Raw genomic sequence first — 144,179 nt, 5'->3', positions numbered from 1 at the left:
TGCATCATCTGAGAGGTATTTCAGCTGGAGCATTGACACGCATTTTGGGAAAGCTCTGCCATCTGTGTTAACTGGTTATAGAAATGGTAAAATATGGGTCCTTGTAATATGTATAAGTTGGTTTATACTGTGAAGATGGAAAAGTCCAGTATGTACGGTGGCCCAGAAGGGCAAATCATCTTTCCCGTATATGTGTGTGTTTTTTCCCTTGTAAGTGTGTTTTTTTTTTCCTTGAAAATGTCCGCTTTTTCCCTTATAAATGTGTTTTTTTCCCTTGAAAATGTCCGCTTTTTCCCTTATAAATGTGTTTTTTTCCCTTGAAAATGTCCGCTTTTTCCCTTATAAATGTCGTTTTTCCCTTATAAATGTGTTTTTTTTTTCCATTGAAAATGTGCGCTTTTTCCCTTATAAATGTCGTTTTTTACCTTATAAATGTGTTTTTTTTTCTTGAAAATGTCCGCTTTTTCCCTTATAAATGTCATTTTTTTCCCTTATAAATGTTTTTTTTTTCCATTGAAAATGTCCGCTTTTTCCCTTATAAATGTCGTTTTTTCCCTTATAAATGTGTTTTTTTTTTATTGAAAATGTCCGCTTTTTCCCTTATAAAAGTAGTTTTTTCCCTTATAAATGTGTTTTTTTTCCATTAAAAATGTCCGCTTTTTCCCGTGTAACTGTGCGCTTTTTCCCGTGTAAATGTCTGCTCTTTACCGTTTGTGCGCAACTACTTCTTTCCCGTGTGAGAACTCTTTCTCCAGTATTTTGCAAGCTAAAAGCTAAAGCTAGTGCGCAAAGGACTATGGGAGTGGGGTCAAAACGCAACTGAACACGGAACCTTTCCCGGATATCAGCTCCAGGAGTTAACATCATGGAGTATACAGTGAATTATAGCGTGATAAAGTTATAATTTTCACTAAATTTTCAACTGCACACAATTACCAGGTAATGTTTAATATATAAAATTAATCAGATTTTTACTGTTTTAGGCACTAATGATAACTTTGTAGCAGTGTTAATACTATTGGAGTGTTTGGGGGAAATGCCGAGCCGAGTGTAAATGGCAGTGATTAAAAGGAATATTATCTCATTTAGACCATTAAACACTGATGTAAACCATCAGCTCCATGGCATCTCTGTAATATACATCCACATATGGATTTATAAGCAAGCTAATATCACTATGCTAACCGCTAGCGCTTAGCATGGGGAAACTAGCTTGTTTATTAATATATATTAGTTTAATAGTGTATTTGGACACATATACGTGATGTAAACAGTTAGCTCTATTGTTTGTGTAAAATGCCTGTCCAAATATGAATCTATAAGCATATATTTATGCTAAGCGCTAGCTTACTAAAAGAGCTAAGATAGCAGCAACTATTGCTAATTATCCCTGAGCTGCTCCTGTTACGTGCTAAATGTTACAGATGGTTAACGAATTGTTGTATGTAGTTTATTGGAGCTCCTGAGTGCCATATAATGTATACTGCTGTATAATGTAGTGGTTTTATCATAGCTAGAGATCTTCTGAATAGTTAGTTATGTGCTTACACAATGTATGTAACAGTCAAGAAAAGGGGCTTTTGTTCAGGTTCTATCTATTCTAGTCATTAAAGTCATTAAATATATGTTTATACTCCTTATAATATGTATGATTGTGTGTTTTTCTTCTCACAGTGAACTGTGTGTAAATCATCAACTGCCTGTGTATCAGCTGATTTCTACACCAGCTTTACATCCTGAGCAGAAGGTGAGTGCTCTGAAGTATTTACCTCTCTTTTCAAGAACACCACTGAGCACATCTTAATCAGGGGACAGGGACACATTTCTCTTCATGAACATGTGTGTGTTAATGAATGGTGAAGATGGGGCCAAATTTTGCAGCAATCCTTAATAGCAAAACCAAATAATTGGTTTTAATACACAGCATTACTAAAAGCTTGCATTCTATGAAATTTTGTGTGCGTGCCTGCCTGCGTGTGTCAAACTGATGTCATATGATGTCAAACATCATGAAGTGATATTAACTTGCTTATAAACCCATATGTGGATGTATATTACAGAGATGCCATGGAGCTGCATAGTAACACCATGAAGTCTTTTTACTAGACACTTATAATAACATGTCTTTATTTCTCCCCTGTTGTAGATTGTCGTGGAGAGGACGGACCCTTGATGCTCTGCCTTTTTGCACCAACAATACATACATGTATTTTATTAATTTGTAAATAAAGTCTTTAATATAATTTTATAGTTGAGTATTTATTTCTAGTTTGCTTATTATTTAGCAAAACAGTTAAAGTGCATGTAAAGCATTGCTGCAAATGACACTGAATAGAATCAGATGTTACTCCACTCTGTGTGAGGGTACAGGCTTATATACAGTATGTGATTTTAGCATCAATAATGTTTTTCTACTAACTAAAGCATGCTGCCTTGGAGATATTAGTGACATCTCTGTTTCAGTTCGAACAACATATTCCATAATATTTATGAATACATTAATCCCATATGTTCAGCAGTTAAAACAGAGGTTCTTAAACATTTTACAGCGAAGGACTCCTTCAACTGTAAAACAAACACCTCTGCATACATTTACTTATAGTGCATTTCCAAAATTACATTTTTATGTTATTCAAAAAGTAAAACCTTTTGTTTTCATTTAAATGATTAATGATTAAATGATCCATGAAAATCAAAAATCTAGTATGTCAAAATATTAGAATATTTCACTTCGATCATGGGGAAGACTGCTGACCTAACAAGTTGTCCAGAAGATGATCATCTACACCTTCCAGAAGGAGTGTAGGCCCTTAAGGTCAAACTTTACCACCAACTATTTCACTGACCATGTTGTTGCTTGATTTGCCAGCCATCTCACCTGACCTTAGGTTTCATGGGAAAGATGAGCTGAAATCTGAGATAAATTTCAAGCTGAATGCTTCAAGTGTGATCTGCAAACATAACCAGGGTGTCATGTTTAACAGCTTAATGCAATGGGTTACATAAAAACACCAACTATTTGAAAATATGTAGGCTTATGAATAGTGGCAACGTATATCTACTGTATGCACAGTGAATGTATGTTCAAGAATAAGAGTATCATAAATTGACCAATAATTAAAATACACATGTAAACAATGAGTGTCATTTGAAATGCCGTTTATCTAAAAAAATTAGAATATTGTGCAAAAGTGTTTAAGTTTTAAAATTATTGGGGGGGAAACACATTCACAAGGGAAACGTCATACACATAGAAAAAAAAATCATAGAGCACAATAAAAAAATTATATATTCACAAGGAAAGAAATTACACTAACAAGGGAAAAATAATGCACTTACAAGGGAAAAATAATGCACTAACAAGGGAAAAATAATACATTCACAAGGGAAAATGTATATACTTATAGGTGAAAAATAATACATTTACAAGGGAAAAATTTATATACTTATAGGTGAAAAATAATACACATTTACAAGGGAAAAATTATATACCTACAAGGGAAAAATTCCCCCTTGATAATATATGCTGTTTCCCTTGTAAATGTGTTTTTTTCCCTTGTAAGTGTGTGCTTTTTCCCTTGAAAATGTATGCTTTTTCCATTATAAATGTCATTTTTCCCCTAAAAATGTATGCTTTTTTTTCTTATAAATGTGTTTTTTACCCTTGTAAATGTGTGCCTTTTCCCTTGTAAATGTTTACTTTTTCCCGTGTACGTATATTATTTTTTTCTTGTATATGTGTGCTTTTTCACGTGTACTTATATTACCTTTTCACCTTGAAAATGTGTACTTTTTCCCATGTAAGTATATTATTTTTCCCTGGTGAATATAGTATTTTTCCCTTGTAAATGTGTATAATTTTTCCCTCGTAAATGTATTATTTTTCACCTATAAGTATATAAATTTTTCCCTTGTAAATGTATTATTTTTCACCTATAAGTATATAAATTTTTCCCTTGTAAATGTATTATTTTTCACCTATAAGTATATACATTTTCCCTTGTGAATGTATTATTTTTCCCTTGTTAGTGCATTATTTTTCCCTTGTAAGTGCATTATTTTTCCCTTGTTAGTGTATTATTTTTTCCTTGTAAATGTATAATTTTTTTCCTTGTGAATATATAATTTTTTTATTGTGCTCTATGTTTTTTTTTTTTATGTGTATGATGTTTCCCTTGTGAATGTGTTTCCCCCCCAATAATTTTAAAACTTAAACACTTTTGCACAATATTCTAATTTTTTTAGATAAACAGCATTTCAAATGACACTCATTGTTTACATGTGTATTTTAATTATTGGTCAATTTATGATACTCTTATTCTTGAACATACATTCACTGTGCATACAGTAGATATACGTTGCCACTATTCATAAGCCTACATATTTTCAAATAGTTGGTGTTTTTATGTAACCCATTGCATTAAGCTGTTAAACATGACACCCTGGTTATGTTTGCAGATCACACTTGAAGCATTCAGCTTGAAATTTATCTCAGATTTCAGCTCATCTTTCCCATGAAACCTAAGGTCAGGTGAGATGGCTGGCAAATCAAGCAACAACATGGTCAGTGAAATAGTTGGTGGTAAAGTTTGACCTTAAGGGCCTACACTCCTTCTGGAAGGTGTAGATGATCATCTTCTGGACAACTTGTTAGGTCAGCAGTCTTCCCCATGATCGAAGTGAAATATTCTAATATTTTGACATACTAGATTTTTGATTTTCATGGATCATTTAATCATTAATCATTTAAATGAAAACAAAAGGTTTTACTTTTTGAATAACATAAAAATGTAATTTTGGAAATGCACTATAAGTAAATGTATGCAGAGGTGTTTGTTTTACAGTTGAAGGAGTCCTTCGCTGTAAAATGTTTAAGAACCTCTGTTTTAACTGCTGAACATATGGGATTAATGTATTCATAAATATTATGGAATATGTTGTTCGAACTGAAACAGAGATGTCACTAATATCTCCAAGGCAGCATGCTTTAGTTAGTAGAAAAACATTATTGATGCTAAAATCACATACTGTATATAAGCCTGTACCCTCACACAGAGTGGAGTAACATCTGATTCTATTCAGTGTCATTTGCAGCAATGCTTTACATGCACTTTAACTGTTTTGCTAAATAATAAGCAAACTAGAAATAAATACTCAACTATAAAATTATATTAAAGACTTTATTTACAAATTAATAAAATACATGTATGTATTGTTGGTGCAAAAAGGCAGAGCATCAAGGGTCCGTCCTCTCCACGACAATCTACAACAGGGGAGAAATAAAGACATGTTATTATAAGTGTCTAGTAAAAAGACTTCATGGTGTTACTATGCAGCTCCATGGCATCTCTGTAATATACATCCACATATGGGTTTATAAGCAAGTTAATATCACTTCATGATGTTTGACATCATATGACATCAGTTTGACACACGCAGGCAGGCACGCACACAAAATTTCATAGAATGCAAGCTTTTAGTAATGCTGTGTATTAAAACCAATTATTTGGTTTTGCTATTAAGGATTGCTGCAAAATTTGGCCCCATCTTCACCATTCATTAACACACACATGTTCATGAAGAGAAATGTGTCCCTGTCCCCTGATTAAGATGTGCTCAGTGGTGTTCTTGAAAAGAGAGGTAAATACTTCAGAGCACTCACCTTCTGCTCAGGATGTAAAGCTGGTGTAGAAATCAGCTGATACACAGGCAGTTGATGATTTACACACAGTTCACTGTGAGAAGAAAAACACACAATCATACATATTATAAGGAGTATAAACATATATTTAATGACTTTAATGACTAGAATAGATAGAACCTGAACAAAAGCCCCTTTTCTTGACTGTTACATACATTGTGTAAGCACATAACTAACTATTCAGAAGATCTCTAGCTATGATAAAACCACTACATTATACAGCAGTATACATTATATGGCACTCAGGAGCTCCAATAAACTACATACAACAATTCGTTAACCATCTGTAACATTTAGCACGTAACAGGAGCAGCTCAGGGATAATTAGCAATAGTTGCTGCTATCTTAGCTCTTTTAGTAAGCTAGCGCTTAGCATAAATATATGCTTATAGATTCATATTTGGACAGGCATTTTACACAAACAATAGAGCTAACTGTTTACATCACGTATATGTGTCCAAATACACTATTAAACTAATATATATTAATAAACAAGCTAGTTTCCCCATGCTAAGCGCTAGCGGTTAGCATAGTGATATTAGCTTGCTTATAAATCCATATGTGGATGTATATTACAGAGATGCCATGGAGCTGATGGTTTACATCAGTGTTTAATGGTCTAAATGAGATAATATTCCTTTTAATCACTGCCATTTACACTCGGCTCGGCATTTCCCCCAAACACTCCAATAGTATTAACACTGCTACAAAGTTATCATTAGTGCCTAAAACAGTAAAAATCTGATTAATTTTATATATTAAACATTACCTGGTAATTGTGTGCAGTTGAAAATTTAGTGAAAATTATAACTTTATCACGCTATAATTCACTGTATACTCCATGATGTTAACTCCTGGAGCTGATATCCGGGAAAGGTTCCGTGTTCAGTTGCGTTTTGACCCCACTCCCATAGTCCTTTGCGCACTAGCTTTAGCTTTTAGCTTGCAAAATACTGGAGAAAGAGTTCTCACACGGGAAAGAAGTAGTTGCGCACAAACGGTAAAGAGCAGACATTTACACGGGAAAAAGCGCACAGTTACACGGGAAAAAGCGGACATTTTTAATGGAAAAAAAACACATTTATAAGGGAAAAAACTACTTTTATAAGGGAAAAAGCGGACATTTTCAATAAAAAAAAAACACATTTATAAGGGAAAAAACGACATTTATAAGGGAAAAAGCGGACATTTTCAATGGAAAAAAAAAACATTTATAAGGGAAAAAAATGACATTTATAAGGGAAAAAGCGGACATTTTCAAGAAAAAAAAACACATTTATAAGGTAAAAAACGACATTTATAAGGGAAAAAGCGCACATTTTCAATGGAAAAAAAAAACACATTTATAAGGGAAAAACGACATTTATAAGGGAAAAAGCGGACATTTTCAAGGGAAAAAAACACATTTATAAGGGAAAAAGCGGACATTTTCAAGGAAAAAAAAAAAAACACACTTACAAGGGAAAAAACACACACATATACGGGAAAGATGATTTGCCCTTCTGGGCCACCGTAAGTATGAGCTTAAACCAGGGTACATTGGTTTAAACTAGTTCAACCTTTTTCCATCAGTAATTTAGTCTGGTTTAAAACAAATATTGAGCATTAACATTTATGACATTTCACTTTGATTAAAAAAGCAGTGATCACCCATGCACATTATTTGCTTTATATAAAATCTGGACAATGGCATAAAAGGTGAAAGTAAAATCCTTTATGTGAACGGATGATGCTGATACATAAAAGTTGATCCACAGATAAAAGTATAGGACAGTCAAGCCAAGTGTGTTTAGATTTGGATAAAAAAATAAAATAAGAACACAGTGAGGGTTACAAAATCTTTTATTTGAACAATTGTCTGATGTCCACCAGATGGCAGTATAGATCCATAAGCAAGAAAAGTATACCTTCATATACTACTAATAAAAATTGTTTAAGTAAAGCTGTTTATATTTAACTATTTTAAATATAATTAATTTAAAGAAAAAGATTTAAATATAATCTTTAAAAAATTATATCCAACTTTCTGTCACAGTGCTTTGAATGCTCTAAACGTATAATAGTCATATCTTAGTGTCTCATTAATGATCATTGATTTGATGAATCATATACAGAGCTTAGGCGTGTAATTATTTGTTCACACTGTTAAAGGATCCCCCCCCCAGTGTGAGAATATATGAAAACTGGAAATAATTGTTTATGGAAATTCATGCTTAAACAGCAAGATATCTTAATGACACAACTCTCATTTTGTCACTCAGTTGTTTTTTGAAAGGAGAATATTTGGCTCTGTTTCAATTCCGGCTAATCGGCTTTAAAAGAGAAACACACACACACACACACACATTGCTGTAATCTTAACCTCGGCACTAATTCTCACTGAGTAATTTACCGAGCACACACACACTGAAGTGTGCAAAAAAAAAAAAAAAAAAAAAAAGGTAAAACTGTCTTTTTAATATCTCATGTCAGGGAGCTGAAAGCTGTGTGTAATCCTGCATGCTATGTCCCTCGTCCCCGGGTCCTATTCAAGACCAATTAATCCTCTTAGGAAACAAGTTCCCCAGCTGATCCTGTGTCCTGCAGCTAGACCACAACAGTACCAAGAATGTTGATGTTTATGTAAACTTTGCATTAATTCATTCAATCATATTTTTATACTAATATTTCATACATTTATGTTATTCAGTTAAACCGAGTTAAAACAATGTGAAAACTCCTATATACTAAGTTCTATATCATATTCATATATAATATAAATGGGAAAATTGCATGTATTCCAGGTACAGTAGTAGGAACTTAGTCAAGTCAAACCAGACCTTTTGATTATAGCAGAATAACAGAACAAAGTTGTAAGAGTTAAAAACTTCCTTTATTTCTCTCTATATATAACACCCTGCTACAATATTAATTAATGCACCCATCCAATTGTTTTACTAGAAACACACAAAGCCACCATGTGACTAGAAGTGGGACGCCAGAAAGAATAAGAATTGTCTTCTTAACATTGTCGTTTGTGTCACCTTTTTGACAGAAAATGCAATTTCTTCTTTTTCTTCTTTTTTATGCCCTGATGGGCATCTTTATTCTCTCCTGATGGGCGTGGTCTCTTCCAAGATGACGCCGCCCTCAGCATCACCCAGAGGGGGGCCGAGAGCTCATGGAGTATAAAAATCATATGCTATGGTTGATTGTGCTTTTGAACACATCATTAAAACAATAATTTTGTGTTTTGAGACACTTTTTCAAAAGAATGGTGTTCATCTGCACAGTACAGTTCCAAAGACTGTAGGTGTGTTACTGAAACATTGTTGTTTCAGTTTTTTTTTTCTTTTCATTTGGCATTCATTTAAATAATCTGAATTAACTTCAGAAAAAAAAGATTGCACCAGTCATCTCCGATTGAAGGAAATAAATGCACTTTATTTATATTTATATTATTAAATTTAAAATGCAGCATTTGAACTTGTTCAGCAGTTGAACTTGTTCAGCAGTTGATAAAATCAATCTTGTTTACTAAGGAGGAAGCCGCACAGTATACAGCAAACCGCTTAAGCAGGCAACCTCGATACATTCAGACGTCTCATGAGGCAGCAAGCCTGGCATCTCGGCCTTGGCATGACGGCAGGACTCCCTATTGTTTCCGGTCTCTTTTCAAGGCAGGCTGCAACGATCGAGCAGAAAATCATCACGCGCTCTTTGTTTCAATCAGCCTTTTCAATGTGAGCAAATAAATGCATGGTAATGAAGCGTTATCACGGACGGTGCAGATGCGAGCGTGATGCCAGTCAGCCTCAGTCAGCTTTGACTGTGGGTGCCAGTTTGACTGTGCTCCAGCAGATCCTAATGCTCATGGCTTCACTCCTTCCTTTCCTCCCTCCTGGTGCACTGGGGACAGTGGAAGAGATCAGCAGCGTTCCCTTTTATATTAGACAGGGAACAGGTAGGGAGAGGGCACCATTTATTTATTTATTTATTTTTATAGGTGACACGTTGTTTATCTATCTATTTATTTATTTATTTTTTGCGCACTGAATGCCTGAGATACGGCTTTCATTTCATAGCCTTTAACAGCATGCCAGGCAGTCAAGCCATTCAGCCGCTTTCAGATTCATGATGAAGTGTTTCGGTGGTGAGAGTTCAGACAGTCTGACTTTCAGGCCAGACAGGTGTTATATAAACAGTACTAATCATTCAATTATCACAAAGATTAATAAATAAATAAATAAAATCGTGTAGACCGCAGGAATAAAAAATATGTTACATTTACTGACTCACAAGGTTGGGCAACGCATGGGCATCAGTTGTTCTCCATTTTTCTCCGACCCCCCAAAAAACATGGCAGCAGGTGGGCAGGCTACACTAAATTGCCTTTAGGAGTTTGGGAATGTGCTGTATGTGCAAATTTGTGTGCTTAGGTGAATGAATGACTAAATAAATAAAAGAATAAGAGGTTTTAGAAAATATATACTGTATTTAATACCAGATTAAAGATTAATAAGTGATTTGGGATAAAAGCTGGGTATTTCAATCCATAAATTGGAATTGTCCCGAATGATTAATTGTAGTATTTTTGTCTTTAAATGCTAAAATATTCATTTCTTCTGAGCAGAGAATTTCATTACCGATACCTTTAACAAATAAAAAAAATATGACCTAATAATTATCAGAACTAATAATGCTTAGTTGTTAGCACCATCAAATTTCACCTCCAGGGTTGCAGGTTCAATTTCCTTTTTTAGTTCTGTGGGTATGGTGTTTGTATTTTCTCACCGTGCTTGGTGGGTTTCCTCCGGGCTCTCCGGTTTCCTCCCACAGTCCAAAGACATGCAGATTAGGCTAATTGGTGTCCCCAAATCGCCTGTAGTGTGTGAATGAGCTTGTGTCTTATATCTTGGATGTAACCCACCTTGTGTTCAAGGTATCCTGGGATAGACTACAGCCCCCCTGACCCTGTATACAGGATAAGCGGTTTAGAAGATGAACGAATGGATGATTATTGATCTTAACTTTAACTTCAGTTAAGAAACAAAAAATGGAAGTAACCAACTGTAACTATGGTAACCAAGTACAAATTACAAAAATTCAGGCCACAAACACACTTTCATGCAACCATTCATAAACGGTGGGTGATCTGTAAACATCAATTAGCCTACATTGTTTATTGAAATGTGGGAAAAAGACTGATGTACCTGATCTTTTTTTTTTTTTATCAATATTAAATTTGCTTATAATAAGATGAAAATTGAAAATAAATAAAGGAAAGACCATACAAGGATATTAATTAATGCAGCTGAGTAACAATATACTAAAGATGAAGCTCAACCTAACTGTAAACTCAGCAACTCATGTAATTGTATGCATGTATTTTTTAATACCCCTTGGGGACCAATCAAATGTCACCTCAACTGTAAAAAACCTGACCATTTGATCCCCAGCAAGCTATAAAAACCCATGCATCCACATTCACATGCACACCTCCAGCTCATTTGAGTAGGGTTTTTGCATCTGCTACTGCCTGGCTCTCACATGCTGCACCTGCAGTAGTGCGGAGCCGCTTTGTGCCCGCTGTCACATCCTTGCTAATTCCGTGATGAATCGGAGCAATTGTGGATTTTACGGCCATTGGAATGAGCTCGGTGCATGAGTCGGACGAGAGGGAGCCACCGTACACTCATAAACAACACTTGCCGTGACAGATCAGCCAATTCACCCAAACGCAGCCGCACCATTACCGCCTCTTGTAAAACCACAGATGACCTTTAAATACGTGGCATGCCAGAGATATGGCTGCCATCCATGGAAAATGATTACAAATTCAGCATCCCTGCTTCATCTTGTGGCCTGCTGTCCACTTACCACAAAGCTGTGTTGTTTGGAAGACAGACGATGGGTTTTACAATACAGGAATCATATACTACATACAGTAAACACATTATATATATATATATATATATATATATAATTATACATATACATATACATATACATATATATATATATATATATATACATACATATATATATATATAATTATTATTTTTTTATATTATACTACCGTTTAAAATTTTGTGGTAACTTTCTAACTCCATGATCGTTCTCGATTTTTATTTCTTTATACATTGTAAAGGAATGCTGAAGGCGTCCAAAAATGCATTAATCTCCTTTGAACAGTTGATATTGAGATGTTTCTGCTACTTATGCTCTGTAAGGACTTCAAAACGCCTCTAATCTCGAGGTGCTGTTAATTGGTCATTTTTCAGGCTGATAACTCTAAATGAACTTCTCGTCTGCGGCAGAGGTAGGTTTTGGTCTCGCCCTCCTGGGACGGCCTTCATGAGAGCCAGTTTCATTATGGTGCTTGACGGATTTTGCAGATGCATTTGACAATACTGTTCTTGCAAGAACTATTACAGAAAGGCTGACCTCTGTGTCCTAAAATAACAACTAACTGCCATTTTTGATGTTTTTACGTAATTACCCAATTCCATGTGTTATTTTATAGTTTTGAAATCCCCAGTATTGTTGTAGAATGTAGAAAATAAATCACTAAACAAAAACAAAAGAAATTTGCAAGTGACATCAAACTTTTGAACGGTAGTGTGTTTATATATGCACTATATTTAAAAAGTATTTGATTTTGGCCCCACCCCCTTTGCAGCTATAACAGCTTTAACTCTTCTGGGAAGGTTTTCCACACGGTTTAGGATTGTGTTTATGGGAATTTTTGACCATTCTTCCAAAAGCACATTTGTGAGGTCAGACACTAATGTTAGATGAGGAGGCCTGGCTCGCAGTCTCCGTACTTATTCATTCCAAAGCTGTTCTATCGGGTTGAGGTCAGGACTCTGTGCAGGCCTGTCAAGTTCTTCCACACCAAACTCGCTCATCTATGTCTTTATGGACTTTGCTTTGTACACTGGTGTGCAGCTATGTTGAAACTGTTGTGGGGTTGTTTTAAAGGAGTTGGGCTCGGCCCCTAATTTGCAAGGAAGACATTTTGGACAAATTTCATGCTCCCAACTTTGTGGGAAGAGTTTGGTAATGACCGCTTCCTGTTCCAACATTACTGCAGAGTTCTGACCTTAACGCGATAGAACACCTGTTGGATAAATTAGAACGGAGACTGACTGCATCAGTTTGTGAGGTCAGTGTTTGACCTCACAAATGCGCTTCTGAAAGATTGGTCAAAGATTCCCATGAACACACTCCTAAACCTCGTGGAAAGGCTTTACAGAAGAGTTGAAGCTGTTATAGCTGCAAAGGGGGCGGGGCCAACATCATATTAAACCCAATGGATTAAGAATTGGATGTGACTCAAGTTTATATGCATGTGAAGGCAGATGAATGATAACTTTTGGCAATATAGTGTACTATATTTAATATGCATGTTTTTGAGGACCCACAGCACCCAAAGTATCCGCCTGCTAACATCCTGGTGCAAGCCACCACTGCACACCCCCAGAGACACTGTGGAGCCACACACCAATGGACTCGAACTGCCTCGATCGCTCAAACCCTATGCCTTGACTTTTATCATCATCTTGTGCTAAACTAGCTTTTCTGCAGGTCTGGACCAGACAGACTGGCCTTTGTTTCCCACCGCCATAAATGAGTCTTACGTATCTGTGATTCTGTAACCAGTTTGCTGGTATATAATTGATAATCAATATTATTCAATTCACCTGGTGGTGTTAGTGTGAATTTTAGTGGCTGATCGGTGTATATATGACAAAGCAGTGAAGTCAGCTGTGCTCAGATCTTCCTCCTCATGTTCACCATAATGTGCATTATTAAACAGGAGTCTTTTTACACTCACACTTCACTCACTTTACAGCCGACCTTCTCACACCTTTATGATCGGCACTTTAAAGAAGTGGGAATTACTTTTTAACGTTTGATGCGCAGGATGTCCACATAGCAGTGCCGAGGATGAATCTGAATCCTGGATGTGATAAAAAACAATAAAAGTGAAAGGGGACGCGCTCGCAATCCTCCTTCCTCACCGCGGCTCCGTCCTCATATAGTGCTTTAGCCGATCCCGTGAAGTCAAACCCGAAGAGACACAGAAGCAGCACCTCTGTCTCTCTACATCAGCAAACTGGCAAATCACGCTGACAGAGCTGTGAATGAGCACGGTGAGCCAATTACGCACAGCTGGCCTGCATAGCCGCCTGAGACAGGAGAAAGCAGAGGAAGACTTATGGCAGCTTCGTCCGGAACTCTCTTGCTTTCTCTTTGGCTACAGTTTAGTCTCAATGCACATGCCCGGCTCGTTTAGGATAACAATATTAGTCCTGTGGGCTGTGTTTGACTAAAGGATGGGGACAGTTACTGTATAGCAACCCGGAATTCTAGATAACTGTCTAATCTGGACAAATAGTGGACACTTCCATGGAACATGGGGATCTACTAAATCATAAGAATGGTGTTATGCGGTTGTTAATTAATACCTTCTTTATTGGTGTGGCACACAACAGCAGTCCAAAAACAACTTTTTCTATTTGAAATCCAGCCACTAATTATGACCCGAGAGATCTGCTGCAGATTTAAAAGAACTTCCAGACAAACCATCTTTGTGTATTTGTATATTATTTAATTCGCTATAGACTGGCTAAGCAAGCTGCCTGTATGATAAAAAGATGTATCTCATAACCATTAGAATGGTTTTTCTAATTTTTTTTCAATTTGGTCACCAGATACTCTAATTCCCTCTCACCAGCTATCCCTTTCCAATTAAACATCAGAAATTAATAATGGAGGGTGAAGGCTCACATGCCTTCCTAAAGAGACATAAAGCCAACAGCATAGGGCGGGAAAAAGAACTTGCTGGCCTTTTCCACATATCATATCTCACAGAGACATTCTTCTGTCTACGGTTGCTTTGATTGCCAGGTGATAAGTAAGAATTTAGTTGTGAGAAACCTAACTGTTTCTCAAATCTCAACCTTCTCATACACTGTACAAGTTACATACACATAGTACATTCGTTGTTTGTTCAGGGTTATGTTTCAAGAACCTATCCCAGGGGTCTCCGGCAGTTTTTGGGATAGGATGGGTGGACGGGTGTCACAAGCTTGCACACACTCACTATGGGCAATCCTTTAATCTAGTCTGCATGGACTGTGGGAGGAAACCCACCAAGCACAGGGAGAACATGCAAACTCCATGCACACAGACCCGAGGTGAAACCCGAACCCTCATCCCTGGAGGTGCACGGCCTCAGTGTTACCCACTATGTCACCATGCTGCAGCTGCTCCTATAACGTTTTAATATTCCGATTCCATCTTGGTGCTATTTTCAAGCAAAATGGATAATGTTTAATAATCAGGAGGTAATCTGACTGATGTAAACCCACAGCTGTTGATTGCTACAATTCAACATTTTGGCAGAAGCGCATCTCCCCACAGTCTGAGACAAATCAACATCTAATCTCGCAGCCTGTCTACTGCACACTAAAATGCTTTGATCTGTACCCAATATAACCTCTTATCTTTTGCAGACAGACAAGTCATCAGAGGCGGACCAGATGTAAGGCTAACACTAACAGCCAGAGCTGTATTACAAATAAACTGTATCTTTCATAAAGCAAATGTGTTGCTGATCAGTACTGCAACGTTTGTGAGAGAATTTGCAAATCGAAACAGTAAAATAAAAGCAAACCTTATCTTCTAGAATGGTTTTGGTTCAGGTACAGAGTGCTTCAGATTAAAGTGAGTTGCCTCTTATAGGGGACCTATTATGTAAAGTGTACTTTTTAGTCATTTTTAGACATTCAGGTGGGTCTCCAGGCTGCACAAACTAAAGTCATGAGAAAAAACAATCTGTGTGTAAAGAAAAGTGCCTGAAATTGTAAAGTTTTAAGATTAATTGATAGAAGAAAGTTTATTGCTTGGTGTACCCGCCACACTTTGATGCACTTACTGGCTGATGGACGAACGCGCATGCATGCATGATACCTAAAGACCTCTGATTATTATCAATAAAGTAAGCATGTTTTGCTCTGTGTCTTGTACATTAAACAAAAAAAAAGCCATTAACATGTAAGTCATAGAGAGAGACAATGACAGGAAATCTATTTAACATTATTAAACAAAAGGGTTCCAGCAGACACAAGCTGTTTGGATGTACATTAATCTGGACACGGGGTATAGGTAACATTACCACATAAGTAGTAAGGAAGCAGAAAAAGGGGTTGTTTTATGGGCATAACCTTCTTAACATATTTCAAAACCTTATCCCCACCCACCTATCGCTTTGTCCTTTTTCTATTATTGTATTAGTCAGGGCTTACAAAACAAAAAGATGATAAAAATGAAACACTCTGATGTTCTCTGAGCAGCATTTTTAAGAGCTAGGTTAAGCAGTCAGAGAAAAGCCTGAAAACAGGTGGGGAAAAGCTTGATGAGGTCCCTGTCTGATTGGCTAGGAAAATGTATTTCCTCAAAAGAGCATTTAAATAATTAATTTAAAACCACAGACACTGGAACAGCAGGTTTGGAAAAGGAGTGAAACTCAAGCATGCCAAAATGCAGGATCTAATTAGCCTACTAAATATTTCAGCTAGACCATTAACAGATATATATTTTAGGGACCTTTAAGACATGTTTTAAATGGAGTATAATATGTGACCTTTAAGAGCTAAACCCTAACACATTTTTCTATTCAATTTGTATTCTAATGACTTGCTATTGTGGTCAGTGTTTCCCTCCAGCTCATGACCTTAAACTCAGCATAAATATACCATTTTAATCTATTTAAATAATGAGCAGAGAATCATCTTAATAAATTGTTTAATATGTTTTATTTTGGTTTCTAAGAAACAAAACAGCACAACAAACACATCTCTCGTATACATACTGTATTTAACCTTGTAAAAAAAAAACATTTCAAATGAGTTATTACTTCGCTGCTTATTAATTAGCTCACCATCTTATTGTGCTTAGCTACCGTCCTATCTCATCTTAGTCTTTCCTTGTGACCTTTGCTTTGCTGATATCTTATAGATTCCTATTTGCAAATTGATCTTAGTTAGGTCACTGATCTTGTTCCTTAAAAATGTGCATAACTTTGGTTACATCATACATTTGCATCCTATCCTGTGAATCTATTATCATTTTTAATGCATTGCTTTACTTTATCTTGGAGAATGTCATGAATCACCCATCTCGATGATCTTCAGACCTCTTGTCTGTCTTGTTTTGTTTATAGTTCTCCAGTTTTTCTCTTTGCTTCCTAGTACACTGAATTCTAGTTCTTTATTACATTCGCATTTTGTTATTATTGTGTATGCTTGTTCCTTAAAAGCTATTTACAAAAAAAGAAAAAAAATTCACCATATAAACAATCACACTATTTTTACACAATCACATTGTCATGTTAAACATCTGTTATGTAATTTATGTTAAGTCCCTGAGTGCCTTTATAAGTGGCTACTATAAAAGTGATTATGTATTAGAATGCATGGGTTAACATAAACCTTACATCTAGAATGATTATCTTCTATAGCTTACTGTCTGTAATTACTGTGTTCCTTTTATTCCACCCAGCCACTTTTGTCTTTAATGTCTTGTCATTTTTGTGTCATTGTTCATACTGTACATTGTTTTTCCATTCAACTGGTTGTGGTTCAAAATGATCACCATCAATATAAACTCTCTTAATGTAGTAGTAGGGTAAGAGCTTACCATACCATTGACATCACTTCAGGTAAAACTTTAGCAATTTTAAAAGTTTTCCAACCAAAATGATTCATTCTGAGGTTAATGTTTGGTAAGGAATTATCTTACCAGATTAATGCAATAGTACCGTATGAACAGTACCAGACCAGTCATACACAGTAGTATATGGGCACAGCATCATAAAAAAAGATTCTCTTTTATATAAGGTATACTATACAATATGTGTGAATCTACTTTTATTGCTCCAAATAAATTTCATTTTATCTTAATACATTTTTTGTAAAGATTAACAAGCCTGCAATGTCCCTGTGGGTGGCACAGGGGCTTAGTGGTTAGCACTGTCACTTTGCACTTTCAGGTTCTGGGTTCTATGCCCACGGAGTTTGCATGTTCTTATGTGCTTGGTTGGTTTCCCTCTCACAGTCTAAAAACATGCAGATTAGGCGCATTAGCATTCCCAAATTGCTTGTAGTGTATGCATGTAAATGTTGACTGGAGGTCCTACCTACCAAATGGGAATAATTACAATAGTGTCACCATTGGCTTCCCCAACCCCCAGTTGGACTACAAAGGTTTCTAGATGGATGGATGATGAAATGTCTCTCTAATAGAGGTCTGCTGAATCGATCTCTGTCTTGTTTTCTGTTTCTGAATAAGAGTTTTTGTAGTTTTATAAAGTGACATGCAGCTGTGTCCTACCAGACTAATCCTTGACATTGTTAAACATTTTAAGTCTATACAGAGTCAATTAAGAGTACTGTCTATCAAGAACACTATCTATTTAATTAGGCCCATGCAATGGAAGATTTTTTTTCCTCACTAATCGCCCAGTATACGTAGAAAGGTAAATTGATCAATCTGGCAACCCTGAACCATTTCTTTGTTACAGTGCCTGTAAAGCTGGTGACAGTTGTTTAAAGAATTTTGATTGGCAATTAATTCAAGTGCTATGTAGCTATGTAAAGTACAACGCTAGCTAGTTTTTACTCAGTCCTTGTGGGAAATGTTGCACAATAGAGAACATAGCCTTCATTTTGACACGACCACTTAAGAGATATTAATTTCAAGTGCTCATGTGAAGTGGTGTAAGTGATTGAGGGAAAATGTTTTCTTGTAATGCATGGATGGGAAAAGTTTCTATTAAGACATCTCTGTAGTGATCCATTACTTTGTAAGATATCCGTTCATTTACATTGTACAGTAGCTTGCAAGAATACCTGCCAGTAAAACCTCAATGCATTAAAACTGCATTTATTTTCTAAAACACTTTAGGTGCTAACTTCAAGCAACAGACTGTCATTTTTACTGATAATGGCTGTGGTTTGCTTGTGCAGTTTTTTTTTTTAGAGAATTGGTATATATTTAACTTTATTTGTACAGCACTTTAAACAATAAACATTGTTAAAAAGTAGCTTTACAGAAATAATAAATCTAAGTATGAATTACATTACACATTTTTAGCTTCATCAATTTTGTTTAAGTAGAAAGCCAAAGGGTAAGGTGGCAAGATAAAACTCCCTGAGACGACATGAGGAAGAAATAGACTCAAAAGTGAAACACGTTAATAATTTCCCTCTTTGTTCTATAGTAAAAGATTGAAAGTGCAATTGTGTAACAGGAAATAGATTCATGTTAATAATCCAAGTATGATCATGCCTACAGCATGGTAACGTTAAGAACATTCTAATGATTTACTTTCAGTGGTTCCGTATACAAGTTCAATCCATTCGGAGGCGAGTTTATAAGGTGACATTTTGTACTAGGAAACGCATTTTCTCATATAAAATAATGTAAAAGCAGGTCATCCGTTTTACTTACCAAAAAAGATAATGTTAATTTCCAACATTATGTCATGGTTGCCCCCTAGAGGGCACCCTGTGCCCAAAGACTTTTGGACTTTGTTTCCCAGAATGCACCTCGGTCAGGTGATGGTGGTACAGTACTCACCTGAACCGAGGTGGCTCATTAGTTTCTTTATAAATAGTTTTGTCCTTGGTTCAGTTTTGTTGAACTGTTGTACTGCTGTTTCCTGTTCTGTTTGGCCATGCTTCATGTTTTGTTCTAGTTCTTTGTTCTAGTTCTTTGTTCCAAAGCTTCAGGTTTAGTTTGTTCCTGTTTAAAGTTTGTGTTTGTTTATGTTTGTTTTCCTTTGTTAAAAACATCTAAGTCTTAATCACTGCGCTTATGTCTCGCCTGCAACAACACAAATGTGACACATTATAATAATATTTTCGCATATAAAACAATGAACGTTTAGAAAAGATATGTAAATGTAAAATATGAAATAAATAGACATTAAACTTCTTTTACCTTTAATTCATGATTCCTCTTGGCACAAAACGAAATCGAAATGCTGTTTTATTTTTTCTGCCGTCTATGTTAACATTCTTGGTGTGTGTGTGTGTGTGTGTGTGTGTGTGTGTGTGTGTGTGTGTGTGTGTGCGCCCTGCAATGGATTACCACCGAGTCCAGGGTGTACCCCGCCTTGTGCCCTAAGTCTCCTGATATAGGCTCCAGGTCCCCCGTGACCCTAAATACAGGTTAAAGTGGTATAGACAAGTGATATTCTATAAAGGATGACTCCTAGAAAATTATGTTTTAGATTTAAAATGGTAAACAAATTAAAAACTACTTGTTTCTGTATAATAATATCCGAGACACAATTTAAACATTACTGGATTGTCGAACACTTTGTCAGATCTTTAGTTGAGGTTGTTTCGGAAATCTTAGGAAACATGGGTCTTGCTCTCCTCAGGAGTCAATCTGCATCTCTATTTTTAGTGGGAGCTGCACAGCAGCCCAGTCCACAGCAGATGGTAGTTAGAGGGGAACAAGGTGCAGTTTACAGTAAACAGATTTTTTACTCATGGCAGGTCATGGGGAGCACAAGAACACAGCACATATTTAATAGCGGAACATTCCAGCGAACATTACTTTAAATACTCTTGAGAGATGTACAAATTATCCTGAACTGTCAGCATGAGAAAACAGGGTTTTACTATTGCATAAGGTCGTCTCAGCTAACCATATTTTAACCACAATGCACAGGATTTCGAATGAATAGTAGCATATATATAAATTCAAACTTTTAAACTTACTCCAACCAGTCTCCCTTAATCTTAATGATTATTAACTAACACCACTGCCAGATTAAATAACATAGATTATATAGCAGTAAACTGAGGGAAGGATTATGGACACCTAAAACTCATCTACAGTATGCATTGGGGAACAAAAGCCAGCTTGTCCAGTTTGACATTACAGAAAAGCCAATGTAGCAGAAAATGCTGATAAAAGTTAATGATGTATATGATAGAAAGGTATCAGAACACCCAGTGCATCACAGATTGCTGTCTATAAGACAACAGTTCAAGGTTATTGTTTCAGCCTATAAACAATCCAATCAAGCGTCCAAGTGATACACTGGACAACCAGTCTGTTACATGAAACAACTTACAGCATTTAGAATCACATACTGTTCCAGACATCTTGTGGAGTCTTATCTCAAGGGGACAGGGCTGTGTTGGTGGCACAAGGGGAACCTAAAACCCCTGGGTGGTTTTAATATGAATGTTTTTATTGTTAATGTCTGATTAGTCTAAATAAATAATGGAAGGATTATTTTAAACTTGTAAAATAGAAATGATCAATTTACTGTAGGTACAAGAGCAATGTGTCGATATATATATATATATATATATATATATATATATATATATATATATATATATATATATTCAAACTACATAAGAACATAATTATTTGATATTTATTAATATTTCTTACATTTTGCCTATTTGTCATATTAAAGCATTTTGAGGTTTACTGCATGTACTCATGCAAGTTTATTGGACATTAATTACAAAAGGGAAGCATGAGAGAGAGAGAGAGAGAGAGAGAGAGAGAGAGAGAGAGAGATGGAGGAATAGAAACAGACAGAAAGAGAGAGAAAGAGAGAGAGAGAGAGAGAGAGAGAGTGGAGGGATGTTGCACAGACATTGAATGCATTAAACTCTGGCATTTGCAACATATTGTAAGCACAGCATGATAGCATCTTAGCACAACGTTAACTAGCTCTTAGCTTTAATGTAAGCAGACAAAGGGCGTCTAAATGAACTCTGATGATCGCTGCATCACTCCGCTGAAATGGTATTTTTGAACCATTGGCATTTGGAGTTCAGACAGACGTCGGACTAAAGTGCAGCAAACATTCTAACGACTGTGGTTATTTACTCTTTCATGGGTGGTAAGACCGCTAGGAAATACTGTAGGTATTGAAATACACACAGTTTGGGGAGCCAGCACGATAATCAATTGCGACAGAAAAACTTGTTTGAATATGTGACAGGAAATCAACATGACATCTTGTTAAATCTTATAAAGTACACAACATTGAAATAGATGACTGTTTGAACACTGTGCTGTGACAACAAACCAACAATTTACAAAATGTCCAGTGATAATGCTATAATGATGTTGATTTAAAAAAAATTAATATCTGTGCATATTTAACCTCCCAGACCATATCAACTAAGTTTGACCACATTTTAAACTTTGCTGAAAAGTAGATACTCTGCAGGAGAAGAAAACAATGGTAGATCAAAGGTCACTTGTTTTCCTAGAGTATAGTCTTTTAACAACCTATACCTATTAACATGATTAGTATGGTGTATTGTATTATTAGTTTACCTCTTTTTCCAAAGGAGTATGGGAAAATGGAATTTCCAAAGTTTAATGATTCATATGCAAGTTGACACTCAAAACTATATATATATATATATATATATATATATATATATCCTACTCAATTTAAATGTTTTGGCTCTGCTGTTGGTTTTGTCTCTTTACCAATGTTATTTTTGCCCAGCAGGGGGCACACACCCCTCCTGATTCCCATCACACTGCTCTGGATAATGTGAAAACAAGGAGCAGAGTTAGCAGTTGTTCATTTTCCATGAATAATAAGAATGGGTTAGTGGGTAACGCTATCACCTTGCACTTACAGGTTTGGATGTTTCAGTCTCACCTCCTGTCTATGTTGATGTATATATAAACAAATGTGAAGTTAAATTCTAATATAATGTGAACATAGACAGTCACTTACAGTACAGTGCAGGGTGGAAAGACTTCACTTCACTTCTTAACAAAAATAATGGTTAGTCAATCATCAAAGGCATCTTTTTTTTTTTTTAACTAAAGCCATAAGAACTTTTCTTTTTAGAAATTGTATATTATATATATATACACTCAGCAAAAAAAGGAACGTCCTCTGACGTTCAACTGTTTTTACTTTCAGTAAACCTAATGTGTAAATATTTGTATAAACACTAAAAGAGTCAACACCATAAGACATAAACTAAAAATGTTTCACAATGTGTCCCTAAATGAAGGGAGGCTCAAAATCAAAAGTACCAGTCAGTATCTGGTGTGGCCACCAGCTGCTTAAAGTACTGCAGTGCATCTTCTCCTCATGGACTGCCTATTGCGGACAGTCTGAGCACTGATGGAGGGATTGTGTGTTCCTGGTGTGACTCGGGCAGTTGTTGTGGCCATCCTGTACCTGTCACGCAGGTGTGATATTCGGATGTACCGATCCTGTGCAGGTGTTGTTACACGTGGTCTTTCACTGCGAGAATGATCAGCTGTCCTTCCTGTCTCCCTGTAGCGCTGTCTTAGGCGTTTCACGGTGCGGACATGGCGATTTATTGCCCTAGCCACATCAGTCCTCATGCCTCCCTGCAGCATGCCTAATGCACGTTCACGCAGATGAGCAGGGACCCTGGGCATCTTTCTTTGGGTGTTTTTCACAGTCGGTAGACAAGTCTCTTTAGGTGTCCTGCGTTTTTAGAACTGTGACCTTAAATGCCTACTTTCTGTAAGCTGTTAAGGTCTTAACGACCATTCCACAGGTGCATGTTAATTAATCGATTTTGGGTAATTGAACATGCATGGAAAACATTTTTTAAACCCTTTACAATGAAGATCTGTAAAGTTATTTGGATTTTTACAACATTATTGTTGAAATACACAGTCCTGAAAAAGGGACGTTTCTTTTTTTGCTGAGTATATATTTTCTCTCAGAAATTTCTTAATGTATGCACTTGAAATTAGGAAAAATATCTAAAGCTTGGGCAAATCGCAGCAAGGCCATGTGCCATCCATCTGAATTACTCCATCCATAAAAGTGTAATAGGAAGACAATCAGTAGCTCGTATCAGTAAAGTCTTGCAGGGTATTTACCTTTTTATGAGGCTGTAAATTTAAGTGGTACTGAAGACAATGACAAGCAAAACAATGTTTTATAGTTAAGCCTGTGCTGGCAAAGAGTCTTTTACACACACAGCTTACCTTAATCAAAGCAATAGTACATTTAGTTATTATTATTAACAGTAAATAAAAGAACATTTGGTATTCTTTAAAATATATTTAAAAAAACTTTTACAAATATAATTTTCTCAAAGACAATGAGGAGAATTACATGACAGGCCCCATCAATATTAAACATGAATATAAAAAATCAAAAATATACTTAAAATTGTGGTGTAGTTTAACACAGGAAGTTTTGAAAATAGCACAACAATATGCATTTACTTTTTCTTATTAGCCTTTAAAAAATGAAAAAAAAAGAGATGCCTGGTTATAACTGGACTGTTAATCAAGTGGTAACTAAAAGGAACTTGTTTTGCAGATATTAAATATAACTTTAAAAATTAAATATAACTCGATTACAAATATGTTGTTCAAAAATTGGTGTAATGTACAGGGAAACAAATATAACAGGGTGCAGTGCTATAGGGGCAAAAAATTAAGATGATGCAATTAGTTGTGTTGAATGCAAATGAAAAAGTTCAACGAATCATTGGAGCACAAATGAACCCAGATACGACTGATTATAACCCGTAAAGAACCACACTCTCACAAGTTGCGAACAACATTTCCAATCTCTCACCATCAGCTTTAGCACCTATGCTATAAAACACCCTTGTCTATTATATTCACAGACTCACGTCATTAACATGTCCAACTCCAGGATGTCAGTGCACCTTTCAAAGCCTCTCTTCTTAATGAGTGTGTACTTGTGTGCTGAGCTGTTGAGAGGCAAAGATTAGCACCCTGCGAACACCGAACATTCTCTGAGTGCATTAAAGAAGCTGCAAATGGCTCTGTCACAACAGGGCACAGTCTGGAAAAGGTCATCTAAAAAACTCATACACGCTGAAGAGATGTTATTTTAAGCATTATTCCTACCAATTAAAAGACAGAGAGACCGTTAAAAAGCAAAAGACAGCGAGAAAGGGAGAGGGGGAGGAAAAAAAGAGATAGGTACAGTATTCAAAGCTCTAATCAGACTCTTGCTTCTGTCTCTTTAGCGAATGGTCGCTATATACAGTAAGTGTGTGGGAACATGAATCACTGATGCCTCGGGCTAACGGAAAAGACAATCTGTCTCAGTTTGCATTAAGTAATATAGAGATTTATGGAAAATGTAGCACATAAAAGGAGTCACTGTGCTTGTGATATACTGTATCGTAATAAATAAAGATGGTTGAAAATATCGTAATGATGGGAGATGTTTTGCAGATCATTTTGTAAAGCTGGGTTTATCATGTATAGTTTTTTTTGGTTTGTTTGTTTGTTTGTTTTTTGCTTAAATGAATTCTTTGGTGTGTAGTGTTTTTTTTTTCTACCATGTGTTTTTCAGGCTATTTTCTTTTATCATCTCATACTGTATAAATCTATTTGCTTTTTTAAAAATTGATTGAAATAATAAAAGTTAGCACACCAGGTAGTGTTGCTTGATCCTTGTTCTAGGACCCTAAGTCCATTTTGAGCTCACGTTTGATTCTGAATTCTGATGTTCTCCATGTGTCCATTTGGGTTTCCTCTAAGTAGTCTGGTTTCCTTCTACCTTCAAAAACATGCTAGTAGATGGACTGCCGGGAAAGGCCCCCAAAACATAAAGTAGTTAATAAAAATGAATGAATTGATTGATTTTTAGCTCGTCATTAAATTTGATATAAAAGCATCATCCGTTACCATAAAAGATTTTCCACTAACCCTACTATAATTTGTCCATTCTTTCACCATCCCATTCATTTTTACTCTTGGACTTTTCAACCTATATCCATCAAACTTGCTATACAAGATTCAAGTGTTGCCCCAAAAGCACATAACTACATTTCACACTGATAGCACTCATCCATCTATGCCTGCTGTCATTTCTTCCATTTTTTTTCATCCTCCATCCTTACATTAGTCTGAATTTTTGATGACTAAACTAAAAATCACCTACCTAAAAGATTCAACTACTTGACCCAAAAATGTATTGTGTCTAATTGCTTGTACAATCCAACTTTGTTTTAATCCCTGTTTTTTAAAATTTTGGCACCATGATCCTTGAACTTTTAAGAAACAGGAAACACACTGCACCTGACTAGATTTTGTAGACCGAACACATCTGTCCAACACTTCCATAATTCATTTCTACATCATCTTGCATGAACCCATTTCTCATGCTTGAAATCTTTATTTAAATCCAGAAAGTCTCACCAGTTAATTCTGATGGCACTCATCTATCTACACATGATGGTGATTTATTCTGTCATACTTCTATCATAAATATATTATTCTTGGATGTTTTATGATAGTTGATTCAGTATTCCTTATAGCAATTAAGAAACAAATATGGCATGGAATGTTGTTGTAGTCAGTGACAGGATCATAAGTCATTACACACATATCATTCACAGTGTGTATCAACACTGGGGTCCCCCAGGGATGTGTACTTAGCCCATTACTACATACATCACTGCTGCACCTCCCTTCCTTTTAATTACATCATAAAATTTGCTGATCACATCGCGGTGTTAGGCCTCATTACTAACAATGATGAATCCTTATACAGAACGGAGGTGGAACATCTGGCAGCATGGTGCGATACCCATAACCTGTCTCTCAATATCAATAAGACCTGGAAGATAATTGTGGATTTTCGCTGAAAAAAAGTACCATTCACTTACCACTTACTATCGGAAATGAGAGGGTAGAGAGGGTTACCAGCTTAAAATTTTTTGGTGACAGAGGACTGAACGTGGGGTAGTAATATCACCTCTCCCTTAGGAACGGCCCAGCAGCGCTTCTTCTACCTGAGAAAACTGAAAAGAGACAACGTTTCTCAGCAGCTTTTGGTGAACTTGTGTTATAGAGAGTGTGCCGACTTATGGACTCTTGGTTTGGTTTTCCAGCTGCACAAAGGTGGAACAGCAGGACTGCAGTGGGTGGTGAAAGCAGCAGGAAAAATCAGCAGGACTATTCTTCTGGTGATTAGCATCATCTACACCACATGCTGCCCTAGTCAAGTGCACACCATCCTGTGTGATCAGCATCACTGCACATCACCTGTTCCAGCTACTGTCCTCAGGTAGAAGGTACAGGTCCATAAGAGCGAGCACTATCAGTCTGTCCCACAGCTTCTTCCCACAGGCTGTGATGCTTGTGAATGATCAGTTACACCCCTCTCTGCCCCCACCTATCATGTCATATCACACTGAGGTGATATTACATTAACTGTAAGCTGGGCTTTGCATTGCTGCAGCACATACAATAGACATATATAACAAAGTATAAATAACAACGATATACTTTGTTTCAGTTGGTTTGGAAGTGAAGACAAATATCTCATGAGTTTTAAACCTACATTTAAAGTAGAGTGTTCAACATACAAACACAAGTGTCATTCTAACTCTAGCTTTCATTTATGGAATACTACTTAACTCATTGTCATATTTCAGAAATTAGTCTAAATCTATCTATCTATCTATCTATGTTTAATTTTTTTTTTTTTTTTTTTTTTGTGACAATGCTGGATGTGTCATGCCGAAAGTAGTTTTTGTAGGATGTTTAAGTTGTGGCCGTGAAATCATATACATGCTCAGCAACAATATTAAACTAGGCTGTAGAATTTAAATGATGATTGTTATTTACAGAACAAATTTTTTCTTGTGTCAAGGAAAAATTACCCACATCATCATTCCACATTCAGCAGCCTAGACTGTTGACACAAGACAGGTTCGGTCAGTAAATTCATGCTGTAGGTGCCAAGACCCAGTTTTGCACTACTTTGGACATGTTTTGCATTCTGAGATAAGATTCTACTCACCGCATTTGCACGGAGTAGTTATACGAGTTATCGTATCTACCATGTTACTGTGTGTCTTGTTGTGTGTGAAAATGCTTACAGTTATAGAAGTACTTAAACTAGCCCATATGGCACCAAGAATCATTGCATTCCTGTAATGATGTGATGTAATGTAGTTCCCAGGATGACATTTTTCTCCAATTTGACGGTTGTTGTGAACCTTGTCTAAAAACGCTGACTTATCTGCTGCCACTCAATTAGATTATTATAAAATGACCTTTTTAAAAAAAAAAAAAAAAAATTATTTATGTGAGGGATGAGCCATCAGTACATACACAACACAGACATGCAATGAATAAATAAATATGCATAGTTAAATGATAAAATGTATGCAATTAAATTTGTTTAAATGCCCCTTTCGTCAATGAACAGAATTATTGTTTAGTGTAAAGGGGGGGGGGGAAATATCAGTAAAGCCTATACCTGGTTGATCTGAGCATCTTTATACTGTTAGAAAATCTGTTGAGAATAACCCTCTTACTCTAGGTGATGTCTTACTCTTACTGTAAATCTTAAGGCACCATTAACTAATTATTAATAATGTGTTAATAGGTTAAAAATTATTATAATTCTAGATGTGTGTATTATAATTCTAGATGTTTTTAAAAAAGCCACAAGGTGTTTTCAACTTTAAATGTCAACCTTTTAACTTTGTGAGACACTTAAACAGTCAGTGACAGCATATTTGCACAACCATCCCTTTTTCGCACTTACAGTATGTTCATGTATTTTTCCATCCTCAAACTATATTCTTACAAAAATACAAATGATGCTAGATGGAAACTGTTACGATGCGGCACGCGCGAAGGGCAGACTGCTACCATGCGGAGTTCTAAACAGGCAAAGGCGCGGCCATTTATACACGCGGTTGCCAGGCAACGCTGCCGTCAGGCAATCAGCCTGAACGAGCCGCACCTGGCAGCGCGTCTATATAGGGGTCCTGATACCGCCACACTTCGTGCGAATATTAGGTAGCACCGGTAAGGTATCAGGGCCAAAGACAAAACAAAGTCAAGAAAGGACAAAGACAAGCGCTGAAAAGAAAGAAAGAAAGAAAGAAAGAGACAGAGGCAAAGCCCCAGCCTCCTTAAGACGCCGCGAGTGTGTGTGTCACGCAGCCGTGTAGCGTGCGCTCTCAGGTCAAGTATAAAGTGTAAAAACACAACCCCCCTCTCTCTCAATAAATCCTCGGTAAGGGCAAACGCCCCGAGAGGATAATAGTTTTTATTTTTGTGTTTTCCAGAGCCCCGTCTGTTCTCACGTAGACGGCGGAGCTCTGTTTATTTTTTTTTGTGTGTGTTATTAGGTTTCTATTTTCCTTTTTTAAGTTCCCTCAATTAAAAATCCCACGCCATCTCCAGACGGGAAGGTCTTCCGTGCGTGTCATTAGCCTCCTATTTCACTCACCCCCTCACAAGCCCCGCGTCAGGCTTCTTAAAATCATTATAACGTCTGTTGGTGCGGCTCTCCAAACCGCACCACGTAACAAACATGAATGTTTATGCTCATTCCGTTTGTTAGTGGAGCTAGCATTAGCATTTCAACGTATGCTGTTATTTGTTTCAACTAGCACGCGGGAGGGGAGCTACACATGGTTTTTACACCGTCATTCATGAGAGATTTCACCCGGTACCGGTGTTATGCGCTAAAATGCCCCCTGCCATGAATTGCACCCCCCCCCCCCACATAATCCCTATCAAATATTATATTAGAACATAAATTCATAGGTTTATCATTATCAAATATAATAATATAATAAATCCTAGTTACGTGACAGCTTTCAAGACCATTAATACAAATTCTTGTATAATGTTTATTTTGTGGCACATTTATTTTTCAGAGCTTTGTCATGAATATGCAAATGAACATTTATATATAAGAAAAATAAATATTGTTTATGATAAAAATTAGACTAAACTATTTTTATTATAAAATAAACAATCCAAAAGTATACATCTTGTACAGTATATGAAAAAATATTAATATCTTTTTTTCATATATGAAATATTTATTTTCATATTCCTTATTTTATTTTAATGTCTCATGTAATTTGTAAACCATTAACCTATAAATTTATATTCTAATAAAATATTTGATAGTGATTATGTAGGGGGCAATCCATGGCAGGGGGGGCATTTTAGGGCATAACACCTGTTTGACTCCTTGTATATTACTTTCTTATTGTATAGTATATCTACTATATCTACTATAAGCTGTTTAAACTTAAAATTTGTAAACGTTGTATATAGCATATAAGTATGCATTTGGTATTAATTTGATAGTTGTTGTTTTCTACACAATCAACTTTCATAGTAAAGAAATTTATCAGTGTGTATAAAATCTGTTCTGTGTTTTGACATTTTAATGTAATTTTTTTCTCTGGCACTGGTGACACCTGATCAGAAAAACTTGCCTTAATTTTGCTAATGTTATGGCAGGAAACACTGAAATCACTGTCCACCCAGTATTATGTAGGCTAACAATTATCTAAGCAGCAAAGCAGGTTAAAAATAAGTTACACTTGCTTATATTTTACAAATAATATTACATAAGAGGAAACAGCTGCATACCTTTATCTTTTTTCTAAAATGTGATCCTAATGGCATTGAACTATTATTATTATTATTATTTTTTTGTATTAGACGAGCATCAGGACATTACACACTCCCAATTACTAGTTAAAACTAAAGCATTTCCCCCCTTTGGGAGGGGTGGGGGTGTAGACCGTGTGTAGTTATATATTATTCTTAATGATTTCACACAGAACAGAAGAATGGAATATGCCTGTGATACTGTACAGTATATACTGTACTCACAGTATTAGGAATCATCTTTGGTTTATTCAGTGCTGTTTTATAGTGTGAGTGATTTTACTAACTACATTGCTGTAAAGAGTCAAACATGCAAATATTCTCTCCTGCAGATTTCACTTTCAGGAACAAATAGTGTGCTGTATCAGTTCAACATGGAACAGGTCCAGGTTCCAATTAAGGAACAATTCTGTATATAATGGGAAGGTTGGTAACTCTACTTAGAGTGGAGTGTACAGTATAATATAGTATAGTGTCATGTAGTTTAATAAAGTATAGTGTGGCATGTTATACGAGTAGTATACAGTAAAATAGTATTGTATAATATACAGGGGTATAGAATACTATCGTTTAGCATAGTGTAGCCTAGAGTATAGTATAGAGGCTGAGTTATCCACTTAGTATCCTGTTTATGCCAAATTTAGTAAATTTTGTTCAAGGCAGGTAAAAAGTTACAGAGAAGTAAAATTAGTGTCATTCCATCACTCCTCTTTTTACCTGCCTTGAACCTGATTTGGTAAATGTAGTAAAATTTATTTAAAAATCTGATATTTTTTAACCTAAAAAAAAACACAACTCCGTACCATTTGTTTGATTTGAATTTTTTTGACATTCTTAGATTTTAAGTCAATTTACATGATTTGTTAGAAAGTTCAGGAAACATGGGAGTGGGATTAGTTATGTTTCATCATTTTCCAAAGCTGAGATATACTATAGTATAGTGCAGTATAGTATTTGCACTTGGCAGATGCCCTTAGACAGAGCAATTTACATTTTAACTTTGTTTTCCCATCTTAGCAATTGAGGATTAAGTGTTTTGCTCAAGGGCCCAAGAGTGGCAACTTGGTGGTGCTTGGCTTTGAACCCAGAACCTTCTGATCTGTAGTCCAACTTCACAACCACTGAGCCACCACTGACCCCATACATCTAGTTATATAGAAAAGCATATTAATGTGAACTATTTCATTAAAATATTGTACAGTGTGGTACTTTACTGTATAGTATACTCTAATATGGTATAGTATAACTGCATTTCTTTACACCTGCCCGCTCCTTATTCGCCCAAGAAACTGAAAGCAAAAACAACACATTTAGCACCAAGGCCAGCTCTGCTGTACAAATCAAAGAGGCGGAGCTCCTTAACTAACTGTGGCTGGCAGCAAATCACCTCCTGATTTATTTTCAAATAAAAGCACACATTTCTCATGACTCTTGCCTCTCTGTGTTTGTGTTTTGACTGGCTCTGCCTAAAGAGCTATACAATAGCATAATATACAGTGCTTTGGGATTGTGCAATGTGATCAGGTATGGTATGGTATGGTATAGTATAGTGTAGTGAAGTATAGCACAATTTAGTGTGGAGTAATATAGTACTATAGTATACTATTGTTTATCATAGTGTAGACTATTGTTGTATAGTGGATTGCAGTATAATATAACAGGGTAGAGTATAGTACAACACAGACATTCAGTGCTCAGCTTTGAAGCATCATAGCATAAAACAGTGTAAAGTTAGTGAAAATCAGAAAATAACTAACCTTCTAACATTTTTTGGCAGGTGAATAATTTAACATGTATCAAATGTTAGGGACAACAAACACAGAAGTTTAGAGTTTTCTTTTTTCTATCACTTTCCAAAGTTGAGATATACCACAGTTTAATATAGAGTGAGTAAAACTTAACTACGCAATATTTAATGGCTATAGAACTTCTTGTATCACTAGAGCGCCTCCCCATGTGTGGTTGAAGCAGCATTTTCCAGGACCTTGGCTGGGACGATGCAGACCTCATGAAAGGTCTCCAATAAGTCCAGATCTCACTTAATGAGGGATATGCAAAGGAGGAGGTGTACAGGACAATGACCCACACACTGGAGGACTTGAAGGCACAGATTTAAGAGGTTCTCAGCAGTATCCCAAATGACTTTTTTCAGAAGTCTGTAAATTCCATCCCCGGCCTTTGCTTACCCGATTTGCTTTCATTTTTCTATGTAATAAAGTACATGCATAATTAATTTGTATAAAAAAAATGGAATTTATTTTCACCCACTCTGTATATCATGGGATATTATTATAGTATAGAATAGCATGACATAGTATGGTATGGTATAGTAATGTACAGTTTAAGATGGTGTAGTGTGGCTTAATATAGAATAGAACAGCACAGCATTGCTTAGCATGGTGTAGCCTATTGTTGTATTTACATTTACATTTACATTTAGTCATTTGGCAGACGCTCTTATCCAGAGCGACTTACATTTTTATCTCATTACACATCTGAGCAGTTGAGGGTTAAGGGCCTTGCTCAAGGGCCCAACAGTGGCAACTTGGTGGTTGTGGGGTTTGAACCTGGGATCTTCCGAACCGTAGTTCAATGCCTTGACCACTACTCCTGAGCCCCTATTGTATAATGTGGTATAGTATAATATAGTAGAGTAGAGTATAGTACAGTATTGGGCATCAGATATTAGTGCTGGAGCATGATAGGATGAGACTAATTGGACCACTCTGTTTCTTTTTACCTGCCTACAACTTTGTGTAAACATGATAAAAAATCTGAGAATGTTTATTTTTTAACCTTCAATAACAAAATCACAGGAGTGCAATGTTTTTTTTTTGTTTTTTTTTATATCGCTAAGCTGTGATATACCATAGGCAGAAGCTTAAAAATGGGATCTGGTATATTGGGGCACTATGCATCACTCACTTACTCGGCACATTGGGGCACTATGCATAGGTAGGTGCCAAAACGATAATGAAAAGAAAAATGCATGAGGAACACGAGAAAAATGTGTCATGGGGGCAAAACATTAAAAGGAAGATGAAATGCATGGAAAAAAAGACCTAGAAATCATAATGGGAATAAAGGAATTAAACCAGTCTAAGGAAATGTACACGTGCTGTGTGAGCATGCATGGTAAAGTCTATTATTTTGGATATAGAAACTCATGGCTTTACGTTATATACTTAAACTTTGAGATACCTGGGTGCATGGTGTGAGTTTTCTTGAATATGATTAACTAGAATAAAAACCATAAAAAATGTGCATAAACTAAGTGCATTAATTTAAATAATTTTATAAATAAACATGTTACAAAGTATGAATATAAAATCTATTATGAGCTAAAGGTTTACCCATAGCTCCGTCCATGTATAGATCCTAAGGACTGGCTGTTTTTTTTTTTAGGTGGCATTTCTCACTTACTAAACTGTTACACTCACTCACTTACTCATTATCTTTATCCTGTATACAGGGTTGCAGGGCGGCTGGAGCCTATTCTAGGATGAGGCAGGATACATACACACACACACCCTACGGGCAATTTGGGAACGCCAATTTGCCTAATCTGTATGACTTTGGAATGTGGGAGGAAGCCAGAGTGCTTGGAAAAGCATGTAAAACCCACCAAGCATGTGAAGAACATACATACAAGCTCCATGACTCTAAAGGTCCAGTGTTAACCACTAAGCCCTTGTGCTGCCTTGACACTCACAGCATGACATAAAGGTTGATAATGAAGCTGCCTACTGTCCATTTATTTGGGTACGCCTGTGACACACCTATAATGAAAATACCTTTGCAAACATCGGCAAACAGAATTTAGCCTGTAGGACACTTTTGACATGATAACTGACATAAAAGATGATGACAGTCCTACTGTCACATTGACAAAATGATCTTAAAGACATATGGAACATGTAGTAAATGTTACAGAGGAACACTGGGTCTTCCCTGGTATGTGTTTCTTTTTTGCTTTGAGTGTTTTAGAGATCAATATTTGATGGCAGAATAACCTTGAATCAAAGAATCGCTAGGTTATAGTATGTTTTTGTTTATTACAGTATTATACAGTGCATCTCAAAAATATGAATATTAAATTCATTGCCTTTCGTACTTTCATGTAAAATGTCTGTGTGCAACACTGGACCTCCAGGGTCCAGGCTCGATTTCTTCCTTGGGTTTGCATGTTCTCCCAGTGCTTGGTGGGTTTCCTCTGGGTTTTCCGGTTTCCACCCGCAGTCCAAAGACATGCAGATTAAGCTAACTGCCGTTCCCAAGTTGCCTGCAGTGCGTGTATGCGGCCTGCAACAGAATAGCACCCTGTCCAGGTTGTACCCTGCCTTGTGGACAAAGTTGAACTCGAGGCTCCAGTTGGGATAGACTCCAGGTCCCCTGTGACCCTAAACAGGACAAACGGTGTAGAACATGAATGAATGAATGAATGAATCAAAGTGAAACACTTTGATTAAAGTAAAATATTTAAAGCTTTTTTTATTTAATGATAAAGATTAAAGCTTGCAAAAAAAAAAAAAAAAATTAGCATCTTATAATATTGGAAAATTTCATTTCGAGATTGAGTGAATTATTTAAAGTATTTCAGTACATGCATTAGAGAAGACTGCTGACTTGACAGTTGTCCAGAAGATAATCAGTGATGCAGCATTTTTTCCTAAAACAGCCCCCACAAGTAAAGTAACTAATTTCTCAGAAGTCCTGTATTATAAATCCTTTTTCTGATTTATCTTAAGAAATATTATAAAAGTTTTTTAGATCACTGTATATGAGTGGAAAAGTTATTTCACTAGATAAATGCTATGTAATCTAACATACCACAATTCATTTCATTTATGTACAATGTGTCACCTACAGCTAAATGAATTATAACAAATACCCTCCAGAGTGCACTTTTTATGACTATTGTGTTAGTTTGAAAATAGGTGAAAATTTTCCGATGTTTCTTTAATATTTTTTTTTTTAAAGGTGGGAAAACAGAATTACATATTATTTTTAAGTGAATGTGAGTATTTAAACATATGTAATAAAAAGTCTTGTTTTTAGCTCAAGCTTCTGCGTGCTCATCAACGACTTCACATGCTGTGAAACAGACGTCTTCAACGCGCTAGTGTTAGGAAATGAGTTTCTAAGTTAAACTAGGCTTATCTAAACAAATCTCAAATATTCTCAATTAGCTACATGTTAAAAACATTTTGTTTTCCATCATTCCCCATGAGAACTGCACAGTCCAGGAACGGCAGTTGTCCTTGATGTCTTCTCTGGTAAACTTGATGTTCATGTCAATTGTGTTCATACTGTATGCTTTGTGAAAGGGCTTCTAGTGCTGCCCTCTTCCTGACCTCTAGCTGTTAAAGATGGGACAAAGGTCACACATTTGGGGATAATAATGTAGAAATCTTGGACAGAGAGGATTAAAATATGCTTGAGATTTGACTGGGGCTCTTCTGACTTTTCTTTAAAGCTTATCAAAACTCAGCGGACAGAGACTCATTCATCTTCAAATTTTTAAAAAGTAACACATATAAAGCAATCTTTTTAGAATTGAAAGCACATTCCATCAGGCATTACAATGTGATCTGAGTCCATGTATTTTAAATGTTTTGTAGACAGGAAATGGAAATAAATAATAAAGAAGTAATCAATATTCAGTGCCCTCTAGTGGCCTGGAGGCACATTGTTCATGTCTGGGTAGACAACTAGTTACTCTTTTCTGTCTTTCACATTTAATTGCATATTCATGGTGCATTCATGTGGAATTTATCTTTTTTTATTTATTGGTAACCAGAATTGATCATAGAATCAATCTTATTTGATTAAACAGGTTGCATTTAGCTGGCAGTCTGCCAGGTGAATAGCCCAGCCATAAAGCCCCTTAATTTTGATTGTATTTCATGATAAATTGCAAAAACCAGCTATTTTGAGAAATCTATCAGTATGCACATAAACATACAGATATATTTTCAAATTTTGCCATCTTCAGCTAAAAAGCCTTTTAACAAGATTGTGTGTTTCATAGAGCTCTGGTCTGCTCAGGAGTGTGTGCTTATTATTAAAAACCTATTTGATATTCAGAGCAAGGGTGCATTCCAGGGTCTTCAGGCCACTCCTACATTAGCATGCCCTTAGCTGTTCTCACAGCACTAATGACATCCTCCTTGCATGGCATGCTGAGAAGCAAGCTGCAACAGGGCTGCAGGGGGTCTCAGGAACCGCTGAAACCTCATCCAAGCAGATCAATCGCTGGCATTCATCCTACTCTAGAGTAACAGAGCCCTCCAGATAATGTCTTTCATGGTTCAGTGGCCTTACAGGGGTTCCCCTTCTACATGGCCTGGAAAAAATGGGCAAATTAATGGTTGCATTGAAACAAATGAAAATTACACCCCTCACTACATTAGCGTCAGTTAGGTATCTTAAGACGGATGGGGGGAAATGAAAAAAAAAAAAATGTACACTCAATGCTGAGACAGAACAGCAGCAAAAACATTACTTTAAAATTCCAATCTAAAATATAATTATGGAGTAGGTTTTATCAATGCAGTGTCATAAAATATTTCTAATACAGATCTATTAAAACATAACGCAATGTATCATTTTTTATTATTATGTAATTTATTACATAGGAAAAATAAAGCAAATCTTTACATTTCTACATGGAGTGAGATCTGGACTTTTTGGAGGCCATTTATGAGGTCTGTTTCATGGAAAATTCTGGTCTAAACCACGCATTCACACAAGTGCAAAATAGGGTGGTGCATCATGGGGTGGAGCTCCAGTAGTACAAGAAGTTCTATAGCCATTAAATACTGCCTAGTTAATTTTCAATAAAGTGTCAGGTCAATAAATATTAGGTCACTGACGGTCATTGTAGTTGAGTAAGGTCTAGTGGTCTGCATTAGCATTTAGAATTCCACGATAAATTAATTCTCATAAATTGAAGATACAACATGTTTTTTTTTTTTTTAAACATCAGAACCTACAGTATAAAACTCACAATTGTCTGTAGAATCTTTACAAATTCTTTCTCTTCTCTACTGTACGCAAAGGTCAAACATTAAACTGCCTGCCTCACGTTAAAAACGCTGGCCTTCCAGGAACTCCTTTAATGGCCCAAATATGTGGAAATGACATGGAGCAAGGTCAGGTCTGTACACAGGATGTCAATAACTCCCAGCTTAGTTCCTGTAATGCACAAGTGGTGTTTGTGAATGATTTCATGTATGATGGGTACATCTTCTACGTGATTTGGCGACAAGGATCGCTTTTCAAGGATCAGGCATTCTACTTGCTGAATGTTCACGAGAACAAATTCAATGAGCCGCAAACGTTTTACTGCGGCTGAGGCTCATCACCATACTGTGCTTGAAGGCTGTAAATGTCAGTTTTAATGCCTTCACTGACAAGAAATTTCATCACAAGTCCTGGTTTGATTTGAATACCCATCGTAATATCAGTGGAACACAAATGGCATCTATTGAGGCTATATATCAGCTGTCCAAATAGTCGGCATTTACATCTGAATACATTTTAAATTCTTTTGAAATACTAATCACCCAATTTGAGTGACCACTGATGAAAAATAAATGTTCCACTGATTTGCTCAGATTCATTTAGCAGTGTTTCTGTGGTTGAAGTATTTTTATTCGCTCTCTGTGTGTGTGGATTTTCCATGCTCTCTCCCAAACTTGGTGGGTTTTCATAGGGTACACCGGTTTCCTCCTACATACGTACAAAGACATACAGTGTAGGCCAAATGGTGTTTCCAAATTGCCATACATATTATATTGTATGTTTGTGCCCTGTGCTGGGATCCACAGTGTACCATGCCCTATGTTTCCTAAGCTCCAGTCCCCTTGACAGGATAGGAGGTATAGATAATATTAGGATGGATTTATGAATGGATGGAGATTTTATTACAACTAGTGGTCAAACACTGGAACTGCAACAACTGCCAGTAGAGGCCCATTGGGGTGGGAACGACACTGCTCCAAGAATGAAGCAGCGTCCAGGACAGATAATTCCAGATTGAGTTACTTTTAAAATGACTGTGTACAAATATTTTTATAGCAAATTATGTGAATAAATCTAATAAACATTCACAAAGACAGGTAAAATGTACAGATCCTTTTCTATTGTAAGATCTATTATATAAGGATTGAGAAATGGAAAGGGTGAGTATTGAGTGGATAATATCTGCAAATTAGAAATGTTTGACTTTGTTTCCCACCCTGAATAAAAAAGTAGAAAAATGTCAATTTTATTTTAATACCTGAATTTTTGGCGTAGTTTTTAGTCGTTTGTGCATTCAGTTGAATTGGAAATCCTTGCATCAGAAGGTTTAGCATTAAAGATGACCTTTTTCTTTTTTTTTTATTGTTGTTTATTAAGAATTACACATTTACAAAGTACCTAAATACAGACTCTTGTGTAAACTCTTTTGGCAGGCAAAGCATTTCTGTAAATCATCAACACAGTCAGGTGAAAGCAGGAATTTATAAATTTATGATGCCTCCTGTGTAGGACACCTAGCATTTCATATAAGTATGTAAAAATAGTGTTTGCTCTGATATCTGAGTATTCCTAACCACTCCCCCGGGTGCTCACTCTAGAGCTCGTACATGTGGATGGATAAAAATAAAATAACACTTAAACGCAAACGTGAATCTTGAGAATAAAGAATACTTAACAGTAGTACATTTCTCTCTGTACAAAAAAATAAACAAAACAAATGGTATTTTGAGCAAGACATTGGTATAGTATGATAATATATCACACAACATATGTTCACATTCAGCTTGGGTTCGGGTTGTTTAGTGTAGGAAAATAAATTGATTTTAATCCATTGATCTTCATGTCAGTTCATGATTTGTTCACAGATACAAACTGGTAGATGGGTTTGAAAAAAAAAAAGAAATGTCAGTGCAATAACTTAAAGTATATAGTTAGAGCTAGGTCTTATGTAAATGATCCTGGGTCACACTGCTTAACAAAATGGCTCCATGTGCTAATTGGGATCATGTGTAAAAACAAAAAATAAAAAATAATAATAATAATTTGGCACAGGAAAAAAAAATTAAATAAAGGTGTCAGCACTGACAGTGTCAACAGAGTGACGGTGAGGTAATTCAGTTCGGGATCTCCTGCTCAGCTGTTTCCTCTTTCACGCATTCCTCTTCAGCTTCACGTGCTTCCTCTTCCTCCTGAACAGAAGTAGAAAAAGCAGTTATTTTATGTGCAATGATGTCATTATTATCGAGATGTGAATGTAGAATAATTTAAATTTGAAAAGGTTTTTTAAACTGTTCAATAATAACTGACATCCCATGGAAGTCCCGCCCACTTTCCCACACAATTAGATCACATTTTAAGTTCTTAAATAATGTGAATGTTTGTTTGTCTTGGCTGAGATTAAACCACGTCTAATACCCTATATAGGTAACATCGATAATCAATTCACTTTTTAAAATGTTTTCTCTGCAGAAAAGGATTGCACAAGCAGTAAAATGTTAGATTTAACACTTCTCTTGTTCCTCGTCAGGGTTTCAGGTTTGTATCACTCAAGATGCAAAAAATCCGTAGTGTCTGTAACCATGTCAAATTCATGTTGTAAACGTAACAATTTTGCAGTTTAGAATAATATATTTTTCAGGTTTATGTCTTTCCATGTGAAATCTTAACTGGCCAAGTTTCATCTGAATGATGGTAAAGATAATTGAAAGATTTGAATTCAAAAACGTTACGGACACTACAGACATACTGTAAAAGGGCATGAAATTGTTTTTAGCAAATGTATCTTATCTATCTAATAAAACTTTAAATGTGTATGCATATTTACCAAAAATGAGGTATGGTTTAGGAGATACGAAGCATTAAGTATTGATAAGCATGGTGTTACATGATCCTATCTAAAAAGTCACTTTTTTCACCTAGATGAGACACTTTCAAGCACCAATACCACGTTTTAACCGAATGTAATTAATTTAAATATTAAGATATTTAAAAAAATAAAAGAATTTTATTTGTATTTTAATGTTTTGCATCACAAATTACTACGAGATAAAACAAACCACAAAGAAGCAAAACCCAGATAATAATTTCTCTCTGCTGCACTATTCAAACCACAAACGGTAAAAGTATTTCCCTCAGCCCATATTATGCATTCCTTTCTCTTTCTTTCTCTTCTTCTTTTTTTTTTTTTTTTGTAAATCAATATGCCATCTTTTTCAACCTCAGCCGAGCAACAAATCCTCACAAGATACAACAGCGCGTGGTCATCATGCTCGAGTCACTTAAAGCTCGCCAAGATTTAGAGGAGGACGCAAATAGAAAACGACGGCCATCTCGACAGTTAAATGAGTCTGACAGATGCAATTATCCCCTCTTCCTGGGGTTAATACACACATCTACAGCCAGCCATGTGTGATTACCTATTCCCAACCACACGCTGCCCTCGTCCTACCCTGGAAGGGCCGATGTATGACACGCACGTACACACACACACACACACACAAAACACCTCCCCTTAGGAAACTTCGACTTTCCTTATCTGTGATGGACTGTCTCCTTGATTATTTTGTCGATGTGTTATTTTCAGCCTGATACCGTCCGTACACTGGTCGTATAAAGCTCGGCTAACACGCGGCGTGAGCCTTTCAGTGCTAAAATCCCTAATAATCCTGTCGATAATGCTTACACTCTTCATGATTCACAAATCATGATATGATTTCTGAAGGCTTAGGATAATGTCTGAAACAATGTGTAGCTTAATAGCTAACCAGGGAGATCGCTGGTTAAATAATCTAGAAAGAATTTTTAGGCTAACTTGTGATTATTTTGACATGAATTACTACTACAGCACTGGGACTCTTACTCAAGTCGACGATATATGTATTATATTGTATTGCTGAAGCGGTCCGCAACCTTTTAAAACGTAACCACCGGACTACCCCAAGCCTAGCATCCATAACACACACACACACACACACACACACACACTATACAAGTCCGTCAACGCACTTTAGTGGAGCTTTAAGAGGCATTACTTGAGTCTATAAAGCACTGATACCAAATAAACAGGACTAACAAGCACAGTTATCCCAGTGATTTATGAATCCAGGCTTTATATAAAGTGTTAGCGGATGGCGTATGGCCTTGATAGAGGACCGTCAAACTCTCTATGACAACATAATTCAAATCTTCGAACCTGCAGAAGAGGGAAATTCGTTTAACAGACTGCACAGGCTTTTTATTTTTGCTTCATCCGGCTATGTCGCTGAGTCTGTCTGGAGCGAACTTTTTGATATACGGGCAAGGCCGTTTATGAAAAATGCGCCTCTTTCCTCCTGAACTCTGGACACTTTGTCGCCGCTGGCCCTTGGGCAGATATAAATTCGCACCTCGTGAGCGCGCAAGTGCCTGATCTGCCCCGTGCCATCCACCAAATCTCTCTGACAAGCCTGCCAATTTTCCAATTACCCGCGGCGCCATACGTTATCGCCATGGCCGCTCGGTGCTTAAATGAGAAACCACCTCATGCTAAATGTCTTACTTAGACTAAAGCACCCCTCCTTTTTTTCCATATCTTCCTTCTAGTCTTTTTTTTTTGTGTGTGTTTGATTTAGAGCGTGTCCCTGGGGAAGTGCCACTGGACATTTGGGGGACTGATTTGCGGGCTCTACCGAGCGTCCCTCCTCCCATCGTTTGTCCTCCAGGGGACAGAAGATGACTCGTTTGGGTTGCTGAGTTACAGCTGAGACACGGCTGCCGCTGGCAGGACCGCATAAAATGCAGCAAAGCTGTTCAGAAACGTGAGACAGTTAAGAGGAATCAGACGGCAGGAAAGAAAACAGTGTTTAATCTTCGCCTGTTTCTGGTTTCCGAGCGCTTTGACTATGAGGTGAGGCGGGACAATAAACAGCAGTATAGAGTAGATGACTTTACATTGAATATGAGATATGAGAGAGAGAGAGAAAGGCTGGTGAGGGAATGACAGTAACGACCCTGTCTTGCCTTTGTTCTACAACATTAAATGGATAAAATGCACAAGTGCTGTACTGAAAGTAATGCAAAAGTGTGTTATTGGAAACTAAACAATGCTGCGTGGTAACATTAACTCTACTCGCTGCATCACACTGCCGATTATTTTCCTATAAGACCGACCATGCCTAAGTGTTTTAGTTCTGATTAAGCTCAGTGTATTACAGTATGTGGACTTTCTATTCGGATTCTGTGTCAATTTCATTGGCAAATAATACAAGATTATTTTTACATTTAACAATTTTTACATTATTTTTACAAAATTACAGCTCTGAAACTTCATTATATTAATGTACCAAAGTCACAGGTATAAAGTCAGCTAGCGGACAGCAATTAAATGACTCATTCGTTTATCTGATAAATCAGTCTGTTATTTTGGTTGCCTATAAAGTATTGTTCTGAACACAGCACAGCACACAGTGCTAACCTAATAAGAAAAAAGCATAATAAAGTAATAGAATGAAATTAAAAAATAAAAAAGAATGAATGAAAAAAGAAAGAAGAATGAAATGAAAGAAAAAATAAATAAAAGAAGAAAAAGAATGAAAATGAAAAAGAAATAAAAAAATATATAAAAAAAGAATGAAAATGAAAGGAAAAGAATAAAAAAAAATGAAGAAAAAAGTAGAAAAAATGAGAAACCGAATGAAATAATAAATGAACCAAAGAGAGTGAATAAAAAGAAAGAAAAAAGGCTAAAAGTACCAAAGAACTAGAAACAAAAAAGAAAGAAACAAAAGAAATAAACAATGGATAAATAAAAAGTAACATTTCACAATCTTGAAATGAAAAAAAAAAAAGCTATAGGGCAGATGGACATACTGTATACAGTAGACATATAAAAGCAAAGTGTATGATTTTTGTTATGTATTTGCCTTAATTATCTTTAATATCCTGCCATCCTGTAAGTAACAAACAAACAAACAAAAAAAATATATAGGCCTATTACTTGACCTGTTTACTGGGTCACAACCTTGTGTATATCAGTTTCTGGTCAGTGACGGGATGGCTGCTCCACTTCCTCTATTTTGGGTCTAGTCACCGTCGCACCGTGTCCCAGCAATCCGGTAGCTGGTCACTCACGCTACACCTATTGTGCCCGCCTCCTGCCCCGTGATTGGTTGGACAGAGTATGAGGATAACTACTGTACTTTGCGGTGTTGATTGTCGTAGACATCCTGTGTACGACCCCCTGCTTGGCCTTTCTGACTACGGTCCCGATGTCCCCTCTGTATTTGACATTCTGTGTTCGAGTTTTTTTTTTTTTTTTTTTTGATTTGCCCTTTCTAGTTTCGGTTATTTGCTCTTTGTAAATACGTTCCGTACGTAACTTGTGAATAGGGGGGTTTTAGGAAGTCATCGTCATTTGATTTAGACAAGAATTTCCGCTTACTGTAGTTCTTTTGGGTAAGTTCATGTGCTTCACTTTGGGGGCGTTTTGTTTAGTATGTTGAACAAATAAAAACTAATCATGCCATTCTGCTCTCTTTTAAACTCTCCATTTTCAGCTCTTGCTTTCTTTTTATCAAACTGTCGTAATGTTTGTACGTTTTTCAGAAATCTGAGGCGTTCATCGTACACATATTAAGTATCACTTCTGACGGTCCTCTTTCTCCTGAATGTAAAATGAAATGTTCTTGTCACACTGGAAGCACACTGCTCTTCTCCACACTTGAGGTGTTAAGTGATTTTTATGCTAAACAGTCATTTCTGTCTGAAAGCTGCGGATATTTTGTCAAAAAAATTGCAGGTGTCATTCGATACGCCTTCGGTTTCAAATCTCTTTTTATATAAGATCGAGAATGTCTCTCTCTCTCTCGTTTTTTTTTTTCCTTTTTTTTTCTTTCCCAGACAGGATGACATTTCCTCTGCGAGGCAGAGCCATCTCAGACGCCCTGACAGGCAGCGGCATTGTGGGAAATCTCCATTGCTCTCCTTGGGGAAGAGCGGAGGAACCGCGTCCTGCCACTCACACTCCTGCCCTCTGGCAAATGCTTACACACGTACGGTAATGAAAAACCACGTGCTTTATTTCTTTTCTTTTTTTCTTTTTTTACAGATGCACGCTGCATTAAAAACCCTCTTTAAAAATGATTGTTGCTATTTATACGGAGATGTTGTTACACACGCTTTATTAGTACTGTTAATACTGTTACGGAGCTGCATAATCGAGTTAAATAAAACAGGCATGCTATTAAAATAAACAGCATTATGCTGAGAGAGAGAGAGAGAGAGAGAGAGAGAGAGAGAGCATAGGCAGATAAAGACAGACAGTAAGGAAAAGGAGAGAGAGAGAGAAAATGAGGCAGTGAGATGTAAAAAAAGGCAGACAGGTAGGAGAAAATGGACAGATACGCAAAAAAAAGATAAAAAGAGAGAGCAACACAAAAGAAAAAAAACCAAGAAAGAGAGAAATATGTCATGCCTATAAGTCAACCTTTGAATAGGGAGACTAAGAGAAAAGGACAGTGAGAGAGAGCGAGAGAGAGAGAGAGAGTAATCTCTTTAGACATAGAGAGAAAGTGACGGAGTGAACAAGATGCAAGTGAGAAAGAGGGACAGACAGACAGAGTAAGCGGGATGGAAAAAGAAGAAGCTTTATTAGCATGAATGTTAACAAAAATATTACATTGTTGCCAAAGCAATTATAAAACATTTACTACAATATAAATAACATCAATCTGAATTTATACATGTGTATATACAGTAAAGATCATAAACATATTAGATATGAAAGAATATCACTAGGCAGATAAAAAAGACAGGCACAGTAAGGAAAAGGAAAGACAGAGTAAGAGAGAGAGAGAGACAGAGAGACCAGGAGAAAATGGAAAAGACATTAAGGAAAAAGAGAGACAAAGAGAGACAGAGAGAAAGAGAAACAAAGAGACAGAGAGGGACAAAGAGAGACAGAGAGAGAGATTGACAGAGAGAGCAGGATTGGCAGAGAAAAAAGACAGATTGTAAGGAAAAGGAGAGAGAGAGAGAGAGAGAGAGAGAGACTGAAAGAGCAGGATTGGCAGAAGGAAAGAGAGAGAGAAAGAGAGAGAGAGAGTGAGAGAGAGAGAGAGTGAGAGAGAGAAAGCAAGAAAGATGAGAAAAGGCAGAAAAAGGAACAGATACAAAAAGAGACTTTCACACAAAAGAAAGTAAAACAAAAGATAAAGAGAGACAGAGGCTGATATTTGTCATGGCAATAAAGCAACATTTAAAGTTTAGGAAAAGGACAGTGAGAGACAGAGAGAGAGAGACGGAGAGAGAGAGAGGTGAGAATAAGGGATAACAGTTAAAGAACAGCATACAGGCTGAACCCTAGGTGGCATCAAAGCCTTGTGGAGTGTGTGAGTGTGTTGGAGACAGAGAGCCCTGCATCCTCACCGTGCTGCGCTCCCTCCTTCCTCTCTCTCTCACACACACACACACACACACACACATGCACAGTCAACTTCATAAAGTGGGATTAAACTAAAGCCGGGTGAAAAAGAATTCAAATTTACGACGCCGCTTTTGCTTTAATGAGCTTTGGCGTCCTTTATCAAGCCGGCGCAGTCCTCAAAGAATTCAGCTGGCTAATTAGTATGACGTATTTCCTTATCGTGTTTTCTGCTTTTATTGTCTTCCCTTGCGTGTGTGTATATTTATATGCGCGTGTTTGTGCAGTGCGCAGGACGTGGCTTTTTTGTTGTTGTTTTTTTTTTTTTCCACGCAGATAAAGAGGCTTTATGGCCTCCTCCTGTCTGATAGGTGCCGCTGTGCGTTTGCAGAAGACAGATTGATGTCCTGCAACGATGATGAAAACACACAGTGTGGGGGGGAGGAAAAAAAAAAGAAGTGGCATAACATCCAGAGAAATGAAGCACGGCCACACGCGGCAAAGATGGTGAGCTCTCGTCGTACAAACAGATCCGAAAAACAATCAGGAAACAGGACGATCCTGGAGGTGCGAGGCCACAGCGCTAACCACTATAGCATCATGCTGCCTCGCGAGTTTATAGACCAGTAAATACTTTAAAGTGTAAAGGCCTCATGACGACAGTGGACTGTTTCAGAGAGAAGTGTGTTAAACACCAATGTGCATCAATTGAAACAATCAAACCTTTTTTTTTTTATAGTCCAATGATTGAGCTGATGTCTCGGCTAGTGTGGCACTTTTAAATATTATGGACTTTGACTTACAAAGTAAGTATGTGAACACACACACACACACAGAAAATCACTATATGTGTGTTGATTATTTTTCTATAGCAGCGCAACACTTCTGACTAGGATTCGTTTTATTCCCGTATGTGGCAAATGTCTAGAAATGTCCAAAAGTCTAATTTTAGGCCTTTTATGATTAAAAAGAAAGGATTGATTGGACTAATGGATTAAGTTTAAAAACTAAGTTTCAATACTAGAGCTGAGAATCACCGATATTATATTACACCGTTACCTACAGTATGTGCCGATTCAGTTTGTATTGCGATTCTGTATCACGATTTTATAAATATCCAGATTTTATATCCTTTTTTTCCCCCAAAGTCTGTTACAGTCCTGGACAAACTCAGCTAATTATTTTCTCGTACCACACAGGATGCTGTGCTGCCTGCCAGCGTGTGATTAGAGTGTTTAGAGCCACCTGTAGGATTATAGAGGAACAGCAACAGATTACCACCTCAAATGCAGACATACTGTATATGAATTAGAAATTAATGTAAGAGAGTTTTTATTGTAACATTCCTGACGTGAATTGCCACAAAGAATCACGATACATTAATTGATTTTTATTCCATCTTTTGTAAATACCAAGTTGGTCCTAATGCCAGCTGATAAATCATTATTTATAGAATAATTCAGAATTTCAGCCGAGCGCATGAGTGAAAAGAGATCAGGCTCATGTTTGACAAATACCCTGACTCACTTCTACACCAGGAGATGACTGAGAGATGAAGACGAAGACGTTGATGATGATGATGATGAAGACGATAATGACTAAGATGAAACCATTTCTTACTTCTTATTGTAAACATGCCTCACTAATATCCGTACCCCATAAACAGATAACGACTCTAGATGTATGCGTGTCATTTACTTGCTATAGCCCCTGCAGGATTCCTCATAAAATGATTTTTAAAGAAGATTTACTTGCTATTATATTATTAGACATAGAATAACTACTAGATCCTGGACTGATGAAATGCCTCTCAGTCTACAGCCTATGTATCAGGTCTAATATAAAGCTAGACACATTGTTTTCATGGGTGTATTTATAAGCATTAATCCAAATGATGTGATCAAATAGGTGATGCTCTCAGGCAATCAGTGGGTTGGGGTCACAATTTTGCTTTTGTTACGTTAGAACCTCTGGCAGAGGGAAATAAATTTCATTTCGGAGAAACACTGCTTTCACTCACTCTTCGTCTATACTGTACCGCTTTATCCTGTAGATAGGGTCGGGGGGGCTGGAGCCTATCCCAGGAGAGTTCACCCTGGACAGGGTGCTGATCCGTCAAAGGGAACACATACACACTCTTATTCACACACTATCCTGCATGTCTTTGGGCTGTGGGAGAAAACCGGAGAACCCCGAGAAAATCCACCAAGTACCATGGGAGAACATGCAGACTCCGAGATGGGAATTGACCCCGGAGCTTTCAGAATTACATATGATAGAAGTATCTAGATAGACTACAGTGAAGTGTTGGGCAAAAGTTTTTAAACAAAAGTTAAATTCAATGTCTTTATGACATTTCTCAAATTATGAATACAATCACACTCATGGTAATTAGAATAATTTATTTTATGCAACAGAATTGCTATATGATAATCAATATTTAATACGAAATCCTTTATTCTTAAAAAACCCTGCCGGATCTGGCTGTGCATAAAGTCAAAACGCAGTACTGTTGTGTCACTTACTCAATCCACGCCTGCGTCATAGCTTTCTGAAGATCATGTACAGAAATCTGCAACAGAACCATTTAACCATTTTTCTGACTTCAGAAACACAAGTCCTGACACATTTTTGCTCCATCTATTACCTAAACCACAATTAGCACAACTCTTCAGTCAGATCGGCTCACACTAAATAGTGACGTCACCTGTTTTGTGTTTATAAAAAAAAAAAAAACAAGAACGGAATGTTTCATACTTCTTCATACTTTTGGCTACAGCTGTAGATGTGTGTACAAATATTTCGCTTAGATGTATAGTGTTACTGAATGTGTATGTATGAGTGTAAGAGAGAGAGAGAGTGTGTATGTGTGTGAGAGAGTGATTTAAAGCTCCTGTCGGAGTGGTGGATATGACACAGGAGCGTTTAGTCATATACACTCGGTTCATTAGGCGGCTGAGGCTGTGTGTTACACGCTACATTGAACCACCTCTGGCCCTGTCCTCCCTTTCCTTCTCCTTCGTTTTCTCTCTCTCTCTCTCTCTCTCTCTCTATTTCTCTCCCTTGTTCTTACAGGCCCAGTCAAAGCAAGTCTCCAGAAAGCACAATTAAACTTCATGACTGTGCATATTTGCTCTCCCCTTTTCCCTTTATTACAAAGGGCGTTCATTAATCTGCCTTTTTTCCTTCCGCCCACCCCCAACTCTCTCTATCTCTCTCCCCCCACCAAGAATGCTTTTTCCATTTTAGTGAGGCGTGACGGATACCGAGGTGAATTTAAGTGAAGACGGCTAATTAAATCAGCAGTAAAATGCACAAGCCTACATCTGATAAGCCCTGATACTTGAGGGGGGTGGAGGGGGTGAGGGTGGTGTGGGGGGTTATAACGGCGAGCGAAAGTACTTTCACTCCGTTTCCAATTTAGAGCATAATATTAAATCACAAATTAACACAAGCGCTCAGCCTCCGCAGGTAAATTGGTTGCCTTGTTCACTGCATGCTTGGGTTTTAGGGGGTGGCATGGTGCGTCGATGTGCTGCTGCGCTGGAACACTTCGAAAAAGAAAGACATAAAAAAAAAAAACGTGGTAACCATACTGTCGGCTTTCCCCCCCGACCACAGTAAGTGCTTCAAACTCATTATTTTACATTTTAAAAAGGCCAGGGAATGGTGTAGGGCTGGGGATTTTAAACAGTATGCTGATGATCTCTCTTAAATGGGATCTCAGAATGGGCTGAATTAAACAATAACTAGCAGAATTTACAGAATTTAATACTATTTAAATGTAATACCTGCTTTCAAGAATACATTTTTTTAAATTATGCAGGTTAAAAAATTTTTAAATATAAATGCACATACTATATAGTCCATAATGTACTCCTCGTTGCATAAAATATTTAACTTATGATTTTAATAGAAACATTAAATCAAGTTTTCTAAAAAAAAAAAAAAAAAAAAAAGGTATTTTAACTTTTGGTCTATCAAAAAAACGAATATTTCCCTCCACTTTTTAAGAAATTAAATAGGTATATATTGCTCCCTTTCATGTAGATTATCAGGTGTATCCTTTTTAGTTTTTTGTAACATTTACATATATATATCTTCACATAATGATCTCCTAATTTTTATATATATATATATATATATATATATATTATATATATAAGTTGAAATAAGGCAGGGCAATTAATCGAAAAATTAATTAAAATCAATATTCCAATACCAATATTGTTATTTAAACTTCTGTTTATACTTTTCCTAAATTCTGTAAAACCTACCCTATCGTGTTCATGTTCTGATCCTCTTAAAAACACACAATACTGTCTATGTAGTCACATCACTCCCAACATCCACCCTGTGACATGAAAGCATGAACACTGTCATTTTCGTAAAAAAAGAATCCCTACTTCAATAGTTGAGCATATTTGTAGATCAAAAAAGGGAAAAATGTTTAATTTATTATAATATTATTTTAAGGTCAGTCATGATGGCATGAGCAAAGCCTTGTGAATGCACTGCTGACAATACAGGTGAAAAAGCCCTTTAACTACTGAGAAGTTTGGAGGAGGCGGGAGTTTGTGAAGGAACTACGCAAGGTTCCAGAAGAACCCTTACATTCTGAAAGAAAAAGAGTGTATTTCATCCGTGACGAGCAGATAGCAGTCCCCCGACCCTCATTAACAAGATTTATAGCAGCTGAGAGATACCCTCCAGTACAGATGCATTCGTAACTCCGTGTCTCTATATGAAGATGTGTGTGCTGGAGTGAAGAGGAAAATAAAACCTTCCGGTAAAATATAAATGGATGCACAAATGAAGACTGGTTACAAACTGATTTGCAATGTTAAAATACCCAACTGTCCAGTTTGGATTCATGCTAGTCTGAGATTCTTGTTTGTAGCTGAGAAACCCTTGGAACCTGATGTGATCTTCTGACGGTGCGGGCCGTCCACCTCAAGTTTCAATGTTTTGAGCATTATGTCTGGAATGATGCGGTTTACCTAGACTACTGTGAAAAAGTTGTATGCAGATGCAAATAACTGCTATAGAACAAGAATATCTTAAAAAAAAACAAAAAAAAACAAAACTACCCTCTCAAGAGTACTATAAAAAGCAGTAAAGAGAAAATTAATGAAACAAAGTAAATAATTGGTGCGACAACTCTTCGCTTAAAAATATATTGTCTCGGGTACAATTTGTGCATTATTTTAAGCAAAGCAAATTAGCTGCTTAGTTCTACTGAACATCCTGCAGACCCAGACACTGCCATAGGACAGGTCACACCTGTTTCTTTTTTGGTAATGCATGCAACACTCAGAAACTTTTTATTTTATTTAATAAAAAATGGTCTTTTACATAATATGCTGCTTTCTTTTCTGGCCCAGAGATACGTTCATCCTGTAAGACGCAAGTACGTTTTTCCACTGGAATACTAAACTTTCTTTCGGCGGCTCCCGTCAAGGGGTTGCCACAGCGGACCATCCGATCCGCACACAACTTGACAACCCTCCCATTTATCTAACCGGGCTTGTGACCGGTAATACATGCAGTGGCTGGGTAGTATGGGGTGGGGAAACCAATAAAGGCGGGGCTCGATCCCGGATCCTCAGATCCCCAAATTACCAACCTAGAACCATAGCCATAACGGTCTGAGCCACCACTCCCCTGATTGCAGCTGGAGTACATTGATATTAATATTTTTATCTGGAATACTAATGTTTGGAATGTTTCTACGCCCCTCCACAAAAAAAGTGCATAAGACTTTTGCACAGTACTGTAAATATACCAATTTGGGTGGCTTGTGTTGATCTATTTGCTCTATCATGTCATTTGTTGAGTTCCCGTCTGAAAAAAAAGAAGCAAGAAATCATTACGCAACTACTCCTAGACACTGATCCCGACCAACAACCAGACAAACCTCACTGCAAAAAATTCTTATGCTGCCATCTCATTCTTTTAAGGTCAGAGATAAGATACCCATGTAAAGCAGTTACAATGTAAATGCTACAATGGCAGGCCATTTCGGTGAGCACCATTTTTATTACGTTTACATTTAATGAATTCCCACATGTTTGATGATCTGATTCAATTCACTTTGGGCAAAATCCTCATTGCACCACCATCATTGGAGATGAACATACCAATCAAAATATTTACATCGTCAATGCATCGACACCTTCTTCCAGTCCTGTAGTGCGATGCTTTTCTGCTCACCACGGCTGTACAAAGTAATTTATATGAGGTACTTGATGCTTCGTTGCAGATCAAACCAATCTGGTCACTCTCCTCTGATCTGTCTTATCGACATGGTGCTTCAACCCACAGAACTGCTGCTCACATCTCATGTTGTTCAGGTATTTTTTTTTTTTGCTTTTTTATACCATTCACAGTGTAAACTCTAGCGATTGCAGTGCGTGAAATTCCCACCAGCCCACCTGGCAATAACAACCAACGACTAAAGTCCAGAGACTTCTTTTCCTCCTGCATTCTGATATTTGGAGGTAAACATGCAGTGAAGCTTGTAAAGATGCTTTGCGACAATGTCCACTGTTAAAAGTGCTATGAAAAGAAACAGAATTGAAATTACCTGACAGTGAGTGTATAGAAATAGTGATATACAGTAAACCCCTTCACTGTAAGAAAACACCAAAGCACAGTTTTGTCATGACTGCTACTTACAGTAATAATCAACTAAAAACACGCGCCCCCATAGACTATGCACCGAGTCTTCTGGGATAGTCCCCAGGCCTCCTGCGATCCTGTACTGGATAGTGAGTTAATAATCTTTGGGCTTAATGTACTATATATATCATTGTGCCATGAGTTATATGTTGTTGATATGACCAAAAGTCAACAGGATGTGCATTTAAAACACCCTCAAGACATTCGTTTTCTTTCTGCTAACAAAACCGAGGACCATCATTTTTTATTTTTGCAGGTTCACCAAGTTCACCTAAATAAAGTCAGCAGAAAGTAAACTACTCGACAGAAATGTGAAACTTTCACCTCGTACATCCTTCCCCTTTTTAAGTAGCTTACAGTCATGCCTAAGAAAACCTTCACCTTTACCGTTATGAAAATCACTGTAATACACTCCTGCTCATGGTACTGTATAATGCTTACATTTGCAGTTTCAATATATATATTTAATAAATAAGTAGTTAAAGTCAGCTTGCGGTGGTGGAGGTGGGGGGAATGAATTAATTTAGGACAGTCATTGTAATCTTTTCTCCTCCATGTCTGAGCCTCGGTATGCTGTTTTCTTGCAACGCATCTTCACATCCAGACGGTTGAAGGCCACTATGTACTGTAACAGTAAAGTCCCAGACAGAACATGAACTTTTCATCCACTGGTCCGAGCTTGGATCCGCTGTAGGTTTTGGCCTGCGCATGACTGATCCATTTCTCAGTACAACCGTGTATATGAGACCACCATTGTAGGCTTATTAAAATCTATTCAGGGCTGAGTAATGGGGCAGGACCATCACCTTCACTCTTGTTTACTCCACAAATTGGCCCCCGAGAGAGGAGGAAGGCGTATGGCTCGCCTAGTTAAAGTGATAGAGGTGACGCGGCTGCATTGATTTTCCCTCCATCTTCATAAACTCCTAGTGTCTAGTGAAACACAGAGGGCCGCCGTTTGAACCCGGAGCTATCACCCTATGGACAGGTCCCCGAAGGTTCTTTACTGCCTTTCTAAATTACACTAACCTTTAGTCAACATCGTGGTCATGAGTGCAACAAGCAAAAGACGAACACCCTCCACTGTGGGACTCCGGAGTCCTATTGCCCTTGACTTCAAGAGCTTTTAGAGCAAACTTTATTCATTTCGTCTTAAAACTTGTGTCTGAAAGAGATGGAGTGTACAGGGTAACAGAAGAGAAAGTCGACTAAAGAACAGAAACAACGGCTTGGTGAATGTATTTCGGCTCCCTCTGTTTGTGTACCACTTTGTTAAACTTTTACGATATCTGGTAATAAAACCAGATTCAATGCAAGGATTAATAGATCGGAAATTACATCACATAGAACAGTATAAATAGAGGATGTCTTGAAATGTACTGTTGACAAGCTTTTAAACCTGCTTTTTGTACTCTTTTGCTCTAGGCTGATCTTTGACTGGTGGCAGCGTGGCAGAGTACTTAGCACTGTGGCCTCGCAGCTCCAGGGTTAAGGGGTTCAAGTCCTACGTGTGCAAGGAGTTTGCATGTTCTCCCCGTGCTTGGTGGCTTTTCTCTGGGTACTCCGGTTTCCTCTCACAGTCCAAAGACATGCAGAGTAATCTAACTGGTGTTTTCACATAGACAGTAGTGACTGTAGGTGCTTGTGCCATGTCATGAGCTGGCATCCCATCCAAGGTGCATCCAGCATAGTGCCCAGAGTCTCTTGGTACAGAAACGGCTCCAGGCCTTCTACAATCCTGTACTGGATAAGTGGTTTTGAAAAAGTTTCTAGTAAGTAATCTTTGAGCTTTGTGTGTCATATATATATATATATATATATATATATATATATATATATATATATATATATATATTGTAAGACTGTGCCCTAATTTATACTGTACGCTGTCAAAGTTGGAAGCACACAAATTCTATCCCAAATCATTACCATTTTTCTTCACAGCCAAACTAAGAAGCAAATCTATTCCAGCACCACTATGTCCTTGTGCACAAAATAAAGTCATTAAAGACATGGGTTGCCAAGGTTTATGTTTAAGAACTCAACTGACCAGCACGGCAAATCTCTGACCTGAACCCCAGGAAACACTTTAGACTGCACCTCAGGCCTGCTCGCCCAATATCAGGGCCTGATATCAATGCTCTTGTAGCTGAATGATCACAAATCCCTACAGCCACGTTTCACATTCTAGTGGAAAACTTCATCTAAAAGAGTGCAGGTTATATTGTAGCAGGAATGGCGGGATTAAATCTGGATGGATCAGGATGTGTACATTATGTTAAAAATACATGTGTGGGATGGTCAGAAGACCATCATATGTAAATACCAGTCTGGACTCATTCTTTTTAGAGGATGACCTAGTTTTTAGATGGAAAAGCTTACTTATAGTATTGTTTTACTCATCCTAATGCTAATTCTCTGAACATCAAGCTTTTGTAATAACTATAGATAAAAAATGATGGCGGTTCTCTCTCATTTATTTCACGACTCAGAGACCTCATTTCTTACTGTCACTACAATTTGTTTCTAGAGATATATAAACAGAGTAGTAACAAGATCCACTGGAAAAAACAATGGCAGTACTTCCCTACAGTCAAGTGTGAATCTGTTTCACAGAATGGATCGACTGCAGCCAATAGTACAGTAGCGCTTTCAGTGCTCAAATATAAAAAGGTTAATTAAATATTTCAACATAAATGGAATCGTATTCATTTTCTGCTGACATTTACCACTGGAAATCATAGAACACTTAACACACAGAAATGCATTATGCTGGTAATAATGACACTATGTACATTTTTAAAAACTCGGATCATTCTTTTCCATCCACATCAAGATGCCGAGCGAACGGCGCCCAGGCCGATGAGTAATGATCTCCATTTTCTCTTTCAATTTTCCATCCAACAGTAAAGCAGCCAGACTGAGGCACTTAATTAAGTTAATTAGGCTAACTTAATTAGGCCGTTTTGCAGGTCACTGTGCGAGTGGTCTGATTGATGAGTGCGCTTGTAAAGGTAATCGCCTTTAGAACTGGATTTAACAAACAGCATGTTAACTGCGAGATCATAAATAACGCTGGAGCGCTTAGTGCAGGGCTCGTCTGACACGTAAAATCCTGTGCTTTTAACAACCGGGTCAATAAATTTTACATGTTAAAATGGAAAATCGCAAGGTCAAAAAAAAAAAAAAAAAGGATTCGGTTTTGTCACTTGACTGTAATTGAACTGAATCGACAGTGTAAATTACAAACGTGGGTTCTTCGGACAGCTAAACTTTTCTCACTATTCTCTTTCCACTCCTCTTGGCATTTTGTTCACATCTGAGCCTTCGGAGCTTGCTGGAACTCTTCATTTGCCATGTGCATTCCTGTTTATCGAGTCCTTGTGACTCAAGTGCGCGGGGTCGCTGAACTCTTTTCCCGAGTCCTCCGAGGATTACTGAGCCTTGTGGTGCTTTAAAAACGGAGCCGATACGCCCGGACCCTTCATCATGGGAGTGTAAATAAGGCTCAAACAAGCCCCGCTCTGGGTTCTGACGGGCTCTCAAATTAAAGGCCATCCATATATTACAGAAGAACTGTCGTTTTATTGCCCGAATCAATTCTTTCAGGCTCTGGAGGTGATGGCACTGGGACGCGGCTCCTGATGGCTGGAGGTTTATCTAACATGTGCAGGCAGGGAAATACGCAGCTGGCGTAATGAACTCAACTCTACCTAATAAAGGCTTTACTGCAGCGCACTGACCCCATCACACCCTGCATATGCCTCCATGCCCATAAACCAAACATGATGTATCTTTTCCCCCCTTTTTCTTCTTCTTCATTTAATACAGGCAGACATAATTAAGGGATTTTATGATACAGCGCACTCACACCAACGAGTTGTCCACGGAGATACAGATTTAGCAAATTTTTTTAATATTATTATTAATCAAGACCTGAGAGGCAGAAACCCATCTGCGGTGACCTTTAAAAAAGAGAGGAAGTTTTAGAGAGGGACAACTTAGCGAGACGGATCAAATCGCGCTGTGCATCATGAGTATCTTGTCTCAAGCCCGCGTATAACAGTGCCCGGGCCCATGATGCATGTGCAGTGTTTTGCCCCGTGCTTTGATCGAGATGTAGCATATGAGAAGATGGCGGTGCAGTGCGTGAGCCGGTCTCATTTCTCTAAAATGCTTCTCTGCTCTCATCTAGAAGTCAAGGCTGGAAGGGATAACAAATCACCTCTTTGGTTCCACTTTTCACTACTGCTGCTTCTTCATTTGCCAGCTGCCAACGAGAGAGAGTGACGTACATCTTTAATGTCGACCCTTCCTCCATCTCAGGCACAAGGTGAATCATGGCTGGGTTTTTTAATGGTTTTTAAAAAAATAAATAAAAATGCATGTAGAGCGATTGCGGTATGGCTATAAGTGTGGTATTTGCAAATATATAACCGGGATTTAAAATTATAACACTCGAAATAACATTTTGGGTGAAAGACATTCAATATGAAAAGAGTTTTGAAGAAATTAGACAAGCCAGTATTTCAGGCTTGTATAAGACTTAACAATGTTATAGATGACTGTGGCTAAGGTACGTGGATTTCTCCACAATACAGCAACGAACCATAACAACACAGACCAGACGTAAACAGCAATTAAACTGTTGGAGCAACGCGGCTTGGATGGTTCTCGTCACTTTCTCGTCGCTCCATAGCACTATAAAGTGCAATTTCTTATTTACTGTACAGCATAAACTAAATAGTTAGTAGAGTGTTAAACACTTAGTCGCTTAACTGGACCTATTTGCAAAGAATTTTATGTAATTGAAGCCTTTTTCAAACGTTACTTGAATGCTCCTGGCTTATACAGTATAAATGGACAAGTAAATAATAATGGTACTGTAATTTGGTTAAAATATAATTCCCAGCAGGGTTACAATAATAATGCTGATGATTAAAGTAAAACGTTCCTCTACTTAAATGAAAATTATTTAAAAAAATTGCATTTCAATCCATTCCTTTATTTAAAAGTACTTTGAACTGCTTTTTATATACTGTACAGTACGTTTAATCTTTAAATCAAAATCAATTCATTTATTTCTGAATACTGTATCTCTCTACACCACTAGAGCTTGTTACATTAAGCCTTTAGGTTATGAATAAATTGACATCTTATAAAGGTTATGAACAAATTGTAGTAATATACAGATTAAAATGTTTTCATCAATTCCAGCTTGAGTCTTGATCAAACCCATCTATACCATTTACTTTTCCTTATATTCCTACTATCCTTATATTTAAGTTTGAGTTACACTTGAAAGGACGAAAAAGACATTTTAAGCTGGATAGACTCATTTTTGAAAAAGAAAATCTATTAAATGCCGGCGAGTAATGGGAATCTGTAATCATCTCAACACCCATCCCCGCCACGCCCCCCCAAACCCTATCCAGTTCTTCAATGAAGTGAGAAGGCAAAAAAAAAAAAGGTGTTTAAGGAGGGCAGGAAAGAGATTGCCCTTACTGCTTAACCAAACGTCCAGGAGGTTTAGCTGGACCTGATCTAAAATCTCCTAAAACCTTTACCCCTAACCCTTGGAACACACACGGTGACCAACAACTCCACGCTCTGGTTCTTCTCTGCCAACCTACAGGAGGAGCTGGATCAGGTCTGACCCCACCCCATGAACTCTTGATTCTGCATTGATGATGACTAAAAAACTCTTCATGCGTGTTTTAAGTGCAGTGTTGATTCTAGCGTGTGGCGTGTTGCAATAGCTACCTTGGGGAGGTTGTTAAAGAGAATCAGCAGGAAAAAAAACAACAAAAAAAAAACATCATTATTAATCAATATTATGCTTGCCGAAAATTCAAGCTAGACAGAGATACTAGGCGGCAGCGGATGCTACAACAGAAAGTCTGCTAGGCCTGAAGAAGAATGCGTGAGCGAGAGAGAGAGAGAGAGAGAGAGAGCGAAGAGTGTGTAGCCCAATTTTCGCAGGCTGTGTGTAAGCGTGTGATTAAACGGGATTGCGTCTGAGCTTTCAGGCTCTCTGGGGATTGGAGCGGTTCCCCCTGCAGGCTGCCAGAGAACTCGTTTAAAAAGTGAAGGCTTGCTTAATCCGCCGTATGCCTCCCACTGTCTAAATCTCTTTTGTCTACCTCCGCTCGGCGCTTTTGTTCGCACCCGCTTAGCCCTCGTGTTGTAGCAGCAGGTCATCATTCTTATGCTTTCTTCTGCGCTTTTGACTTACAACACCTAACAGGGTGCACGATGGGGGTCAACTGTCAATTCGATTCTTGACTCCGTATTTTAGAAGGCAGGATTCGAGAGAAATGTATTTGCCGTGTAGAGCCAGTTCAACTGCTTAGATGTATAAATCTAGAATTGATACAATATGCAATTGTCCATACAAGTCATACTGTTTAATTAAATGTGGATAAAAAATTTTATATGATGGACAAAAAAACATTATGTTCCTATTTTCATATAATAAAGAGGGGGGGGGGGGGGGGCAAGAAAAATAGATGCCACTTATAATGACCATCATGGCTGACCCTTGCCTCGATCGTCTCTAACCTTTTGATGTTACTGCTGAACGATAATCCCGCATTGGCGTTCCTGCCACGCAGACATCCCACTATGCCTTTTACATTCCACTTTCTCTTTGGCAACATCAATTAACCTCCATTTTCCATGCAGATAGAGCCTGGCAGGCCCAGGCTGGCCTTTTAAAGATAAATTGAAAAGCGGGTACATTTATTAACTTAATTAGGTTTGGAAGTTGAAACACATTGCCTTTGATTCAATGAGGGGGAAAAATGTGACTAGGGGAAAGAAAGAAAAAATATATATATATATCGCTGGCGGTTGGACATATAATTCTGAAGGGAGGGAGACATTAAAATGAATATGGAAAGCAAGGTTTGAGTCAACAGTGTTCTTTGTCTCCAGAATTAAGGTAAGAGCTTTTTGCCAGACAGGTATTCTAAGAGAAACGATGGCTCCGAGCTCTGAGTCACTGCCACAGCGGCTAAAGCAAGATACCGGAGAATTAAAGCGGTGGATGAATTCCCCCTGACCGTATCGTCATTAAAATTTCAAACACAGGCCACTTTGCTTTGATCTGCCGTTAAAGGAGCCAAAGACATACAGTACATATTGCATGCTGAATGTTCGAGGAAGCCACCTCTTGAGATTAGCAGTGCACTCTTACTGCATGTGAAAAGCATCAGAGAATAACAAACTTTGCTATACTGTTTAAAAGTTAACTGTAATTAAGTTCTACTAGGGGGCGGGGGTGGGGAAAGGATTCACAATGCTCAGGAAAGTAGACTGATTTAATTAATTTGATTATTTAACGATTTAAAATATTCTTGTATTAAGGTCTTAAATTGCCCCCAACTGACCCCCAAAGAAAAAGCAACTCCTCAACTGGACTCAACACTTTCAGAACATTTAGTTGATGAAATTTTACTTATGTTGAAAAAAAAAAAGGTTTTCCAAGTTTTCATCTAATGGCGTAATAATGCTGGCGAGACTTTTTAGCGCTGTAAGAAAATAAAGGAAGAAGTCTGCTTTGTTTTAAAAATATTTAGTATTTAATGAGTCTCTCTCTCTCTCTCTCTCTCTCTCTCTCTCTCTCTCTCTCTTGTTCTTTCTTTCTAAACTAAAAACCATGAAATTATAATTGGGCTCAACACCAACACCTCAATTTTGACCCAGTGTGATTTTAGTAAATTTTTCCCCAGGTGTATCAGAACGCCATCAGCTGACGACATTACAGCCCTGTCTTCACCTCGGCGTCCCCTAAGCGACTCTCACCTTCGATGATGAGGTGTCACATTCCTGACAGATCCACCCATAGCCCGTCTGCTTCGGCGACTTCTTCAAGGGAGGGTCCAGGCAGCCGAAGTGGTAACACAGCTGACACTCGTCACACCTACGGAGAGAGGAAGAGTCATATTACCAGCGAGGACATAGCTCAAGCCAGGGAGCAGTGTCTCCACTGACACGTTGCAGGCACGCGGTCTACAAGTATCCCTGCCAAAAAAGCGGCATGGTCCTCATCAGGCAGATTTGATCGATGGTGACAGAGCAGCTTCCTGTCAGGTAACAGATGCTTAATAGATTCAAAACACATTGGCACAGCACCTCTCACATGGCCTTGTAGAGCCATCATAAAACACGCCGGCTTGATTGGCTCGCCTGAAATGGGTTTCTGTGCATCGTACCAATAAATCCTTATAGGGTTTTTTTTTTTTTTTAAACCTATTTCCCAGCTTTAAAAGGAGAATCAGTCTTATGACCATCCACCATTCGAGCCTGCGAACATCAGACATAAAATTGTGTTTACTTTGAAATAACTGGACAATCCATGTTTTTGTGAGCTGTGAAAATAACATATAGTGTTAGCAAGACCTCCATTTATCATGCATGGGCTGTCATTGGTGAACGCCTGGATGCCCTTCAGGCCAGCTTCCATGCCCTCCCCTCTCCATCCAGCCTGTAATTAACTAATTATGTTGTAATCAATAGTGAAGATCCAGATTTGGCAATGTAAATCAGATAAGGGCCGAGGAGGTCAATAGCCCCCCCCCATTCGTATACATTATATGGATGAGATGTACTAGGCTCTTATCAAACGGTGTTCAGGAGAAGAAAATGAAAGAAAAGCACTTTATCATTTGTTGGCCTTAACTCAAATCGGTTCGTTTCCCTCCAGAACACTTTATCCGACCAAAAGCAAATTTTTTTACCCCATACTTTGGTTTGGAGGTATTTACAAAGATGGGGTCAAGCTCGATAGGAAGAACGCAGTGTTAAATGACGCAGAAGCCCTTTTCAAAATCTGCCCGCGCAGAGCCACCAAATGCTAATTAAAGGATAGTGATGGATATAACACAGCACTAATGAGGAAAAAAGGGTGGGATATGCACACGGCTAGAACATCCTGTCAAAGAAAAGAAGGTTGCCTTGATTTATGGACATTATTTACTTTATTACATTACACTTGGTCGAGGTTGAAGTCTCTACCAAAATAGCAACAATTTTCCCTTTTGCAAACCAACAACACTTTTCTTTGGTAAAACTTTAGCAAATTTTCTTTTGCCGCACAGCCGTCAAGATCCTTTTACGTGTAAGAACATTCACTCGCATTTAACTCCTAAGAGAAATCTTAAAGAGCAGGAAGCTTGGTTGAGAATTTCAGTGTATATAAACTAAAAACCGAACCGGGTGTCATTATTATAAATTAAAAACCAATAATCAAATCATGGGATTTCAAATGGCTTGGTCAAACTGTGCAACTAAATAAAATGATCATAGGGTTTTCAACCAAACAGAAGAATGTTTGTGGACACCTGACCATCATATCCATGTGGGCTATTTGAACATCCCTTTCCAAATTTCTGTTATAATAACCTTCATTCTTCTATAAAGCCATTCTGCCAGACTATTTGTGTGTGGCTTTGGGGATTTGTGATCATTCATTTTCAAAAGCATTAATGAGGTCAGGCACTGATGTTGAAGGTGTACATGGTGTTCCAGTTCATCCTAAAGGTGTTCAGTGGGGTTGAGGACACTCGAGCACACCGCGTCTTCATGGACCTTGTCAGGTAAGAATCACAAATCGGTCTGATTTACCATACAGTCTAGTTGTCTCTGCAAACTAATGTCAATTTCATTGGATTTCCAAATAGTCTACAAACCAATAATATAATAAAACACTAGTAATCAAATAATTTAGAGTTTATAAGGAACTAGTGTAGTAATAGAGTTTCCAACCAGAGGGTCATCTCAGGTGGCTTAAATCCATAACTTGGCAAAGAGGTTTTAATCAAACATCATAAACTGACTCTACAAACCAATGATAGGGGAATGGAGATGCCAAACATCCTCTTAAAACCACTGTTCAGATGCTTTCAAGGTTATGGAGTTTCCCCACCAAGCGTTAAATTAGACTCTACAAACAAATAACCAGAACATGGTGTTTCAAACAGCTTTATCATCAAAGCGTTACAATGATCATGGAGTTTCCAACAAACCTGCCAAATTAGACTCTACAAACTAATAACCAGATCATGGGAATTTCATGGACTTTTTTTGTTTTTTATCATGATCATTGAGTTTCCAACTAAGCAGCCAAATAAGACTCCGGGCTGCCCAGATATGCAAAAATGATTCGGGGGAAGAAAAAACAAAACAAACAAACAAAAAAAAAACGCAAGTTGAAAACAAGAATAAGATTTTCACAGAGCAGCAATTCTGAAACAAATCAGTACAGTTTCTAAATGTATTCCAAGTGCCTTTAAAAACTGAAAGAGGGTAATTATGAAAAGGTTTAGGTTACCATATTAAAGATCCAGTTTAGGTAATTTTAATGCCTTTAACACTTTAACAATATTAAAAAATAAAAAGTATATATCCAACAGTAAACAGGTGATCGGTCATTTCTGCACCAAACTGAATGGATTTCTTGTTGTTACAATGATCAGTGATTTTTAGTTACTCCACTGTTTTCCCTAACAAACATTTTAATTAATGATCTACAATAATACGAGAACATTTCACTAGCAAGAAATGCCAAACTCGAGATTCTTATAGCATTTCCTAACATCATTTGGAATAAATGAATAAATATCATGTAGTCCTAACATAACTGAAACGATATACATATTAAGAACGACTCATATGTACTCATATATATATATATATATATATATATATATATATATATATATATATATATATATATATATATACACACACATATATGTTCATCCTAAACGATGGCAGAATTTATTTCCCAAGCTTGTCTTAATGGCATACGCTGCTCATGTCCTGATATGCCAAGCTCGTATCACTATCTAATCCACATATTCCTTGTGACAGAGCGATGAGCAAACGGGCTGCCCACGGCGACAGACTGTCAGCTCGAAACTGCCTCCATTACATGATCTCTCTCTGTAGAAAAAGGAGGAGGGGGGAGAATTACTGCACTCTACTCACATCCTATTGTTATGTGTGAAAAACACTGGCTGTCCCCATTAGCAGAATAGTTAACACAAGGTTATTTCTTTTTTTTCATGTCGTTTTATTCACGATTACTTTTTTAGAAAATTGACAGTGCCGAAATAAACCAATCAGCTAATTAAAATGACTGGTATTCACGACGGGGTAAGTCGATTTCTTTTGCAATTGGATGCTTAAGTAATCCACACAATAAGTCAAGCCTTAGACTTCATTATTCGTCTACTATATGGCCTCAAAAGGATAGAGGGAAATAAAGAGCTGTGACTTCTATTTTTTAACTCCTGCTAAACAGATTGTATACACATTGCATTACTTAAAGCAGTGTCTGAACTATCCAGGAGTTTTTATGGGCTAAAGAGCATTAGCTCTCTCTCTCTCTCTATATATATATATATATATATATGAAATTTCATCACAAGCCGTAGTTTGCCTCGAACACCCCTTATCGTTAAACACAAATTGAATAATGCATTAGTTAGTGTAAACATGTTGTTTGATCTATATATTGCTTTATGCAAGATAAGCAATGTAAGCTAACTGAATGTCTAGGTCTATTATGTGGACTGACCAGGAGCATCAATGATTTCTGCTATTTCTTTTCTTTTTGTCTCTATATACGGTACATTTTGAAAAGAAGTCGTATATGAAGGAATACAATAAAACTGCGATTATTTTTTTTTCCCCATGTCGAACAGTAAAAGCAGAATGGAATTAAAGATCCCACGCATCAGGCACAGGACTAGGTCCAGAAAACATTTGACTTTGTGCTTTATAGCTCACTCACTATATTGTCTATATCATTTTATCCTGGTTTGCAGGGGCCTGGAGCCTATGCCAGGTGACTTAGCCTCCAATAACTACCTAGACTCCATATTAACATCAATTAACATCAACTGTTATAGCTGAACTGGCTCCCACCTAACACACAGGATTGAATGCAGATCAATTCCTGCTCTCTGTTTCACCCAAATGATGGTGGGTTCCCTGTTGAGTCTGGTTCCTCTCAAGGTTTTTCCTATTGCCATCTCAGGGAGTTTTTCCCTGCCACTGTCGCCCTCGGCTTGCTCATCAGGGACTATTTGACCATTTTGATACATACACATTCACATTCCATACAAACTTAAATAATTCTTTTGATTGTTTAAAGCTACTCTGCGACAATGACTATTGTTAAAAGCGCTATACAAATAAAATTGAATTGAACTGAACTTGGGGCATGAGGCGGGTGGATGCCAACCCATCAAAGGGCACACATACTCACACACTATGGAACAATTTGGGGACGCCCATTAGACTGATTCGCATGTCTTTGGACTGTGGGAGGAAACCAGAGTATACAGAGGTAAACTCCATGCACACAGACTCTGAGGCGGGAATCGAACCCGAACCCTGGAGGTGCAAGGCGACAGTGCTTACCTCTAAGCCATCATACTGCCATGCTTTATAGCATCATAACTTGGTTCAGAAAATCTCTGTTTAATGTGCTTATGACACGAATGGTATACTCGTTAGCTTTGTCAAGCCCTCCTTCTAATATAGAACCAAGTTTATGAAGCAGTTAAGCAAAATTACAAAACAGCATTAAGACACCATTCCCTATAACCAAAGAATACTACTAATTACAGACTTGTATGAGGAAGTGAAGTGAAGCTAAAAAGCAGCAACATCAGCAACATCATGAGCATGGATACGGAATGTGTGCAGGAAGGAGGAATTCAAATCACCCTCGAGACCGCTCGGTGAAAAGAAGACAAATGATCAAGAATGTGAGTGTGTCGTGCTAATGAGTGCACGCTTATTGTTGCATACAGCCAACGATTGATTTCGTGTGAACCCTCCACTCTGGCAAATAAAGAAGGATCAAGGAGCGGGAGACTCCTCTTCTCTCCGCAGGAGAGTTTAAGACCCGTGGCATCCACAGGAGGCCTGCGTTTTATTAGTGCTGGCCATGACGCTTCGCCGTTTCACGCCTTTAATTACTTTGCCTTAATGAACCTTTTGTTGTGTATCACGGTTTACCATCTTTGAATTAAAACACTGCTCAGCCATGCAGGCCCAAGCTGGAGCGAGGCAGGTGATTATGGGTAATTGGAATTCAAAATGACAAGACCTGTCCACTGAAATAGCTTAACCTTGTCAGTTTCCTAAACCTTAAAATGGACATATAAATTTGTTTTCTAATTATAAACAGACTGCAACTAGTTTTGTCTTTAAGGTAAATCTTGTCCAAAAGCTCATTCAACAGAAAGGCAGATAATTTGTGCAACCAATTAAAACTTGTTTATTTATGAAAAAACAAACAAAAAAACTATGTATTTGAAAGTATATTGCAGAGCATAACCACAAGGCAGGATGCTTATCAGTCTTATGCTTGGGTCAGAATGGACCAATTTAACAACAAATGGGTGTTTTTTTTTTCAGTTATATTACACATTCAGGGTCACCATAACCTGTGATTGTCTATTAGGTATTTACTCTCGAAGCCCATGCACACATAGCAACCACCAAGAACGTGACCAGGTTTTGTATAACCACCTCCTTAAGTGTTGTTTGGATCTTCTGGAGAAAAACTTCTTCTAGATATTTAGGGCCCAGGCACTATGACATCAGCCCTACAGTATGTCTTCATAGTGTGTAAAAGGCCCTATATTTTTTCCTAAAGATTATTCGGGCCCCAGCACTTTAGGGTGTACAGGAGCCTCTTGTTTTCCTAAGGATTTTTTCCCCACATTTGGGGCTTTTTAGGGGTCTTACCATGCTCAAAAACTCATAAAAATTGGGAGACAGGTTGGAGTCTGCTGCCATTAGGATGCTGGTGAGAATGGTTAGGGTCCCGGACGTGGCTCGGTACCCTCACACAAGATTTTGTCGCATAACTCATACACACTTGTACGTATGCACGTGAAACCCGGTATACATTTAGAGCTCATTGAGCCGAACAACGTTCACTTTGCATGTCATGGGCTCAACTCAACAGGCCGTCAGTTAATTTGTGTCATTTGAAAAACAGACCGCAAGGAATTTGATATACTCTTCCTATGTAGTTTATCCGATCGGCACCAGACTAGGGCCTATGTGATCTAAAGACATTGAGGATGAGGGATTTTTAATATCTCAAACGGGTTAGCAGTGACAATGCCTTAAACTTTAAATTTCAACTTTTCTAAAATTATGTCATGATGGTATTGGGATATCCCCTTTAAACCCATGTGCCCACTGTTTTTCTGGGGTGCCCAGGTGGCGATGGCGCAGGGTGCTTGGGCCCGCTCATTGTTGCTTGCAACTATTTTTATGTTTGGTTTAAATATGACATGACACATCTTGCTTCATGCTATTGTGCATGCTACCTGTCCTGCATCCAACCACCTGCTGCACTACATACATCAGCCAAAGAGTCCCCTGCTGAATGGTAGACATTTTTATTTTTATCGTGTGCATGAAGATTTTATTTTTTCTCAATCAAAAAACAGAACAAAAAACTTTCCTGTTTGGCTTTCTAACAGGCTAGATTTCTTCTTAGAATGTTTAAGTGTATATAAGGACAGTCAGATATAATAGGCATCTTTTAGGTGTGACGCAAGATGATGTAATCTTTTAGGTGTGATAATACTTATATTAAATATTAAAAGCTTTGTTGGAAGAGATTTACCATCATAAACAAATGCATTTCCTTATGCACTTAACTATGCAGCTTAACAAATTCACCCTATGTTATAATACAGTATTAGGTTAACTACTGATTACATGCCAAGTCAGTTTCCGAGCAACCAAAACATGTGACTGGGCTGCAGACTGAGGCTTTTCCACCAAGACCTAGGCTTGTGCATTTCTGATAACACTTATTAGTCATCTAATCACATTAGATCCCTTTAAATAAAATACATATGGTAACTAGGACAGCACACACAGGTTCAAGAAAAATGTACTACACAGCTCTCAGTACTAATCATGTGAACCATTTCTATCTCTTTTGCACTGATGAATCAGTCTAATCCCTTTGTTGTATCTGTAATATGCAGGTCCCAGCTTCTATCTGCTCCGAGCACTGCCCTTACACAACCAAGGTCCTTGATGCTATCAAAGCAATTCAAGTGCATTTTAATCATTGGGAAAATCGAGCCGCTTTCCTCTCTCTTTTTTCCCCCCTCTGGAGGCCCAGACACAATCCAATCACTCATAAGAGTATTGATTGAGCTAATCTTATTGGTATTCGGACTAAGGAAGGAGGAGAAAACACGATTGATCACTTTTGTCTACGACATGTGTTGCTCTCGGACGGCGAAGGCGTTATCCCCTTTCATCTGCCGTTTAATCTCAGGGGGAGTTCTTGGAGATCCCCTGCTGAGCTCTCTCAGCACCGGATTTACAAAGCCGGTCCTAACAGAGACGAGCTGTGACGGCTTAATTCAATCAAAGGACGTTTTGGAAAGATACCATACAATTTTTAGATAAAAGTGCTCAAGACATGAGTAGGCATTTGAGGACTGGATCGTTGCTAATTTGGTTGTCTGGCTTTTATTATTTTTTTTAAGGAAATGGCAATCTGGAACATCAGGGGGATTTACTTAAATGTAGACAAATACTTTTAAAAAAGGAGAAGAAAAAGAGCTGACTTCTATGGTCTGACTTGCTTGTTTGGATATGCTTCCTGTTACTGATTTTATAGATGCCTTACAAGCTACTATAAATCCTGGGGCAAAGCTTCATGAACACAGACCATTCAAATGTCAAACCACCTAAACTGACCATATTTGTATAAATATATGCATATGTATTGCCAGCATTAAAACCATCAGCCATCATGAATCATTCGCTGAATCATTTACATTTAGGCATTTTGGCAGATGCCCTTATCCAGAGTAAATTAAATTTTTTTTTAATCTCATTATATACTGTACCTAAGCAGTTGAGGATTAAGGGCCCAACAATGGCAACTTAAGGGTCATGGGTTTTGAACCTGGGACCTTCCAAACTGTAGTCCAATACCTTAACCTCTGACCAGCATCAAGCCATGGGCCCCAAAAAAACTCAAGGTAAGCTGTGGCACCAAGACTTTAGCAGCAGATCATTTAAGCCCTGTAAGTTGTTAAGCCTTCATAGATTAAACACAGATGTGTAATCGGAATGACATTTGGGGAATTTGGAGGCCAAGTCAACATCTACTTTTGGTTTTCCTCAAACCATTCCTAAAAAACTTTCATCTTGCTCAAAGAGACCACTGTTAATAGGCAATAATATTTAGATGTAGAGGTTTACTCTGTCTAACAATGTTCAGTGTTTCCTAGCAGAATGTTGCCCAATGCATAGCACTGTCTCTTTTAGCTTGCCTTCCTTTTATAGTGCATTCTGGTGCCATCTCTTTCCCAGGTAAGCAACACACACAAACACCCGGCCATCCACATGGTGTAAAAGAAAATGTGATTCATCAGACCAGGCCACCTTCCTCCATTAGTCCATGTTCCAGTCCTGATAAGCCCATTGTAAATGCATTTGGGATCGGTTTGCAGGTATGCAACCTGTGATGCTCAGTGTGTTCTGACACCTTTCTATCATAGCCAGCATTAAGGTTTTTATAAATTTGTGCTACAGTAGGTCTTCTGTGGGATAGGACCAGACATGCTAGCCTTCGCTCATCATGAACCGGTTTGCCTTCCTTGAACCAACTAGGACTATCCATAGCATATTGGGAACACCACATCTGGGGAACTTGGCCTCCAAATTCCCCAGTTATCAATCCGATCGAACATCTGTGGAATGTGCTGACAGACAGGTCTGATCCATGGAGGCCCAACTCACAACTTACAGGGCTTAAATCTAATCACCACAATTTTGCCCTTAAAGTCGCTCTGAACATTACGCTTGCCCATTTTTCCTGCTTCCAACACATCAACTTTGAGAACTGACTGTTCCATTCTGACTTGACTGTTCAACTGGCTTATATATCCTACCCGTGACAGGTTCCACTCTAACAAGGAAATTAATGTTATTCTCAAAAGATTGAATGTTATGGTTGGAGTATTTGTGCAAATCTATGAGGGAATAATATTTCAGAAAAAAAAAATAGCTGGAAACTTTTTAACACCAAATTAAACTTGGGTTATACTGAGAATATAAATGGAGCTTGTTTGGGGGTTAATCTGCATGCCAATTCTGATTGTCCCTTTGTAGATTAAATTAAAGTGAACAAGAGGAAGTTTCAGATCTTCAAATATTTTTTTCACAGTGAATTAAAAAACAAAACAAAAAAAAAAACTATTTACTTAAAGGAAAAAAAAAAACCTTCTGGGAGCGTTGCCTCACCGTTAAATCATGCAAGCATTGGTACTGAACATGATCACAAACAGGGTCCTCTTCTTCTTTTTTCTGTGACACAGTGATTGTGAGTCTCACTCGCTACAGACCACCTTTTTTTTTTTTTTTTCAAAAAACGGTTGAAAGAAACCCTGCAAATTTATCACCCGGCTTGGTCGCAATTACCTGGGGAGAGGCCACGTGAGCCGGATCGATAGAGCACAAAGCGCTCGGCCATTGACCGGAGGCCATGACAAAGTGCCCCAAAGGCTTTTTGTGAATCCCTTCAATAAGAGGAGCGGATTATTGGCCTTCCTGCACTTTTTGATTAACGTTGAGATGGGAACAGTATTATTATGGAGCTATTGTTTGACAAGGAGGTGTTGCTAAGACTGGGAGAGTAACTGAGGAAAAAGGCGCACTAACTCGTTTTTATTAACTCATTACAAAACAGCTCACTCGGGGAGTTGCTAAAAGGTTGCACAGGGAGATGGAAAATGGCACGAGAAACTTTCAGAAGTAGGAGCTGCGTCCAAGTTGTGTTTTTCCTCCTGATGTTCAGCAGGGGGCTGAAATGAGTCGAGCTGAGTCACCACCTTCAACCATCATGCTAACGAAACAACTCTTTCAGACACTTTTTTTTTTTTTATTATACGGAAAGAAAATCTTCAGGAAAATGGGTAGGAGGAGCGGAAAAAAGGGTTCTGAGTTTTGCCTTTGTGTGAAAATCTAGGTCCTCAGGGCAGCAATTCGTGCCCACGTACAGAGGAGTTTGTGGGCTGAAGGGAAGAGATGGAAAGAAGGGAGGATCAGCAGAGGAGAGGAGATCCAGACATGCACTGCAGTCAGCGCGATGCGATAAAACACGTTAGGAAGTTGTGGTGTAATGGGTTTTAGCTGCTAGGCCACCCTTCCCACACTGTTTCCTCTTTTAATGGTTGGTAGGGTAAGGGGGGAGGAGAAAAAAAAAGCAGTGAAGTCAGCAAAACAAAATGCCGCCATTAAATCATCTGCACAGATCCTATGTCAGGGCTGTAATAGGAAAAGAGGCCATCGTTGGAAAGGTTACTGCTCGTCCAGATCCTACACACACACACTCCCACACTGAATATCCTTCAAGTCCTCAAGCAGCACATAATCTCAGATACCGTATAATCAATTCAACCATATCTTTATTTGCCATACCAAGCAACATTAGAATCATTCATAATCATTCACAACGCTATTAAAATTTTAATTCTGATTGATTACGTACTGTATATTACAACAGGGCTTAGACTGTTACCCCGGCTGCAAGGTAACCCACAAGTTTGTATTCACGTTCTTAATGTCATTTCAGGAGACACCCAAGTAAGCGAGATGAAAAGATGCTGAAGGATGTGATGAAGCATTTATTAAGCTTCATAAATTCTCTGTTTATTCGACAAAATTTGACATGCTTGTCATTTAAACTTCAAGATTCAGAGGGAATAAAAGAGGCTGGTAAGGAAATGAACCTTAAACAGTGGACTGTGGAAGTAAGGCTACAAAGTATTTTAATTGATAATTACATTTGAGGTGCTTTTATGATCTAAAAAAATAAAGTAACAATCTTTGCAGTCTAAATCGAGTTAAAAGCTACGGTGTATTTACAGTACATAGTATTATTACTTTTCAGTGGAGTCCAATCATGTCCTGCTCCTGCGGAATGCCTTTGTGCATGGAACAACGGTTGTGGAATCTGGCCCCGATTAATTACTTACAGTATACCCCTATTCGCTCAGTCAAATTTGCTACGATGCCTCCCAATTTAAAGATTCCGAAGTCGCTGCTGTCGGTACCAAATTGGTTAATTTTCCAAACATATCGACCCAACATCGAGCTGTTGGTGATTTAAACGAATTCGTAAGAACATGAAACCAATTCTACAGCAAAATTTGCTCTCGAGGCAAAAACTAAGTGATGGGGACATTCTAACATTTCAATAGCGGGTCGTTAAGGGATTTAATGTTGTATTGAGTCCTAAAGAATTGAAAACAAAACCCTACTGTCACTACCGACATGAAGCAAAACTACAGTGACGCTACCGACTATTCCAAACCATTACCGAGGTGTTAATGATATGATACGACTTCATACCGCCCCGTAAATAGACAGACACCTATAGACGACCTATAACAGAGGAGCATGGCTTCTGCATCTTTCAGATGGAGGTCAGACTCCGTCAGGGATGCTGCAGAAGAGGGTTTCCTCCTTTTAATGTTACTGCATAATGTTCATATATAACTTTAATTCAAATTAAACAGAACAGTTCGCTGTTGCTGAACAGATAAGGAGGCAATACCAATGCTTAAGAATCTATAAGGACTCAATAAGGGCAGTTAAGAATCGATCAAGACTCGATAACAGCGCTTAAAAATTAATACCTAGATGTTAACAAGGAGATGTTACTGATTTCTACCGAGCTCTCCAGAGATCGTAATGAGTTTTCCTCTGTAGCAAATTCTGGAGGTTCAAGACGACTGCTGACCACTAAAACACTGAAATGGTATAATGTTGTAGTGTTTACAGAAACTAATATGTTTAATGGACATTAGGTGTAACATCTGTATAAACAGATAAAATATATGAAGTGTCAATCTATTAATCAATACAAAGTGTTGATAAAATTGCAGCGGTATAAGAGGATTTCCCTATGAGACCAAGTCCCACTGTGTTTTATTCCTTACTGAATTCTTAACTCTACTGTTTGGCAATTTTACATCAGCTTCACATTGATGACTGAGCACAAGCACATCAAATCCTTGTCTAGTGTTCATGGAAATGTGCACATCTTAAGTTATGTCTCTCTGCATTCTCTCTGTAAGAATCTCACACCTACATTGGATCTGAAACAGCAAGCAGCCGTGTCGAACCTGTTTTAAAATGCAGTACTCATCAAAAAGAGAGTTTGAGACTTGGAAGGCAGAGATATTTCATGATACTGCCAAGATAACGCCCTCACCTACCGTTCTTAGGTCTAGAAGTGCACCGGTGGGGTCGAGTTGTACTGTACTTGGAGGGAAGGGGATAATTTCATTCCAGTGGCAGAATCTTTATTTTTTTTATTTTGGATTATATAATGAGAATTTGAACATTCTATCAATGAAAGATGCTATTGTAAGCAAAACTTGTACTCAAGTTAGTCATTATTTCACTAGTTAAAGTTCTGCTAGTCAGAACGAAGTGAAAGTAACATCTAGAAACTAATGTGTTTCAGACTTTCTCAGACTTTCTCTTGTATTTTGACCATGTGCGTTTCATTAATTTATTTGCATTTGGAAATTTTATTAATTTACCTGAAAAAGCCAAAAAAAAAAAAAAAGGGCCAAAACATAGTATTGGTGCAAAAAAGTGAATTTTTAGATAGAATATATCAGATTTTAATATAACACCATTTTTTTTAATACTTAATGCTTCTTATCTCCTGATCCATGCTTCATTTTTTTCCAAATACAGAAAATGTGTGCCAAAGACGCTACTAAAGTTTATGCAACATAGAGATGACCAATCTCGCTTCCCTAAAAATTTCAAGTTGCTTACTTTAGCCATTTTTAAGAGAAGATTTATTTGTGCCCCAATAATAACCATTTTTCAGCATTACACTGTTTCCATCCATCCATCAATCCAATCCATCCAGGAACCTCGGTAGACCACCTAGGAACCATGGAGGCCAATCGGGACCAGTGCATTTATACAGTATTTGTATCAGACAAAAAGAAACACATTTGCTGCCCTTTTTTATGCCCTTTTATGTCTGTAGTGTCTGTTACTTTTTTCTTTATTAAAATCTTTAAATGATCTTATCTGTCATTCGGATGAAATTTTTCTTAGATTTAGATTTCACATAAGAGCAAAATTTTTAAGATATCGCAACATGAATTTGGCATGGTTAAGGACACTACAGTTTTTTTTCTGCTTCTTAAGCTTTTACCAAAAAAAAAACCAAAACAAAAAAACAATCTATACAACAATTTTGCAGGTCATATGCTTCTATAGGCATACACAAATTTTAGTATGAATACTTCAAAATATATATATCATTTGCATTTTAAATTATTGTTAGAAGCAAAACAGTATAACCAAATGGAAACAAACACAATGGTCACCCATGGTCCCTAGTTGGACTACAGAGGTTCCTGGATGGACGGATGGAGACAGTAGAACATTGAAAAACTGCCATTTTTGGACCACATATAAAATCATCTCTGCAGAACAGCTTAAGTGTTTAGAGAAGCAAGTTTGGTCACTTTTATGTCGTATAAACTTCAGAAGTAGCTTCTTTGGAACATCTTTATTATAGGTATGACATAAAAAAAAAATCATCACCAATACTTTGTTTTGGCTGACAGTTTTCAGGTGGCTCGCATATCATAAACTTGTACCAAACAAACAAACAAACATGGCTAAACCGTATTGCAGAGTGCACACAGTGAAATCTGTTCTGACAGCCCTTGCACACAATGTCTCAGCTCAGAGTTTTGGTGGGCTTTTGTGTGCTGCTCATCGCAGCTTCTGTTGTTGTATAAGCACAAATGCTGCTTGTCTGCTGCCAGGCACACTGAGCTTTTTGTTATGCCGTTAACCAGATTTCCCCATGAAAGCTCTCTCCGCTCTCTTGCTCTCAGAGCTGTGAACTTGGCACGGGCAAGCAGGGAAGGATGAAGTGAGAGGGAGGATCATGGAGGAACAGGGAGCCATATGATTCTGCGTGCTTGGTTGGGTGTGTGAGAGAGAGAGAGATGAAGCAGAAAGAGAAAGAAAGAAAAAATCAGCACATGCCGACATGCTGGAGTTCGTCCCGGCTAAAGTAAATAGATCATAATAAACACAGTGTGCCGAATCCACCTCTCTCATTTACTCTGTTTCACTTGGTCTTCTTTTTTTTTTTCCCTCCCTTGTCCCGTCCCCTGTTTGTCTAGCAGAGCGGATCCTGTTGGACACGCATGCCGTCCCCGAAAATAAATCAGCCAGGACAGGAGGGGACACGCGCGCACACACGGTGCACTACAAGCCAGCACTCGGCGCTATTAATTAGCCCGACCGAGAGTCATTCATCACGGCGGCAATAAGGTGAAAAAGTCAAAAGTTTATTACAGCTCGCACAATGCCGAGGCCTCAGCTCGGGGGACTGCACACACACACACACACGCACGCACGCACGCATACTTACAGAGTAATTCTGCACATGCACTCACAAGATCTTAAATGTTTTGGTATGAGGTTATTAATAAAAACAGACATAAATACATAAATAAGTTAAATATTCCATTTTAAAATGAGTGCAAAAAAGTTTTTCTTTCGGGTTGAAATCAACCATGAATGATAATGTTGGTATGATAGGCACATGAAATATACACAACTGCTCGACTAATGCAACATCCATTATGAAATGGATCAAACCTCACACTATATTATATCCTACTGTATGCAAGTTACCTTGGATGTAAACGTACAATGCAAATCTGAGCTTCTAAATGCCTCCATCATAATTACATATTAAACAAAAGTAAAAAAAGAAGAAAAAAAAACAGCAACTGTTGTTCGATAGGATGTAAACAAATAGTATGATAGGAACCATGCAAGTCTACTGCTAGATAGATAGATAGATAGATATATGGATAGATAGATAGATAAGTCTGCGCTGACCATGTTTGCTGTAAAACGTTCAAGTATGGCGGCCGCAAAGTACAAAGCACATGAATTAACCCAAAACGCAAGAGACAAACAGAAGATGGATGAAAAACTAAAATCACATCCCAAAAAAATATAAAGACAAATATTATAGCAAAAATTGCAGCATCAACACTAAAGACACAAAAGCAAAAATATAAAGACTACAGAAAAACTATTAACACTACAGCACAACTACAAAGACTACAAAAAAAAAACACCATAGCAAAAGTACAAAAACAATAGAACAACTTCAAAGGCTACAGAAAAAACAAACACTAGCAAAACTATAAACACCACAGAAAAGCTACTTCGAAACAAAAACTACAACACAACTAACACTACAGTAAAACTATAACGACTACAACTAGTGTTGCACAATAAATCGCAATATGGACCTGTGCATTTATTTTATTACAAATGTAATATACACATCGTGAGGAATTTAGGTAGATTTCGTCAGTAATTTAAGCATTTCTTTATTTATTTAGTTATTTTTCTAAATTAATTTTAGATGATTAAGATGATGTTTGCAAATATTTATTAATGAGAATATATCGGTTGTTCGCCCAGATAAATAGTTTAAAACAGTTGAATTGAAAAATTTTACATTTAGAAGCTACAGGTCGCGATCTAAATTGCATTCGCAATATGTGTCAAAATAATCACAATTTGATTTTTTTTTTTTTTTATATCAATTAGCCCAAAACACAACAAACACGAATAGAGCAAAACAAGACTACAAGAAAATAAACACGACTAGAGCAAAAAACAATCACGACTAAAGCAAAACAAACACGCAAAAACAAACATGACTACAGCAAAATGTGCAACATCAAAACTAAAAACGCAACAGCTAAACCACAAACACTACACAATAACAGCACTACAGCAAAACTAACAGCAACAAAACTATAAAATGTCCAACCAAACAATAAACACTACAGCAACATTATGGACACTAGAGCAAAACCAAACACAAAATGAAAGCATCACTACGGCAGAACCTACAAAACAAAAAAACAAAACATTGTCACTATTGGTGATTTTGTTTCTTTGCTGTTTTATTATTTGTCATTTCATTTATGATTTTGTAATGCCACTTTCTGTTTGGCTCTTGCATTTTTGGTTTCGTTCTTTTATTTTCTAATTTGCAGTTTTGCGATTTCTGATGTTCCTGTTGATATCTTTTAGATTTACTCATTTATTCTTTGATTTCTGTTTTTGGTGTGTTTCCATGTCTTGCACTTAAAGGCTATCATATGAAAGGGGACAAATACATACAGTAAGAATCCTACAGAGGAACACTTCTAGCTATCTCGACTAAAATATCAGGCAGCTGAGCTGTCGTAAAGTACAACATGCTTCACCACGAGGCAAAGAGTGAACCACATCACAATTCTGCCTACACATGAAAAATAAAGAAAGATACGGTGGTACCGACGACACCATCACCACAAACTTTAGACTTGCTAAATTATTTTTTTCGACTGATATTTTTGAACTACAATGTAAATATTAATTTTGCAATACAGATGCACAGATTTAAGTAAATACTTTACGGGAAAAAGGAAATACTGTTGCGCTTCGAATTCTCTACTCGCTACTAAACAGTTTCACATGGTATAAGCAATAAGCAACGGGAGCAGCACAGGGTTCAGTTCAAAAGCATTCATCATGTGTTAACACAGAGGACAGACAACATTCAGGTTGGAAAAAAAGGGATATGCAGAAAGATGAGAGGCAAAGAGGAAAAGGAGAGGGCTGCACGGAATTGTCCCAAACTGGCCAGGATTGCATGAAGGCCACTGGAAGCAGGGCTTGATAAGAGTTGGAAAGTTCCCCATTACACGAGAGTCCAAAGCACGAGCGGCTACATGTCCAGCCTCAGAGATTCTGTCCGGTACTTGTTAAAGTCTCGATCCAAAATGGCTACACCTAATTGTCCTCAAGATCCACTTAGTCCTCTTTTAGAATCCACTGTGGCACAATCATCACCTTTAATTCCTTTAATTCACAAGCTTTAAAATCCATGTGTAATTAAAAAAAAAAAAAAAAAAAGAAAAAAATCTCTCCTGAAAGTTTCTCTGTGGCACAAAAGAGTCAACGTGTTAAATTCCACGGTTGTGAGCAGGAAGTGATGTCAAAGGTGACGGTCAGCGGAGGCCGTCGTCAGCGACTTCCTGCCCCGACCTGGACGCCGCTCTTCGAAACGACTTAATCTGCCTCTCTCTTTTTTCTCTTTCTCCCTCTCTGTCCCTCTCTCATCTGTCCCCAGATTTTTTAGGGGAGGAGCGTGGGGGGGGAGGTGGGAGAGGTGGCGCCCGGCTCTCACGACCTGTTTAACGCAAAGATAGATCAGTCAGTCAGGGCAGCACACCTTCACGCCACAGGCTAAAGGCCTACACAAATCTACAAAAAAAAAAAAAAAAAAGATTTGGTCATTTGTTAAAGTGTATGTCATAACCGCAGAAACAATCCACACACTACAGTCGAAAAAAGATTCACTCCCACGATTGTACTGTAACTGAAATTCTCTCTGTGAAACCAAATAACAAAAGATTCTCACGGTCCACCGGGTCCAGGCACTTCCAACCTGTAAAGTGCCATGGTTGCAAAAGTATACAGCGCTCATCTCAAAAGATACGTCACACTAACTCGTGCTTCTATCCCTTAGTTATAATGTTTAAACATAACATGCATTACTTTCTAGGAATTGTTCACTAACTGTTGTGATATTAAAAGGAAACGTGTACATTAAGAAATGTTCTATTTTAATGATGTGTTGATTTCAAAGTCGGTTTTATCATGCAAGGTTTTACAAAGAAAGCAAGTTCAATTACACACACATCCAAATGACTTCAGATATTACTACTGAAATAAAGACTTACTTCTTTATGGAGGGAGTTGAAGTGTCATGTTTGTCCCATATTATACTCTTCTTTCCCAAATGAACACAGGTCTTAGAGCTCCCCCAAAGTGTGTGTGTGTGTGTGTGTGTGTGTGTGTGTGTGTGTTTCCTTTATAGCGCTCAGATATACTGTATTTTTTACTTTTTTCTTTTATTTCACTTCTCCTCTAAATGTGCAGTTTCAGTGTCTAAGTAAATGAGCTTTTGCTTGGCCCCCATCAGAAACCAGCAGAGCTGAGCAACAAGCTGAGGATGGGGATCTTCTTAATATGAGATATGAGGTCACGATAGGTAAATATTTTAACTGCTGTATTTAACTGGAGACGTCTAAAAATGTCGAAAAATTTGTGAATTTGAGGATGTGTTCGTACAGTATATGCAGTGTTTAGTCTTTCTGATTTAAACCCTAGTGTTAGGGTATATAGTCGACCTGCGAAATGTAGGTGGTTTCTAGAGCACCCACGGATTTTGGATGTGGTCAAATAAATGCCAATTTTTATAGTTTAAACCCTTAATATGCCCCTAAAACACTTCAAACATAGTTTAATACATTGCCCTTAAAGAATGTAAAGAAAAACCTGTATACTGTACAGTTCTGTACTGCTGTGTCTCCTAAAATACAGATGTTACCCCTATATGTAATGTAACTCATGCGAGCACCATTTCTTTTGTATAAGTACTGTAGGGTAAATACGGTAATAATTCACCGTCCCAAGCCGCATTTTTCTCTATGGTTGCTTTTTATTTTTTTTATAAATAATAAAAAAATATAATAATAAAAAAAATATATATATATATATATATAAGTGCTAAAAATGCATATAGTATTATATTTTATATAAAATTTTGCTGAATTTATGTTAATATTTATGTTGCAAAATTATTACATTTATTTTTATTTCTTAATAGCTTAGCGTTAAAACGCATAAATTATATATTGCTACGAAAAAAGGCATAAAAAAAAACTACGAAGGATAGTTGCCATTTCCGCGAACAACTACTAGTTAAGATCTAAGGAAAAATCCACGAACGACTGAGGCTGCGAAACTCTGAAACACGACTTTGCAGGGGTCAACTGTATAGTGATGTGAAAAAGTCTTTCCTGTTTTTAAATTTGTGTTTTTTTTCCCCAATGATTATTTCTGTTTAATTGGAATAGTACACAAATGCAGTTTTTAAATAATGCTTTAGTGTATTAACAGCCGTTTAACCTCGATGAGGTTGTGAGAAGATCTCGATTTAGGATCGAATCATTTTCTCACTGCAAACAAACCAATATACTTGGAACCGGATGGAGATGATCTCAGTCAAAGCGTTTTCATGGTATAAAGTGATTGAGAGAGCAACTATGCAGAGGGTTTCTGGGTAACAGTGTTGGTTAAGTTAACGTGAGCTACCTAAATGAGCTGCAAGGTGCAGACTGAGCCAAACGACAGAGCTGTAGTGCTGCAGAAATATAATGTATTCTGCATATTAGAAAAAAATGCATGAAAAGCAAACGAGGAAAATGGACCTCGATATCTAGATATCGCACTGAATCAGGCGCTGCCTAACAATAAGACACGTGGAAATAAAAGGTGCTCGGTGAAATGAGCAAATGTGACAGTTGCATAGAGAAGGCTGGTGTGGACATATCACGGAAAAGAAACCTGCTCATTAATCATGAGCAGATTAATGAGTTTCTCTCTAAACACACACACCCACCAACAAAACCCCCACACACACGCGCACACACACTCTCTCTCACCCACCTAACAAGGTTCTCGTTGTCGCCGGGCCCTTTGCAGGTGGCACACTCCGTCCTTGTGTCATCAGCTTTTGGTTTTTTTTGCAGCACTGACTGCCGCTGCCTGCGTTCCCGCGGTGCCGGTTCCTATGGAAACGCAAGCCATTAGAGCTCTGTGTGTGTGTGTATTTGAGGATATGATTGTAGAAGAGCTGAGAGTGCCGTGCAAACATTCCCTTGTCCTTCTCTTTGCAATATTAGAGACAGATGAGACAGAAAGAAGAATAGAGAGAAGTGAGAGTTCACCTCTATTTTTTCTTCCTCGCAGATAGACACCCTCTTCCTCTTCTGGCCCCGGGTTCTCTGTTTAAGACAAAATAAAATCCTTAAATAGGCTCTGAACACTATTGAGTTCAAAACAATAGCTTAATGTTCTTTTTCGTCACATCTGAAAGTTAATTTGCCTGTAACAGCACGCATTGTTGCTGACTATTGTAGTGAAAGACAAAGCTCCTCAGCTCGACTCCATCACTACTACACCCCGTTCGTTTACTTCACTGTGACTCACAGTTTACTAAGAGTATAATTAGATTTCTGTATTTGTATTTAAAAAAACATTAATATGTGTAATAATCTAATTATAAAAGGTCTGCAATTGATGTAATTAATTAATATATTATTTAGTGGTTTCATTATGATACCCCATAGTGCAGCACATGGTGATATTAATATATGTGATGTTTTTGTATTATATGGGGGACTAATTTTAACAACGGTGTGTCATGTCCTGGAAAACACTTCACATGGTGAACCAAGGTACCAAAAAAAAAAGGTTTTAAAATGGGCACATTATTGCCCAAGCTCATAAAACAAGCAAAGAAGACAACTAAGGATATTTCTTATTCCTGAAAATGACTGGAATTAGGTTATTAATGCATTATTAAAACCTAGAACCATGTGGTCACTGAATGAATGAATGAAAATCACTTCAACACTAAGTGAAGTTGCATAAAAAAAAAAACTCTAATTGTGAGCTGTGTCTAATTGCAAAAGTAAGAGCATTTCCATACGAACGCAAAGGATTGGGACTAAACAGCTGCGTCCATAAGAAAACCACTTACATTTACATTTAGGCATTTGGCAGACGCTCTTATCCAGAGCGACTTACAAAAAGTGCTTCAATGTTTACATCATTGGATACATACTTGCACTGGGTTAACTAGGTTAATAACTAAGTGCCGTTAGTCCAACACAACTGGGAAGAGAATTTTTTTATTATTTTTTTTTTTTTGGGGGGGGGGGGGGGGGTTAGTCCAAGTACTGGAGAAACAGATGTGTCTTGAGTCGTCGTTTAAAGATAGTCAAAGTATATTCACTTCAAAGTATATTACACTTCAAGTATATAGTACACTTAGTACACTATAGTACACTTCAAGTATATTCACAAGTCAAAGATAGTCACTTCTTAGTGAGTCTAATCAGGAAAGAAGATTTTAATTTGCTAAGGAGCATAAAGACTGGACTTTGGAGCAATGGAGAGAGATTGTGTGGTTTAATGAGTTCAGATTGACCCTGTGAATTGAACATTGTCATCAAAGCTAAAAGCGATCGAACAAAATCGTAATGTGTGTGACTTTTTATTTATTAACCCAGAAAAAGTTTCCAGAAAGTCATTTTTCAAAGACGTAATAAAAACAAAAATCTATAATTTATTCATTCTTTTGAACCTTTAGTTAACTAACAAACAAACAAAAAGGCTTTCCAGTGTTGACCAATTTAAATGTATTACAATTTTTAATAAAAAGTTGGGCACATTTACCACTGTGTTACATCAGCTTTCTTTATAAAAAAAATAATAAAAAATTCTTTTTTTAATCATTGTCAAATGAGTATACTAATTGTTACAGTTTTTTAAAAGTAAAATGTTTGCCCATTCTTGCTTAAAACAAGACTCAGGTGCTCAACAGTCCATGGTCACCAGTCCAACAGTCCATGCTCATTTCAGCTCAACAGTCCATGACTCTCCTCTAAATGATATGCCATACTATTTTCAAATAGAGACACATTTGGATGACTGGCAGGGAAGTTAAGCGCACACACACTCGGTGCCTATGACGCCATCCTGTTGTAGCAAGTGCAAAACAGTGGCTGGAACTGTCTTGCTCAAATAACCATGGACTTCCCTCGAAAAAGATGTTTACCTTGACAGCAACAGTAATCTCTTTATGCCTCTGCATCAGTGCTAGCTTCACACGAGATATTCGAGTGGCCTGTGTCATAGGTCCCTAAGGAATTTGTGTACAATGATAAAAGTTGGCTTTTGTACCTTTCGCTGATAACATTCTGGAAGGTCCATTTTGTCCGTGGCTCAAAGTTTGCCAAAAAATGTCTGTTTTTCCAAAAGTCAGACTTAAATATGAACTTACTTTGACCATAGCAAATGTTTAAACTGTCTTTTAGTACAGCTGAGGTGAGCTTGGACCAAGAGAACATGGGGTTCAGAGCGCAGGGTCAGGCTTGATACAGCACCCCTGGACCAGACAGCATTAAGAGCCTTGCTTGAATGCCCACAATACCAGCCTGGTGGAGCTAGGGCTTAAACCGCCAACCTACTGATCAGTAACCCAGAGCTATAACCCACTGAGCTACCACTGCCCCCTTGGAGGTGTTGCATAGAACTGGGTCGGGTGCAGCAGCAGACTGTGTTAAGTGACAATGGTTTGCTGTCAGGGTACTGGTTCTCACAGAATCCTGAGTTTCTCATGCAATGCCATCTGAGGCGCATTCAAAAGTGGTTTTCCGGCCTTGCCCTAGACACGTGGCTGGCCTTACCCTATTTTAGGAAATTACCTAACTTTGATGTCTGGCAAGTAATCTTTGGACTGTTTCAAAAAATGTGTTCATGACACATAAAGCTAAATGGTCCAAAGGTACACAGCAACAGAGGATCCAGCTATCCAGTGTCATCCAGAATAGGACAGGGTCCCTTTCAAGCCTGGTTCTTTTCATGGTTTCCTCTTCATGACATCTGAGGAATTTTTTCATCACCACCGTCACCTCTGGTTTGCTTAGTAGAGATCTAAATCTAAATCCACACAGTTTTTATAACATTGCATTGTGACAATGTCTCTAAATAAAGGTTTATTGAATTGCTATGTTAACCTTAAACTGTTCTATACTGGGATTACATCCAATAACATTCAGGATGTTTTTAGCCTTGCTTAAGTGGATACGATTCTTCAAGCACAGAAGACACAAAGGGAAATTCAACCTTAAGCCCTTGGCTTTGAAAAACATGTTGGAGACTTTTAGGTGTACAGGCTGCACTGCACATTGTGTTTTATGAGCAAGTGCTCATCAGGCAAACATCCTCAGAGTAAAACATAAGAAAGCAGGGAAAGGGCTCTAAAAGGGATCTGGAAAACACTTTGATATAATACAGATACTGTGGTGATAGGTTTTAAATAACAACTGCGAACTCTGAGTTGAAGCAAATATATGTTTACTCAATATATCCATCCGTCTATTTTTCTACACGACTTTATAGGAAACTGAAGCCTACTCCTAGAAAATTTAGGGCAGGTGGTGGGGTACACCCTGTTGCAGCAGGCAATCTACTGCAATGCACAACACGTCTTCGGACTTTTTATATTTTAGATGGCATGGGGAAGTAGCTGGGTGGGTGGAAGGCTTGTTTGCTGGCTGGGTGGTTGGATAGATGAATAGATGGATGGTTGTTTGGTTTATTGGTTAAATGAGTAGATGGATAGGTGGTTGGTTGGTTGGATGCATAGTTATTTGGTTAGATAGATAGATGAATGATTGGATTGGTGGTGGGAGGTTGGATGTGTAGGATGATGGGATAAGTGGATGGATGATTATTTGGTTATTTTGTTAGATGTATGGATGAAGGGTTGGTTTGTTGGTTAGATGAACTGTTAGATGGATTCTTGCTTGCTTGTTGGTTGGAGGGACAAATAGAAGATATTTTTTTATTAGAACTTTTTAACAGTTAAAACGTTTTTCACATTTCTAATGTACTGGAATTCTATACTGGGAGGTTTCACACCCATTTTTCCTGCAAACATAACGCAGTTACTAAAGATGAATTAATGAATACGTCTTTCATGTTTGTTTTGTTCATATTCTATTAAATCCGCAGTTCTGGATTTATATGCTTAGTCCTCGGTAGCTGTCTTAGGAAGAAGTAGTGTCTGGTAGACAGTGAAGTAGACAGTAGCTCAATATATTCTCCTCTTATACATAATAGCTAATAAAAAACATCAGTGCAACGCAAATTAAATCAAACACTGGCATCTTAACAGGATGCTGCGTGCGCCTTTTTTTAAAAAGGGGGAAGAAAAATCGACAACATATTTAAACAGATTGGGAAAACAATTCCATCTGTCGCCTTTGGCTTGCCATCACACAGCAGATGGAACGCTTATCATTATAAATGCTAACTGCCTCCGCGCTGCCAGTTGGCTCTTGAAGCCTCTGCCGAACAAAGCTGCTCATTTATTTCGTTTATTCCGTACCGGCAGACACGATTAAGAGAATCTATTAAAGGCCGGGCTTCCGATGGAGGAGATGCGAGCAGGTAGAAGGCTGACGCGAGCAAAATCTTGGTTTCGTTCCGCTCACGGAATTAAGATGATTTGGCTAAAATCGATCTGTTAATTAAATCCATCACTGCACTTTTAACGAGGCTCAAGTCGATTCTCGCAGGAGCAGAAAAATTATCCAAGCACACAGAAGAACAGGAATGCTGCAGTGGCACGGAGAACAGATCTCACACACAGTTCATTTAAAAAGTTTGAGCGTGAACCTCCAAACTCCTGCGCCACCCCCTGATGTTGCCCAAAATGTAAAAAGGTAAAATCAATTAAAAACTTTGACATGAAGATATAAAAGGCAGTTCTGTAATATTATTTATAGCCTTTAGATCTGATCTGAGAACAATAGTTTTCTATTAAAGTTAAAATCAGATATGAGATGGGAAAGAAAATTAAAAATCTTGTTGAGGCAGTTAAGATGACAAAAAGTGGGTATACAAGGTGTTCGAGACTCAAATATATTTCACCAATAATACATTTGCACGAACTGTTTGCCTTTTCTTGCATAACTTCCATCTTAATTTTGCACTTGACTGTTTTTTAGCGAGGCTTCATTAACCTGCCTGCATGAAGAGCTGGATGAAACCACCCCAGATTCCTTTGGTTCCTAAATTACCATTTTCTGAGAAGGATCCAGAAATGATAGCTATGATTCCTAACCTGACAAAAACGGCATAATAAAATATCACCGTGACATTTATGAATTCGCTCGGTCAGGCCCCTTTAAAGGAGGCAGGTTCTGAGTGACTGGAACACACACGGGCATAACATCAGTTTAAAATTCCTCTACCTAGTCTACAGTGGGGAATCGGCAGGAGGTCGATTAGCTGCTTCTGATAAATAGGAAAGTGGCTTTACGAGGGCTTTGCACTGCTGTGGTGCCGTGTTAAAAGGCATTAAGAATGCAAACGTGGGGCTCCTTTCGGCGGCTGCTGCGCCGCGGTGTGTGTCTGAAGATAAATGCCGCATTGAAGCGCCTAACTCCAGCAGAGAGGGAGCGCGTGCGAGAGAGGGTGTGCGAGAGAAAGAGGGAGGGAGAAGAGGGAGGAGGGCTTTAATCCAGCTGTTTTCTGTTGCGACTCACAGAAAAATACATTAACCATACACCAGGGGTATGACAATATATCAGTATGATGCCGTGCCATAACAAGAAACTCTGAAATACTTTCATTTATGCTTATAATGATAGAGATGCACATAAAGAGAAATATGAAGTGATGATTCTACAGATCTTAGACACCTGGCCACCATACTGCTCCTTGTTCTGTGTAGTGTACAATAAATGCGAGCCTATGGATAAGCTCCGAATGTTCATACAGTAGGTGTGTTATGTTCTAGCAATAAAACACACTTTAAATATTGCTTTTATAGTGTGAAGAATTTCATCTTCCCTGTAAACATCTGAACTCTCTGGATAATCTCCAGGATTGTAGGACTCCAAGCTCTCATTCTTATATATTTAAGGCTTCATTTCTGGCTTATGGACACACTTACAGTAACAGTGGAATGAAATACTTTTTAAACAGTTGTTTATATGCTTAAACAAAGCATACAATTTCTAAAAAACAATAGACATGCTGTTGGATGGGCATTGGTGGCTCAGTGGTAGGTTTCTCACCCACCATGTGAAAGGCCTGGGTTCAATCCCACCCAATGCCCAAACTGCAGCCACTGAATGCAGTGCCGGTCCTAAGCACAAATAAATTGGGACCGTGTCAGGAAGGGCATCCAGCGTAAAACTTGTGCCAAGTTGTGTATACGGATCAGATGGTTCGCTGTGGCTAACCCCTTCATGAGAGCAACAACAACAACAAACATGCTGTCGGATCCAGTTGCCAGGAAATGCCACAGTGACTATACATCAGTAATTCATTTTTGTCAAATAAATAAAAAAATAAAAACCTTTGAAAGTGGTAGCCTATATCCATAATGTCTTTCTCTGTTAAGGCAACTTAATATCAGTTTCTACTAGTGTGCAGGACTTGCTTACTTATTTAGGGCTTGGATGCTTAAGCTTGTTTTTCAATTCAAACTGGGATTCCTGAATGTACAGAATAACAGTTATGAGAGTAAACACCACCTTTATATCTCTATATAATCTCCTGATACACTTTTTATAACATTAAGAAAACAATAAAAATTCTCAACCTGAGCCATGGGTTCCAGGAACTCTTTTTTACGTGGAAATAGCTTTGAACATGGTCATTACTATACTGTGTGGGGGCTGTAGCGATAACTCCCAGCTAATCTCCTGTAATGTGCAAGTGGTGTTGGTGAGCGGACTCCTTTTAAAATGTTTGCACCATTCAAATGCTTTACTGCGGCTAAGAGTTCCATCACCGTACTGTGCATGAAGTCAATCAGTATTACGCTGGAAATTTTATCATGATTGATTTGAACACCCCATACTTCACTTCAGTTTCATCTACTATTAACCCTATAATTCGGAAAAATAAAAGTTTGTATCTTAAAACTCACTCTGTCCCATAAGGTTCTATCAGTAAAGCACCAATCCATATTCAGAATGCAACACTGTTTTGGACAACAATCAGCTTCTACCATTTTACTATGTTGACTAATTGCTCAGGGACAAAGATTAAATGAGCTGAAAAGAGCAGTAAAGTGTGAAAAATTTGTATAATTCATTTAATACAGGCATCGTTAAAAACTCTTGTCCAGACTTGATAAAAAGTTGATGTTTAGAACAAGCTACCCGATTCTACCAGATTTTTCAAAACCCGGTGGTGTAGTGGTTAGCACCTTGCACCTCCAGGGTCCGGGTTCGATTCCTGGCCAGGCTCGATTCCCGTCTCTGTGTGCATGGAGTTTGCATGTTTTCCCCGTTCTTGGTGGGTTTCCTATGGGTACTCTGGTTTCCTCCCACAGTTCAAAGATCGTCCTGCAGGTTCAAAGACCTGCAGATTAGACTGATTGGCGTTCCCAAATTGCCCGAAGTATGTGTGTGTGCCCTGCAATGGATTGGCACCCTGTCGAGGGTGTACCCTGCCTCGTGCCCTAAGCCTCCTGGGATAGGCTCCAAAAAAATACTTCAGGAGGGGCCTGGAAAAATATTTCTCAAGACTACAATAAAGAATAATCCAAAAAGTCTGGCTCTTTGTTCAAAATATGAATAAATGATTGGTGGATTAAGACTTTTGCACTGTATATATCCATATATTCTTAATATAATTTTATAACAAGAAGGCAAATAGTGATTTTCGCAGCAATTAAAAAAGCAAGTGTAATATATTAACTATAATGTAATAATTTTTATTTGATGCCATTTCCTTCAAAATTATGAAGAATAATCTCTGAAATTGCGTTCCTTTGTTTAAAGCTAACACACTCGAGCTTGATCAGGCTGGAAGAGATTAAACAGAAGGCTTAAACACAAGGCGAACGCTGTTGGAGTTTGGAATTCTGTGGATTCGTGTACAATTCATTACCGCTCAATAGGCTCTACAACTCCAGCGTGCTTTCAATCAATCCACAAAACAATTAAAGGCTTAGCATTTTATCTTTAAGATTGGCAATATAAAAGCTTTTGAGGTGCAATTCACCAAAAACACACTTTCTCAAACAGAAAAGCAGTCGTGACCTTGAGCGCAAAGGCTCGAGAGAACAGACCACAGCACGCGTCAATTATCTCTCATTAGCGAGGGCCGAGCGATCAATTAGAAATCAATTAACAAGGCTGCTTTGCCTTGAGTGATGCATAGATTAAGACTCTAAAGAGTGAATAGATTAAGACTTGAGTAAGTGAATTAAGAGAAGCTCAAATGCCCGCAAGATGCAATTCTTAACAATATACAATTTCTTGCCAAGCTCGTTTAGAGATCTAAGATTGTAGAAAACACTTTAAGAGCCATCAAAGCAGAGCAACCAGGTTCTGAGCTCTCATTATTTCAGTAATATTTATAGATATTTTTTTTTTTAAAAGCCAACAGGTTCAGAAATACACATTACACTGTGCACCACTGTTGTTTTTAAAAGGCCCCTGGGAATCATCTAATGCTTTATATGATCAAACATGCTGGCATCTTAATGCAACACAAAGTGATGAATGTTCTTTTTTGACAAATTAAAAGAAAAATAATGTCTCTGTTTTGCATGTGTATTTTCCAAGCTATGGATTGATTTTAAATAAAGGGAAGGCTCATTGCAAAACATGTTATTCTAATAACCTGTGTGTTATAAAGAAACATTTCTAAAGTCAAGAGTCTGGAATATTGTACGTGTGTGGGAGAAATGAGTTGGCCTCACCGGTTTCAATAAATCAGTCCGGGAGCACGATGATAGAAAAAATTATTGATCCTGATTTCGGAAAATCCCCAACAAAACAAAGTTTAAAGTCCAATACAGTGGAAAACAGCTCAAAATGGAAAGAAAACATAATGGCAAAACAGAGACAAAATGGCCCCCAGGATTCCCCTCGCAGATGAATGACCAGGGTACAACAGTGTCACTTGAGTGTTTCCATAAAGATGAAAAGAATGTGAATCATAAAGATGGGGGCAAAAATTGATTTAGTTATAAATCGCAATTCTTTTGTGTGGTGAATCAACAGCACTCTGATTCCAAAATCGATTTTTTAGAAATTATATTTTAATTTATAACAGAGATGATCTGATCGATTGGTTCAGTTTGATTGGCCGTGACCGGTGATTGACCGATCAGCCTCAGGTACAGGTAGTCCCCGACTTATGAACAAGTTCCGTTCAGTGAGCATGTTCGTAAGTCCGATTTGTTCTTAAGTCCGACAAAGTGAGTCTTATACGCCTTTGACATTTCAAATTTACAATGTAAAACATACCAATCCACTTGACTAAATCTGTCAACTTTCCCCACGCCGCCATCATGTGGCCAAAAACCATAATCGCCTCTAAGAAAATGAATCTCACCTTAAAATGTCTCTGTGACGGAAAACAGCATTTTGAGCTGTTTCCACTGTATTGGACTTTGATCTTGATTTCCGAAAATCCCCAACAAAACAAAAATTTTTTTGATCATTGTGCTCCCGGACTGATTCATTGAAACCAGTGAGGCCGACTTATTTCTCCCACACCCCCACACAAGTACAATATTCCAGACTTTTGACATTTATATTCACTTACACACTAAAAATATTATACATAATTGTAAATATTGGTATCTGGTGCACAACAGTGTCTATTTTTTGTACAAGATCGAACCAGAAGTAGAATTGAGGTTCGTTCGTATCTGCGAAAATTCGTAACTCAAATGTTCATAAGTTGGGGACTGCCTGTATAACTTATTCTGTACTGGGCACAAAACGCATGTTTAAGGCGTTACATTATCAAAATATTGTGCATTGATCCTGTGAGCAAATTAGCCCCAAACTGATTCATTTCAAACGCTTACACAATGCAAGCACTAGTAGTTTAAACCACGTTAGAAGTTGTCCTCGCCCAGACTCAGAGACTTCGGAGGTGTTTGAGGCGGTAAAACATCTTCGTTTCTTTATAATCCTACAGACAGTCCTCTCTTTTTTTAGTACATTCTTTTTTTTTTTTTTAAGTTTTTTAGAAATAATAATTATGGTGGATGACTGACAGATATGTGCTGCTAAGTTAAAAGCTAAACTCTTGTATCTGAATTTAGTTTGTATTGTTTAAATGCCTTTTTTACTCACTTACTCATCTTTTATACCACTTTATCCTGTATACAGGGTTGCGGATGTCAGTTTTAATCAAGATATGTTCTAAATTTGTGATATTTATGGAATCACAATTATTAATTGAATCAGCACTTAGGTATTGTATAATATTGTATCGGGAGGTGACTGGTGATTCCTATCCCTAGTAAATCATATGCTATAGTCTACCTGTCTCTATTTTTCTCCTAACCTCATTGTCAAGTCACTAATTAAGGGAATATATATTGGAAGATCACTCCAGTACAGATCCAGAGAAGTGTAAAATCAATGACTTGTATACAATGAGCTATGACTTGTACAACTATGTATGTGACAATTGAAATTCTTGAATCTTGACTGAACCTATTCTGTAGAACAAACACACATAACTATTTACATATGTCTCAAATCTCATATTAACTTACTATTTAAAGTATAAAGGCTTAAACATAATTTCTACCAGTGTGTTTGTTACCTTTACATGTGATACTTTTTCAGCCTTGTCTTTATTTCACAGGAATTTGAGTTTCATTTATAGCTTACAGTTATATAACAAACTAATTTCTTTTGTCTTATTAAATGTCAAGAGAATGGGGGAGAAAAAAAAATAAATGAATAAAACAGTTATGTTATTGCAACTACAGTACACTGTTATGTACTTTATTACACTGCTAATTATTTGTTGTATTGCCTACTTATAATAGCAAAACCTTTAAAAAGTTAGACAGAATACCCAGAACCACAATGGCAGCATTTGGGACACACAAACAAGTGATGATTAGTCTCAGTACCATGTAGTTCCTTGTTACACCACTGGAACTGTACTGTCTCAATTTTTGTTAAATAAATACTGTCACAGTGAAAAAAAATATAAAAAAGATCGAACCAGGTTGTCTGAGGTTGTATTTGCCTATGCCTAATACTAAGACTTGTTACAGTACAATCCAGTTACTATTTTTTTATGTTTTTATACAAAAACAAACCGAATTAAAAGAGAGGGTACTAACTTTTGAACATTTTCCAATGACCAGTAAATGTGTGTACACTGATACCCACCGTGCCCCTCAGTTGCAGTTTTTTAGGCTCTGGTGACATGTCCTGAGGAATGAATTTGATTGGTCCTTTGATCTGCCTCCTGGACCTCTTGGTGCCATCAGGGAGTGTCTCCATGGCGATGTCTGCCTCGTCGCTGCTGGCTTGGTCGCATTCTGAGCACTGCCTGAAATGACAAACGTCAAATTCGCTTTTAGTCTCTATTATTGATTTATCATAATAGAACTATAGTGGTAAAAATCCTACAATGTGATTTTCTTTTTCTTATTTTTATCTCTCATAGTTGAGGTATACCGATGATGAAAATTACAGGCCTTGCTCATCTTTTTAAGTGGGAGAACTTGCACAATTGGCAGCTGACTAAATACTTTTTTGCCCCACTGTATATTTATGATGAAATATAGCTACTTACAAGCACGAGATAAAACGAAAAAGAAATAATGAGAGCTGGCTAGTTTTATGTATAATATTTATATCATGGTTAGTATCTGACTATTTATTGTGATTAAAAACGCTATTTTTAAAAGTGCACGAAGATATGCAATGCATCGTTAAATAGAATTATGTGATTTGGTGCTAAAGTGTCTACATCAGCATTTTTTTTATATGAGTATTAAGGTTTAATCCACAGGGCTGTTCTTATTTTTATATCTGATTGGTCGGAAGGTGTTCGTTGATTTCTACAAGTGTCGTTTTAACAGATACCTCACTCATGGGAACGTATAACAGCAGATGCTCCCTGCAATCTAATGTTTGTAACAAAGAAAATCATCTAAAAGTTAAATGTGAACGTAGGAAACTTATAAAAGTTACGATGTGAACTTTATTGTAAGTAGTTGATGATGTAACATTTATGAAAGGAGTTTTCAATGTCACAGTCAAAGCTAAATAGCTTTTAACTTGATGTTTTCTGAAGCATGAAATTTCTCTCTTACTACATTTAAAAGAATGACTTTAAATACCGGAAGAAGTACTAACATGATTTTTTCATGTTTTCATGATCTGTTAGAAAATCCCAGCTTCTGATTGGCTGCTATTACCTAGCTCTAGCTATAAATTAAGTCTGGTCAACGTAGAAACAGTTCTAAATTTGTGGTTCTGCTACTAAAAACAACTTCTACAACATCCGAGTGAAATAAAAGTTAAGGCTGAGTTTATACTAGTGCTGATATTGATTACAATTTTTAATCTAGTTAATCACAGTCACAGTATTTGATTATTCCACATTAATCACAAATTTAAAATACTCAGATTTACTTGTATTATAAATGTACTATGTTGGAATAAAGAAATGCATGACAAACTGGTTAGAGGAAACAGATCAACATTCTAGAACCTTAGCCGTCTGAGCCGACACTTCCACATCTTACATTTAATATATTTTTGTAAAAAAAGTTCCCCTTGAAAGTAGCTTGAGCAACCTTTGGTTTTATCTAAACTTCCATGTGGAAGCTTTGTATAATGAAACTTTCCATTCAGTACACTTGGTGATGTTTCCTCAGGCATCTTATTACCTGCGCTAAACATGCCATTATCACACACAGCCGGGTAACCGTGCTGCGATTATGGAAAGCCATTAGGGTCAAACTTAGTCAAATGAGTCACTTGTGTTAAAAAATAGTAATGCGTTAAAATTTATAGATTCATCACATGCGCTAATATTATATAACAGCCCTAGTTTATACTTATATTTTGAAAATGACTTAAAAAAAATAAAAACACTTGTATCAATACAGGAATAAAGCTACAGGCGTTACAATAACCATGTAACAACAACATACTGATGTTTGTGATGTTGGTGAAACACCAGGACGCCAATTACACCTCTCCAAATTTGTATGGAGGAAGCATACAAACTAACTACTATACACAACCTAAAAGAACGAGACAGAGAGACAGAGAGAGAGACACTCCCCTCAATTCTGTTCGACTGCTGTAAATATTGACGGCTGTAATTACATATAATTCAGCCTCCTCTTCAAATGTAATTTCGCAATACATTCTAATTTACACCTGACTGTGCGGAGCGGCATCTCGCTATTTTTACATGAAGGATTACATGAATTATGCGAATCAAAAGCAAAGGCACCAAAGTTTTTTCATCAAATGAACACACAAGAGTAGAATCTATAATAAAGCCTTGACTGACAGCTTAATCATAGAAGCAAATCCTTAAAGTTGACCATCATCTGTCGAACTTAGCCACAGCTTTTAGATTAGCTTATCTCATAAAGACGAGTGCTGATGTCGGTGCAAGTAGTAACAATAAGTGTAAGTCGTATTAATCTGTGGATTCGGAATTGTTTAAGCGCTGTTTAGTATTTAAGATATATTTTTGTTTTATTATTTGCTTGGTTAAGGCTTTCTTGCACACCAGTAGCTATTCTTGGTCTTCTTCGGCATGCGGGTGAGAGGTGGATCCAGGCAGCCCAGGTGGTAGTGCAGTTTGCAGGTGTCGCACAGTAACAGGAGATGCTGGTCTTGGTTCTTCTTACAGATTCCACAACTGCAAATTAGTCAAACACAAACCCATTTAATATCCAGTGGTTTGATTTCAATATTATTCAATGCAAAAAAATAAAATATATCATTTTATTAATAAAAAAAGGGGGGTAATAATGTATACTGTTTATAGACAGTGTCGCTCAAAAGTTTGGGATCACTTGCAAATCTTCTTTGTTTTTGTTTTGTTTCATAAAACTATAAAATAGCACATCTGGAATTAGGTAACTATTTAACAGTCTGTCAAGGTCAGCTGTTCTAAAACAATTCTTGCAAGAATAGTATTGTCAAGCTTATTTACATTATTCATAAGTAAATACTTGTTACTCATTTGTTTGCCAGAAATGCAATCAAAAAATTCCTAAAACATGATTGAAGCTATGGAAGAAACCCTATTTCAGACATTTGTTCTCATCTTATTACATTTTGTAAATGATTTAAAAAGTTCCTATCCTGGTTAGAAAAATAATTCTATACTCGGTACATCCTATAACGATTTAATTACTCTTTCTTACGATATCGCATAAATTAACTTATAATGTATGTAACTAATGTATGGATCGACAACTTTATTGAAAAATAATGCAGTGTAGAGTACTCTATATACTACTTAAATTAACATCTTGATATTGGATGTTTAATTATTGATACATTAATATGTTTGAATATTTACTATTGCTATAAGCTAATATTCAATAAATTAATGTGCTCATTCCTAGATAGTGGGTCAGCTGCTGCTTTCCTGGAGTTCAGAGGATATTAACGTTTTAAACAAATTTTTAAATGATGGAATTAAAAATTATGCAATATTACATAAAAATAGTTTAATAACTCAGGTTAAAGTAATGGAATATCTTTAAATAGGGTGTTACACTAAGCTATAAATACAAACGTACTAACTAATGTCTTGAATTAAACAAGAGAGCTGAAATAGAAAGTTGAAATAATGCTAAGCTTAAATAACAAAAATATATTTAAAAAAATGCATATTTATACCAGAAATAAAATAACCCTCTGACCTGTAGAGCACAGCTGGAAGACTCGAGGACTTCCCCGGACTTCCACCTTCTTTCTTGCTCGGCTTTCTCTCTTTGGGAGGCTTTAAAACAGCTGGTGAATTCAGTTTCTGGGAAAATAAAATGAAATAAAATAAAATAAATAGCAGCATATCTATAAAGCAGACAAAAAGCATGACATTCATCACACCAAATCTGACCATGTGACCATTTCTGTTACATTATGAAAAATTCTCATTTTAATCATATTTTAGAAATTCTGTTGGAGTGCAAGTTCAGACGGCGCTTTGATGAAGATGGGGAAGTTTACTGCGGACAGAAAGATGCAGAAAGTCAGAGGACTTCTTCGTTTGCGCATGGCATCTCCGCTGAGTCGTGGCTGTCTGGGTTAATTAGAAAAATGATCTCCTGGGCTGCGGAGCCACAGGAGCACAGACTGCGTTCTCTAATCTGTGCAAAGCTCAGTTTAGCGTGCTGTCTCGCTTATGGCCTCGGAGACGGCTGAAGAGACACAAAACACTCCACGCTCGGCGCCCTCGGCCGCCGCTCGCTTCCGGCACGTCTCGAATTTATGTGAGATTAGAAAAGTGCTTCGCTGCCGTGTGCGCACTCCTGTGAAGGTCATCCTGACCTGATTCGTGCAGTTCACCGTTCACCATGTCTAAAATAACAATATACTTACTGAATGTTAAATCTTTTAGCATTTTATATATGTATATTTTCTCTTGCATCCAGACGTTCCACAAAATGACAGCTATAAAATATTTAAACATCAGCAACATTTGTAAGATCACGGTGCGTTTCAGGAGCTTGGCAGAGAACATGACAGGATCCTTGCACCATGTTGCAGGAGACCTCCATTCATCAGAAATTCCTTGAAGTTCAAGATCCTTTCATTTCGGTTTTAGTCGACTGAACTTCTCAATGAAGTGAGCTGCTGAAGCCCTCGCTCTCGCCAGCTTTTATGACTGATGTGTCCCACTAGGGACATCAATAATTCGCGGCTAATGTACAGACACCGGTGACTGATCGTGAACGAAAACGTAGCAGATAGATGACACAAAGGTATGAGCCGCTTTGAGTAATGTCGCTACTTAAACGCTGTACATTTTCTAATTATGTGATTTATGGCTGTCATTGCTGATTTGCCGGCACTTTTCCTCCAGACCTCCCCTCTGCCTCCCGTGCCCTCGCCGTTTATTTGACCCGCTGAGAAATCCTGCAGTTACTTTTAATCATCCCGTCTTTCATATGCTTATCCATATCTTATCTTTCGCGCAAAAATGAACAAAAAACCCTGCGAGCGGGTCAGAGTATTGCTGGAGTCGTGCTGAGAAAGGTTGATTTGGTTTAAATGTTTGTGAAATGGGTTTGCGCATCTAATGTGTGCAAATTACCGCAGGGAAGTGCGTCCGATTTATTTATATATTTAACATGCGGGTGATATGACAAATTGTATTTTGTGTTATCTGAAGATGTTTCATGATACATTGCCTACACTACATTATGCGGCTTACATTACATTATGAAAAAAAAGGAAAGTGTAGAGGGAAAAAAATTATGATAGTTTTAAGATTATTTTATTTAATGTGCAGCGGTACCTTGGCATAAGAAATGTGCCTCGGCATGCCAAGAATTGTCGGCATACGAGTGACCAAACCGAGCTGAACCAAACGCTGGCTAAGTTGCATGTCCGGGAGCTGGTTTGTTTTTGCATTTTGTACAAGATTTAGTGAAGACATACTGTAGCACCATGGGTGCCAAGAACGTTATCAAGAACGGTAGCAAGAAGAAAAGGGAGTTTCGTTTTTAAAGCAGCCAGTGGCGAAGAGGAATCAAAAATTAAGGTTAAGTACGGTTTAATGTCTATTTACTTTATATTTAACTTCATTTACATGTCTTTTCTAAACAGGAACAGAAAAGACATGGAACAGATTATCCGCATTTACATTACTGTACTTCCTATGGGAAAATGCGTTTCGCAGTACGAAATTGGACTTGCCGCTAAAACAGAAACTTTGTATGCCGAGGTACCACTGTATATAATAATAAATACATTTAAAATTATAAAATTTACTTAATAAAACAAAGTACTTAAGTAATTTTAGTACCTTTTTTTTATCATCATGTCAGCTGGTTCAAATCGAAGTTTATATAATTTTATATATTTATACAGGTATATATTCATGGCCGCTCAAGAATATTCACCCACACTTTAAAAAAAAATCTGCCCTGGAGAATGACAGCACACGCAAAAGATTAACTAGTAGAGGACATTTCCCTTTCACGCTACTTCTCGTGTACTGTGCAGCGGATGCCAGGTGCCGTAAAAAGAATACGAAGGTTGCAAAAGCTCTGTTTAGTTCCACATGAGTTTTCTTTGCATCGTCTGTTTGAAAATGCTCTTACTTTTGCTATTAAATATAGCTGTGAGTTTAGCGTTTAAGTAATTACTCAATCAGGATATCTTTTTGACCACATTTCTTCCCCAAGACTACAATTCATGATTATTTTTTCAGGTTTTAATAACGCGCTTTACAGTTCTTAGCACGATTTTAATCGTTTCATAAATTTCCTTAGTTGTTTTCTTTGCTTTATGCAAGGCAATAATATGATCCTTTTAAAACAGAGTAACACCTTTGCCATGACCAAAGGATATATCTACTGACAAAGAAACGAGAAGCATCAGTTAGGGTTAAAAACTTGTTTCCAGCTGAACCATATTAATCACTCTAGTAATTATCCAATGGAACTCTCAGCCTAATTAAACCCAAGTGGTGACGACGACTTTTTATTTTTGGCCAGGCAGTGTATATAAAGCACAAGTTAATACATTTTTAAGCTTCTTCCAAACATCAATGTCAAACCCCCGTGTGTGAGCCTCAAAATAATTAACAACTCCACACAACACACACGCCAACACTTTCGCAGTAACAGCCCATTTGTCTGATGGCCGTGTACGTGCGAGTGTGTTTTATTCTTCCTCTGTTCACCTACCATGCAAGTCAAACGTTTTTAAAAACACATTGCGTGTAGGTGCAGTTATTTTATCATAAAAAAAATAAAAAAGAGGTTGGAGCATGCCAGACCTCTGCATTTCACGCTCATTAAGTGGCCGTCACCCATGGCGACGTGCCTCTGCGATGCAGTTGCCATAGTGAGTAGGAGGGGGTCGTGGGGCTTTTAGAGGCCAAAGACAGGTCAATCAGTTAGCGAAAATGGAAGAATTTCACAAACACCGTGGCCATTATGGTGAGGAGAATTACCGAACACTAGCAACCCCTTATGGGGTCCTGCCCACTGTGCAAAGCCTCAATCTCTAATTTCTACACAGCTGGAGTAATGCAGGAAACAAATGCCAGTCGTCTGAATCAAACTACAGATCTTAATCAAACATGTCAATATTTTAAAAGATCTTGAGTATTGGCAGAGGTCAGAAGAGAATGGCCAGACTGGTGCCAACTTGACGAGAAGGTTACAGAGACTCGAATAAACACTCTCTATAGCCGTGGTGTGGAGAAAAGCATCTCAAAATGTACAGCATGTTGAGACATAAAGTGGATAGTCCGTCTGTAGCAAAAGAGGATATTTGAGCACTCTTGTCATCTCAGAACAGGAAATAGAGGCGATAATGGGTGTGGATGACAGATGATAGTAACAATTCTCTTTTAAAAAAAACGCAGTTGTTCCAAAGTATGCTATACTTACATCTTAAAATGCTGACACATGCTGGTTTAGATACTGAAAGGAGCTGGTCTGGAACATTATCAGAAGGAATCATTTCATGGTCATTTGGATTATAACCATATTTCGTAAACTTAAAACGTAACAGCTGAGCTCATTTCAGGTGAAGTGAAGTAGCACGCAAATGCGTTCATGGGAAAAGAAATGGATGACAACTATTGTTTCTACTGAACTTCTTGTTGTTGGTCTTCGGCTGCTTCCGTTGAGGGGTCGCCACAACTTTGCCAATAACTTGGCACAGGCTTTACGCCGGATGCCATTGTTGACGCAACCCTCCCTTTTTATTCAGGCTTGGGACCGGCACTGCATCCAGTAGCTAGGATTTGGGCATTGGGTGGGAATCGAACCCGGGCCTTCCACATGGCAGGAAAGAAACCTACCACTGAGCCACCAATGCCCGTATCATTGTGCCCATTTGCACCATGATAATCACTGAAACAATCATCTTCATAATTTCTACAAATCAATAAAGCTTTGCACACACACTGCAGACTATCAAACATATTGCAGACTTTTCCATACACTTGTGTAATTTGCACACTATTTGAACTGTTTTTTTTTTCATATAAAAACATTTTGTTATGTTACAGCCTTATTCTAGAATGGATTCAATAATTTTTTTTTTTTAGAATTCTACACACAACACCCCATAATGACAACATGAAAAAAGTTCTCTAGGGGTTTTTGCAAATTTATTAAAAATTAAAAAATTTAGTTTTTAACGAAACTTTTTGGGCAACTTTCAATAATGTAGCACTAAATAGCTATTACATGAGCGAATCATACTATTGTTTAATGCACAGCAGGGCTGAAAGTGTAAACCCAGTCAGCAGTGAACTCAAGCAAGATTTCTTTGTTATTTGTTAATATGAGTGTCGGGGTGGGGGGGTTTTGTGGAAACGGGGGGGCAGGGGGGGGTTGAACCATATGAAAGCATCGTTCATATGAGATGTGTTGCTCAGACCATTAAGCAAAGTGTGCTTTATTGAAATTTGTCAAAATATATATATTTTTTTACTTTTAATAACATAACCCTTGTGTTGTATCCAGGGTTAAAAAAAAAATAAATTTTCCTAGAGTGGGGATTATATAGAGAAATAAGGGGAGGTTTTACTCATAATAAATGTGTTCTGTTTTTCTGCACAATCAAAAGTCCCAGTTTGACTTCAAATATAAAAAACAGAATAATAATATTAAGGTTAAATATATAAATAAAAACATATAATAAACAATCTTCTTCCTTAAACAAATACAACAATAATGATAGGTTTATTATAATTAACAGGGAAGTGGTGTTCACTGATTAAATGCAACATTTTGCAGATTTGGGCTTCAAAATTCAATAAGGCTGCTTTATTTTAGAGGTGTAAAGAAGATGGGCCATTTTTTCAGCCTCAATACAAGTAGTGGTATGCTAGACACGACAGTATGCAGGCAACACTGGGGATAATGGTGAATGTGATACAATTGTACTCATAAAATTCTTAATTTTAATTGCTCAGAAGATGTCATGGTAAATCCTGGTTGCAACTGAAATCCCAGGATTATAAAAATGTCTGGGTCCTAATATGTTATAAGTTCTACAATAAGGATTTGTAACTATAGAGTGAAGACTCCATATTTTGTATTTCCCTCAAAGGAAATTTATTTATTAGTTTATTTTTCAGGAGGAGTGTCTAGTGTCGGTGCTTTAAATATAAGCAATTTAAGAGTGATCCCCCGCCACTCCGTTATGAATTAATTTTCAATAATCAGGTATGATCCTATTTTTTTTATAAATAAATAACAAGAATAATTAGTTAGTAAAGATCAACTTAACTCCTGACTTTCAAACCCATTGTATTCAGTTTCCTCTCTGACAATGTAGTGAATAGCACGAGATATATATTTTCCCCTTAATGTCTATCTGACGAGTATAGATGGACCGATGTAACTACAGAAGGACTGTAGGTTGAATAGGAGCTGTTCAAAAGGTCAGGAGATATGTGGAAAAGAAAGAAAAAAGAAAAACGAACCTGCCCGAGAATGTTTCCCAACATGTTCCACACGGACTGGCCTTCGGTCCTCAGCAGCCCGTTGACATTCTGCAGGTCCTCCAGAGACTCGCAGAGCTGCGGCAGATAAAACAGCAGCAGAGAGGCAGATAAGACAAGGACAAGCTTGATGGCTCTGTCAGAAAAGAGCGAGAAGACTATAAACCCGGCCAAGCTGAAACATTATTCAATTAGAAGGATGTACTGTACTGTATATATCAGTAACAGCAGGGAAGAGAACAAAGCATACAAAATATCAAAAATGTCCCCCCAGATTACTTTAGGAAAGCTGTGACTAATCTAATGCAGCCGAAATATAATTATTTATTTCTTTAGGTCACAGTAAAAAACAGAAATGTTTTCATTTTTTGTGTATATTTTGTATATTTATTAAATGTGTATATTTTCTTCTCACTTTTTTCTGATTGTTTTGAGTATTATCCAATACCAGTATTCAGTTATATTGACTAAATAGCTAAAAAAAAAGTAAACCATAAATAGTAAAAGCATAAATGAATCCAAAATGAAAAAATATATTATTATAATAAACAACTGTTGCATGTTTGAGATTATGGTAATTTAAATGATAATACATTATATATAATATATACTCAGCAAAAAAAGAAACGTCCATTTTTCAGGACCCTGTATTTCAACAATAATGTTGTAAAAATCCAAATAACTTTACAGATCTTCATTGTAAAGGTTTTAAACAATGTTTTCCATGCATGTTCAATTAACCATAATCGATTAATTAACATGCACCTGTGAAATGGTCGTTAAGACCTTAACAGCTTACATTTAAGGTCACAGTTCTAAAAACACAGGACACTAAAGAGACTTGTCTTCCGACTGTGAAAAACACCCAAAGAAAGATGCCCAGGGTCCCTGCTCATCTGCGTGAACGTGCATTAGGCATGCTGCAGGGAGGCATGAGGACTGCTGATGTGGCTAGGGCAATAAATTGCCATGTCCGCACTGTGAGACACCTAAGACGGCACTACAGGGAGACAGGAAGGACGGCTGAACATCATCGCAGTGGATGACCACGTGTAACAACACCTGCACAGGATCGGTACATCCGAATATCACACCTGCGTGACAGGTACAGGATGGCCACAACAACTGCCCGAGTCACACCAGGAACACACAATCCCTCCATCAGTGCTCAGACTGTCCGCAATAGGCAGTCCATGAGGAGGAGATGCACTGCAGTACTTCAAGCAGCTGGTGGCCACACCAGATACTGACTGGTACTTTTGATTTTGAGCCTACCTTCATTCAGGGACACATTGTGAAACATTTTTAGTTTATGTCTTATGGTGTTGACTCTTTTAGTGTTCATACAAATATTTACACATTAGGTTTACTGAAAGTAAAAACAGTTGAAAGTCAGAGGACGTTTCTTTTTTTGCTAAGTATGTATGTGTGTGTGTGTGTGTGTGTATATATATATATATCTTTGAACAGGCATCTTTGAACTAGTGTTATTCAAAAAATAAAAATGTGTAATAGATTTTTTTTTCCCAAGCAAGTGAAATATAAAATAAATAGGCAAACGAAAGTTTGTGTACCCCATTTAAAATTCCTGAATAGTTAATAGTTGAAATTGAAGATGAAACATTTCTTAGGGATTAGATTTTAAGGATTGACAAATAATATATATTTTTTTAATTGTAAAATATAATAGTTATAATAATGTTTGGACACCCTGCATGGTCAATGCTTACGCACCACCCACTTTGGCAAGCATCCCAGCATCTAAACACTTTTTCAAAGTAAGCGCCTTGCCAGAAACTTCATCTTGCACCTCTTGTGGATTTTGATCCGTCTATAATCATTATCCTTTGTGTTTATCCTCAACTTTCAGTTCTGATCACTGCAGACCAGGAACAACCCCCGAGAGCTGCACTTTTGGTCGTTTGGCTCATGTCAAAGTAGCTACTGTACAGTTACGGTATCTCGTTACAATACCACCTGGATGTGGTGAAGATATATTAGATAGTAAGTTAACGTTTCATCTCTGAAGTTGAGGTGTTTATGTTGGAAGCAGATAAAAAAGGGTTATTCGTCTGGATTTGAGCGACTCTGACAAAGGCTATATTGTGATGGCTAGACGACTAAAAGTCCAAAATATTTTAGAGACAAAAGTGAATCCTTCATATCAATGAAAAAAAAAAAAAATGCAAAACTTCACATAGACACTATGATGCACTGAAAACCTTGACACTGCACTGCAGTGGTCATTAGACTAAAAATTACACTAAAGCGAAAATAAACCAAAAGAAATGGGATCGAAGCAAACAAAAAAATCGATGGCATTTTACTTTTCCGGCATACGTTACATCATTTACACAGACGCACGCACACGCGCACGCCCTGCCACACATCCGCGGCCGTGGCATTTGAGTGTGTGAAGGCCACTCAGACCTCCAGACGGTAGATAAGCGTCAGGCAGGCGTGTGATAGAGAGGATGATGAGAGGGAACAGTGGAGAGGTGAAGTTATTATGGGAGTGTGAATCTAAACCACAGAATGCTGCCTCTTATCTACGGCTCTGTGTGAAGAGGAGACGCACGCTAACATTTAAAAATCCTCTCACGCTAACCACAGACTCTTCTTTGGCTCATAACGCTGGCAGTCAAGTGTTTTGAAAGTTACACCGCTGTTTGAGGAGTGGATGTAATCAAACGTGGGCCCTGTTTCCCATGTTATCTTGAGTATGTGCATTTGTGTGTTAATGCTTTCGCTCAAATACCGCTCAGATAATGCATTTTTTTTTTTGGCCTTTAAATAAAAGATTTATTTCACTCCTCGTGCACATGTTCTAGTTTAGTGTCTGCGTAAATGAGCTACTACTGAGCCACGCCCCCGGAAACTGGGGAGGGCCTTTCTTATATGAGGTCACAATAGGGGAAAAGTCAAACTGCTTCAAATTGGCTTGAGGGTTTATTTTTCTCATGTTTTTAGTCTGTAAACTCACAATGGAGAATGTAATTTTTCCATCTACTAATTTTGGTTTATTGCAGAAAATTTAAGCACATTTTTTTTTTTACTTTTATTGTTTGTAAAACAAGATCACTTCTGTTTTACATAATTAAAATCGCTATTTTTTAAAGACAAAAAACTGACACTTTTCTTAAACGTGATCTAAAACTTCACAAAAAAAAAATCACCTTATCTTTAATTTTAAATTTCATTTGCTTACTGTGAATGAGCGGTTACTATAGAAACAATTAAACATTACAACAAATGCATTATTAAAGCATATTGCCAAAGTCACACTAGTAATTGATTCATACATAAATCATGAACAGGGACAATGTCCTCCATGTCTGACACGCTTATCTTCCCGAAGAGTGTGAAGATGTTCATTTAGTCCCCAATAGAGATTCCTCTCTGTCTTCTTGCAAGGCCAGCTTCTCTTAAAGTAACCTAAGACGGGCAATTAGCAAACCGACGCTTCATTATTAACTCCTAATAGGCATTGTATTAGATAGAAAGACTGAATGCAACATTAAACTTTTAGTCCCTTTCTCATCTGGGCGCTTGGACCTCTGCAAGGATGCCCTTACATTTACCTTTTTTTTTTTCCTCCCCTCAGTGCATATTTTAACACAAAACGCAATGAGATGCATCCAAAATGCAGTTATTCTGAAAAAGCCAAGATTTCGTTATGGACAAAAAAAAAAGGGCAAACCTGTTAATTACTGAATTTAGGTGTTTCAATCAAGCCCCGTGTGGACAGCCATCCAAGAAGATTTCAAGCTGTTATAGCTGCAGAAGGGGGACCAACTCCATATTGACGTACATGTGTTCGGATACAAAGCCATTGCAAGTTTGATCAAATACTTTTGTCCATATAGTGTACCTTGTGTTGAAGCGTGATGAAGCCTCAGAGCTAAAGCTACTTCGAATGTGAACAACCTTCTCATCTTCATAGTTACACCAATCTTATCACCACGGTGCTCCTGAACTCTTAAATGTGATTGGTTAAACAGCAGCTCTTTGACTTTAAAGCGAGTTATATCGATGCACTTGTATTAAGATTCTATTTTACTTATTTATTTGTTTTAATGTTTAAAGCTGCTATAATGTAAGTGATAACAAGAACCAATGTGTCTTGCAGATGTTCCGCAACATTAAATACACCTACACACACTTAGTGCTGGGCGATAAATTAAACATTTTACCTCGATTATAATTAATGAAGGATTTTTTTTTTTCCCTCATAAGGTTTATACTACAAGTACGTTCAGCTATTAAAGACCGGATGGGGTGGAGTCATGTGACTCCATATGCGGTAGTATGTTTTTAAGGGGATGGTAAATAAACAGACACAGTAGAGAAAGTATTAATAAAATTAACAATAAATGCATTAATTCATTAATAACGTGCAAGATTGCGTCGATTGAAGGTTTTGAATGTCAGTCCCAATTAGCACTGGATTAATTTCACAGCCCTAACGAGTATCATTAAAAAGCATGACATGCCAACCATTAACTATATAAAAGAAATAAGCTTCTTTATTATATGAAATCATGGGAAAATGAATCAACGTCAGGGCGGTAACAGTACCTCAGCCCATATCGCAGAGTCTTTTATTATTTTCCTACGACACATTGCCCTGGCTTGTTTTATTCCTTCCGTATTCCTAATAATAAATAAATCTAACCAAGGGCAAGCTATGCTCGTCTGAAAGTCTTCTGAAACCAGCAAAGCCTGCTAAGATTGTTGTTAGTCCTAAAGTGATATCAAGCGAGCCTCAGTTTTCATACATCCTTTTTCCAAATGCATTTTCTGGAGAAAAGAAAACACCAAGTGTGAAAATAACGGCGTAATAAGGTACTGTGGATGTGTTTTTCTCTTAAAGTCACAGAATGCAGAACCAACACACTTAAGAAATCAAAAAGGCGACACTATATAGAGTAGAACACCGATGTGTTGAGGCTGTATTATTCTCTGAGCAAACTATCCAAGTGTTCCTTTGAATTTTTAAAGAAGTGTGGGGAGAAAAGAAATAGATAAATATCTAGACAACATCATTCTCAACTATTATTCTACAAACTTTAATTATTACAAATACAATTAAAATTATTTTACTTGTTTTTTTGTATCCAAATACTATACACTCACTTGTCATCTATCTCACTCACTCGTCATCTATGCCGCTTTATCTTGTATACAGGATTGCACCAGGCTAAAGACTATACCGGGGGACTTAAGGCACGAGGCGTGATACACCCTCGACAGGGTGCCAATTCATTGCAAGGCCCAAACGCTCATTCATTAATACACTACGAGCTATTTGGGAGCACCAATTAGCCTAATCTGCATGTCTCTGGACTGTGGGAGAAAACCGGAGTACACAGAAGAAACCCACCAAGTACGGAGAAACTCCTTGCACACAGTCACTGAGGCTGGAATCGAACCCGAACCCTGGAGGTGCAAGGTGACAGTGATAACCACTAAGCCACCGTACCAACCCCAAAAAGTATTAATTGTATGAAAATTACATTCCCCCCCAAAAAATTCTAATTTCCAAGGGGTAGGGGTAGCTCAGTGGTTAAGGCATTGGACTATGGTTCGGAAGATCCCAGGTTCAAACCCCACAACCACCAAGTTGCCACTGTTGGGCCCTTGAGCAAGGCCCTTAACCCTCAACTGCTCAGATGTGTAATAAGATAAAAATGTAAGTCGCTCTGGATAAGAGCGTCTGCCAAAATGCCTAAATGTAAATGTAATTTTGGAATGAAAAAAAATTTTTACGTTACCGTGAAGTGCACGGTTTGAAGGTGATAACGCGCTTAATAAGTAGATTTTAACTACACACTCATAAGCGTGTTAAAAAAAAATTACAGCGCCATCTGTTGAATGAATTTTGAGATGAAGTGATTGTTTTTCAAGGTTGTTTTTTTTTTATGATAAAAGTGTCTTCCGTTTAAATTTCAAAGTTTCATATCTTCTCTGCCTGTGGGCCAATTGTGATGAAACAAAGCCTATATGTTACCTCAAGCTCGGCTAAATATAATGTGAAAACCCCAGTAAAATTAGTTTAATAGTTTTTACGTGATGCATGCACAAATAAACAGACAAAAATTCAGAAAACCATTATGATGTGTTCTATTACTATCTTAATTCCCCACATTTTTTTTTGCAAATATCTTTAAAGTACAGACTTAACTTAACATTTTATTATATGTATGGATAATAATAATAATAATAATAATAATAATAATAATAATTGTTTCCCGGTGCCGGGCTGAAGCTCGAACTTGCTACCTCATGATCACAAGTCAAGCACCAATCAGTAGGCCACCACGCCTAAGTATCTGTGTATTTTATAATTACTTATAATGCTTGGTACCTGTATAGAAGATATCTAAAAATGTTATAAATGAGACACGGGACTTGTCAAGTCCCACTTATTTTTATACATATTTTCCTCTGAGTTCCATTGATTTTCTCATAGTATCAAGTACAGAAGGCTATTAACTCTAAACATGGGCTCTTTTACAATCCCAGTTATTCCTAATTATGATACTTGCTCAATCAGAAGCTTCTAAAAGTGATTACATTACATCATGTTTTGAAATCTTCCAGACTGTTCGGTTAGTTAATTACACATGTACATGTTTTAACAACCAATAGAATCTTTAATAACTAATGTAAACGCTGTCCAGTGGGAGAGTGAGCCAGGGAGCAATCGTTCCTAATGTGGACAAATCATTCATGCCTAATGTGAAAACGCCCCAGGATTTAATACCTGCTAAACTTTTTGTCCCACCTGACTATTCTGAATCAGGTAATTAATCAACTTTAATTTTTACCTTGTTGTACTCTACATGCAGCTTCTCCTGCTCGCTCTCCAGCTTGTCTTTCAGGTTCTTCTGCTCCAAGATGTTGTCCTGGATTTGGATCATCCTCATGTTCCGCTCTGAATACCAATAGACACACATGGATCAATACAGTGATGGTTATCTACTTACGATAAAGAAAAGAAATGCACATCAGGGGAAGAGGAGAGAGAGAGAGAGACAAGGAAGAGAGAGTGCTGATGGAGGAGAGGCCTCCTGCTGAAGCCTAATCGAGTGTGTGCCCAAGGTTACACCGGCACATCTGCTCTTAGCATCGCTTGTTTGGAGGGCAAGTGCCTCTCTGCGAGACGACATACCGAGCGGAATGCCTGTCTGGCACTGTCTCTCACATTCCGCCTGCTGTTTTTCACTGAGGGATGGATGTTATGACTGATATATGATATCTCGCCGCGGTTGTCAGTACGCGTTTTAGTACTTTTAAATTAGCGAAGCGACTGCGTTAGTCAGAAGCGAGTCGAATTTCTACACAACAAGCTTCGTTACGTTAACCAACATCAGCACACTAACGGGACTGGAATGATAACAGTTAGCAATTTGGGGGTTTGTAATGATTTTTTTAAATAATCGAAAGCATGTAATTCTTAATTCTTCGCAACACAATTGAGAAAACTGTGTGGAACACTTGTATATTAACTAAACGATTTCGGATTATTACTATTCAATGATCTATTAATTACACACAATAACACTAAGAGCTGCGATCCGATAAAAGTTTGATTAATTTTCTAAAACAGCAGCTTGTGCAGAAATTCCAAGGTTTATATGAACGTCCTCTTTCTAATACAGTGCTGTGAAAAAGTATTTGCCCCCTTCCTGATTTATTACCTCATTCTCATTCATTATCATCATCCTAATTATATATACCGCTTTTATCATATATACAGAAGTCTTAGGACACGAGGCGGGGTACGCCCCGGACGGGGTGCCAATGCACCACAGGGCTAACTCACACACATTAACACACTACGGGCAATTTGTGGACATCAATTAGCCTAACCTGCATGTCTTTGACTGTGGAAGGAAGCCGGATTACCTTGAGGAAACCCACCAAGCACGGGGAGAACATGCACACAGAGGCGGGACTCGAACCCAGAACATGGCGGTGCAAGGCGACAGTGTTAACCACTACGCCACCGTGCCATCTGGTTCAAATCTTTAAATGATGATTTTAATTAATTAAGGAAAAAAAAAAAAAAGTAAAAACTTTAATGGCCCCTACAAAGTAATGGCCCCCTAAACCTAATAACTGGTTGTTGTTTTTGAGCTAACCAGGGGTGGAATTGCTTGTGTGTTTTATGGAGTGATATATATAGAATATATAGACTTTCACATGGAGAGATGTGTGTGTATATATAGAAGACTTCCATTACATAACAGTAAATGGGTAAATAAATAAATAAATAAATAAATAAATAAATAAATACAGCAAGTTACTGTTTAATAAACAGAAAATTAGAACAATCTGCAAATTGTTTTCTTATAAACAAAAGTGCAAAACACTTAGGGTTGTGCTGTTCCTGAAAAACTATCAACTTTTAGCGTTATATATTAAACTAGCTGGCATAAGTAATAATCTAGTTATTAATTTATTGAGTATTAATATAGCTGTTAAAAATGAGAATTACTAACAATGTGTACTAATTAGATGCTGGTTCAAGTACAACAGTCTAACTCTGTACTATTAATAATCAAATCATGCCTCATCATCATCATGATCATCATCATCTAATAACTGTTCACTGTAAACACATACCGAGGTAGTAGTTGACGAAATCAGCAGTGAGTGCAGGCTGTTTGTGTTTCCGGCGTCCGTCCAGGCTGGCGCTGGCGTCTGCAGTGTCGGTGGCGAACACGTCCGTGCTGATGCCCATCAGCTCGGCTTTACGCAGGAGCTTTCGCACGGCCGAGGCGCTGGAGGTGAGTGGCCGCGGGAGCTTCTCGCGTGGCACCCACGCTTGAGGACGTGCGTTCCGGGACACTTCTGCCTTCGCCCGGTACTGCTGCAGCCGTGCGCTGATCCTAGCCTGGCATCATGGAAAGGAAAAAAACAGACAATATACAGTATACACGTCTGAAAAAAAACTATTACTGTAAATTCTAAAATCTAAATTCTAACATTGTTATTGGTGTCTTATTTTCATGCAATTACTTCAGTAGTAATGTTATTGCTACAATATTATAACATTTTCTGATCCAAGAAAGAGACATGAAGTCAGTGAATTCTTAAACAAGCAAATACAGCAAATCATGAGTTTTATGATTGTGTCAGAAAAAAAAATGCAGTGGAGCAAATACCTTTACTGAAAGACTGTTAAGCTCAAAAGCATTGAAAACATAGGAGACCTGGGCTTCGGGAGTCAGCTGCTTTTCTCGCTCATGCAGTGACATTTTGCAGTAGGACTGGAGAGCCAGGTAGTTCTTCCTCTTCCACTTCCTGTCGAAGCGGTCGGCGTGCTGCTTACAGTAAGCGAAAAACGGGTCGGCTATGTCCTGGAGACAAAAGTGAACGGGTGAGCACACAGTAATGCAATTACTTAATAGGAAAGATTGCCTTTTGTGAGTTAGGGTAGTTTTAATATTTTATTGATAAAGCATAGGGTTATGTGTCCTGCTCGTCTGATGGAGGAACCGACAGGCCACTTAAACAAAAAAATAGGTATTGGAAATAAAGTAAGCAAAAGACATTTAAATATGCAAGTAGACTATTAAACAAACACTGTACGCATACAAGTATGTTATTAACTAAATTAAAAGGTAAAAGTATTTAATATTTTAGGGAAGCAAACAAGCTGAATTAACAAGTAAATTTACTTGCATACATACACACAATTGCTTATCATCAATTAAATTTAGTTAAATTTATTAATTAATAATTCTTTACTTATGCATTTACCATGTTTATTTAGGTATTTGTTTATTTAAGTGTTTATTATTATTTACTTATTAACATATGTACTTATTAACAAATGTACTTTTGTAATTATGTATTGATCTATTATTAAATTTATTATTTTTAACAATATTTACATTATTTATGTTCATTTACTTGTATGTAAATTTGCTTATTTACTTACACATATGCTTTTTATTTATTGCATAAAGATTGAACATTACTAAAATAAAAGAAATGGTAAACAAGTAATATTTACAATTTTTTTCATTAATTTTATGTTATGTCTTAAACGATATTTACCATTAAATCAGACAATTTAAACAATGTATTACTTTTAATAAAAACACAACAAATAAAAATACAGATATTAATGATGAACGGTATAAACAGTTTTCGTAAGTGCACTCAGAAATAGGACGCTACTGCACATATAACCTTATCAAAAAAATAAGCCAGACTTCAGTGAGCTCTGTTTCTAATCATATCTGCAGCCTGACTTGAAGGGCACGGAGAAGCGTGTAATGCAGGGTTAGGAATTTTAAAAGCACACTCTCTAACATTTGAAGTATTACGTGTCCTATCCTATTCCCAGATATTGTTCCAACACGACTATTTCTCCAGATTTCTTTTTTCTCGCGTCCTCCAATTCTGCCAGGCCTGATAATTCTAATGTATAGTTTCATTACTGGGGTTGAGATAGGAATATCTCAGCCATCCTAGCGGCTGGGGTAATGACATCCTGAGTTCTAGACTGGCGTCTGCGTCCGTGCAGATAACTGGTGACGAATACTCCATGACAACAGGCCTGTAAATTTCCGCACTTTAAAGGCTGAGAGCATTTTAGTGCGGATGTGAACTTTTGAGCCGCACAAAGCGAGCGCGGAGGAACCATCCGAGGACAATATGAGCTGATTCATGTCTTAGCTCATAGACAGGGGACATTTTCTCCTCTGAGATTCCACACACACTCGGAAATACTCCCCTGAGGGTGCAGGATGAGCTGCCATTTTGTAGCGGCGCGCGCCTTGAGGAATCGTTTAAGCTTAAGGCATCTTGCTGGATGCTATCAGCGCGCTTACCTTTTGATACGGGGGCCTTTCGCACAGCTGACTGGATTAAGTGGATTGTGGCAAGTAGGCACTTTGCCCAAGTGTTTATCAGCACACGACGTCACCTTTAACACCGGGACTCTCAGATATGGGCTTCAAATTTCATCTATGAGCTTGATGGGCTGTGACTATACTCAGCCTGAATTTTTTTTTTTCCCTTTGATCCTTTGTCAGAGCTATTCTACTGTAGTTCACAAACAAGTAGATTACCAGGAATCAGAACAACACTTTATTAACTAAAACCTAGAACTGTAAGCAGTTTAATAAGTAAAGAACACATTGTTATTATTTGTTATATGATTATATATTATTATTATATAAAATATATTATTTGTGAATATACTGTGTATAAATATAATTTATATCCATAAATGTTAAATAAGCGTCTTCTAAAGCTTTATACATGCATGCACGTATGTGTGATACTCAGCTAGCCGGCTAATGAGGTCTGTAAGTTAGCTAGTTAGTTTTTGTTAATTTATGTTCTATGTGTTAAGTTTCTTAAAGAGAATCATTACTGGTGATGAAACACGGAATCATCACTACGAGTCTGAAAGTAAACAGAAGAGTACGGAACGGAAACGTCCTCAATCAATGACTGGGAAAAAGTTCAAAAGTCGACCATCAGCTGGAAAATTTATCAAGGGCCGGAAGTATTGGAACACTATCAGGAAAAAGGTTCAACAATTAACGGCGCTCGATACAGTGAGACGCTTATTAAAGGGCTGAAGCCTAAACTTCGATTAAATGCAGACGGCTGATATCCTTGTATGACTTCATTTAAGCAAAAACTTCCAGTTTGAGATGTTAAAGCATCCTCGTTATATTCCTGATCTCGCTCCATCTTACTTTAACTCCTTGTGTTTAGTCCCCTATAAGCAGTCCTATTAGGACGAAGATTCACTTCTGATGAATTCATTGCTTGCAGCTCAGCCTTAAATATTATACAAGTATGCATTTGTATTTTCTTACAGTTAATTAAAAGTAAATTCTTTATTCAGTGTGTTGATCATTTTTGACTCACCCTTGTGTGCGTGTGTGTGTGTGTGTGTGTGTGTGTGTGTGTACTGTTATAACACAAATTGTACAACAGCATTTTCTTTTCTATTCTGGTTATTCTTGGCGATATCACATAATTTGCTGATGACAGTGAGCATTCCTGCGCTGGTGTTTAATTTTATTTTATTTTTTTCAGTCATGCCTAGATGACTGGACTGAAGCAGGGCATGATCTCCCCCGGCACGAAGCAAGCTTTAGAATGATGAAAGACTCAGAACAGCTTAGGGCTGCTTTTATTAGCCTCCACACACAGACAGCAAACACAGCTACCCTACCTGGCTTTACGAGAGGAGGAGGTAGGTTTATGGTTGGTCGAAGACAAAAAAAAGAAGAAAAAAAAGCTGATAAACGACATCAAAAAGACTGGAGGGAATAGAAAAAAATTAATAGTAAAATAGTAGATATACAGTAGAGTAGGTAAAGAGATTCAGTTGATGTTTACTTTAATGCTTATTGATAAGGAAGTTCAAATGAGAATTTCCAGACTGATAAGCCTAAGAAATGCTACATCAACTCAAAAAAGCTTTCTATATATCCATGGAAAACAGAAAGAAAGGTTTCCCAGAACACACCCCATGTTAAAGCTTAAGACATACATATGACTACAGTTGGCACACGATCACTCACCTCAACTGGACAGCTGGAACAACATTGATTGTGAACATCGTTCCTAATATAGTGGCTAGGTTTAATAAATAATAAATAAAGTGCACATTTCAGATGGAAACAAAAAACCTAATGTCCGCTCCTGGGATGTGCATAAAAACAGAAAAGAGCGAGTGTGACAAAGTTACCAGAAGAACTTATATTCTCCAGCAAGCTCAGTAAAACCTAACAGCTGTTTTCTTATAAAACTGCACAAATCTGTGTCTAAAACTCCTGGTTTAAACAATGTTTTTTCATTTTTCAAATATTGACTGTTTATTTTATTCCTCTTTATTGCTCTTTATATAAGTTTCTTTTATGCAGAAATGTTTTCAAAAGCATCTTTTGCTCATATTTTTGGTTGTGCTTAAGACCTTTGCATAGAACTATAAGTAAAACAGCTGTTAGGTTTTACTGAGCTTGCTGGAGAATGTGTGTGTGTATAATGCGCTTCCCTTTTTACCCTGACGCACTCATCACTTTGGTGTAGGGTCAGTCTGACCTCGTCAGATCACATGACTTTTTTTTTTAATTATTATTCCAAAGTCCAATATATGCTTCCTAACAAATTTAAGAGCTTTTTTTCCTGATTAGTCTCACAAACGAGTGTTTTTTTTTTTTCATGGCTACAGAGCAAAAGTCCATTCATGATTTTTTTTTTGACCCCATTCCTTCCACAAATTTACAGGCTCAGCACTACAGGTTTTAATAATGTCTTAACCCAATTCCAGTCATTTCAATTACTTGAGGAATTAATAACTCAGTTATCAAAACAATGGTTAGCGGCAGCCTCACATGAAACCTAAGAAATATTCTGCTCTTCCTTCTTTTAGCGGTTTTATGTAATTCAACTGAAAGAGCGGACGCCGTGCTCACCTCTTCTGCAGCAGCCTCGGACAGAAGGCCTTCCCGCTGAGCGCATGTCACGTGGAAGTAGGAGCGACACATGCCCGCGTCGCAGCTGATACACACGCCGGTACGGGCGAAGCGGGCATCCTCGCAGAGACTGCACTCCTAACGCACACCACAATGCATATTTCATTAGCGGTTTGTTTATACAAATAGCAAAAGCCATCGATTTTAAAGATTTAACTAAAGCAGAGGTGTGTTATTGTCTGTTGGGTTATTTCATTAAAGACGGATAATAAATTATAATTACAAATATTATAACTCTGTCTGAAAAGATTACGCCTCATTTGGAAGCGTCAGTCACTCTACTCCGCATGATGGTTCTGTATTAGAAGCCGAGTATGAAAATTCTTCGAACCTCATTATAAAATATCCACATCCATTTTCATTACATAAACCCATTACAGATAAAGCTGGACACACAGACTCTGAAAGCTCATTCGACTTTGTCAGCACATGACGCAACGCAAGGTCACGCTTCCAGAAAGCTGAGAATGTGTCGATCGCGAGAGCTCGGGAATTAAAATAATAATAGGCTTTTTCAACAGCAATTCCCTTTCAAATGTAAAGAACAAACCATTAAAGGACGACTTTAAAGTGCTTTTAAAAGTAATTTTGCTCAGCAGTATAACGCCGTCTTCTGACTTCCGTGACCCTAAAATTTGCTTTCAGGTAAAGTAAATGTCAAATGCTTCAAATACTTTGGATAAATGTTCAGACAGTAGTAATGGCACTGCTCAAGAACTTTTATGAGTTTATGAAATGGATGGCTTGATTAAGAGGATGTTATTGTGTACCACTTTAGTTTATTGGCATCTCGAACTTAAAAGGATCCTAGCTGATAAAGCATAGACTACCTAATTAATAATCATTCCAATAATCCTATTATTCCTTCAATAAAAACTTTTTTTTGTCTCCCTTTTTTATTTTTCTTTGGACGAGAAGACAGTTTTTTTTCTTTTAAACAAATAAAAAATTAAATCAAAGCATAATCCGTAATATATATATATATTTTTTTTCTGCATCCATTTCAATATACTCACATGTTATGAAGCACCTGCCAGAAAGACTATATACACTCCACTGCTAAGCAGACCTAGCTAATAGCTACCTTCAAAAGACATTTTTATTATGTAAATCTGCTTCTGCCTTCTAAGCCCACACTTACTAAAAACAGATTCAGTACTGACTGTAATTTTCTCACACGTTGAACAGCATGCTTTAATCAATTTTCTGAATGTCCACGTGTCATGATGAAACAAATATAATCCTTGTCGATTCCGGTGGTAATCAGATGCAGAATGTATTTTGCTTTTAAATGCGAGAAACATATTCCAGCTCAGGAACAACTACCAGGCAGAACTTTGGACACATTCTAATGTGGTCCATGGTCTTTCTTAATTTTCATAAGTCATACAAAATATACACCGTCAGTCGCTAGCTCTACCAGTCGCGGTTCATAATTTCTGCCAGACGCGGAAGGATTTGTGTTGGCAGAGCAAAATAACTAACAAAATCTGATTTATAATAAATCTGATCGATAAAAAACTAATTATTATTTGTTTAATAAATAAACAAATCTGATTGATAATAAATGGATGCGCCCTTATGCCTTCAACTGCATCATGGCTGCGCTGATATCCATCACAACAGCACTTGCCCTTATATGATTTAGCTTACATTCTCTCCCCCTAACATCACTTTCAGTAGCAATTTATTGTTGCACATGTAATTTCCATGTGCGTTAAGCCAAATTCCAGCAAACGGAAAATATTAAACACTTGCAGGAAGCTGATGTTCTTTGATGACTTGTGACTGCAGCCGCTCAATAATTCAGGAGTTTTGTACCTGAGCGTCCACCAATAAAAACAGACTGCTAGAACATTGAGCTTCCAGCCTCCTAACACACAGTACGACCGAGTAACTGAGACATTGGCTATACTTTGATTTAAATTGAACCTCTCACTATTTAGTCTACATCTTAATCATATACAGTAGAAAATGTCAAAATCTCACCACTACTGACCTTTGCACCGTACTTGGTGTAGTTCATTTCTGTCAGCGTCACAGGCCGTAGCTTGTCGATGTCTCCGAACGCCACTCCTGGAACATAGAGCGCGCATACGACGTGCACCCACCTTTAAGCAGAACACGAGCACATAGCTCAAAGTTAGTAAGAATACTCAGCCTCTTGTTTACCGAGATGGGTAGTAACAGGTAAATTTACTTGAGTAACTTTTTGAAAAAAAAAAAAAAAAAAAAAAGTACTTCTGCACCGTACTTTTTACTTTTACATGAGTAAATTTGTGAAAAAGAAACGCTACTCTTACTCCGCTACATTCGGCTCCACTCGACTCGTTACTAGTGATGGGTTGTTCATGAACAATTCGTTTTATTTCTACTGGGCGTGCATGCGCAAATCATAGCAGAACCTCCGTAGGTTATATACAGAAAAAAAAGAAATGAGCGATTTTTTTTTTTTCTCAATGACTGTTCTACTCTGAGTCGTTCGTTCTTTTGTCACGTGACTCCCATAGACACAATGCAGTGCAACAGATTTAAAAGAACAAATGACTCAGACTAGAAGATATGAGAGGTGAGCTACTCATTCTGTTTATTATAATATGTCCTTAGCTGCACTGTTATATTTTCATTACTGGAACTATAGCCAAAATTTGTGCATGTAGACGTGTTGGGGGTCTGTTTATTGAAAACTTAACATTTTATTTTATTTTTAATCACAAGAACGAAATGACTTAAAAAAAAGTCAAGAACAAGATTCAAGGATTCGAGTCACTAGAATGATTCAAACTTCCCATCACTACTCGTTACTTTTCTAAACATTTATTCTACACATTAGATATTCGTTAATTATTGCCAGAGAAAGGCAGCCGGTGGATTTACCACGTGACTGTTTCACCAATCAGACGTAGCAACAATTATCACATGATTCCGTTTGACCAATCAGCTGGAAGAACAATAACCTCATGTGGTTAAATGACCACACACAAACGCGACATATAGTCGCGGAAAGGAAGAAAACATGTCGCAGTTAGTTTAGCTGTTTTATTTAATGTTGTAATCTTAAAATATATCATTGGCAAATAAAATAAAGGCTAAAAAATATAAGTTTCTTACATTATTTTACACGTTTTAATGGCACCTGAATATACAGTCTATCTTACACAGGAAGTAGTTTACACTGTTCAAATATAATGAAATTTGTGTTCCTTGTTCCTTAATTAACTATTTTGTAAAGATATTTAGTTTTATTTGATTCATTTTATTTGGAAATGTCAAGAATTTGTACATCATTTCATTTGTCTGGCTGCTTACACAATTTCTAAATAAAATAAATCGGACATTATGATGGAACATTGTCTTGAGTATCTTTTCACCGAATACTTTTTTTACTCTTACTTGAATAATATTTTGGATGACTACTTTTTACTTCTACTTTAAGTATTATCATTTTGAAGTACAGCTACTTTAACTTGAGTAAATTTTTTTGGCTACTCTACCCATCTCTGCTTTTTTACCAAACGAAGCCTTAAATAAATCACCTTCCTTTTTAATCAAATGGAAGTAAAATCAGAGTCTCTAGAGAAAGTCAGTGCTTTAAAACAGTCGGTAGATTTTCTGCGTTTTGATTTTAAGGACTATGTTTCTCGTTGATTATTTTCCTCCAACATCCTTTCCCGAAGTGATTCATTCAATAGCAGCAAACATATAGTGAAAAATAGTGACTATACAGTACATCGCAATGTGGTACGCGATTGAACCTCAGATGAGCTGTAACGGCCGTAGAGACAAATGAACTCTCTGGCTAACTTCGCTCCAGTCAACGTTCTCAGGATTATGAATCATCAATCGGCGGGTCAAAGAGACTCAGAAAACGACCATTTCTCTTGACGGGATTTTTAAATGCAGAAGCCGAAGGCCAATATAAAGATATCCATCTGTAGCGAGCATGCACTCCACACTTTAATTTGCTGTGTTTTTCATGCTCTAGTGAAGTAGCAAATTCAGGTGCAGGTGAGCTGAGGAAGCGCTATCCGTGATAACACAGCTCCAATCTCCTCACTCCACAATCTCTCTCTCTAAGCTCCTCACTCGGTCACTCTCTCTCTTTCTCTCTCGCGAGCTACCCTGCCACATCTCTTTCGCCATTCCGCATTACTCTGTAATAAACAACAAACCGTATTTCATCGAATGGCTAAATTTATTCAAAGGCTTATTCATTCGAAATGTAATTTATACACGTTGTTTCAAACGTACCCGCTCAGCCGAGACGCGTGCGCTATCTTTCTTATTAAGTTTCACTATGAGTTACAAACTAAGCTGCTAACGTAACTGTAGGTCATGGAACTTTATGGCCACCATTTACCAACATGCTGATGGGGACGCTTTGCGTAGGTACTTGCCCCCTTGAATTTTTTAACATTAGTTATGTTACAACACGGAAATAAAATGGCGTTAGTTGTTACTATATGTCGTGAATACACACAACACATCCCGTAGTATTATATAATGCTTAAGTACAATGCAGTTTATCCTCCTCCCAGTTAAGGTCTCTCCGTCCTTCCCCAGATCTGTCCATTCTCTGATGTCGTGCTCCCACCTCTCTTCTCCACCCTAGGATCGCTGCCCTGCAGGATGTTCTTTGCTTTGCAAGAGACATGTCCGTACCAATTAACCTTCCTCCTTTTAATGATGACGAGGAGGCCGATGGTTTGAGTGATCATCTGGCAGACCTCTACATCTGTGGACATATGTTCAATGTTCGAAGGCTTTCAGTAGCATTTCCATAGCTTGGATCTTCTCCTAGAGCTCAGCCCATATTTTGCATGCGTAGTGGGCACATAAATATCACTGAGCACAATGCTTCTGTCTTTCTGAATGCGTTTCAGCCGAATGAGCGCTGCTGGTGTCTGTGCCATCCTGTAGGGATGTGAATCACAATGGGGATTCTTCCAGTACGATATTATCACGGCACCTACAGTATGTGCTGATTTGATTCCTTTTTTTTTCGATCCTATAAATAATCACAATTTTATAAATATCCCTGTTTAATATTATTTTTTTTCTCGGATTTAATTACAATCCTAAAAAAAAAAACTTCACTAAAAAGCACCACCTGCAGGATTATAGAGGAACTGCAACATTTTACCACCTCAAATGGAGACACATAATGTAAAAAAAATAACAAAATAAAAATATAAATAATTAATGAATGAGCGAGACATGAATTGGCCACTACAAAGAATCATGATACATCACTAAATAGAGTATACAATTTTACTATTAAAATAAAAAATAAAATTAAAACCATTACCCGGAAAATCCCACAGTGAAGCGCGGTGGTGGTTGCACCACTAACGTTACAAATTTTAATGTGCACAAAAACAGTAGCTGTAGACATAACAAATTATGTGTTTATTATGGCTACATTACAGCTATATTACTAGCGAAATTATAAATCCTTTATGGAGGAACTCTGAAGTCCATGCAAGGCTGCCACTGTGGTAGGGAGGACTTTCCAGTTTTTCAGACTTTTAGGTTTAATATCATGATATCGTTTATCATCTAACATTATGTCACATATGTCTTATAGGTACAGATCTAATTCTATAAAGTGTAAAGCATTTCATGCATACTGCATGACATCATAGAAATGTTTACAAAGGAAATCTTAAAATCACACCTCCCAGCATCTGTCTCCTTGAAGATTCCATCCTGATTGGGGCAAAGCTCACAGCTGGGCATCACTCCGTTCTTACAGGCATCGCAAAACCACGGTTCTGTGGAGTTCTCCGAGGCCGAACTCATGATCGAGTCACTCTCGCCGTCAACCCCATAGCAGCCTGAGGAAAAATATTGTTAAGAGCAACAAATAAGTTTTGTAACCTGATTGCAAAATCCTTCCAAATAGTCTGAAACATTGCATCATTTTGTTTTCTGTATCAGTGCTGCGGAGGCACGAGTTGTATACGAATAAAACCCTGCAGCATCGACACGTTCTTCCCAATCTACAGAATTAATGGCATCACTGCGTATAATGCATGCATAATAGGAGTGTATAAAATAAACAACTGAAGAAAATATTCCGAAAAATAACAGAGTTAAGTTGAAAAAGATAAATTGAAGGATGAACAGATGTATAGACAGATGGATGAAAAAGAAAGAAAGAGATTGATTTTTAGCACCTCAAAAAGAAAATATACAAAATAAATGAAACTGTCAAATCTGTCAGACAGATGAATTACTAGCTATTTATCTTATTTATAGGAACACATGATGTAACTTTAAACACGAACTAAAAGAAATAACATAATAGATGGAGAGATAGATACAGATGTAGATAAGAATGTTATATACAGTACAAAGGTTTTATACACCCGTGTTTTTTTTTTCATTGAGTTAGTACTAAAACATTTCTGATTTTCGAACATTGTTGTTATGCCACTAATTAAAAAAATACCAAAAAGAAAAAAATGGAAACCTGCTTGGTTTTGCATGCAAAAAAAAAAACTTAGTTACTAATTTCTTTTTAAATTCCTGCACTAAATGTACGTGAGACTAAAGGTTTCTCAAAGCATTGTCACATCAAATACTAACTTAAATTTAATAAATTACTGTTTATTGAGTTTTATTTATTTATTTATGTATTTATTTAACAATTGATTTACACAGTCCTGTTTAGGATTTTTCTTCCAGTCTTTGCCAATACTTTGCCATTCTGTGTTTCTCTGGGGAATTAATTAAAATATTGTTGCATGAAAAATCTCTTAATCCAAGCACTTGACCTATACAAGTCAGGTATTGAACACCAAGGAAAGATACAAAAGAGAATAAAACATACAGAGAGTCATTAAATATTTTTATGAATTAAAAAAGTCTGCAGAGAAAGAAAAAAAGGAACGCATGAGGATAATATCACAAAAGCGGGAAAAGAACCTTGAGAGCACAGTCTCAGAACCAAAGACTGAAGAGAACAAGCTATTAAAGAGCTATTAAAGAGGTACTTGCTGTCAGCAGCAAAGCAAAATGCAGTGCTGGATCTTTACGAAGTGTCACTTAACCTACAATTAGTGGTCAGATGAAACCACAATGATCAAAGCCAACATTCCGGCCGTGGACAACGTCTATACATTTTGGAGACATTTTGGAAAAATGGAGGGTCACTGGATGCTCTGGGGCTTTTCTGGGCTTCAGGGCCAAAGGGCTTTTTAAAGATGAATAGATTTTAGCACAAATACTGCCAGAAGGTATAAAAATATTTATAATAATCCAAATCAAATCTAAATGTGCACGATATTTTCCAACCTTGTTAGATATTACAGTCCACTGCTGTTGTTTCTTATCAGAGAAAGCTTTATATACACACACTACCTAATATTTATTTTTAAGGAGCTGAAAATATTGCATTACTTTCAAAAAACAAAATCTTGTTCCAATAAGCTCGAAATCTTTTCGAAATTTCCTGCTAATTATTTGAAATATTTGACTGCATGTTTACCCACATTACTTAACAAGGCCAGTGGGTAAAACGCTGGAGAAACTCAAAGTAAAAAAGGCCGAGCCAATAAATGCTTTCTACAATGATTTCTTCTTAATTTGCCAGAGCTGGAAAAACAATTATTGAGCTGATCAGGTTACCATGGCACCTATTAAACTCGGCAAACGTGCTCCATGCTACAAATGCGAACAAGCAATCAGCCGCTTTCCACCGTTTCAGAGATGACATTTTTGCTCCTAATTTCACTACGCCGCTTCTGGGTAGCAGGGCCAGGGGCTGGGGATAGCAAATAAGCAAGTACGTGTTTCATTTCTGATTGTTTGCAACACAATGTGACCACAGAAGCTGTGTGTAGCCTATTAGTGCGTGATTTTTTAGTCATCTTTTAAGGTTACTCATCATACTGGATAATTCCGCAATAATTGACAATTAGCACGATCACGGCTTGGAACAAGACTCGCGTAAACAACAACAAAGACAGTAGGTCAGGACGGTCCGCGGTATAGGAAAGAGAAGAGAGCGGCTGCCTCCCAAAACCCAGATCAGAACCAGCCACAGGAGCACTTTCAGCAAGATAACACATCTGATAACATTAGGTCATCTTAAACAACACTTTGTCTCCTTTATAAATGCTTCTGAGTTGTTCGGAATTGTCTCAAAACTATGCGCAAGTTTTTGTGCATGGCTAATGAAAGCTACAAAGATAACTAGCTTCTAACACAAGGCTGAATCCTAGTGATGTCACTGTGTCACAGAAGATCCAAAGTTTGTATAGAACAAAAGGGGGCGTGTCCAAATCAAGCTTCGCTTCGAGGTCCCTGAGAGTCTCATGAACAATGACAATCGAAGTCTAGTGTTTGACAGAATCACATGATTGAATCTTTAAATTGAAGAAAATTTTATTTATTTATTTTTTACACAAAATCTTTTGCCTTGCGATGACACAATCTAGTTGCTACATACATTTTTGTCCAATAGATACAATGCAGTACGATGAGCCCCTAAATTAGGCTTCATGAAATTAACCTTTTGGGATGCCTCGACACACATGACCATCACCATTGAATCCTAAATCCCTTTCTAACTTCTGATCAAGGGCACTACTTTGTCTGTGGAACAAGGGATCGTACTAGCACACTAGCTTACCATTTAAGGCCATTTGGAATTTAACCCTTACAGAGGAGTCACTGGCAATGACGACTAAAGACTTAACAGTTCCTTACATTTGGGTTTAAACCCCCCTGCAGGAAAGAAACACCTTCCCAACAGTGTTCGACTGATGGTACTTAGTTAGTAACCTAGTAACCGGTGAAGGATCTATCCAAGGACAGAAACTTCAGAAGCACAGAAGGACAGAAGCACTTTTGTAAGTCACTTCTGCCAACAACCATATTAACATTGAAATAAAGGCAAATCCATCCATTTAACCATCTAGCAACCTTTATAGTCCACCTAGGCATAGTGGAGGCCAAAAGTGACCATTGTATTTCTTTTTAATAAAGGCAATTATGCCTTTATTAAAAAGAAGTATAGCCAAGTAACCCTCATCTTATGTTCTATCATGCTTTATCCTGTACACAGGGTTACAGGGTTGCCTGGAGTCTATCCAAGGAGACTTCGGGCACGATGCATAGTCCATCTACCATGGTCCACCCACTATACTTTTTTAAATAGGGGTACTGGGGCACTAGAAATGTTCTATCCATCGACATGAATCCCAGTCTTGTCCTAATGAATTCTGTCGTCCTAACCAACAAACAAAATCTTTCACAATGTCTGCAACAGCAAACATGGGTCAAAAATCTACAGTGTAAATCCAGTTTACGTGTAATAGGACTGCAGGGAGACTGTAAAAAATGATGAAAAAGCCCAAAGGGTGAAGTTTTTGTTAGCATAGAAACAGGACGCAGTATTCTATATTAAAGTAAATCATTCTTAAATAGTTAAAAAAAAAACATTATAAGAACTAATACTATGTAGCTTTCAAGAAAAAGAAAAATCTTCAAAGAGCTGAAGATTCATCCTGAATTTCATGAACGGCAGAATCAGGTGTTCCTACAATACACGTCTTCATTGAATCAGGTCAATAAGACCTCATTTCAGAAAGGCATTACAGCAATGCCGCGAGCGCAGATTTAGTCTTCATACTGATTAGGCTTTGAACCATGATGCTGGTTTTAACTGACTTACCCATTGAGCGCATCTGTGATGTACGCTTTTGAACTGGGATAAGCCACAGGTCACTGGCTAATATGAGCTAAGCTTGGCGAAAAACTGATGACTACGGGATAGCTGCGTAATCCCTGCAGTCGAGATTAGCCTCGCTGGAAATGACAGGCTTGGCAGGGTGTTGGCCAAATCGGGACGCGCGATTTTATAGGGAGTCAGGATTGAACGGGGGGGTTGGGGGGGGGGGGGGGGTTGCGTGGAGGTTCAGAGCCGGGTGATGGAGTCGCACGCAGTGGGTTTGTGCGTGTTGTCATTTAAAAAAAAAAAAAAAAAAAGGGGAAAAAAAAACGCATATGAGAAGTATTATAGAGTTGTTGAATAAACATGCCGTTAAAGAGAAATAAAAAAAACACTCAGAGCAAAGCAGAGGTACTGTACTGGTAACGTTAATTAGTTTAAAATAACTGTGTGGTGTTGTTGTTTTTTTTATGTTCAGAGGAGTTTAATTGGCCTTTATAGCACAGCTATTAGACAATAAAATTTTTTTTTTTTTTTATAAACAACCAGTGTGCCAATTGTTTTGCCAACAATAGGGGGCGCTATACAACATCGAGTTGGCATTTTAAACTTTATGTTCGTTTGGTGTATATTCTTTTATTCATGCTTTTACTTTTTTCAACCCTAGAAGCCTGCATTACATTATAAATCTACAGTGCACTATGGATAAACTTTTTTTAACATTATTATATTTAAAATAAATAAATTAGTTTAACAAACTCTGGATTTTATAATGATTTCGGAGGCGTTTTATATAAAAAAGATAAATAAATAAGCAATGTGGCGGAACAGCACTTAAGGTTCGGAGTTGCTGATCATGAGGTCATGGGTTCGAGCCCGAGCCCTGCCAAGCTGCCACTGATGGGCCCCCTGAGGGACGCCCTTAACCCTCTCCGCTCTGGGGAAGTCGGATCATGCCTGACCCTGCGCTATGACCTAACTTCCTAACAAGCTGGAAGATGTGAAGGAGAGAATTTCATTCTGGGCTGTAATGTTTATGAAAGAAATAAGATCTGCTGCTTCGTCCTCTTAACGGTCATTTCAAAAGGGGTCCGCGGTACCCCCTGCTTAATTATATCTTTGGAACCCTAAATATACTTAAACATCTGAGGGATGCCATTCTTTCATGGCTGTCCTGCCTTGCCATGCTCAGGCGCACAAGTTCCTATCCGAGCGCTTTAGTGTTAATAACAAAGCCACATGACGGATGTCAGAACGGAGAGGGGGATAAGTGAGTGCGCGAACACGGCCAATTAGAACTGATGGAGTTGCTTCCTTCCGAGCCAAATGGGTGGGGGGGGGAGTGGACGGGAAAAAAAATTAGATGAGCTTAGTAGGGAGCACAAATGGTAGCTGGCTTTTGTTTGAATCAGAGGCACTGAATCAAAGCTCAATAAAAAGACAAAAGGGGTGATCCTTTTAACATAAACGCTTGGGCTCCGTCCAAAATAATCCAATCATTTTCATAACCGGCGGTCCGTGGATGAAACGTGTTCTTGTTATTAAGGTGGGGGGAGCCATAAAAATAAATAAATAAATAAATAAAAAACATACAACATGTGCGCTACAACATGCATAATTTCCAGCCTCAGTCTTCGAGATCGTCCTTGAAAGAAAGAAAGGTAGGATTAATAGAATTTGAAATAGAGGCTTTCTGATGATTGACCATCAGAAACTTGAACTGATGCATTAGCTACAACAACCCATTGACACACACACACACACACACACATAACAGACTGAAACGCTAGTTGTTGGTTTACTCAGACATGACGGCACACACCGGCAGAAAAAACAGCATAATCCTCTACAAAGTCTACGCAGAGAGTAAAAATAAAAAGCCTATTTTTATACCGAAATATAATATATGAAATCCTTTAAGGCATGCGAGCGAGCAACATGGTGAAATGAACTCAAGCATGGGTTAAGAGCAGTCATTTACCGCTGTCCTCAAGCATTATTAGCAACGTGACAGGGTTCAAGAGGGTTTTTTTAAGTAAGCACATGTTCGATACTAATTGCAATTGGGATTTTTCGAAGAAATGTATTATTTTCATTTCAACAGATTGAAAAAGTAATGAAAGAATCAGGTTGATTACTACTGGTGCAGTTATTATTATGATTATTAGTAGTAGTATTATTTATACACATAATTTCATTCAGTCACCTTTGTCTTTGATTACAGCACATACTGTGGTGGCCCTGAACAACTCTTTCCTGAAATATGCCTGAACCATCAGGAAAGAAAAACTCCATAGACGTATAAGATAACCTGGTATTCAGTACATTCAGGTCGCCAGCTGACTTTATTTTATTGCTGCATAACGTTGCTGAGTCTAGACCTGACCAACTGAAACAACCGCAGATAATCACGCTGTCACCAGGGGCTTGTACAGCGATGCAGACTACATGTCCTTTTTACATGGCTCCAAAATCTAGTCTTAATGCTAAAGGCTAACCCGAAGCCTTTTTTTTTCTGAAGAGTCTACGTAACAAGTGGTTTTCTTGTAGACACGCAGCTGTTTAGTCCCAGTCCCAGAAGTTCTCCTCACATTGAGTATATATGGAAAACCACGGCTATGGCTTTTATTGTTGATTTTTTTTTTTTAACCATGCAACTTCACCAAGTGACCTCCACTTGGTGGCACCCAAGGCTTACCTACGCCAATCTAGTCCGATCCCATAGAAAATTTAAGGCAGCACAAACTGATTCTCCCCAGTATATCACAACCTGCGATATGCCACTTGGGGCTTAGCAGGCTAAGAGTTCAAGGTTGTTAAACCGAATTCCAAATTCCCCACATCTCAATCCAATCTAGCATCAGTGGGTATCAGTGCGCCCCCCCATCTATCCCCCAAAGGATGCCACTGCCAACATCCTGGTGCCAGACACCACAGCCCACCCCAAAGTGGCACAAGCCAAGGCTCCCCAGTGGTACGAGCGGAACATAAAACCTAATGGTATTGAAGTTGAGGCCAGTCTGTTTTAACCCATGATTAAAAGCAAATACTATATATAAATGGCTTCATTATGAAGTATTACAGTGCAAAAGATATAAAAGTTTCAATCAACCGTTAATTGAAACGTCCCTGGATCCTCCGTGGATGCTTTTCCCCTCACCAAAATTCACATTCAGGCAAGTAAACAACCTAAATTAATTGTGCATGTTTTGGGGAAATAATTAACTTTACGGTCCTGAACTCATTTAGGTCTCGGTGAAATCGATACCAGCAGCATGTTAATTGGCGTTCCAATGAGTGCAAGGACGTTAATGGACAATGTGATGGTGTTTATTAGGGTGCGGCTTTAATAGCCTCACACATGAAGTTATTAAAAACCAACGGAAAGACAGTAAAAAATTTATTAATCAATTTTAAAAATCTGGTTGGTGGGAGACAAGCGAGAGGCTTAATTTGTTTGTGCGGCCCAAAATATACTTTGTAGTCCAGATCACATAAGTTCCGGTGTTTGCTAATTAAAATGCCTGCAGTAGGTGGATGCTAGTTCTTGGAATCAGAGCTTGAACTTCATCGCTACTTTTCTTTTCTCTCTCCCTCTCTCTTCCAGACTCTTGAAGAGGCTGTCTGAAACTGCAAGGCTTTGCAATCAAGCATTGAAGACACTTGCGTGCACCTAAAGATGCAGACAATCAATGCTTGCCCATTATCACCCCTGCCACAATTTATTTTTCTTCCTCTTTTCCCTTTCCCAGGAACATTTTCAAAGCATTGCTGCACCCTAAATTACCTCAAACGACTATCCACATTTTAGCGAACCGAGAACAGTTTTTTTACCGCCCCACCAAAAAAAAAAAAAAAAATTCCCTATGAGAAGTAAGAAACAGAATCAGAATTCCTCTCTGAGAAGATTAATTAGACATTTTATACGAAAAGCAAAATAATCAAGAACATAAATGATATTAAACAGATCCCTTTCCCATTACAGGACGCCCTGAATTTTTTTTGATTGCTATTTTTTTGCAATAATTAAAGATAGAAACATACACGTTTTTTATAGAAAATAATTAATTATGTTATAACTTTTTGTCCCGTTATCACATATATAATCATTGCAGCTGAACAGTAATTCCCTCACCAGCCTTTCCTTCTTATATCAAAATTAATGAACCTAAAAAATGCTTATAAATTTAAATTTACGTCAAACTCTTACTAACTCCAATAAAATTTAATTTAATCTCTTGACAGAAGACTTAACCATGTACTTCACATTTTTAAATCTGTTCATTAAGATTCCATTATTTGTAGGGTCAGCCAGGAGGAGATAGGGTTAAGGCCCTCAAGGCAAGCAGGTCACAGAAACAACTGAAAACAATCATAACGAGCGATCCTAAGAATCTGTGATATTTTTATTGTTATTATTATAATTTTTTTTAATAATCATGTCTATATAGTCGGTTAAGTTAAATAAAATAAATTAGTTTGTTGTTAGCTCCCGTCAATAGGTCGCCACATCGGAACAACTGATCCGCGCACACAACCCGGCACAGGTTTTACACCAGATGCCCTTTCTAAAGTAACCCCCTTCCAATTTTATCTGGGCTTGAGACCGGCACTGCGTCCAGTGGCTGGGGTTCGGGCATTGACTGTGAATCGTACCTCGTCATGGTAGCGCGGTGGGCAAGAGACCTACCAATGAGCCACGAAATATACATCTATACTTCACAATCCTGACCCAAATATATATATTACAAGACAGTAATGCAAAAAAATATATATAATGTTTCGTTTATAAGTAGATAGAGGGGAGAGTTAGTAGGTTGGATCTCTGAAATGTGAAATTAATAGAAATATCAAAATATTTTAAAACTTGTTTTAAACACTGAAAAAATTGTGTTAAAGGTCATGTGTAAGGTCATTACTTCTGGTATTTGTGCTGGTATGTAACGCTGGGCGTTCTGGTTTAGGTTTCAGTTGATGAACACAATTAACAAATGAATGATCTCAGTTCGGGCAGCTATTAAGTGTATCTGAGCAGCTCATTTGGTTATGTAATTTAATCAGCCTTTGTTGATTAAGACAAATAATTTAACATAAATGTCAGTTTTTGATTGAGAATTGATTCACATGTTAAACCTCCAAATGTACAACATTAGATGACAAAATTGATGAATTAAAAAAAAAAAAAAAAAAAACCATTTGCAGAAAATAAAACCAATGGCATCTTCTGCAACTACTTGCATTCTGCAATAGTGATGGGTCGTTCATGAACGATTCATTCTTTTTAAACGAATCTTTAACGTGACTCAGAGTAGTCTCGAAGAGTAATTCGTTAATTTTCTATTGGGCGTGCATGTGCATCGCAAAACCTCCGTAGGTTATGTTCAGGAAACAGAAATGAGTCGTTACATTTGAGTCTTTTCGGTCCTGAGTCGTTCGTTCTTTTGTCACGTGACTTCCATAGACGCTATGCAGTGCAATAGATTCAAAAGAACGACCGACTCAGACTAGAAGCTATGAGAGATGAGCTACTCATTCTGTTTATTAAAATATGTCTTTAGCTGCATTGTAATGTTTTTATTACTGGAACTATAGCCAAAATGTGTGTATGCAGATGTAGTGGGGGTCTTTTTTATTGAAAATGTAACATTTTATTTTATTTCTGTTTAAAAGAACGAAATGAGCTAAATGACTCAAAAAAAGATTCGTTCATTTTGGTGAACAAGATTCAAAGAACCGAGTCACTAAAATGATCCCATCATTATTTTGCAATTGCATCATATCTTCTTTTGTGCGTTTATATTAGTTTGCTGCACACCTACTGGACTGGAGTTTGGAGCGGAAGCTTATCGCATTGACTTTTAAACAATCAGCAACACAACTTGCACAGCATTTCAATACTGATTAGTACTTTTGCTATTTGTAATACTTTAAAGCCTACAGAAAATATAGCTGCATGAGACAAATCAGACAGGAAACATTAGTGCTGTTGCTTTTGCTAGGGCGCATTGCCCCAAAAATCGAATTGAATCGAATCACCAGCCTACCTATGACTCACAGCTCTAGTAATGAGACGTTTTTGTCCTAAACAATGGAATAATACCTTTAAGCCTGTGTACGGCTGTTAAATAAAGCACAGCTTGACATGTTTTTTGCTTTGTTGTTTATCAGCATGGAAATGCACTAAGAAAATCTCCTAAAATGAATGAATAAATAAATATGCCTTGAGTCAGTTTTTGCATTAGCTATAGAAAGACTACTTTTGAATTATATGAAGTTATTTCCTAAAACACAACATGACGAGACTACTGTGAATTATTTGATGCACCAATAACTGTTAAACACATGTGATGTGCGTGTGTGAAGCCCCTTAATACCCCTTGTGCATATACAGCATTAAGGAAAAAAAATTATAATAAAAAAAATTCAGGTTTGCTTTACATATCACTTTTTCAGACCAGTGCTAAGGGCTGGTCATGTGGGTGTGTGCACAAAACTGTGTGTGAGAAAGAGAGAGAAAGCCTGGAACGGGGTAGCAGCATGGCACAGCTGGCACAAGATGGTGGCAGGTATCTGGCATGTGGATAGTGTTTCTGGAGAGCAAAACAGCTGTCCCCTCTGGCTGATGCCGCCGATATCGTATTCCAAAGCTGGAGACGGCACGATGGAGGATGTTCTCTCGAGTATTTCATTATCTTTAAAAGCATGTAAAGATTTCCAAGCCGAACCGTAGCACGCCGGAGATATTTGTATGAACGCGGACAAACTCAGGATCAAACTTAAGTAGTAAATGCATGGCTGTTGCCTCATCACGTAAAAAAAAAAAAAAAAAGACAGTCTTGTAGTAGAGAATTAGATAAGAAGTGGCCTTGAGTGCCATTTCCCTGAACCGCAATTCCAACACTGGCTGTACGCCACTTAGCCGCCCTCAGGCCTGTTCTTTTGGAAATGAACAACCTCTCACAGACTTACAGAGAGAAAAAAAAAAAAACACAATGTCAGCGTCGTTTAACAGTCTTTTTTTTTTCCCCTTTTCACATTTCGGGGCATTTATAAGCTTGTACGACATATACACACACACACACAGGAAGTGTGTCCATGAATCAGAGTGTGTGTATGGCTCTGAAGGCTGACTCTGCAACACTGCACTTGGCCCATCAAAGGACCCTGACTGTTTCAAGGTCATCCCCTGATTCACTGCTACAGGGATATAAAATGCCTCCTCATAGCAAGCTGACATTGAAGAAGAGACGTGCATGCATATACATGTGTGTGTCTGTGTGTGTGTAAGTGTATGTGACCAAAAGTTATTTCTTCTCCTTGCATCCTACAAAAACTGTGATTATAAATCAGTCATTACCCCATACAAAAAGTTATACTAAAACACTGACCCACGATCCAGCTGCACCAGAAGCTCCGTCACAGAACTCAAATGGACAATACAACCGAGTTTACACACTACTATAAAATCTATGGTAGCCAAGTTATTTAGAACACACACCCCATGTCGCTTTTTAGACCTGTTTAGCTAATTAATGGACAAGTTCAATTCAATTCAATTTTGTCTATACAGTGCTTTTAACAATAGTCATTGTCTTAAAGCAGCTTCACAAAATGAAAAGAAAACCTTTTAAACGTTTGAGCAGGTATTATTGACTACCCTGCGCGTGGTGCGGCTCTACAGCTCCCACTGCAGCTGCAGGTTCGGTCGATTCACCACCAGTGTGTAAAGTCTGCTGAGCTGTACTTGCGCAAGCCTATTATCCCAAAAGCCCAACCCCTGATCACCGTGATTACCACCACAGTTTTCTCACCAACCAACTAACCATTAATTATCAGTATTACAACCAACAAACCACTGATCACCAATATCACCAACCAACAAACCACTGATCACCAATATCACCAACCAACAAACCACTGATCACCAATATCACATCCGACCTATCACAACCTTTAAGTCACTGATCAGAAATATCGCCACCAACCAACCACTGAACTAGAGTATTACATCTAACACACTACTGATCACCAATACCACCACTGAACACCAGTATTACAACCAAAAGACCACTGATCACCAATTTCGCCACCAACTAAACTTTCAACACCAGTATTACAAAAAAACAAATCACTTATCACAAATATCACTACTAACCAACCACTGATCATCAGTATTACAACTCAGAAAACCACAGATCACCAATATAACCACCAACCAACCACTGATCATCAGTATTACAACTCAGAAAACCACAGATCACCAATATAACCACCAACCAACCACTGATCATCAGTATTACAACTCAGAAAACCACAGATCACCAATATAACCACCAACCAACCACTGATCATCAGTATTACAACTCAGAAAACCACAGATCACCAATATAACCACCAACCAACCACTGATCATCAGTATTACAACTAACAAACCACCTTTCACCAATATAACCACCAACCAACCACTGATCATCAGTATTACAACTAACAAACCACCTTTCACCAATATCCCCACCAACCAACCACTGAACACCAGTATTACAACCAACACACTACTGGTCACCAATGCCATCAATCATCATTATTACCTCCAACCAACCACTGAAGACCTTCATCTCCGTCACTCACGTGCAGTGTAACAAGGAGGCGGCCCTAAACAAGCTAATCCGTTTACTTGGTAGAAATTAGAGGATGACGTTATTTTCATGCCAAGAACCTAAGTATAAAGCTCTGTTTTGCACTCTGTGTCTTTCGCTTACTTAAACTCTCCCTCGTGCATGGTACGTGCAGGGGAACGTCCTGACCACTTGTTTCTGATTGGCTCCTTTGCATGTTCTCTGTGTCCCCTCAATGTGTACATGTGAAACCGTTACATTTTCTTCTGATTCTTCGGATGCTGATCGCTGGTGTTAGTTTATATCGGTATTATTCATCTTTTTTTTTTTTTGTAGACTGGAAGCGAAATGCAAACTAAATTATATAGAATTATAGTAGAAGTATACCAATAGTATATTAAGATGATAAATAAACCTTTGACAACAATACATTCTGTACCATAAACTATGCAATGTATTAAACTTTACCTTACGCTGATAAAAACAACAAACTAATGCATACGATGATGAAGTGCTGTACTTTGTTGGCAACAAAGCACAGGTGCTATTTATTAGTTATTATATTTATTATTGTTAACATTCTATTTATGTTTGACAGATTTTTTAGATCTTAAGGTTATTTACTTTAAGAGTTCTAAAATAACTAAAAGTGAACTTTTTTTTTTCACCTTGCAAGAGTTCATAGACAGCATGAGATTTTTGTTTGTTTTTTCTTTTTTTTTTCTTAAATGCAATAATTGATTTGGTTAAAAAAAAAAAAAAGAGAGAGAGTCGTGAGAGAATTGTAATCTTAATTCCCATGTCGAAGAATCATTATTCACATTTTAACAAGAACGGTACCGCCATATTCACCAGTATCCCCCAAAATACAACCTGTAAGTGTTAATCCTGTACACTGAGTTAGTACTTTATTGTACAGCACAGTGTATTTGAATGTTGTTAATATGAACTAATAAGTGTTACTTTGGGAATATTCTGTAAATATCATCTATCTTTTCAGTTATATATCACAACTTTCATGTAGCAAGTCATGTATCACCACATTAATTATTTTTTTCCTTTTATTAAAATTTTCTCAGATGCAGAAATGTCAAATGAGAGATGTCAAAATCTATATATGTGTATCTATCATATCTAATAATATAAAACAATATAATCCTACAGTGTGCTATTCATGCCTAAAAAAATGTCAAAACTAGAAATAAAAAGAACGTAACAGAGTCAAACACCATTCTTCTTTTACTTTTTAGTTATGAGGACATGTCTGACAAAATAAATAAAAAAAAGATAAACATACAAAACATTTTTGTCCCCGACCACAGATTATAATACTGGTCCTTAGTCAACTAAGTAATAATAATCCATGAACACACACTAGCTCACCATTAATAAAACTTAAAAAAATTCTCTCAACCTTTTTCACATTTCCTCTTCAATCATTCCAAAGTTCATTCGAATTCTCTGTAGAAAAGCCTCCACTTTGTTTAAGCCTTGTTGTTGTGAGCTCTCTGTGAGGGCGGCTACCTAGAGTCAGTCAGGCGTCGGCAAATAAAGTGGATAATAAATTAATAAATAAATAAATGACAAAAGAGTAATTGGAAATTAGCAGCATCACCCTGATGCAGCAGGGCATGGCCGGCGTTAACTAGGCCTGTCTGAAAGTGAAGGCGGCAGCTAGAGGACGATTTAAAGAATAATTGATTTTGTTTCCAATAACTCACAGACACAATGAGCTAATAATGCAGGAGGATGAAGTTCCACAAAGTGCAGCTCTTGAAAGGAACCAAAGCAGAGTAAAGAGGAATGCTTGTTTCAGGAGGATGGGGGGAAAAATCTTTTATGTCGTCAGCATAATTCAGTCATCAGGGAAAAAATATATAGTCGACTTATGAAACTTTTGTAGATGTTTTTTTTTTCTTTTCTCTTATTAACTACTGCATTTCAACCAAACAACCACTGGTCACCAGCATTATCACAAAAAAAAACACTGATCATCAGTATTCCCAACAACCAAACACTGAACAACAACTAATTATCCACTGATCACCAGTACTACAACAAATCAACCACTGATCACCAGTACTACAACAAACCAACCACTGAACAACAGTATTCCCAACAACCAACCACTGAGCACCAATAATCTAACAACCAACCACTGAGCACCAATAATCTAACAACCAAACACTGATCATCAGTATTAACACCAACCAATCAGCAACTGATCATTAGTACCACAACAAACCAACCACTGATCATCAGTATTTCTACCAATGAACTACTGATCACACGTATTACCTTCGAACAACCACCATCAACCAACCACTACTGATCAGTATTTCCACCAATAAACCACAGATCGCCAGCATCACCATCAAACAACCACTGATCATCAGTATTTCCACCAATAAACCACAGCTCGCCAGTATCACCAAACAACCACTGATCATCAGTATTAACATCAATCAACCACTGATCTTCAGTAATCCAACACCTAAACAATGAACAACAAAATTCCCACCAATCAACCACTGAACAATAGTATTCCCAACTACCAACCACTGATAATCAGTATTCCCACCAATAAAATATCATCGAACAACCACTGATTATCATTATTAACACCAATAAACTACTGATCATCAGTATTACCATCAGTCCTCCTACCAACCAATCACCGATCACCACCATGTTCTAGTTATGAACTCAGCACATACACCTGCTTCACAGTGGTGCATTTTAAATCTGCTGTTAAAAAAAGTTCAACAAATGCATGTTTCCAAATGATGTAATTAAAGAATAATTATGTTAAATAATCAGGTAATTTCAATACTGACCAAAACAATAGTGATTATGATTTCTGCTACAATAAAGCAGCCCTAACAAACATGTAATATAAATAACGGTGTAGCAACAAATAACTTATTTTCGGGTGTCAAGTGCTTCACTGATATGATGGTACTTTATTATCCAAGTTGTTTAAACAAGAAAGTGGAAAAAAAATAATAATTAAAATTCTTTCAGAACATGTGACGTGTATGATAACCCTAAGATATACAGTATAGTGTACTTTTACAGTTTAAAAACAAGATGGATTCTGTTAGACTTTCTACTTTATTTTTCTTTCTTGATGACAGTGAATAGCTTAAAAAAGGAGACAGACTTTTGTTTACAGCTTTAACCTTGTGCAATCTGAAACTACAGTCATTTCTGACAATCCTTTCATCTAAATATCTGCACAATGTTTATGCCATTACTGTGATGATGTGGACTCTGGTTCCTAACACCAGCACTGACTCAGTATGTACATCCCCTATGGATTATGTGATTATGTGTTATCACTCCTACTACTTTAAGAAAGTAAGTAACTTTCATCTGTAGTGGACTAAGACTTATGGACTTTGCTTGAAAGTAAGTGTGTGTGTGTGTGTGTGTTTGTGTATTGACCTTCGTGCACCGTCACGCCGCAGTTGTCACACTGGATGATCTCGTCGGTGTCCTCGCTGTTGTCTCCCAGACAGACACAGCAGATCAGAATGTGCTCCATCCGTTGCGCGGCCCACACCTGAGCTCGTTCTGCCAAAGAGTCCTGGGAACAACATGCAAGGAAAATAAAATGAAATCAGGATCTGGGATTCAATCTAGAACTTACTCCAAAAGAAATCAGGCACGAGTCCAGCAAGTTTATTTCATCAGCTTGGCTTGGCTTTCCACTAGGCATGTGTCAATTACAAACTAATCCCAATGCTGGTTTACACTTATAATAAAAGCAGGATTTAATGATGAAGGCAACTGCTAGGATATACAGTACAATAGAAGTGGTTCTCTTAAAGTGGTTCTCAATATGGGTCTATGAAGCGTAGCCAAGGGATTTTTATTATTATGTTTCAGGAATTCACAATACATCATATGTTAACAGTGCTGCACAATTAATTGCATTAGAAATCAAAATCGCAGTATGGACCAGTGCAATTATGCAGTCGCTCAAGGCTGCAGTTGTTAAGGAATTATAGTCAAAGTCACAAATGGTACATTTAATAGCTAAATATCATAGTTAAGGCACAATCACCATACGCATCAAAATGATCGCAATCAGGTCTAAATCTTAATATAATTATTGTTATAATTTTTATTGACTAAATTAATCTGTATTTAATTTAAATCTTAATAGTTCGAAAACAAGGAGGATCTAAAAAATAAATAAATAAGTAAACAAATAAATAAATAAAATGTCAAACTGGGCATAAAGTGTACTGTTTTTGAAAAGATGAAAAATAAAACTTCTCTTTCTTCTTCACCAAAAATTTAATAAAATTAAGTGAAATAAACATGGTTTAACATAAAGTGCTACCACCAACCAACCACTGATAACCAGTATTCCTACCAACCATCCACTGACTATAAGTACCACAACCAGCCAACCACTGATCACCATTCCCAAAAATCAACCAGTGACTACCAGTATTACAACCAACCAACCACTGAACACCAGTGTTGACAGCTACCAACCACTGATCACCAGTATTCCCACCAACCAACCAACCACTGAACACCAGTGATGACAACAACCAACCACTGAGTACCAGTATTTCTACCAATCAACCAGTGATTACAAGTATTACAACTAACAAACTATTGCTCACCAATAATCCTACAAACCATCCATTGACTGAGTGTTACCACCAACCAACCAAAAATCACCAGTATTCCCAGCAACAAACCACTGATCACCAGTACTACCACCAACATGAAATTAATAAAATTAAATTAAATTAAATTAAATTAAATTTAAAAAATGCATTCGATTAATTTTAATTCATAAAATAAATTGTGGCTACGGACATCCATAAAATTAATTAAGAAAAGTTCAGGAAAAGTTCCAGGGAGAAGTAGGATCTTAATTCAAGCATGAGTGAGGTAATAGTTGCTATGCACTTTCTTATTAAAGAAAATGTAAGAAAACGTTGTGAAGAAATGTAAGAAAACGTTGGGATGTCATGTGGTTTAGTGACACACTGGAACACACTGCATTGCCAAGAAACCTGCTACATAAATAAAAACACATTCTACCACAGAGAACCTGAATCTCTATTCTGATTGGTCAGTCTTATTATTATATATATATATATATATATATATATATATATATATATATATATATATATATATATATATATTTTTTTTTTTTTAATGACAACAGTTCTGACCGTAGTTCCAGCTGTAAGTCGAATAACAGGTTTAATATTATTAATACCCTGGTTATAATATGGATTTGTTTCTATTATAACAGCTTATGAAAGGACTTATATGGTGGATGCGCCACATAAACGGATTAAAAACTAGCGTAATCATTGATATGGTGACATTTTGCGTGTGTGTGTGTGGGGGGGGGGATTATTAGTTTAGTATTATTTAAGAAGTCTGCAGTATCAGCATTTTTTAAAAGATAAAAAAAAAAAGGAAATGAAAGTCTGATGAGGGAACAACGGTTTATAGCTAGTGTAAAAAGAGAATTGCTTTGCACGCATTCCAAAGTGATAAAACAATACTGTATAATGTGCTTTAATTAATAAAAATGGTTAGCATTGGCAAATTGCAGGATTAAAAAACAAATATACATATATTATCTGGAAACCCACCAAGCACGTGAAGAACATTAAAACTTTGATCTGAGTGGATGACCCAACCATGCCACAAGTAAAAACCATCTCTGATTATTTTCCCACAACAGTGCACCTCACCATGCTTTCTTTTTCCCCCTGTTCCTTATTAGTGTTATTTCCAAGCTTTGGTTTAGTGGAGTTCATCCATTTGATATACATTCACCAATAAAAGTTCAATACTACTTCCTCTACACTGAAGCTTCCCACTCGAACATGAATCTCTGCACTAAAATACAGCCAGACTGATCTCTGATTAGATCACCTTAGAAAAAAATAGAAAAGAAAAAAAAATGATTTTCCTGAAAAGATAAACAGATTCGTCAATTTTACATATTGACTTCAGATATGTGGGTAAGTCAGTTATCAGAAAGACCTTATGGTCCTTTGAAAAGTTCAATCTGATACTACAAAAGGCACTGATTATATTATCCGACTGCACGATTTGTTCTGAGCTCGTACGCGCGTTCATTTGGATGCATTGCAAATTGTATCCGTGCCCTTTAAAAACCGCAACCTTGTTTTATTACGGAAAAAATACAGTCGACTCTCAAACTCACTAACCAACACGGACGCCTTTGGAGAGCGGACCTGGACGGACTTTTGTGGCATAAAATGACGGCACGCAAAATCCGCTGCCGAGGGTTACGATCCTTAAATGCTGCTTAGCTTTCATTTCGCCGATCATTTCTTGTCAATAAAAGCACAGATGTGATGACCTGGCAGATCATCTCTCACCTCATTTCCTTTTCCTTGAGATGTGCTGTGGCTGTCGTTGGTCTCCTCCTCATCAAACGCTCCGGTGTTCTTGCTCGCCTTCTTCTTCGCTTTTTTGACCGTCACTTCACTGTCGCTGCTGCTGCTGCTCTCATCGTCGTTGTCGTCGTTGTCCTCACCTTTGTTGTCATCGTCGTCGCCTTCATCGTCGTCGCCTTCATCGTCGTCATCATCGTCGTCGTCGTCATCATCGTCGTCGTCGTCGTCCTCTACGCTACCTTCGTCCCCTTCCTCATCCTTGCTCCCTCCTTTCTCCTTTCCTGCTGCTTTGTTCTTCTTCTTGCCCGGCTTTGGCCTCCAGTCGTTGTCGTCCTCGCTGTCGTAATCGTCCATCTCGTTCAGCTGGTCCATCGTGGTGAAGTCCAGCATGGGGCGGTTTCTCCGAAGGTTCCACTTTTTCGGGCTTTCTTCCACGGCGCTGCCCCCGTTTGGTTCCGCGTCTGAGGTCTTCTCAGTTTTCTTGCGGTTTTTTGGGACGGTTTCTTTTTTGCTGCCTTCCTCAGACGACGGCTGGTCTTTGGATTTCTCGTCCTCTTGCACATCGTCTTTTGGCTCTTTGATCTCCTCGTCATCCACGGCCTCATCGTCAGGAGACACGACAGCATCCGAGTCACTGTTTGGACCTCCGGGGCTGTCTTTGGAGCCCTCGTCATCACTGCCGTTCCCCGTGCCCTCTGACCCTTATGAATGTGAAGGAACACAGAACTGAAAACTCATTACAGCGTTCAAATGCAGCTATTTAACATAATTCTAGTCATGTCACTGTATAAAAAAAACAGACTTGGTTAGCTAGTTACATCATGTTGCTGGTCAGTTTGCACTTAAGATACTAAAGTAGAGGAGAAATGAATAATTGACGTAGTCAAATAAAATGAATAAAATTAGTTTCAAATGAACATAATTGTGGATTAGGCGGTGATATCATCGCTCATAAAATTTAGGCTAGAGACCAACCAATACGATATCATCACGATACCCAGGTGCAGATTCAGTTTGTATTGCGATTCTGTAAGTATCACAATTTTAAAAATATCCCTATTCCGGATTTTTTTTTTTTTTTTATTCTAAACAAACTAAAACACAGGACAATGTGCTGCCTCCTGTAGGATGAAGGAGGAACTGCAACATTTTACTACCTTAGACAAAAACATGTCTAAATTAAAAGATAAAATAAGATAAGAGCATCTGCCAAAAGCCTAAAAGTAATTTTATTATTTTGTAGTCAGTGTGGTGATATTTGTCGCAATTATTTGGAGACTGTTTCCTTTTTGCTGCCTTTTTCAAAGGTCTTTTACAAAAGCATTTCTTTTTTCTGTCCCCCAGTTTTGCACTCAGTTTGCCTTAATGAACCGTTTTTAAGTGCATGCTCTCTGTAGCCACATAATCTAACCTTTTTTTCATGTCACCATATTCCTAAAAGTGTAAAAACTACTACTCCAATCTTGAATGTCTGTTAGCTCAGGAGTGTTTGCTAATTCAACCCATCATGTAGCATGAACTCTTCGAGTAGCAGACATCACTGCGAGGATCTCATTATCAGCGGACATGCTCCTGCACCTTCACTGACGCGGTCCTCATGAGACAGCAAACGCCCCATCAGCTGTCCATCACTGTGAAACGCTACGATAGCTACAGGAGTTGCCTCATACTAAGTGTGTTTATTTGGCTGGTGGAAAAAAAAAAAAAAAAACTAGTATGTCTATCTCACACTCACACGGCCATTCAGCTTATTAATTATACGAGTTGAGATAGAGTCTGTTCGAGGTGCCACCATTAAGCTGCAATTGAATCAACCAATAATTGACCAGCTTATTTCCCCACTGACCAATCAGTGGATTTAATACCCACAGGAATTGTGACATCATTAGGCGGCTTCTAATGACTTGCATCATTGCAACGTTGTGACTGTTGCTACTGTGCAGGAAAAGATTTGTGCCTGTCTGGTGTCCAAGGACCATGTCAAGCTTTATTGACTTAAAAGAAGAACAACTTTTAGTAGCTATAACCATTCGTATTTTTGGCGATTAAAACAAATAAAACACTTTGTGATATAGATGAGGGAATGGATTCAGTGACATTATTTTGTGTAGCACTTCATTTATCACCATACTGACTCCAAAATCTATTTTTTTTATTAAAACGAGGTCTGATGACATGTAATAAACATCTTATTATGCTTCTAGTTCTAGTCAGTGGTAAAGGTGTTGGGCTATTGATCCCACGTCCCAGGTACTAACCTCACCACCACCACTAAGTTGACACTGTTGGGCCCCTGTGCACGGCCCTTGACCCTCAACTGCTTAGATGTATAATGAGACACTCTAGATGAGGACGTTTGCCGTATGCAAGCATACACATCCTTACTCACGGCATCTAGCAACCCACTGAATAGTACAGCTAAGTAATCGTGGTTTATGCAGGCGCATTCCAGTCTACTCATCTTGGTTGCCAGGTTATATCAATGTCTAGCAAACCGTTCTCATTTTATTAACAATGCCTGAATTTACAGTGTAATGTACAGATGGTACTTATAGCCGGTAGCCTAGTAACCCGTGTAAGGTACCATGACGGAACCGTCAAAGCACTGGATAAGCCAAATGCTAAATATCGATTTTTTTTTTTTTCATACATGTTTGCATTTGAGGTGGTGAAAGGTTGCAGGTCCTCTATAATCCAACAGCAGGCGCATTTACATTTAGGTATTTGGCAGACGCTCTTATCCAGAGCGACGTTTGTATCTCATTATACATCTGAGCAATTGAGGGCTAAGGGCGTTGTTTAAGGGCCCAACAGTGGCAACTTGGTGGTTGTCGGTTCGAACCTGAGACCTTCCGAACTATAGTCCAATGCCATAACCACTGAGCTACCCCTGGCGCAGTAATTGCTAAACTAATCACACATTGGTAGGCAGCACAGCGTCTCGTGTGGTGGAAGAAAATTATTTGCTAAGATTGTTTAGAATTGTGAGAAAGTTAATAATAATATTGAATAGGGATATGTATAAAACCATGATACTGACAGAATTGCAATACAAATCAAATCAGAATCTAGGTACAGTGGTACCTCAGCGTCCTTTTTTAATATATGTAGTAGTAGTTGTTTTTTTTTGTGCGCAAGATGGGTCCCAAGAATGTTAGCAAGGACATAAAAGATCATAAATTAAGGTTAAATAAGGTTTAATGTCTATTTATTTAATATTTTACTTTATTTAAATGTTTTTTTTGCAAAGATATGATTATCGTGTTGGAAATTATTAATATTTTTGAGTGGCTGAAATGGATTATCTGCATTCTCACTCTTTCATTATTACATTAAATTCATCCACAGAGGTACTGCTGTATCGTGATGATATGGTATCAGTTGGTCCTTGGAGATTCCCATGTCTAATTTATGATGTGCTCAAACTGTAACAGAAATGTTTTATTTACTGTATCAGGGTCTGATTTTTTATAAAACAAGCTGACAGAAATCCCAAAAAAGATTTCTCCTTTTAAACCAGCATAACGTGATTACATCATAAAAGGCATCGGTCACCTGAGGCATCTGCATCTTCCACTTCGAAATCGCTGTCGTCCGAGCTGTCATAATCCAGGACCTCTAAAAGGGAAGCAGCCAGGGGCTTGACCTGCCTGCGCTTGGAGGTTCGATCCATTGGGGAAGGACTGGGACGGAGATTGAGCAACACCTGGGAAATGGAAATAAGAAGAAGTGGAACACTAAGATTAGATTTTTTTTTTTATTTTCCAGTCAAGCAGGTCACTACAGTTTATCATATGCACTTTTGATGTGTCATAGTAAGATGTTATACTGCAATTACTTCCGGGATCAATCATGTGACGTTTAAAGATCTAATCAATAGAAGGGCATACATCATCATGAATGGGTACTTGGCTAATGTTTAGCTACTAAGCATCTGATTGAATGAAACATACGGTTTGGTTTACGCCATTTAAAAATATCAGGATAAAACTTGTAGCTTTATGGCACGAGATGGAAGAATGAACAGGTTTTCTATCTAATTTCACATAATAACACTGCATCGCTTAGGCTGCAGTGAGCAGTGGCAGTTAGCAACAGCTAGCAATAGCATCATGGAAGCCTTTTAAAAGATGCGCGAAATCTTCTCATTCTCCCGCTAACTTACAAATCATTCATTTACACTCGTTTCTTAATAAAACATGCAAACTGCTCGCGAAACACCAACCGCGACCAAAAACATCACCTACTTTATTCTGTAGCTTGGACAATAGTAGGCTACAGTGGACACTTTTTCATATCATGCGTACCACGCGAAAAGTTTGTGCTTACGTACTACACACAAGGCGGGGCTTTAAAGCACATACGGAAGCCAGTCGAGGCGACGTGTGCTTACGTCTCAGTGCAGTAGGCGGGGCTTAGGAAGTCGCAGCATCTTTTTGTGTTTTCGTAAACACAGAAGGTGGGATCTCGGAACCTATGGATTCTGGCTCTGGGGGCGTAGCAATAGGAATAAGAATAATAAAGCTGTTAATTATTTAAATAAGTTACGATGATATTATTATTTAATTATATATATGATTATTTGAATAAGTGTAAATATAAAAAAATATAGAACAACATATACGTTATTATAATTATAATACGTTCTTATTAGTTGATTAAGATATAAATATGATGCATAAAAGAAATATAGAAGGGGCTATATAAATGTAATAAATGAAAAAAAGTAAAAAAAAATTCTAAATATAATATTGTTTATTATTAGTTTATTAATAGGCCATAGATTTTCGATGTATTGCATATAACCCATTAAACATACCAATAGAAATAAAAAGCATGAGTAAAAAGTAAAATAAAAAAGGATTTTTTTTTAAATATGAAAAAGATATTAGAATTTATTTGTGCTTAATGTACCTGTTTCTTGCTATAATAATAATAATAATAATTACTTGCTGACACATTTAACGAGGGGTGTTCAAGTCAAACCAGGACTTTTGATTGTGCAGATTAACAGAACACAGTTATAGAAGAAATATAGAAGGGGCTATTTAAATGTAATACATTTTAAAAAAGAAAAAGATTTTCTAAATATATTATTTTTATTAGTGGTTTATTAATAGGCCATAGATTTTTTAGAGGATTAAACATATAAAAACATTAAACACACCAAAGAAAAAAAAAGAAGAAAATAGAAAGCATGAGTAAAAAAGAAAGAAAAAAAGATTTTTTTTTTTTTTAATATATGGAAAAAAATCTCAATTTATTTGTGCTCAATGTACCTGTTCTTTGCTGTGATAATAATAATAATAATAATAATTATTATTATTATTATTACTGTGATATTATTGTCATTATTATTATTATTGTAACGACAATAATAATAATAATAATAATAATAATAATAATAATAATTAATT

At 37.5% G+C, this 144,179-nt stretch overlaps 1 protein-coding gene and 2 long non-coding RNA genes across 5 annotated transcripts; 1 reads left to right on the top strand and 2 right to left on the bottom strand.

Annotated features, from left to right (window-relative positions):
* Positions 1-820: 820 nt before the first annotated feature.
* Positions 821-2,243, top strand: LOC128515922 (uncharacterized). The gene is made up of 3 exons (XR_008356717.1): positions 821-939; positions 1,675-1,747; positions 2,147-2,243. It is a non-coding gene; the product is annotated as an uncharacterized LOC128515922 (long non-coding RNA).
* Positions 2,244-5,166: 2,923 nt separating this feature from the next.
* LOC128515920 (uncharacterized) lies at positions 5,167-6,589 on the bottom strand. The gene is made up of 3 exons (XR_008356716.1): positions 6,471-6,589; positions 5,663-5,735; positions 5,167-5,263 (listed from the first exon to the last, which is right to left on the bottom strand). It is a non-coding gene; the product is annotated as an uncharacterized LOC128515920 (long non-coding RNA).
* Positions 6,590-38,566: 31,977 nt separating this feature from the next.
* Positions 38,567-143,080, bottom strand: phf14 (PHD finger protein 14). Of its 3 annotated transcripts, none has more exons than XM_053490099.1 (18): positions 143,010-143,080; positions 142,318-142,468; positions 138,745-139,463; positions 135,794-135,935; positions 119,730-119,889; positions 116,052-116,163; positions 113,993-114,130; positions 109,706-109,900; positions 109,164-109,434; positions 107,363-107,469; positions 100,515-100,610; positions 94,759-94,865; positions 93,612-93,743; positions 91,241-91,403; positions 80,219-80,275; positions 79,938-80,059; positions 60,084-60,201; positions 38,567-39,387 (listed from the first exon to the last, which is right to left on the bottom strand). In XM_053490099.1, the coding sequence occupies exons 2-18, from the start codon at positions 142,433-142,435 to the stop codon at positions 39,313-39,315; spliced, it is 2,832 nt and encodes a 943-aa protein (XP_053346074.1). In that variant the 5' UTR covers positions 142,436-142,468; positions 143,010-143,080; the 3' UTR covers positions 38,567-39,312. The 3 variants fall into 3 exon arrangements, with proteins under 3 accessions (XP_053346074.1, XP_053346075.1, XP_053346076.1); XM_053490100.1 differs by having other exon boundaries at positions 138,745-139,457; XM_053490101.1 differs by lacking the exons at positions 38,567-39,387; positions 60,084-60,201 and adding an exon at positions 76,011-77,613.
* Positions 143,081-144,179: the final 1,099 nt, after the last annotated feature.

Source organism: Clarias gariepinus, chromosome 28 (assembly GCF_024256425.1).
Source record: "Clarias gariepinus isolate MV-2021 ecotype Netherlands chromosome 28, CGAR_prim_01v2, whole genome shotgun sequence".
In the NCBI taxonomy this organism is placed as follows: Eukaryota; Metazoa; Chordata; class Actinopteri; order Siluriformes; family Clariidae; genus Clarias; species Clarias gariepinus.
This window is presented reverse-complemented; position numbering and strand designations above follow the sequence as displayed.

Coding starts and splice junctions, on each gene's coding strand:
- phf14 (XM_053490099.1), bottom strand. CDS start 142,435: ATGGATCGAACCTCCAAGCGCAGGCAGGTCAAGCCCCTGGCTGCTTCC. Junction 119,890..135,793: donor CGGCGTGACGGTGCACGAAG/GTCAATACACAA, acceptor ATTTTTCCTCAG/GCTGCTATGGGGTTGACGGC. Junction 107,470..109,163: donor TTTCGTCAACTACTACCTCG/GTATGTGTTTAC, acceptor ATTGGTATTCAG/AGCGGAACATGAGGATGATC.